This window comes from Strix uralensis, chromosome 5, assembly GCF_047716275.1.
Source record: "Strix uralensis isolate ZFMK-TIS-50842 chromosome 5, bStrUra1, whole genome shotgun sequence".
Lineage (NCBI taxonomy): Eukaryota > Metazoa > Chordata > Aves > Strigiformes > Strigidae > Strix > Strix uralensis.
The window spans coordinates 20,499,207-20,643,385 of NC_133976.1; positions in this window are offsets into that span (position 1 = coordinate 20,499,207).

Consider the following 144,179-nt stretch of genomic DNA (forward strand, 5'->3'; position numbering starts at 1 on the left):
GAATATTTGTCAGCATACTGCAAGTGGGGGTGTCCACATGCCTTGGTGAAATAGCTTGAATAAAAAGATTGGGTGGTGAGTCAAACGTGTGGACGAAGCACCCCAAACTGCCTGTTCGGAGTCGGTGTTTGCCCCAGAACTGAGAGTGCTAAAGAGGACTACAGAAATCACCCGGATTACGTGGTTACCAAGGGATTAACGAGCATTTGAAACAGAGGAGTCATCTGGAAAAACCGTGTGAAAGGAACGCCCTCTGTAAGGGGGGGAGGCCGGGGGGGGGGGCAGGGGCGGGCATGCGGGCGGGCGCTGCCTCCCCCGGGGCACCCCGGGGCGCTGCCCCCCGCGGGCAGGGCCCCGCCCCCGTGTGCGCCCGGCAGCGCCGGGACCGCCTCGCGGCGGGGGCGGCCCGGGGGCGGCTGCCCGGGGGGTGCGAGGGGCGACCGCGGCGCCGGGGCGGAGGGGGGTGCTGTGGAGGAAGGGTCTGGGGTTAGTCTCAGAAGGGCGTTTACAATGTTCATTTAATACAGTTTAGCTGTTGTGTTGGGGACGTTGATCCCGAATGTGCAGTTCACCGATTGCTGGTTAATTACATGTTGTTAGTAAATCAATAAACCCTTCAATCCTGTTTTGATTTAAATCATGTGAACTGAGCAGTTTTTGCCTGAGACGCTATCTAAATAATTTTAGACAGACATGTCAAACATTCACTATATGCTATAACATTTAAGATCTTAGGGAGAAGAAGATGAAGGCATCTGTCATATACTGTATCTCGAGTTGATAAAGACAATGATTGAAGAGAGTGTCAGAAATGCAAATTGTCTGTGGAAAGGTATTCCCAACGGTATCAGAAACATGTAGAGAGCTTTGCAGAGAGCTCAGTACGTTAAGGTCATGTGGCTGTTCACCTATGCATTTCCATATCTTAATGCATTTCCATTTTTTTAGCATAATACTAAATTCTGAATTCAAATTTTTAGTTTACAAAGAATTATACAATTCCAATAATAAAAGATTGTAGGATTTTTTTTCTACCAACATGAAATATTTCTTTGATAGACATCTTAATTCTTAAACTATTTTCTGTGCGATAATTATCTTTCTCTTAGAGTAGCTTTTACATGCCACTGTTGGGATCAGAGACCAGAGCTCAGATATCAGAGATGTTGCAATTATGACAATAATTATTTTACCAGCTGAAATCATGAAAGTAAATTTTCCACTGGGACTAGCTGTTGGATGTTTGTTATATAATAATTTGTTCTTAAATTAAAAATAAATTTAAAGTCCAGATTATTTAAATGAGAACATGTTGTTTTACTAGACTCAGTTAACTCCTTTATATGGGAAATCAAAATATAAGAATTACCATGGAACTATCAACATTCTACTGTTTTATTAATTATGCTAAACATTGAAAACAGGTCTAACACTGCTTAAATTAAAGAAAAAGGTGTTGTTAATAACCTTTTCACTACTGGTAATATTCAGAATATGCTAAATTTATTTCTCTTAAATCAGAATTTTTTCCATTAAAAATCTTATTTTATATAACTATTGGAGTTTTACACAATTTACAAATTTAATACAAATTAAGTCATAATTCGATTTTACTCTTCAATACAATTTAATTTAGAAGAGACTATTATTAGGCATATCTTTAGAAAAATGTTTCCAGTTTTAGAGGAGTCAATGACATCATGTGAATGGGAACAGATCTTAGAGCTCTAATTTTGTTATGTCATTCATAAGCTATTCAACCAAACACCTGAATATTTGTGTTTCTTAACTTGACCTTATTTGATAAAGTTCAAAGCAATGCAGATGAGCTGTTTCTAATAGCATTTTTAAACTGTAAACAGGTATTGCTTTTTTTTTCCTTCTTTAGTGGCAATAAATAACAAATGTTTACTACTTTAGATCCCTGAAGATACAGAGATCCTGGAAACTAATACCCAGATAACTTAAATGGACAGTCCTAAGGCCTCTCCATGTTTATCTGATGATAATGAAGATGTTGGTCAAAACCAGCAACAGCAACAACAGCAAATATCTAGGCACCTTGGGAAGTCGCATTGCAAAATTCTGGTTGGTTAGCTTGAACTCGTTCAGTCTACAACAAAAATTGTTCATATTAGTAAAATAAATGTATTTATATTCAGTCTTTTAATTTTAAAACATTAGCAAAAAGGTCCTTTTAAGTTATTAAAAATATTTTCAAAACTTGGAAGGCAGTTTATTTACTAGGTATTAGTGGGTCAAATAAATCCTTAATCCCCAAAACTTTTGTGTTACCCCAAAGACTCCTTTCCTTGAAATATTGATGTTTAGTAGTGACTGGTTTAGCTTTCATATAATTGATTCATGAAATAAAAATAAAATCAGCCATTGCCTATATTTATACATTAAAACTTACTTTTTAGCATGTTTTAAAAAAATGTACTGTTTTTCTACATCAATCACATTCCATCAATGCTGTTATTAAGGTGGACCAAGATGGGGAAGAAAACTGTGGTGTTCAGGTGCAAACTATGTTGAAAACATGTCAGCCAGTGGAAGACCAGAAACTATAAATCTTCATTATGAAATTTCCAGAAAGAGTCCTTCAGGAAAAAGGGATATAAGAGTCTATTTTAACAATATTCTAATTAAGTTTAAATAATATAGTGCCTTTTATACCAGGAAATGTTCATTAACTATGTATCCTACCTTGGCAAGTTAGGGTACTGGTGGGGCTAAATGCTTAATTTTTAGGTGGTGTAAATTAGAGCTAGTGTGGCTCAGCTGTTTTATCTCAACACTCAAAATTTCTCTAAAACTTGTTCTAAACAATGTTTCTGAATGTAGCGTTGATAACCTGTCAGGCCCACATTTTTTTTACTTTCATGATTTCATCGATAACACGTCAGGCCCACAATACACTTACCATACTCAGCTTATGCTAAGTACACTAATATACCTACATTTGTCAACGGCTGAAGACGCAGTAGATGCTCTGATATCTGATACTATAAAATAGTAAAAAGCTACACCAAATGGCGTAGTAAATGTTCACTGTTGAATGTTTACTTCAGAGAAAATTTATGTTGGCTCTTAAATGGATTCAAGCTTGCAGTAAAGCAATACTTCTTTATCTGGCTGCTTGTTTTCACAAACCTTTTATAAACATTTCTTTCAGGTATCTTTGCTGAATTTGGTAGAGATTTTCTAACAACTACAGGTTATTAGGGATAGCGGTATGCTTAACTGAATACTCACTCATATACATTGTGCTCATATCATTTCCTCAGACACTTAGGATGAAGAAAGAAAACATATAGTATTCCAGATTTCTCCATCCATCTGCTTCCTGCTACTGAAAACAATTTAAAAAAAAATTGATTTTTTTTTTTCCTGGATTTTTTTTAGGTTCAGGTATTTTGCTTATTTTGTATGATATAATGAATTGTTTGCTACAGGAAAAATGTCCCCAAGTTAAAATATTTCATGTTGACATTTTTTAAATTAATGTACTATGTTTTTAATTCTAAATTACTTTAATTTCCTATCTAGTTTTCTGGGGTTAAATAACTCAAGTTTCAAAATGTTCAGAGTACAAATGGAAAACTGGTTTTTTCTATTTTAAAAGAATAAATATATTTTTGCAGCTTTTAGTTATCTAGAAACCCATATGTTTAGTCATATACAGGATGTTCCAACTCAGAAAAATTATCACTCTGACAATATTTCCAATAATGTACCTGCTCAATGAAAGGAATAAATTGAAGACACAGCTGGCAGAGAAAATACAATATGCCCATGTACAAATCCGCAAGTAGCTAGAACACAATATTTTTCACTTAGCATTAATAACAATGAAATTAAGTGCCTTTTTATATGCGTTCCAAACTGTGGAATAAATTTTGTTCTTCTTCAAACTTAAGTTTTTATTTAATTCCTTTCCATTCCACTGTATGGTCTGTGGCTATTGAGTGCCATATAGGGGAAATACTTCTCAAAGATATTTCATGTCTGTCAATACACTACAGCTACAAACTTTACTGAATGCATCGCTGCAAGTCTGAAGAATCACTGCTTTTAAACAGGTGGTTTGTTTTTCTTTGCAGTTATGACACTGAATGCAGCCATTTATGCATGAGAAGTAAGATGAAGACTTAATAAATTTGTGGCTGGTATATGTGGGCAAGCCTTCAAAGCCCAGTTTTCAAATAAAAACTCAGAAATGTGGATGTTCTTCTGATATATTTGAACTTCCTGATTCAGGAAAATTGGGCTGTAGAATTACAAGAGAACATGTTTTCTGCAAAGATTTCTTCTGTTAGCTTTTCATTTGGCTAGAAATATTATAAAGCTATCCTTACCAACTGTAGTTCTGAACTTTCTACTGCTTGTCAAAGCTAAAACCATAATTTCATATAATATTAAAGTAAAAATGTCATTCTTAATGAAAAATATATGCATATTTTAAAATGAAAATGTTTTGGCAACCTTTGTTAATTCAAATTCTAAATAATTTTGGAAGGATCTTTTATATTTTTATAACCTGGTTTGTTTCTGCATCAATTTAATTGTTTTCAAGTCTCAGGAGCACTGCTTCTTAGTCAATGCTTGCTTTATTTTAGAAATTAAAAAGATTTATTGTTGCCTTTAACTATATTTGTTTCTAACATAAAATAATCAGCAATGGTAATGTGACAAGATACAGTTCTAATTAGAGACACAAATTAATGCCACAGATACGTCTAAAAATCAGTCTTCATCTAAAACTGAAATACACAGTAATAATTAAAAACAAAAGTTGTTTGTTCATTTACACTTTGCAGATTGGCATAACCCAAGACCACTGGCAGCTTCTGCTTCATAAACCAAGACTTAGAGCTGCAAAATTTGTATGCGAGGACTGAGATGGCACAATAAAAGCCTGCCTCATATCTGGTTCTTAATAGTGGTATTATTCCTTCACTTTCCCAAATATTAAATTCATGCAAAGCAAATTTTCTTTAAGTGAGAAATGCAAATCATTGGAGCAGAAGAACATGTAAGCCATTCTGTTTCAACTGGAAAACACATTTAAAGCAATGATGAGAGTGAATTTCAGGTATAATCACTACTTCAAGAGTAGCAAGGTGGTGGGAAACATTCTTGCCTCTAAAAACATATCAAAGCATGGTAAGGGTTTTTTTGGTTTGTTTTTCTTTGGTTATGTTTATTTATATTTTATTAGGAATTATGATAATGTTGACATTAGAAGGACTTGTATACATGATACTGATGCTTCAAAAACAAGCATGGATTTACTGAGAGAGCAAAAAAGGAACCTGCCTTGGTTTGTGTGGTGCAGTACCAAGTTTTGTGCCGTGTGAGAAAGACTAGTATATAATGTGCACAGCCTTCTACCCTTCTCCATCATGTCTAGATCGGTTCTTGATAGTAATAGCTGCACATATGCACACATAGTCAGAAACTTTATATACGTACATGAACTTCTGCTTCTTTTCCTTAAATGATAATGCAGAATAAAATCTGTGCTAGTAAGCAATAACGATTGAAGTAGTCCAGTGTTTTGTTATATGACCCTATTTCCAGTTGCTTATAACATTTTTAAACTTGAAGGACCTGAGCTTCAGTTTTCTATGCTGGGTGTCTACTTCAGGTTGATTTGTTTTCTTACTTTTTTATGGAGAAAAGACTTTGTTGCTTTTCATGACATGGTTAAGGAAAATATTGCTTGCATTTGCTAAAAAATTCTGTTTTGCACTTACAGACTGAACAACTAAGTACGCGAGGAAAGTGTGATGCTGAAGTACAGATTGCATTCAGAATTTCTCTTTGCTTCAGCATGTGCAATGTGATACCTTCTTGATTTTTTCCGATTAATTATCATTAAAATAATTAAAAATATTTTTTCTTACTATTTTAAAGATGCTCTATGTAGATCACAATACACACTACAGTTTACAGGATTTATTACTAAAACTCATCCCTTTCTTATTCTATAAGAGATATAGTGAGGCATATAATTGATTCACTTTATTGAATTTTTAGTTAAAGTCATGTATGTTTGGGAAGCAAATCTTCCATCAGCTTCAGTAATCATACTTTGATATGCTCATAAAGTTGTTTCAAAGCACAGAGGCTGGATTCCTTTCATGTTAATTTAAACTGCAAGATGCACCCCAGGAATGGCCCTGCTGTGCTCCAGCCAGGAACTAGCACTGCATCTGCAGGACAAGACTGGAGATGACTGGAAGTAAATGCTACTGAAGTGTATTTAGGTTGGCAGCTGCTCGACACTAACTTTTTCATTCTTCAGACCCAATTTTATTGCAACACACTATTTACTAACATAATCAGTTTCTTTGTAAACCTTTGTCTATTTACAGATTAGATTCCTTAAAAACTGTTGAAAGGAGTGCTCAATTAGACTCCTTTATTTGAAAAATGGTATCAGAGCTTTTAATAAATGCACAAGGCAAAATATTGTGAGAAATGAACCCTCCTAAATAATTTCCTTTAGTCTGAGATCTTCAGTATAATATCTCAGTATTTAAAATTTTGATGTTTTCTGTGATGATATGCTTACAAGGAAATATATTCTACAATCTTTTTTATCTTACTTTTTGAATGTGTGTTTGAATAGACAAATTCAAAGAAGTTCACAGGAACAGAAGACTGAACACATAGCCAAGTGTACAAAAGAAATTTCATTCTAAGAGCTTTACAGTAAGGACACATATGTGAACTATGTGACCATGTATGCCACAAAAGCAACTCAGACTTCATTGGTCATAAATAATCACAATGGTTTTGAAAAGAACATCTAGTTCAACGTGCATTCACATAAAAGTATTAAAGGCTTTTAGTGGATGCGGGAGAGAATTAAAATATACAAAATAATGTCAATTGTACAAGCTTTGTCTATGATATTATTTAACGTTAGTAAAAAGAAAACAAAATAGGCGATGAGAAATGAAAAATTCATATTTGCTTGAGCCTGAAAAAAATCTATTCACTGTTACGTGTCTGCATAAGTTTTTTCAGACTGCCTCATTTTTTATTATGACTATGTCTCAAAGGTTCTTGTCACCTTTCCAAATTACTCCTTGTTCCTGTTTTGTATAACAATACCAATACAGCCTTTTTATTTCCTTCATCATATAATCTCTGTGTCTTCCCCATACTGCTCCATATTTCTGAAAGTTTTTTCAGATCTGTAGGGCAGAACCTCACAACAACCTCCAGGAAATCCACTATGGCTGTTATATGAGCTGAAACAATACAAAGCAAAGGAACTCCAAGTATTCTTCACTGTTAATCCTACTGAATATTTTCTTTTCCTGGAGGCATATAACTGCTAAATTATTCTAAGAAAAGCTGTCATAATCCCATTAAAACCAAACCACCTATTAGTGTCATTTTCTGGATTTCTTATTGATCCCTTGTTTTTTGTCCATTTAGCCTGTAAATTTCTAAAGGCATGGCTAATGTCTTTTATAGCTCACATTGCAGTTGCCATGGGATAGTATTTACTAGGCAATCATAAAAAAGAGAAAAACACTAATGACCTCTCCCCTGATAAGCATATTGTAATAGCTGCAAGGGAAACAAAATAACTGAACAAACCTATTTCTGCAGGAAGTTTCTTTCCTTTTTGTGTACTAATGTGACATGCAGAAGCTGTTATTTATAAAGTAAAAAGTATTTTTACTGAATCTATCCTGTGATCATTGTCTGTAGTTGATTTAGACCGTAGACTTAATTTTTCTTTCCACTGCAGTAAGAGGTTAGGGTATCACTATGTAATTTTATTATTTACAAGTACTTCAGATGCTGAAATTATCATCTTTTCCAGCATCCCGTTGATGAGAATCCAATTGCTTTTTCCATCTTTGAATCTTGAGCAGGTAAGTATGTAACATTTCCTCTGCTGTAAATCGGTAGATGTTGCTGCTTGACACTTTTTATATGCTTAGTGTTTTGAGATGGAAGGAGATAATCCCTCCATTTCATGCTTTTACTTTTTTTCAGTAACTTCGCACTGAATAAATGTCCTGCACTGTGATAATTCCTCCTTGCTGCCAACAGCCTGTATCTGATTCTTTAAAGAGTCATTAACTTCAGTCTAAATATTAATTGCAGAAAACATACTGTAATCATAAAGATCATATTCTGAAGTTGGAAACAAGGATAATATTATGAAATGAGAAATATTTTGTCACTTAGGGACTATTCTCCCCCTAAATAAATCCTATAATTTCAGACTATAAAAATTGATTTTATTAAGGTGGACTGATGTCAGAAGTTTCTGGATCTTTGGAAGAAAAATCACCTTGGAACAAGAAAGAGCTTCTGAAAGTGGTAAACTGAAACAAAATATGGCCATCCCCAGAAAAGACATTGTCAAATAGTAGTAGCCATTCTTATATATGTACTCATCCGTTTAAGATGAAGAGTGTTTCCTGCCATTGACATTTAATATGGCGTATTTTTTGATTAGACTCTGTCTTTTGCTGTCACATTTTTCTTCCAGATGAAATTGCAGCCAGAAAGAAGGGAAATCTGGAAGTTTGTCTGTTTGTTTGTTTTAACCAGGAGAACATATTATGGGGCTCTTCCTTTGGATACAAAAGGAACTTTGCATTTAACTTTGCATTAAACCTGATGCTTCTGTTCATGTTGGTTTTTACAAGTCCGTGCTTCACATAACTGTAATGACGAGTAATGCCTGTCCCTTACATCCTCCCTGAAGTGATAAAAGCAGACAACTCACCGTGATTATATCACCATTTAAATTTTCTAATTTTGTATGCACCTATTTACTATCCTTCTCCCATTGAGTAGAAAAAATTTCTAGTCACTTATTTTAATGACAGCATAATTGTGTTTTATATGTAGGTACCACTGTATCTCCCTAACAGTATCTAAGAAAAAATAAGTAGTTGGTTACTTTATAGACACCTGTCTTTAAATAAGCATTTCTCAATATAGCATATTGCTCAGTATTTCTGTACCACAGAGGAGCATCTTCGTTACATACCTTCCATACTCATACCAAGACTTTCAAGGGAATGTCTTCCTCTGCTTCTTCCTTCATAGGTTCTGTAAAAAGACAACAGTAGTGATCATAACATTTTAAAGTTAGAAACTAGGATAAATATATTCTTTTCCATATGGCATTCAAGTCTCACATTGTCACAGGTCAGCCTCTAAGCATCATTTAAAATTTCTATTTAAAATCATCCATAAAGCATGATACAGTGCCACAGTTTATATTACAATGTTTACATTATTAGGTCATTTTAAAAGTAGCCTCGTTATACAGCTTCCACAAAATTATGTCATTTCTGTTATTCTCAGTCAGATGAAACAGAAGAATGAAGATACTAACCTGGGTATTATGCATAGACATCACATTCCTTATTCATCAGTGCAGAATTCGCATAGCTAGGTGACTAACTAGGATCATTTTGTGTTTCTTACACTGACACAGTGCAAAGTGACATGAGTAAGATAAGAACTCTGCCTGGGCATTTTTGTATCAAATAACAATGAGCCTGGAAAAGAGAATTTATTCTATTAGACATGTAAAGTATAAGACTTGAGAAACAGGATGGCAATCTAATTCCATTATTTTAAACACGGGTATGGTATTGATTGCGCTCATATAATAAGAGTCATCTCAAGATCTAATAAAGTACTGAAATTTCCTTTACAGCTTTTTGTGCCCAAAATATTTAGAAATTACAAACCTAATATAACAATGAAGACATGGGGAAAATCCTAGGAAGATAAAACACTGAGTGACATTTATAAAGACAGATTTATTTCAACAATGCTTACAAAGTGTTATCTTTTTTTTTTTTAAATCCTAACTATATTAATTTAAGAAATCTCTAAAATACATGTAAAAAGTGTTTATAGTAAAGCTTTTACCTAGCAATATATACTATATGTTATTTAACCTTTAACAAAATGTAATGTTATAAAGAACACATTTTTTATTTAATAGTTATTTCCTCTGATTTAAAAATGTCATCTTTATGAGCTGTTTGTAACTAAAAGTCATTACAATTCTTTCCAAATTTGAATGTAATCTTCCACTTGTAGATCAGTTTACTGAAATGACGTCCTCAAGATGTTGTCAGTTTCATCATGAAATGAGTTCTTCTGCCTGGTCCCTTCATTTTATTCCAAAAAGTGTAATATGATGAGATTTTGTAGTAATCCTGAAATACGACTGAATGAGGTTTTTTTCAAGGACTTCTCAATACTCACAGCAGTGAATTCTTTGTAGAAAACATGGAGAAGAATCATTCTCCTTTGATTAAGCCTGAATTATTTTTGCACATAAGTCATTGTTAATGCAATTTTGAAATTATTAACTATTCCAAATTATGGTTTTATTTCAAGAATTATAAATAGTTTTTGAAAACTTTCAATGTCTGTAATGAAAAGCTCATAGACTGGTACATTTTGACAGAATTATTTCTTCAACTGTTCTGTGATATAGAATTTCTAAATGACAGTTTTTGGAATATTTGGAAAAATCAACCTATTAAAACAGTTCACAGTAAATTCCAGTTCTTGCATTCACAGTCATTCACAGTCTTGTTCATTCACAGTCTTGTTCATTCACAGTCCTTCCAAATGTGATGCCAGAAATATTTATACTGCCATTTGAAACAGTTTTCCGGGTTCATGGTAAGCTTTTCCCTTAGGATTTTTTTTCCAACCAGTTGTCATAGCTTCAGGTAGAGAGTATATTTAGAATTCTTAGAAGAATGATTAATCACTTTGGAGACACTTGGTTCTCAGAGAGAATGCTGATAAACACTGAACTAAAGTAATCTGCAGATGAATAGAGTTGGGTCAAAGTTTTCTACCTCAAGAAGACAAGGAGAGTCTAGCAATAGTTACTGAAGCATGGGGAAAAAAACAACCCAAAGCAGCAGCTCTTGTTTATTTTTTGAAGGTTAAAACTCATATTTTTTTCCACTGGACATCTTTTTTTCACTGTTGTTTACATCTCCCATACTTTTGTGAATTTATTTTCAATATTCTTCTTCTTGATTCTTTTGTGATATTACATTCTGAGCATGTGTGGATAGGAAGGAAATTCTTCTGGGTTTTTTTTTATCTCTCTTTCTGAAAATTGAAGCAATCAAAAAAATTCCAAGTCAATAAAAACATAAACCTCCATCATCCCAATGTATGTTAAAAAATTCTTTCTGTTGTTGTTTATATCTTATTGCACTATATTTATACAAGAATTCTTCTGCGAATTCTCTTAGGACCAGCACAGTTTAACTAGGGAAGATCTATAATGTCATTTCAACCATAGGGGTTTGCTAAGATGAAGAACCTCTCCTCTTCTCCTGTGCATGAGACCCTGTATGAATTATCTTCTACTTTGAGCCTTTTCTAGTATGACCACAATTCTTTTGATCATGAAGGATCATTTTACTACATGAAAATGCACATGAAATATCTGCTTTGACCCTGATTCTCCTTCACAGTAACAGCCAGTCTCCTCTTATAAGATATTAGTCCACAGTGTTTCTTTATGTCTGTGGATGAACTGAAGCTTGTATATTGTATAATTTCTGTTTTTAGCTAGAAGGAAACTTCACTTTTCTACTTTCAATTAAAAAATAAAGAAAAAATTTAAAGAAATTTCTCAAAACAGCTTTGTTCCTTTGGCTGAATATATACAAATAATGATGGAGAATATATTTCTTTTTAATCATGTTTTCATTTGTTGTGGTTTGCAATGCATTCCAATGTTTGTTTATATATACTCATTCACACACACAACTGGAAGTGTATGGGGTTTTTTAAAATAAATAAGAACTGCAACATCTATCCAAGTTAGCAAGCCTTCTCTTCATGTGCTACCATGACATATAATAAATGTTGAGAAAATTGGTTCTATCACCTTTCACTTTTAAACACTAATTTGGTTAAGACAGGTTGTGCTAATTATCTCTGCACAAGCTGTTCAAGTTATACTAGGTAACAAGCCTTCAATTTATCCCTCACTAACTATATTGATTTCTCTCTTGCCAGCTATAATCAGATAAATAAACCAATAAACAACACTTGTTCTTATCATCTCTGCAGTTCAACAATACTCAGCTTCATTTACTGTTTTCTGGCAAACATCCCTGCAGATCTTACCTTTTCATATCTAACTGGCATATGAGCTATCTTCTCATACCTGATATATTATTTCCCTAATAGCAGAAAAGTAAAGCAAAGTAAATCCCTAATGAACATAAGCCTGCTTTGGGAGTCACTTTCCACTGCTTTAGTCTTGCTTTAAATCAATGTTTGCATTGTTTTGGGTTTTGACATCCTAATTTGCTGGTAATAGCAGCTGTTCTCTTAGCCTATGCATGGATACACTTATTTACTCTCTTCTCTCAGCTGCAAGCAACACTGTATTTAGAGACTACTGAAATTCTGAATTATTTCAACATCCTTGGATTTGACTCTGCTGTCTTTGATTTCTGTTTCTTTTGGAAAGCAGGAAGCTTTGAACTACAGCTCTGTCTTGGTGACAGAGCACTGACACAGCTGACAAGCACTGTATACATGAACATGTTACCAGACCAACCTTTTGAAAACGTAGATCTAAGATCAGTATCAAACATGGAAATTTGTTTTCATATTTAGTCCTTTTCTGAATGTGAGCTGACTTGAGAGATATTTATATTAGCTATGCACTATGACTCAGAGTAACGCCTTTTTATTGGATCTTTGTCACTTGAGGCAGGTAGTTATTCATTGAGTGAAAAAGCCTAACTCTGTAGCTGAGATACAGAAAACATACCTTAAATTTTCCACTTTAAATAAAGCATGTGAGAGGCAAAAACCTGTATTTTCTATATCTAGGTGGATCCTTACATCAAAATGTATTCTCTTCACCTTAGACATTTAATTAAGGAACACACGCTAGGAACAGTAAGACATTACCCAACAGTAATTTTTAAATGTCTTAAACACCTCATAGAAATCTTTCTTCCACAATATTAAATATTAAAGGCAAGTGATTTTTTTTTAAGAAAAAAGATGCTGAGATCTCTATGTCTCTTTCAGAGGGAATGAAAACAAGTATCAAGATCTAGATTTTTTTCTCAGAAAAAACAGGTGCTACTTGCCACCCATCCCTGACTATATATCTCTCAAATGAACTGAACTTCACTCTACAGACACAACCATTGGAAAAGTACTTTAGGTTTTAATACATGTTTTTTAAAAAAAACTTAAATCTGACATTAAAAGCATTATTGTTTACCAGTATTCATTACATGACTGCAAACTGAGACTGCAGTGAGGAACTGGGATGGCTTTGGGATCTCCAGTCGAAGATTTCCATCTCTTAAACTCTTCAGGCTTCTCCTAATCCTGCCCTTCTGAATTTCAGCCTTCCAGAGTTCTTTTAGTTGAGTGTTATTACAGTGTCCCTGTTAATCGTCAATTATTTCAAGGTTTTATACTCAACTTTAATTTCACTGCAGTACTTCTTTTTGTACCTTTCTACTTCAGGATTTGCTTTGCAGGTACAGTAGATGTTTTGGTGTTTGTATGTAATGTAGGAAAAAGGTCTATAGATTCAAGAGCTGAATTCAAGTAGAAAGAAGTTACACTGGTTTTGGTTTTTAAACATTTGTATGAGACAATAATGATTAGAATGGTAGGTTGAAACTAGCTTATGCTAGGCTTTTATGCCTTCAACTATAACCACAAGGTAAAGAGGCAGAGGTTAAGGTAGACAGAGAAATCTTTAAAAATGTCCAGGGAAACATAAAACATTCGCTATTGATTATATGACAGTGAAAAATTCACAGATTTGCATTATGGACCAATGTGAACAGTATGTAAACAGTAGCTTTGGAAGTGAGATTGGTGGTGGAAGGGGACATAATGGTTAGTTCTGTCAAAGCATCCTGTACAATAGGATTTAGTGGTGTTGTCTAATGAGAGGACTAATTTTTGAAAATGTGATGCCTCTAAACTTTTGCATATTCCTACCACATGTTTTATGAAGGTTGTCACATCTATTATCCATATAAGCCATAACAGTAAAAGTAGAATGTAGTGAATGCAGTGAGAATTTATTTTGAGACTTACTGGTTTTATTTGGAAAAAAATTCCTACTATTTTCCTGTTGAACTATTTCAGAACATCATAGCCTTGTGTTGTACCACTTAGCAAAAATTCTTCACAAGTTGCAGGTGGCAGTATCTCACATTAAATTCAGTGTAAAATTTTCAGGATCATTTCCCTTTACAAGAATTTTGAGATTTCCCAGGCCCAAAATTCATCTATGCCTTGCTTCATCAGTTTCTCTAATACAGAAATTATCCACCTGGTCTGAACTACTGTTTCTGCTGTAATTGCTAAATCATTGACATGTGCCCTTGCAGAATGATAGCATGACCCCTGTACTCATTAATGGGTCTCTGCTCTCCTTTTGCAGCTGATTTAACTAGCAGTTTCATTGCAAATCTGAAGATGTTACAGAAGGTGGCATTTGTGTTATAATAACCTTTGTAACCCTCTGACAGCTCATCCAACCTGGAGCTCTGAACAAGTTATAATATTTTCAGATGAATTACTGTACTTTTCCATGACAATAATATGTGCTTATATGTATTTTTAATTAAGATCTGCCCTAGGTGTCTCAGAACACAGTAGCAAAATGCCATTAACTGTGCCAGGATTGGGTCCCTATTGCATAAAAAGGAAAAACTACATTGTTTTGGTCATTTGCACAGCAGTCATATTCTGTTCACAAATGTAACACTCCTGTAAGAGAAATGTGTGTTCTCTCTCTTCATAATGTTAATAACCTCTAGACCAATAATAAAAGATTCTTTCTTTTCATACTCAGTCAAGAAATTGTTGCAGATTCCCTTAAATTGGTTGGGTCTTCTTCCTTTGACATAAAACAATCTTTTGAACTCTACCTGTTCTATGGCAGTATCTCAAGCTCCTAAGTCACCATGATTCATGTTCTAGTATTATCTGCCTTGCCTTTATATTGGAATCACTGGTAATGCTGGTAAAGCATAACTAAAAGATATGCTATAGCTCAAATAGAATTTATGGGATCAATATAAAAATTAGTGGATTAATTTCTTGACATTATGTATGAAGCAAAAGTTGGTAGGTTATAAATTGTCCTCCCTGGCCCTAAAATCTATGAAAATAGTGAGAATGTTTATATAGAACTTTATCTGATCATTGCCACTGCTTAAGTTTGTACATCAAGGTTTAAATTACTCTATCAATATGCACATAGACTACAGACCAGATTTTCAGAAGAAATTATCTTTTGCTTCAGCAATTAAAAAGAGTCTGGATTTTCATAAAACCCAAGCACCCAGCTTGCCAAGTACCTCACACAATCTGGTCGCTAATTTTTGTGAACTGTTTTAAAAGTACAGCTCTGTTAAAACTAATTGCAGTTTTTATGGTTGTACAAACATGTTTTCTGCCCTGCGTTTCTGAGAGGAACAGAAATAAATGGGGATATTCACCATGACATTTACCTGCTAATGTTAGAGATCTACATCCACACTAGACTCTTTGAAGTCAATAGAGAGGAATAGGCATAGTAAGGGCGTGATCACCTGACCTGTTTTGGGAATTGTTGATAGCTTGTGGCAAATAGCAGTAGTGAGGAATGTTTGGTTTTGTCTAAGTATCTAAGTGACTAACTTTACTGCAGCTCTGTATGTCTGATCAGATAAATCCCTGTCTAATTGCCCCTACACTGGGAATATGGGAATTCAGGAAGGGAGTAAACTGGTGAAACAAAATATTTCTTTCCCTACACTATTTATATGTAATAATCTTATAATAATAGATGGTATTTTCTGACAAAAGTATGGTAGTTAACTGACAGTGCTGTTAACTCCAGGGAGTCCTGCAGCGCTCACAGTGTCTGAGACTTAGGGGACTAGACTGTGTCTGACTCTGCCCTTGATTTCTTTTCCATCACTGAACAAGTAAGTCTTCCCATGTTTATGGTTTCTGTTCATAATGGATAGAATAACATTTTTTACTGGAGTGCTGTCAGGAGGAACATGTTTGTCTTTTGGGGACTCAATTATGACGGAGATGAAGACAAATCAGTACTGAAACACAAATATTTTATGTGCTTTTGTCGACCATATTTTCTTTAGAAATCACCTCTTGTGGAAAGATTGTTACACAGAAACCATATTTTGAGCATCTAATTCTCTGAAATATATTTGTTATTTGTTTTCATTAAGTTCATTTCTTTCTATTTATAATTTTTCCACAGACCAGAACTTAAAACAACAATTTCCTTTTCTTTTCTCTCTGTAGCTAATCAGCTACCAGCTCTGATGTTTTTTGCTGTCTTCCAAAACTTCAACTCTGATTTTGAACATGTGACCTGGTAAGCTCACTCTGCCAACACTCTTCCTGATACTTAGACTACCTAGATATTTTTCCAAAACAATAATCTAAATCACTAAACAGATTGTGCAGTTAGGAGACTGTGTCAGGGCCCTGCATGGACCAAGAGGCTTTGTAACATCCTCCTCTCCATGGATGCTTGGCTGCCTATGTTCAATGTCAGCTCTGATTTTGCTTAGCTTGTGTAACCTGGGATCAGACTGCTGTGAAAACAGTTGAGCTGTGAGAAGGAGCTGTGGGGTCTCTTTCCTGTTGGCTTGGGAGCTGCATTTAAGCTCAGGCGCTTGCTCTAGGTCCTTGTGTGAGCTTTGTGGCAGCTGTATCTCTGCCCAGCACTGCACCTTGCTGTCCCTGACCTGGCCTCGCCGACTTGGCTTCCTGTCCTGTTCTCAGACCTGCATGGACATGACTGGCAATCACAGGGCTGTTGGCTGGTTGCTGCCAGAAAAACCTCTGCTATTCTTGCATACTTACTGTGGGATGGTGTCCTTTGTTGGTGGGGTCACTGCCCTGCCAGCCTTGTCACTCCTGGCTTCTCTTCCCTTGCAGTGCAGTCTGCCCTTGCTACTCCCTGAAGTAATGTGCTCTGTGACACCACATAAGGAAGTGCAATGTCTAAGGTAAGACTCTATACATGATACTCTAAAAGGTACCTATTACCAGAGTCCATCACTATTTCTGATATGTGAAAGGTGATTGCAGATAAGGACTAACCTTTACTACAGAAAATCCATGTTACCAGCCTAATCCTTGAATACACTGCATGGATGCATAATGTGGTATTCTTTTTTAAGTGACTTCTGGTATTTTTCTCTGAGGAAAAATGTCTATATTTTTTAAATATATTTTTTAAATATATTTTTGGACAGTAAATCTTTTCTCCATTCTCATTTAAATGTTTACTCATTCAGCTCTACACTGAACTTGAGGCGAGCGGAGGGAAAACCCTAAATAATAACAGAAATGACAAATTGTGGATGTTAATGTGAAACATTGCTAGACCTGAAGCCAGAAAGTAACTATGAGATGATGCAGAAAAACATCTTCTGACACCTGACAACTGAAACCAGTTGTGCCTTAAGGTACTGGTGTTGGCAAGTACATGGAGAAGTGCCCTGTTGCATTCCCAGAGTGCCCCAATAAGGTTTCAAATGAAAACAGCTAGCATCGAACACAAAACTATCTGGTCCAAAACTGCTGTTTATCTGCTAAAAGAATTAACATTTGGAACACTTGTTCTTAAATTAATATATTATGTTGCAATGCAAATATAATATATTTATGTTTAGTACAGATGTTTAATAGTTTATTATGCAGAGGTTCTTTGCAAGTTGCAAAAAACCTTCCTAGAGGCAAGAGTTTCAAGAATGAAAAACGGTATTTAGGCTCCTGGATCACAAGTGAATAAACTGGGCAAAGATATACAAGCAGCTGACAGATCTTTAGGAACTGTGTTGAAAGTAGCTGCTTCAGGCTTAGACCCTCTTTTATATTTAATATGTAAATTTGAGAGCTCTAATAGTGAAAAACTCTTTTTTGTAGGTCATTTTGCAGTAGAATAAAAATGTAAGCTATTCTGTTTATTTGAGGAGACAAGCTTTCTTCCCCCAGTTTCTCACTTTGTCATCCCTCTTCCACTTGTGATCATAAAGATTTATCAATTCCGTCTAAAACCCAAGTTCCTTATTAAGTGTTAAGTGTTCACTGTCAAAATTTGCTGTTACAGATGGACAGTTAGAAATGTGGAAGAAAAACATCCTATCCGTGCTGATACAATTAAAGCTGATGAATCTTTCTGATGCTGTTTGGTAACATTAAGTGATCAGTGGGAAAAAAAGATGCTACCAGTTTAAACTGTATCTCCACTAGAGGGCTTTGCTAATACAGCTATTGTCACAAGCTTCTGTACTTCAGATTAAATTTTTGAGTAAATTAGTTGAAGTGTTAGTTAACCAGCTTCCCCTCCCTTCCCTCTGCTCAGAAAGTCCCAGTCTGGCAGGACTATCCTGTTGTGCAGCTGAACAAAAAGGATTAATGGGTGCCAGCCAACGGGAAGAGAGACTGTACTCTAGCAGTCTGTACTCTAGCAGGTCAGGCAGGGCAAGAGACTGCTGGGTTCTGCTCCTAAAACTCGTGGGGAATGTCATGCTAAGTGGACACTGGAAACAAAGTAGAAATAATTTAAAAGAAAATGCTTGGCGTCACCTTCCTTCACAGAGAAATTTTTACTTGCCATGAAATTACAGAATCTGGCTTTCTGGAATATTGAATCTCTTGCTGAACAGTATTTTACTAAGAGAGATAAAGAGTGCTCCCTTTTTCTAACCTTTCTCCAGGCCTGATGATAGCTTATATCTTCACTGTTGAGACAATTTCTTGAGGAATGGGAGTTGTGAGTTCAGGTGGTATAACTATAGTGGAAGAGTACAAAAGCCTATAGGTTGAAGGGATTCGTAAACCACAGTATACAGGTTGGGAAAAGGCAGGCATGAGCTGTAGTGGTGAAATTGGATTAGGTGAAACAAATGAAACACTGTACCCCACAGAAAGCATTGAAGACCTTGGTTTCTTTATATGGAAACAGGTATGTTAGATCGAGACTCTTGTTTGTACAAACTTATAATGTATTTTATACTGATATAATTTGCTGTTTCCATATTTCAAATGGAAAACAGTACTATTCTTTGCTTGCCTGTTGTATTTCACTTGATCTTATGAAGTGAGTTTCTCTTCATAGAGTTCAAAATGCTGTAAAAGTTTGAAGGCAGAAATGTAAGTCTTCAGAGTTCAAACACACACTGGAATTCACAGAATTCATAGCTAACTGAGAAAATTATGGTGTGTCCTGAAGGAGCCATACATGCTGAGGATCTTCTCATATACTTTGGGAGTGAATATAGGGAAAAGGTCAGAATTGATGTACCGTGGCAAAGAAATTACCCTAGGTGCTGCATAAGGTAATTTCTTTCCACAGGGAGATGAATTTGTGGATTAAATACTCTTAGGTTGAGCCTCAGCTCTGATAATTATTCATGCACTATTCATGTATTCATGAAGGGATTAAATAAAGCTATCTTGGATAAATCAAAATATTTGGACATTTTCTTAAACAGCAAGTTTAGACATATACAAAGTATGTATGTGTTATTTAACTGGAGCACAGAACTGCACTAGGAAATCTCCCATCATACCATGACCAAGATCTAAACTTGACAAGCAATAAGCATATGTTTATTTTCATGTATCAATTTCTTCAATCTATTCTGTAGAACAGTTCACATGATTCAAAAATAAACATTTTTTGTCTTTCCTCTCTGTGACTATGAATCTGTTAGTAAATTAAATAGGGTGGAGTATGGTTGCACAAGGAAATGAGTGTACAATGTGTTGTACATGATTAACCAATATTCAATTAGAATTTTGACTAATTTTTCTTCTGATTTGTAATTTTTTTGCTTATCCACAAGAAAAATTCCTTCTTGGTAGACTTGAAGTTTTTAAATGTAAAAAAATTCCTGCATGAATTCTAACAGTTTTCTGTGGCAAAATAAATTAACACAGTCTTAGTGATGGTAACTAACCATGTGAACACACTTTGATTATTGCCAGTGTGAAATGAAACCTGGTGCTTTAGCACGCTTTAGCACACAGTTTGCCATTTAAAATACCCTGGTTTACTTTGTATTTGCAAGAAATGAAGGGCATGCATAAGGTCAACAGCTGCACCTCAAGAAGTGGGCAAAAAATTATAAACTCTCTGGTACTTGACTGTAATGTAAGCAAAACTTATACATGAAAACTTCAAAACAATTTAGAAACACCCGCAAAAGTTTGAATCTGATTTATTTCTCAACCCAAACCAGATTATTTTTGTTGAACTGATGATGTTTTAGAGTTTTCTCTTAGAGGATATAATGAGAAAACAATGCAGATATATGGAAAGCATACATTAGAAAGTGTTGCCAGCACTGGTGTATGAGTGATGTTCTTCAAACACCCAAACAAAATGGGTATAATTCTAGCTTCTTTGAGGTCAAGTTGATGTCAGCGGAGCTAGGATTTCACAAATAAAGAAGATACCTACACATGGGTTAGAATTTTGTAAGGAACATCACTGATAACCAAAAATAAAATAATGAATATTACTACAACTGGTTTCTCTTGGTCTAATTAACAAAAATGAAGCAGTTGATAGAAGTTACAGAAAGAAGCAAAAGTTTGATAATCTTTTTGAAAATTGGTTTCATAATGAAAGTGTCACATTATATTAATAAGAAAAAGAAATTAGATAGTCCTTCAGAAGACCTGTCAAAACAGACAACAAAGAAATATCATTATTCGTATAGCTGAATCTTAACATAAGTCACAATAGTTCAGCACCAGACCAACAAGGACAGTAAAATCTGGTTCATTTTCCACCTTTAAACATTTTAGTGTTATCCAAGTTTTCTGGACAGCTCTTAAATTCTCTAGCTAAACTATGAGTATATATTAACATTTAGATTTTATTGGTTTTAATTCGTTTTTCTGGCAGCAATGACAGTGAAGAGATACAAAATGTACTAAAGCACACAGTATCTTAGATTATTCTAATAATTTTCCTTGACCAGTAACTCTCCGAAAAATTCCATAATATTGCCAATAGGCCTAGCATTCTTCTTCTGAAAGCAATGCATTTTTAAAGTTTTTTTAATTTATGTGAAATAAAGTATGGCAATGATTTATTGTTGTTAGAATAGCACCACATGTAAAGTAAAAAAAAAATACTAAAAGGGGAGATAAAGAAAGATATATAGAGAAAAAATAATACGGCAGAATATCTAACAACAAAAGAAATAAAAAAATAAAAATTTAAGAATAGAGACAAGTATAAGAAAGAGGAAAAACAGCCAATAGTGAAGAATGTATAGAAAGAGAATTACAAAAACAGATAAAGTCAGACTAAAAATAGAGAAAGATGACACAAGGAAAAAAGAAAGAAATGTAAAAAAGCAGTGCAAACACAAAGAAATACAGAAAAAAAAAGGAAACCATCAAATTTAAGTGTTTGGTGGATGGCATAGTTATGGATATATGCAAAAATAAAACCTGGAAAAAAAGAAATTTAAGGCAGCCCCCCAAAATTTAGGGAATTCAGGTGCTTGAAGCATGTATTTGGCAAGAAACAAGAATGAAGGGGACAATTGTTTATTCATCTCATCAACAATGGGAAACACCATATAAATATACATGGGTAAGCCACTGAATGCCTCTTGAAATATTAATTTTATGTCATTCATTTATTCTGACAGGTGGAAAAGCAGTGCATATTTCCTTACTTTGCTACAGGTGTTGTTTTCTGAGAGGGAGTAGAAATAAACTTGAAATGTGCGCTGATTCTAGGACTGATGAGACAAAGAATACCAATGAAACGTCTTCTGCCTACAGTAAAACCTAGAGATGTTTAATTTGAGATACTATTTTCCTTTTTCCCCTGACTTTGCAACCTGGGATGCAGACTTGCAATGCTGTACAGTATGACCTGCATCACTCTTAACGAGGATTAACATCATTTCAGAAAACCTTAAGTCCATTAGTAACAAAAATATGCAAGGTCAGCTAGAAGGTGTCTATTTGACTACATGATGACTGCCTCCAGTCGATTAATGCAGTCAGCTTAGTCTACTGAGATGTAAAATGAAGCAGTTTGTATACATTCTGCTTTACCCAGAGGCTATCATTTTCAAAGACATTTCTGGCACCTAATACAACATAAAAATTGAAAAAGTTGGAGCCAACAATTTTTCATTTTGAAATGTCTTTTTTAAAGTTGGAAGATGCATATTTAATGGTTCACCTGAAGCTAGAATCTTCTATTTTATGTTGCAACAGTAACTAATTTATAGTGACATTTTGGATTTAGGATACAAGACAGTAGGTCTGGTTGGAATGAAAACTTTTTAACTTGGCGTAGCCTTGTCATAAATTGCATTCTCATGTCTAATTATGGCTCAAAATTTTAGCATATTTATGTTGATGTGAAGTATTTGAGTAATTTATTAATGGCTGTAATGTCATCTCCACTTTTAGCATTTGTGATTAACTGCTCTTTTGATTGAAATTTATCTATAGTTTACAGTATTAAACTAGGTGGATCTTAATAAAATTTTCTTTAAATTAGGTGTAAAAGTAAAATCACTTATTAACTTTTTTCTTTAAGAGTTAAAGATAGTAAATAGTAATTATTAAAAAAATAGGGATATATGCAAAGGTCAGAAGCCCCTACAGTAGTGTCAACATGCCATGAAAAGGTCAAAGTGTAAAAAAATGGAACATTTTCCATTGTCTTTGGAATTATATCAGTTAAGTACTTCCATCATTGATACAAATAACCCAAATTACTCGTTTCATACATGAAAACAATGTTTAACTTGTACTTCATATATGCATATTCCGGAGGAAAACTTATAAACTATGTTTCTTCATGGATAATCGCCTTGCTTTCCTAGAGATTCCACCCAACAACTTGTGCAGATTAGGGAAATAATAGTCTTCTGTGGTTTCAAGGTATTCTAGGTACATGACAATGTCTCATGGTCACTGCAGACTGCTTTTCCATTTCATGGATGAACTGAATTTTCAAAGGTGTTTGTCATCAAGTGTCACGAAATTCAGCTTAAGTACTTCTAAGAATCTAATCATAATTATGCAATGGTACTTCCAAGAGTATTTGCTTCAAACAATGTTTTTGACTTCTAATTAGAAAATTAATTCAGTCCAGTTGCAGAACAATGATGAGCTATGTATTTTTCTGTAGTGTCCAACTCATTCTTCTTTCCTAAGAGGTCCTGATTTTTTTCATTAATGTCTCTATTTTCCTGGTACATGGACTTCCCACTGCTGGCAGAGACACTAGCTGCTAATTATGACAAAGTACTTTTCAATCTCAGTGCATGCAATCATTAAACAGAGGAGGTTAAGTATAAAAAATTACCTCTATAAAATCAAAATATATTGACAATCATTGGCTGTGTTTCAAAACCAATAAAAAATGCCAACATTAAGATGGCTATAGGAAAAATACATAAGAAAGCCTTTCTTTCTGTGAACTCTTTCTACAAATTTGACAGAGTTAAACAGAATAATAACATGATATAAAGCTGTGTGTCCAAAAGAGAGGTGGTACATGCAGATGAATGTCCATATAGGCCAGATGGTAAGATTCACTGTAGGCCAGAAAGTGACTGGAGTTTTATGTTTTGGAGAACTTTTCCAGCATCCTTTCTCTTTGTCTCAGAATGTTCAGGCAGAAACTAAATATCTCATTGCATCTGTTAGGAGATCTGAAGATACACCTATTAGCCAAGCACACTTGCTGTGTCTACATCTTCATCAAATTTTCAGTGTTGAAGAGCAAATAATAACTAACAAGGGGGCAACATTGTGCTCCATTCAGTTTAATTCTCTGAGACTGTTGGAATTAAGTTACATGTGTTCCACTGTATAAGAAAGTGCCATCTGCAATGCAGATAAAACTTCATTTGAGTATTCAGCCCATGTGCCCATTTGCCAGTGATGACAGATGCTGATATGGGCATAGGTTGAAATATCTTTGCTATCCCTTGACTTTTCTCAGGGAAAAGTAGGGAGGTGTTTGTTTGTTGGGTTTTTTAATCTAGTTATGTCTTAAAGTGTCACATGACCCTGAAAACTTTTTTTAAATTTAAAACTTCCTTGCATTTGATGTTTGTGACTGTGCATAAGAAAAAGTCCTTAAAATCCAAGAATAGAATTGGCTGATTAAAAGTTACTACAGAAGTCTGTGAGCCTTTAAGGTCTCAGATTAGGTAGAATATAAATCATCTGTATGTATGAGATGGATGTGGCATGGCATTAAAGGCCGAATTGATCCAATAAAATTTCCTGGTATTAGACTTTTACCAAAAGAAATATATGCAGTGAAAGAAATTTAAGATGAAACACTGAAAGTTTGTGCATCTGAAATATTTTTAAAATTCTAACTTAAAGATTCCTTCCTTCTTTTATTTCTTACCTGTGTCTGTATTTAACCTACTTCTTAATCTAAATTGTTTTTTATTTAATCTCTAGAACTATGCAGTTTTCATCTCTACCGTGTATAGGAACACACATTCTGTGTAGCCATACTTTTAAATTAGCTTGTTTTCCCTGTCTGGAATTTTTATCCTTTCATTGAAAGCTATTGTTGTATTCATTTTTGGTCATTCCTGGAGTTTGTTTCTCTTTTCACTACAGTTCATTTTTTACTACACATTTTTTTCTTTCTTTCTGCAAAACCCTGTCTGGGAGAGGGAGGAGAAAACATGAAGGAAAAAACCAAACCAAACCAAAACAAAACAAGAACCAAGACTAAATAAAATGTCTTCTTCCAAAGAGAACTGTTAGATGATGCCTTTCTACAGACTTTGTGGTCCTCATCTGCAATATGAAAAAGCAATGAAGACCAACTGACTTTTCAATGCAGAAATTGACATCTTGAACAGAATCATTCCAGAACCCGTATTTGTCACATGTTTTGGGAAATCTTAAAGAGTTGCAAACACCCATACTTAGTTCCTCATCAGTACTATCCTCATTCAGCAGAATCAATAGACTACCAATCTGCACACAATTGCACAAGCATTCATTTATCAGGTGTTGAAAAAGTCATAAAACAGAAATGAGGAGAAAGTAAGGAAAAAATTGCAGATGAAATAAATGAAGTAAAAAAGAAAAGACATAGATTGGGTGAGTTATGGTGATTGTATAAATATGATCAAAATGACTACAGATCACTTGAGAAGGAATAGATGAAAATGAAGAGTCTTGCAAAGCATGTTTTATACATTTGGACTGTGTGTCATTAGGAGCATGTCTATAAGTTTATTTAAAAAAACCTTGACTATTCAAAAAAAGCAGCTAGGGAGGAGATTGTACCTTGGAGTTGTTTGATATAATCTGCATTATAGCAAATAATATAAAGGTCACTATAGTATTTTCCTTACTAAGGCATTGTGTGATTTTTTGATTTTTCCAACTTCACATTCTTATTGTAAAATAAGCATGCAATAACCAAAACTGCACATCTACATTTTTCACTAGAATTCAATGGAACATATTACCTATCTATAGTAATTCAAAAGAACTGCTGATTGAAATTATGCAAGAAAGTTCACCTATATAGCAGAAAAAAAAAGTAATTGGAAAAAATAGAAAAAAGACATTGTAAACAAAGGTAAATATACAGATTAGGAAATTATAATTACAAAGTCAATATTCTCAAATATGAAAGCAAACTGTGACAGAAAAAATAATGCTATGTACATTAAAATAATTTAATAAGGTTATTTCAGTTAATAGGGGTCTAACTTCATAGCCCAATGGTTAGGCATATAGATGGATGAGAAGCGGACCTAATGTTTAGCTCCTAGTACCATTTATGTATGTTATGCACACACATATATTTATATATTTTACATATTTGTATATGCAAATATTTTATATTTGTAATGGGCCATGGTTAAATAAAAGTAAACAACTAAACAAAGTAGATGGACTTTTGAGGAGGAAGGATCAGAAACCGAGAGTTCAATAAAACATTTTTTACAGTTGTATGGTACAGTACTTCAGTGGAAAAGACTAGCTTATTACAGGGGAGACCCAGAGGGCAACAGTTGTCTGCTCTTTTGCAGCTAGGGAATTCTTTGTCAAATTTCGGGATTAAAGATCCATTATGCCACTCTAGCCCTTAATTCTAAGAAAAAAGATAGGTACTGAAAATACATTGTAGCAATTTTTTGTCTCTCTATTACGCTCTCAGCAGGGTACTCTTATCTAGCTATTGTCTTGCAGAGAGTCCTTTCCATTTTACTCACTAAAAAGTGGAACTAAATATAAGGTTTAAATTGGACAGAAGAATACCATGTGAAAAAAAATCAGGCAACTTGAATATTCTTAGTTCAAGATTATTGCTGTTTAAATTAACAAGTAAAACATTTTTATATTAAACATTTCTGTCAGAGCATCAAAGCTTTCTGCATACAATTTAAAGAGTAATTTAGGTCAATTTAGTCACATTTTAGTGTTTAGTTTCTATAGAACAGGGGTAAAATTATTCCAACTGAATATAAAATTTCTAAAATATATGAGCAGATGCACTTAAAAAATATATAAATAACAGTATAGAAATAAATTAGTGATTTAGTGTGTCATGTAAGTCAAATAGCATTGGAGATTACCTTGAGAATTAAACTTGCTTACAGCTATTATGAATTATACCAATAGGGTATCCTAGCAGCATACTAAAGAAGTTATGTACATTACTCCAGATAAAGGTTTGTATTTATGGGAAATAAAACTACAGCAACACAGACTAAGAAAATAGATTTCTGACAATTAAATTGCCAAGGCCAGGGCAATACTATATATTTCTGCTACAGGCAAAGCACTGAAGGAAAGCATATGTCAGTTGGAGTAATATTTGAGGTTTGAGGAAGGCAAAAAAACTTAGCCATCAAATTTAGTAAAGGACACAGAGAAAAATTACTCCATCCCAAGATTTGATCTCAGTGTGAATAATTATAAAATTATAATTTGGATTTATTAAAAACAAATGGAGTCACACTGTGCATGCTACCTTCAGGACATATGAAGCAAGACCTTGTGTACTGAATAGCTAATCGTGAAGAATAACTTTCTAGCCTATTTTACACTAACAGTCTTTACTAAATGCACTTTAAAAAGTATGATTACCTCTTTACTTTCTAAGCCAGGTGCCTTACATTTCTAAGAAAGTAAAATTCCCAAAATTTCAGATGCCAATCAGGTGAATTGCTCTGGAAATATTCAGTCTCATTGCACTTTTATGGAAATCAAGTACTAAGGGATGGGGGGGGGGGGGGGGGGGGAGTGTATATATGTGTGCACACATATCTATCAACATTTCTCAGCATGTCAGAAGAACCATAAGTGAATAAAAGTGTTTGTGGAGCTATACCTTCAGATTTTTCTTCTCAATGATTTGTTACAGCTAAACAATTTTTTTTTTTTCACACAGTGCTCACTATCTGTATTATAGAAGTAAAGAAATTAGGGACAGGAAACATGTGTTGGGTCATCTACTCTGTACCTTTCTGCCACAGGACATGATTCTTTATAGTACATTTATATGTGATAATAGTTTTAGGACTGGAGCCTTTGCCTAGTTGGGACTGCTTTTTGTTAGGCCAGCAGAACTGACCAGTGAAGGATGCTCAGGCTAATCAAAGTTCCATAACCAATGTTCATGAGCAATGAAGGACTATTCTGGGCAAGCCACGGCCTCATCCTCAAGGTGTTAAGGAAGAAAAGTCCCTGCAGTCATCCCTCTCTCAGGATATTATTTGAGATCTTCTTTGGAATGTCTAATACTAATTTTGTCATTTTAGAAATAGTACTGCTGATAACAGATTTGGGATTCTACTCCATGATCCAGGAACCTAAATAATGTGTTTTGTAGACTTGAGCCCTTGAACTTTCAATGTCTTTTTTTGCATCCAGCCATACCTCTGTGTTAAGATATTTTCTTCTGAAACATCTAAGATGCTTTGGTATGCTTAGTAATATTAATAAGTGGACACATATTCAGATTCAGAGTGGATATGCATTTCTTACTCATTTCATTCATTCTGGTCTTGTTTCTTTTAAATTTAAATTTCAGTAATTAAGTACTATCCTAGGAACACAATTTATTCTTAAGAGTTGACTTACAATTAAACACTCTTGCAGTCATGGCTTTGGTTTATATTGCATTATCTGTCTTTTCTTTGAGGCAAATAACATGGGGGTATGGAAGAAGGAAATTACAAACCGTTCTCCAAGAAAAGAATAATTCAAGCCTTCCCGGCATTTACAGGAAAAAAATTTTAGATTGTGAAGAATATTACAATTTGTCGGCCAACATAGAAAAAACCCAATATATTTTACTCAAGTTCACCAAAGAAAATACCTGAAAGTGTCTACTCATTCTAGAGGTTACAATTTATGAATCTCCAATCTGAGCAGAAATCACAGCGTAATACCCATTACAGTCAATGGAGTTCAGACAACATAGTCAGCTCTACCTTAGGGTTTGTGATCACCCTGAAGCATCACCTACAAAATGATTCCATTTTCTGTGGGTGGACATCTGGTGCTACATGGATGTCAAAAGGGAAGCTGTCTCATTCCAGCTGCCTTCCAAGAAGGGTTTTGAACTCTTGTAGCTCCTCTGAGATATCTGTCAGTCCTACAGACACCATAGGATGACACTAGAATCTTTGATGTGTTTAACTTAACCAAAAGAATCTAGTTTACTCCGGAGACCAAATATAAATTCATACCCTGATTTCAAACAACAACAAAAAATATTTGTAGAAAAAGAATGAATGCTCCAGCTTTTGGAATTTATGTCAAACTTTTCTACATCACTAAGTGTTCCCTGAGTATAAAATTATTTACAAAACATCTTCCACACTTCCATATCTGAAGTGTCAAACAGATAGAAAAAGATGTCAAACAGACAGAAAGAAAATAAATGTCAAAATTTTCTACATCACTAAGTGTTCCCTGAGATGGCCCCCAAATCTGCTAAATTTACAGTGGGATTATCAATGTTTCTTGATAGTAACTGATTTATATTCCAAAACCTCTGTCTATAGCAAAAAAACCCCGACCAAACAAACTAACCAACCAAAGAGACAAACAAACTCTTGGGGTATTTGAAAAATTCCTAGTAAAGGAATGTCTGGAAAACTTGACAACAGTGAATGAAAGATAGGCTAAGACTGAATGCTAATGCATGTCACTTGCATTGAAAGCTGTATGGAGACAAAGATTTATGGCAGATGGTAAGCTTTTAATTGGATCTTGTTCAGGAAACATAAACACCAAGCATCTGTAGTCAAGGCACTAGTTATATAATTGTCAATGAACTGGACACCTGAAATAAAACTGGAATTTTCTTCCAAACAAACACTGGCAGTTTTAGTTTTGAAAATTATTTTTCTTTTATCAGAATAGACTTCTAGAAACCGTGCTTCTTGACATTGAGTTTTATCTTTATAACATATACCTCACTTACATATGCCGTGGTTTAACCCCTGGCGGCAACTAAGCCCCACACAGCCACTTGCTCACTCCCCCACAGTGGATTGGAGGAGAGATTTGGAAGAGTAAAAGTAAGAAAAGTCATGGGTTGAGATAAAGACAGTTTAATAGATAAAGCAAAAGCTACACACGCAAGCAAAGCAAAAGAATGCATTAATTCACTAATTCCCATAACCAGGCAGGTGTTCAGCCACCTCCAAAAGCAGGGCTCCATCACGCATAATGGTCACTTGACAAAACACCAGCGCTCGGAACATCTCCTTCTTCCCCCAGGTTTATATGCTGAGCATGGTGTCCTATGGTATGGAATATCCCTTTGGTCAGTTGGAGTCAGCTGTCCCAGCTATGTCCCCTCCAAATTTCTTGTGCACCCCCAACCTACTTGCTGGTGGGGTGGTGTGAGAAGCAGAAAAGGCCTTGACGCTGTGTAATCACTGCTCAGCAGTAACAAAAACATCTCTGTATTGTCAACAGTGTTTTCATCACAAATCCAAACCATAGCCCCATACTAGCTACTATAAAGAAAATTAATTCTGTCCTAGCCAAAATCAGCACACAAAAAATCTTGTATTGGTAAAAATGAAGTCATGTAATATACTGGATTAGTATCTTCTGCAGTAAATTAAAAGTAAATCAGACTTACGGTGTACCTTTCTATTTAAAATGCAGATTCTTTAAAGTTATCTCAAATACCTGATCTAGATGGCAGATCAGATGTTATAATTTAAAATTTCCTAGGGACTGGTAAAAATAATTCATCTTATGAAAATTACATATTCAGTATGTCACTTCATGAAGCAGACACGATTTTAATGTTGAGTTTACACTGGAGCTCAGTTTCAAGCAAATATATAAAAATCGCTGCCTGCATACCATGATTTGTGTTCAGTCTTTTCTTCATCACAAAATATGCAAATACCACAACACACAATCCTATAAATTTTCCTGAAATGTAAAACTCATTTGCTCATCTTCTAAAAATGTTCCTACTCCCTGTCTAATATTGATGCTTTTTAAACTGGAATCTTAAGATATAAAATCTTTTTATTAAAATATGAATAATTTCACTGTTAGGAAGCATCAGGAGCCAGGCTGCCCTGTAAGGAAATGTAAAGGTTAAAAACAGATGCAAGTGGAAACTTGTCTGTTGTCACTAATAAAGTGTTGAAAACTACGATATCCCTGAAATGCAGGTATGCATAGAATATTAGAAGTAATATGCTCAAATGTGAAGCTGTTCAAAGTAAGGCTTTCTCTTCTTCTGGGAAATCGTGTTTTGCTATCATTTCCTCTGTGAAATGATAGAGCAGAATTCAACCATCAGTTGGGACACATGGCTTTTATTTCACATTTGAATTGTAGAGACTATGCAAATGATCACTAATTGCTCTCTGGAGAGCAGTGTGCCCCCTTTTTGATCTATGTATTTATCCTGTTCATTCTTCTGAGAGTACAGAGACATTGGAGGAATTGCACAGCATGCAGTTTGAACAAAGGTTTTGAAAGAGAAGATGCTTAGGAATTCAAAGTGTGCCACAAATTTAAATTTGTCAGTTTTTTTATATATGGATATATAATACAACTTGAGAAAAGCTTATGTGATGTTTTTAACTGCACAACACAGCAATTGCTTTTGATTAAACATTTGTTTATTTACACTGACAAAATGTTTATAAGCATTATTTCTCAATCAGTACAGTCAGTTGAATATAAGATATATATTCTGAATCTTAACTCTGTTACTAATGTTTTCAAAAATAGATTATGCTTCAATTGTTCTCTAAACCATTAGAAAGATTGAAAGCCACAGGCAAGAAACAATAATTTACACGATGTGCTGTAAACATTGGAAGTCTTTGGTAATCTCAGAGTATAAAATAAATATAGCTTTTCACAGACCACCCCGCAGTGCTATTCACATATTGAAATTACCTAAGTGATCCCTGGCTCACTTAGGAAATAGGTTTGGCAGGACACTTTAAATCTGGGAATCTACATAAAATTGGTAGTCTTTCTTTCTGTTTTTAAATGTACAGACAAGACTGTTATCCATATTTAGAGTGAGATTACCTATTCTTTCTATGTCTGGCCATTTTTAAAATATATCCATTTGCTTTTCTCCTATAGCAATATCAAAAATCTCTTGTGCAATATTCTACTGTCCAAAGCATAAGATGTCCTCCCATGGTGATCTGCAAGGCAATTGAAAAGAGATTGTCTTGCCCCTGTAGACACAAAGAAGTCAACAAATTTAATGATTTATACTTTAACAGCTTTTTGTCTTTCTTTTAGGTATTAAGAAATTCACTTACAAAACAGTCAATCTTTAACATGTATGCAGCTACACAGTTGCTAGTGTAAATTAGTTATGAAAATACGATTACGCTAAAGGAAAAGGACAATGACCTAGCACATGATCATGTAATTAAGTTAAGCCCCTCGGCTTCAATATCATACTAAAAACACATACATCTATAGTAAGAAAGGCTCTGGGGTTGAACAAGTCTGGAAATAAGAATAAAAATTATTCTCTCTTAAAGAACATAGGAAACATGCTAGTGAACAAGAAGAAAATTTAACTCTGAAGCCGTATTAAACTTACTAAACTTGTAAATGCATCATCAGTTTATGTTAATGTAACATTGAACAGATCCTCAGCTGGTGTAAATGGGTCTAGTCTCATTAAGGACAATGGAAATATACTAATTTACATGTGCCTAGAATCTGTCCTTAGGGCTTTTTTCTCTTGTTCTCATCTATTCATGGAGCTCTAAATAACACTTTCTTAATAATAACAAGGAATACATTTCAGCAACAATTTCAGTCATCTACAACTTTGAAAGGCCATATCTGAAACCTATTCTGTGAATAGACAGAGACATAGCTCCTACCAGCATTTTCCTAAGGCCATTCCTTAGGAAATTCCAGGAAACCAAACATTCTGATTTTCCTTATCCTTCATGTGTTCTCACAAATGAGGGAAAAATGTCCATCAGGAAGATATCTTACAATCATATATTTCATCTTCCTGTTTTCATTTTTACTGTGATGACTCACTTCAGTTGTGATTCAATTCAAGACCCAACTTCTGGACAAATTTGTTATGGAATGTTTATTTCTGTCCTCTCCCCTTTAAATATAAGAATTGGGGGCTGGGAGTGGAGTTGGGTTTTGTGTGTGTGTTTGTGCGTATTTTTCCAAATTTAAGATAGTTTGTTTTGTCTGGAATTTCAAAATTCTCTTCTAGTCAACCTACATCAGAAGAAGATAGATGTATTTGCTCTGGCCCAATCAATAACCTAGATCCTCAGTGAGTCAAATATCTTCAGCTGGTATACCAACTGGTTGACATAGCCTATTGAAATACAACTGAAAGACATTGATAAATCTTGATAATAATTCAAAAGCTTATCTCAAATTTCAAATTTCTCATTGTAGTCATTAAAATCATTAAAACTATTCGCTGAATGAGTACCGGAAAGTTTCTTATATAAAAATTGATGAATGAATTAATAATACTCCAGTTCAGTCTGAAATTGTTTTGGTTATACTCTTTCAAATCTGATTTTTTTTTTTTTTTTTTTTTGCACAGTCAAGAAACTGATAAATGGAAAAGGCTGCTTATGCAGGATTTCTGCTTCACTCAAACCTAAGAAACAGGTATTTTGAAATGTTTATCTCACACTAATTTAATAAAATATCAGATAAATATTCTTAAATTTCATCTGCAGGAACCAATGAAGTTTCACTGATGATTGTGATGTTACTTATGTCTAAGTGCTGTTCCAAAGAAGTAAATATGTTGTATACCTTTAGATATAGATATTTGAATTTTCAGTTTCATCTTAGACCTTATCCCTGACTTTTCTAGATATGTTCTTATATGACTTTCTTCCCTCCGTAAACTTGTGTCAAAACACATGATTGATATTAGATTGATACTAGAAGCTGTAGATTTCCGTGCACAAAAGTGAATCAAATTTTGACATAGAATAAACTGCATTGAAACCCCAAACACAACGGAAATCTATTAACCCTGCCAAGTCTGATAGTATAACTAAGAGACTGGTCAATGTAGGCTACCTATAAGCAAGAAAAGGGGAAAATGAGAGCATCTTAACAGAACTCTTGCAGGAGCCTTGCTGGAAAGAAGTGCAGAAATTGTTGAAGACATATTCACCTTACAAGGGTAACTGAAGCCCAGTCTCTTCCTCAGTAATCCTTTGTTGTATCACGACAAGCAGTGTACCAAGGTTTACATTCCTTCCAGTGGTGGTGCAAATCCAGGAACGTAATTTCATGCCAGCACATGGCACTGCTTGCCAATGCAACTTCCCTCCTCTCTTACAGAATCACAGAATCATCTAGGTTGGAAAGGACCTTGAAGATCATCTAGTCCAACCATTAACCTAGCACTGACAGTTCCCAACTACACCATATCCCTAAGCGCTATGTCTCTTAACACACCTAATACTGTAAGCCAGAACATCTTGCTAACATTTTTTTTTCATTTTGCTTTTTCATCTTGCTAAACATTTTTTACTGAGAATAAATTAGGTCAGTGTTAATGTAGCTTCTTGTATGTGCAGACACAGATGAAGGTTGGTGCTTTCGTGAAGAAGGAAGGGGTTTGAAGATAAGACAATAATAAATAAGACAGTTGGGATCTAATCTTGAAGATAACAGGAACAAGGACGGGACAAATTAAAACAAACCAGCTCAAGACACAACACAGCTGCACAACACCTCCTAAACAGACCTTTGTGAGCATGCATGAGCACTGAGGTCAACCAGCAGACACAGTGAGGAAGACTACCAACGACCACCAGCGACCCCTTGAGACCACCACCCAGCAAGAAAGCGCATGCGTAATTAAGATGCAGATATTGTAATTAGTTCCAGGAAGTCTAATGCATATGTAACTCATTTCTTGGAAAAGTTATGAATATGCATAATCTCACTGTATCTGAGCTGCCGCTTATAGGTCTGGGGCACGCTCACCTTTGCGAAGCTATTCGTGTGTGCGCCCAGTGCTGCAATAAAGAATGCCTGCTTTCTAAAATTCCAAAATGAGTCTTAGAGAGTTCCTCTGCTGGCTTTTACGGTAACAATACGATAGTCACATGCAGACTGTTTATGCATTGACTTTTCATCAGCTCTCCTGTACTGTGAAGACCCTGGCAGACATTATCAAAAAAAGAATTTAAAGTAGAGCAGACACAGGTAAGTATATGTAATTGCTAAATGTGGTGTTGGTTTGGACACAGAATGTCATTTTTTTAGAAAGAAAGAAAAAGAAAGAAAGAAAGAAAGAAAAAGAAAGAAAGAAAGAAAGAAAGAAAGAAAGAAAGAAAGAAAGAAAGAAAGAAAGAAAGAAAGAAAGAAAGAAAGAAAGAAAGAAAGAAAGAAAGAAAGAAAGAAAGAAAGAAAGAAAGAGAGAGAAAGAGAGAAAGAGAGAAAGAGAGAAAGAGAGAAAGAAAGAAAGAAAGAAAGAAAGAAAGAAAGAAAGAAAGAAAGAAAGAAAGAAAGAAAGAAAGAAAGAAAGAAAGAAAGAAAGAAAGAAAGAAAGAAAGAAAGAAAGAAAGAAAGAAAGAAAGAAAGAAAGAAAGAGGAAGGAAGGAAGGAAGGAAGGAAGGAAGGAAGGAAGGAAGGAAGGAAGGAAGGAAGGAAGGAAGGAAGGAAGGAAGGAAGGAAGGAAGGAAGGAAGGAAGGAAGGAAGGAAGGAAGGAAGGAAGGAAGGAAGGAAGGAAGGAAGGAAGGAAGGAAGGAAGGAAAACAAACTTCACATTTACAGAGAGTATTTTTTGTTCTTATTAACATGTCAACTTACTGATGTAGGACCAAGTTCTGAAAGTTTAGAAAACATACTTCATTAGGAATGCTGCTAAAAAATAAATAAGAAATAAAAAAATTGATAATCTCATGAAGAGTTCCAAATATTTTTCCAAGAAGTAGAGCTAGACAAGCATTTTTTTTAGGGAATCAACTTTGCCTCTGAGGGCATAAAAAAAAAAAAAAAAAAAAAAAAAGAAGAACAAAAAAAGAAATGAACTAACAGTCTAAGTGTCAGAGAAATTTGAACTCTGAACTTCATCTGGTTTGGAAACTGGTAACTGAAATAAACAAGAAGCTTTCAAAAAGGTGTGTCACAGAAAATTGCAATAAAAAAAATATAGAGTATCCGTGGCTCCTATCTTCATTTTCTTTTCAGAAGACTTTTAGACAAATCAGGAAATGCTATAGAACACTAAACAAATTAAAGATTTTCACAGTGTGCTGTTCATGTTAATTGAAAGATCCCATATATGAGTTCTCTCCAACCTAAAATCAGCTATAGTGCTGGTAAATTTAAAAGCAAATGGCTGGACAGTTCTTTGCAGTGGATTCAGGAAAGGGAAGAACTTTGCTTCTGGTACTTCCTAGCAAAAAGAATAGCCTCAGTTTTTTTGCTTGGTTGTTTTTTTTGGTTTAGTTTTGATTTGTTTTGGGTTTTTTTAAGACAAGTCTTAATAACGGTACTGAATTAGAATTCTTAACATATTGATAAAAGATAAGAATCCCCCATGGACGTCACCCTAATATACATCTCTCCAAGTTTTCCACTCTTCTTCCTGCATGATAGAACAAAAATTAAGGGAAATTAAAAGACCAAAATAAAAAAAGCATAATGCTTCTGGGGTTTATAATCCTCACATTCCCAACATCTATTGTCTGCAGAAGTAGACATTTAGAAACAAAGTTCCCTTTTTTTCCTGATCGTTTCAAAGCATTTCTTTTGCCTTTCTCTCAATTTTAGTTACATTTATCACACAAGAGGGAATGAGCATTGCCTCCTCAGCCAGCAAGTGATTGAAAAACCTTATAAACAGGCTGCAACCCAGTGCAAAGGATATACAATAAATAACTGGATGGTGACCATTTCTAATTCTGTCATTTATAAGACCTAAGAATATAGGCATGATTTTAAATACATCTTTATAGCTCGCTAAACTAAAGGAAAAGTTACCATTGTGGGGCAACTCCATTGTTGATTTTAATGCAATATCCCAGTGAAGATATCAATGTTCAGAAGTTTGATTTTTAGGACAGGTTCAGCATCCCTGAAGGAAGAAGTGATGATGATAATTTCTACTGTACATGCTGGTAGCAGAAAATAACCGTATTTGGAAACATTAGATATTTTATAGTTATGGGCTGAAACATTCTGTTGGGGCATTTGACAACAAAGTAGAATATAACATTTTACAGTGCATGTTTAACAAGCTAGATTTGGATTATTGTTAATAATTAGTAGCAAAAGATTATAAGATACCAGAAAATAAATACTAAATAAGAGGAGAAAAAAACCTTATATTTTCCTTGAGGAAAAAAAAAGGCTGCCTGTAATATTAAGCATTGCAACACTGATGTACATTTTGATTCAATATAATTGCTACAGAGTTCAGATGTAACCACACTGATCATTATTTTTTACATTACTAATAAGTAATTCTCCATATTTAGTAATCTAATTTCCATTTGATCATCTCCATTGTACTGACTAATATTCAAAACTTTTGATGGCTGTTAACATTGGAAACATTAATAGACATAAAAATCAACTCTTACAATTACAAAATTACTGTCTGCTTAATTTCTAACAGCTAGAAATTACATCTATGAGTTTTCCTGAGACTTCTGGAGAGTCGGCAACAGAAATAGTTTTTCCAGAAAACGCTTAAATGTCAAGGTGGAGTTTAGTTCTAGACATTCATTTTAATTAATATTTCCACATTTCAAGAACTCAACAAAATATTTATGAAGTATAAGCTATGAGACTACTGCTACATTTCATGATGCATTATAAAGATTTAAATATTCCACTGAACAGTATTTTGCTTTATAGCAAAAGCTTTCTTCTGTCAAATATTTATGAAAGTACGAGTTAAAATTCCTGTTTTAATGTAGAGATTGATTTTTTCACCTCAGGCATCGCCCCTTCATTAAAAAAAGATTATTTGTATTCCCAATTGCACTGTTCTGGTTTTTTGATCTTTAATATCAGACAAAAGATGGTAGAATCTAAAAAACTGAATGGTGTACTATAAAAATTGTAAGATGATCTTAAATTTCCTTCCTTATCATTTAAGAAGAGGAATTCTACTTCATAACGAAGTATTTATGTTTGTAGGTAAGGCACACATTTCAATATATTCAATAAGGATATCCAGGGAACTCATTAAAGGCCATGACCTTGAGTAAACTTTATTTAGCCTGGAGGTTACTGAAATAATGTAGTGTTTTCCATAGGTGACAGTATGACCATAGAATATTAAATATTTTTTTAAAAAATATTTTCTTACCAAAGTAGCTCAAAATGAAGTTCACCTCTGTTTTTACTCCAGATAGTGTTAATTCACTATCTGGATACAATAAGACTATAGAGAATATGAAGGACACTGTTCATATTTGGCTGAAAACTGTTGTTCTGTGTATGCAATGACTGACATTTGCACACTCATGAAGTCGGCAACGTGTTGAAGAATGATATGATGCAAAGGAAACCTTTATGAAGACAATCAGATCTGGGGCAGTTTAAGGGATTGTTTCTAGGTGAATTGTTACTATACAGTTGAAGAACTGAGAAGGCAGATGTTGTCTGCTCCAAAAAACTGATCCAGCAAAACCTATGAAGCAACTGTTCTATACAGAGTCACCCCATGCAGTATTTTATAGAACCCTGTAGCAAGTAGCCTGAATCTCTTTTATCTTGTATTTTCTCTCTATTTTAGCTGTTTGTCACATGAAACATTTATTTAAAATAATGGATTTTCAAGTTAACAGTTTTCGCATGGATTTTTCTATTTTTTTAAGAAATACAGTTGGAGATTGAGAGGAATTATTTTTATGCTAATAGATAAGAACTAGTTAGTTTGCATAATCCATTATTAAAATCTATGGTTCTATTCAGTCACTCATATATGATGCTAAATCACCGTGTTTCTGGCTGTGAGAGTAGAGTGACTGAAGTATTTTTAAAGGAGAATAGCAAACGGCAGGCAATGAATAATTCAGATCTGGATAAGAGAGATTTCTCTTCTCATTCTGATGTTGCTTGTTTTCCTAGCTCTCTGGTTGTTTTCTTTAAGAAACTCCATGCTAAACTCTCCTCTAAAATAGAATGGAATGGGGTAGCAAACTTATCTCACCAACATGTATCGAGCACCTCATGTTTGGACACTTCCTTCCTGTATAAAAGCTTTTTCTATGTCATAAAAAAAGATTTTTGATTTTCCTAGCTATCTTCACACTTATTAATAATTGTTTCAGTATATGACCAATCTCAGGTCTTTTTCCCTCCAATCTGAGATCTTTTTCTCTGTTTTCTATATCTATTATATACCTATGTTATAGTTATTATTGCTGATTGTTTAAACAATTTTAAATAGCAAGTCCTCTGCTGCCCTTTTATATCAACCAAGAAAAGGCAGACCTTAGAAGCAGCAGCTTCCCATACCAGTTGAATGTCACCACTCTACCAAAGAAGGGCCTTAAATGGTCTTGAAAACATCACAGGCACTTCTTGTAATTGATATGGGTATTATGACTAGAGGGTAAATTTAAATGAAATGGAAGGAATAATGAGGTCCTCATCAATGTGGGTGATCTGAAGGTGGGAAAAGAATCAAGAATTCTTTCTTTTTGTAAACATGCAGATTTGAATCATTATTAAAAACATCTTTGTCTATTGCCCAAACAATAACCTAATGTAGTAGTGTGTATGTATACTTGGGAGAAGGGTAGTGTCATATACCTGACTCTCCATTGAATTTCACTTTCTAGTATGAATCTCCCGGTGGACTATCACAAAATTTCAGTGAAGTAAGAGACATTGTCTCTTACTACCTAGAGCACAAAGTACAACCTTTACAGCATAGATTTATGTTAAAATGATTGTGAATATTCAAATCTCAGAAATTAGATACCTCCATTAGAAAATTTTGTGGCTTTGTTGTCAGTCATGCAGGTGATATCTTCACAGTAAATCCTGATGAACAAGGACAAAACCACAAGAGCTTGTAGGATTTCTTGCAGTGGCTGAAGGACAAGTCATGGTGAGATGTACAGAGAATCAGCATGATGCTTGCTACTTATCAGTATTTAAAAATCTTCTGCATTTTACTTTTTAATACAAAATTCCCCAATTCATATTTAAGAAATATGTTGTTAGTTTTACTGTAAAGTTTTGTGTATTCTAACATTTGTTTTCAGTGTTTAAGATTTCAGATGCCTAACTTCAGCAATTGGTAATTTTACAGATTTAACAAAACCATATTACTGTCTGACACCCTTGATAAAAAATAGATCTTTTAAACTGAAGGGGCAATAACAGAAACATCATACTGAAAACTCCTTGGTGCCAAACAACTTTAAATTTTTGAGACAATTTACATATTTATAGGCAGTTTCATATTTCATGCCTATATTTACTGACTCTACATTTATGGACTGTTATTAACTGCCACACTGCAAGGCACTGAAACAGCTGATTGATAACACACATGAATGACTCTCTGATAGCAAGTACCATGCATTTTATTTTGCATATTCTCAAGGATACTTGTGAAAGAAGATAAGGAATCTTAAAATTGTTTTTATATCAAGAAAGGGGGTAAGGTAAGAAAGATCTATTTTCTTTTATAAGGCCACAATATCATCCATGTAAAAATTCTTGCAGAGAAGACTATATTTATTGTGCCTCCCATTTTTTTCTTAATATAACTTTGATAATTTCCATGTAGATACTTCTGATGAACATGTCTGACAGAAATTTTCCATACCTTATCAGACATAATACATAATTGTCTATATTAAGTTGAACATGTTTAAGCTCCCTCATTTTAATTTTTCAGAGGAAGAAAGTAGCACGGACATTCACAATCTATCCAAGAAAAGAATGTGATGGACCACATATAGCTCTTGACTGCTCTGGTGATGACAAATCTTCAAGGTAATGCTGAAAGCAGCTCCACTGCCTTCCCTCAAGTAAGCAGTCTATGAATTTTGTTAACATTACTGTATATATTCAGAGTTTATGGTAATGGAGTAAAAAATTTACAATTTAATTCATGTTAAGAATGCTTTTCCTAGGCTTGACTGTGCTTCTTCAAGCCAAGTCACTTAGCTCTGTAAAAAGGCTGTGTGGTCTGGACATAGCTGGCTGCTGCTGAAGTCAACTCCTTGCATTCTTGACAATTCAGAGGAGTCTCAGTGCAGGCTTAACTTCAGTTCTCTAACATTATTCAGAAAATTAATTTAAACCTGAAAAACATATAACTGAACTAATAATACAATTCCCTTTTCTTCTTTTATGAATTTCTGGTAATAGAGGTCTCATAGATGACTATTGCAGTTAATCATTACTTTTTCAGACCAATTTAAGATAAACCTTCTGTTCTTTGTGCATCTTGCATTGACTTATGCCTCCCATTTTATTCCAGAAGATTTTAACACACTAGGAGGATGTGGCAATTTTCTACTGCAACTTTTATTACCAGAATTTGCATATCCTTTTTTACTGAACTGTGAAATCAGCATTACAATTTCAAGTAAGCTACAGTTTCCAGACATGAAAAATAATTATGAGGCCTAGATAAGATCAAGCATCAGATCATCTTTCTTTGATCTCCTTATATTACTTTGAATATAGCCCTGTCCTGAACCTAGGTTCATGTAGAGCAGTGCTCTCTTATATAAAATGATTGAAAAATACAGTCTTCTACTGCTTGGCATCAGAAAAATATAAGAACACTAATATGATACAAGATGAAGCAGTACAGAACATGCTGCACAGCTGATGGCAGAAAGGCTTCAAAACATGGTATAGCAGAGCTTTTACATAGCACTTGGGAAAGGCCACTGAAGACAGTTGTTTTATGTAACTGTTTAAAAACTGTGTGAAACTGCACTGTGTAGAGGATTAACTCTTTAGACCCTTCCTAGATCCTCAGAGCTAGGATCAAGAAGCATTTTTTTCACATATCAGACTAGCAAAGATCTGTAGGTTGTTGTGATGTGTTTGTTTAGTTGGTTTCCCAATTTATGACAACTATGTTTTAGAAAAGGGCTTTGGAAGCTGACAGTCCTTCTCTGCAAACATCCATGCAGAGGTCCCAGTGACATCAAATGTCTTTTGTTAGAGGGTGTGCAGATTTTCTGTGGCTTGTGTTATGTTTGGGTTTGTGTTGTGGCTTTACCCCAGAGGGCCACTGAGTACCACACAGCCATTGACTCACCCCTTCCCTCCCCAGCACTGGGAAGGAGAAAAATTAAACAAAAGGCTCAGGAATGGAGATAAGGACAGAGAGGGGTATCTCATTGATTATGGTCACAGGCAAAAGACAGGCTCGTTAAAGGAAGAAAAAAAAGACATCACTTTAATTCAGAACACTAACAACAACACTAACAGACAGAATGGGAAGGTGAGAAGCATTACCGTATCTTAAAAACACCACCTCCACCCCTCCCTTCTTCCTGGGCTCAGTTTTGTTCCCAAATCTCTACCTCCTCCCTCAGCAGCACAGGGGCAGAGGATGGGGGATGCAGTCAGTCTGCCACTTCTTCCCATCAAGGAGGGAAAAAGCACTCTTCTACATTCTTCCCTCTGCTCTACATGGCATCCCTCTTATAGGATACAGTCCTCCACAAACTTTCTCTGTCATGAGTTATCCCCACAGGATGCATTCTTCTCAAGATGCTCTGGCATGGACCTCCTCCACATGTTGCAGTCCTCCGAGCGCTGAGCTACAACAGCGGGGGCTCTTCATCCCACAGAGTCCCGGGGGTCCTCCACAGGCTGCAGGTGAATCTCTGCTCGTTCTGTGACCTCCATGGTTAGCAAGGGGGGCAGCCCTGCCCTCTCACCATGGGATACAGAGGAGTCTTTGGTTCAGCACACACACTCCCCACCTTCCTTCTCCATCCTTCCACTGACCCCGGTGTTTTCATAGGTGTCCTTCTCATAACTCATCCTCAAAGTCCCAACCCCCCTCTCCTGTTTTCCTTCTTAAATATGTTATCGCAGAGGCGTGGCCACCATCCCTAATTGGCTTGGCCTTGGCCAGAGGTGGGTCCAACTTGGAGCTGGAAGAGCTTTTCGAGAAGCTTCACTCAGGGGGCCACTGCTGTAGCCCCTTCTGCCACTACCAAAAACTCCACCACACAAACTCAGTATAGTCTGTAATTGTCTTTGTGTTCTTCCTTCTAGATAATATCTATTCCAGCCATAAAACTGGTAGCCTGGCGTGATGAGCCACTGCAGTCACATTTTCCTACTACGGATGTATTTTTGACACCTTTTTGGAGTAGTAGGTAGACAACCTGTAGCTCAGATTTAAATTAAATTCTAAGATTTAAACATTCCTCTAACAAAATTGTATCTCCAGCCAAATCTTATAGATACTTCTTGCTTTTCTGGCATGGATGACTGAATGATTTCAGAACTTTCCTTAAATTGTGGGTGATTTCTGCTCTTATTATTAATGTTTCCTGACCAGATGCTTGCTTTGATCAGGAAGAATCTGGATTATCATAGAAATATGGAATAATTCAAGTTGAAATGGACTAAAGGGAGTCCCCTTGTCCAACTTCCTGCTTAAATATCAGCCATGAGGTGAGGCCAGGTTGCACAGGGCTTTATCCTGTTTGGTCTCGAAAAACTCCAAGGATGGACAGAGACAACATAAACTCCATTTCAGTGCTGGAGCGTCCTAATGACTGTGGTGGGTTACCTTGGCTGGCTGCCATATGCCCACCCAGCCACTCCCTCACTCCTCTTCCTCAACAAGACAGGGAAAAAATAAGATGGAAAAAGCTCATGGGTAAAGATAAGGACTGGGAGTTTGATTACCAATTACCTTCACAGGCAAAATAGACTCAACTTTGGGAAAATTAGTTTATTGCCCATTAAAATAGATTTGTCTAGTGAGAAACAAAGAAAATTTAACAGTGCTTTCTCCCACTCCCCCGTTTTTCACAAGCTCAACTTCCCTCCTTTATTCCCACATCCTCACCTCCACCCACAAACACTGCAGGTGGATGGAGAATAGGGGATGTGGTCAGTCCATAACAGTTCCTCTCTGCTGTTCCTTCCTCCTCACACTTTTCCCCTACTCCACAGTGGGTCCTCCCCATGAGCTGCGGTCCTGCAGGATAGCCCTGCTCCAGCATGGGTTTTTAATGGGCACAGATACTTCAGGGAATATACACCTGCTCTTGGTGGATTTTCTTCCATAGACTTCCATGAAATACCTGCTCCACCGCAGTCTCTTCCATGGGCTGCAGGGCAATCCCTGCTCCGGTGCCTGGAGCACCTCCTCCACCCCCTTTATTCTGACCTTGGTGTTTGCAGCGTTTTTTCTCACACTTTTTTCCTCTCACTCTTCACTGCGGTGCAGCAGTCTGCCCTTTTAAAAATACATTTTCCCAGAGGAGCTTCCATCTTGGCTGAGAGTCTCAGCTGTGCTCTGGGAACAGGCTGGAACCAGCTGTGTCTGTTCACGAGGCAGCCCTGGCCTCTCCTCACAGAGGCTGGCCTTGCAACCCTGCCACTACCAAACATAAACCCAGTATAATAGCAAGGATGATGTGCTCATGAGGTTCAGAGTAGTGACTATGAGGTTCAGAGCAAGTGACCACTGGAGCCAGTGGGGGTCTTTAACCTCCAGCCATGAGGCAGGAACAGTGCATGTCCCAAAAATCAGCTACTAAGGGGACTGGTGTGAGCCAGTAAGGGGCTCAACACTGGCAGCTGAAGCAGGATCATGGGACACAGCCCAGCTGCCAAGTGCTTGTATCTTCCCCAGATCAGGTGTGCATAGGGTGCATGTGTGGAGTCACTCACAAACCTTTAGCTGGACCTGCTGGAGAGTAGGGGGCCATAGGTCCAGGCCAGAGTATCAGGCAGGCACGGGGTCCATGCGGGTATCTGGGGGACCCACAAGTGTGGGGTGTCTGTGGGATAAGGGCAGTGTGTAAATGTTTTGTGTGTGCAGCAAACGCCAAACTGGATCAGGCTGTGAGTAGGGGTCATAGACAGGGGTGCTGAGCAGACATACGTGTCTTGGGGAATCCATGAACGTGCACCTGCTTGTGAACCTGAAGAGTGTCATGTGTGCAACTGCACTAGTGATCTCCTGCCTCTGCCAGCCCAAGAGGAGGGGAGATTTGTCTGTCTGTGTCTGTGTGAGTCCTCTATGTAGGTGCTGTTGAAGGAAGTGCCTTGTCTGCAGCAGTCTGTGTGACTGGCTGTGGCAGTCTCCCACATGCACGTCTCTGTGTGTCTCTGCAATATGTGCTGAGATTTGCTACTAGTTGTATCTACAAACAGGAAAGCAGCAGCTGTGTCCCTCAGCCTAGGTAGAGACCCTAGGTCCCCAGGTTGGGCTCCAGCAGCTGGGCAGGAGGGAGGCCCAGAACTGCTGGAAGATGAAGCTGCTTTTAACATCCCTATTTCAAATCACTACTTAAATCATGGCTAAATCTGAGTCTATAAGGAAATCCTGTAACTTTTTTTTTTTTAATGTGGAAATAATGAACATAGCATGGTTTTAACAGCACATTCAGAAGGAGAAAGAATAGTAACAATACATAACAAATGTAGGTCAACACCTATATGGCTTTAAAATATCTTATCCTCTTTTCAGCTCAATACACTTATCTGTCCTTAATAGCAATAGCTTCCCCTCTTAAGGGGTTTTGAATAATTAGGTTCAGCTGAATATAATTAGCTTCCAGCTGGCATTGGTTGTCTAAGTTGTATTGAATAGTGATGAATCCTGTAGGAAAAAAAAGAAAAAACAAAACCACCATCTTTTCAAATTGTTTGTTATCAGTGGTTTCTGCTCATTTCCTCTTTACTTGTCCACTTAATAAAAAAAAAAAAAAAAAAAAAAAAAAAAAGGCATTTTAATAGTGTTCAGGACCAGTCAAATATGTTGAGTCTTAATAGTAGCATGCTGCTTGGTTTTGACACCAAAGCTTAGTAAATGTCTGTGTATTCACTGTTTTAGGTTTCTTTCTAGTTTGGTGGGGTTTTTTTTTCTCTTCTTCTTTCAATGATGTAATACCCCTAAGATTTCTTATGACTAATTGCCTTACAGGTAAAGGTTTCAAGGTGAAATGTAACTAGGTAATATTGGATAAGAGTGTCAGTAGACACAGGTCTGTCAGACAGTTCTGGGATTAAAGAAATTTGTGTTATAGAGTGCTGTCTGTGGAGTCCTGCACCTTTCACAGTTTCATTAAGTTCTTGTGAGCATGATTCAATTTCATTTACTTTAAGAATTGTGATATAATACTAAAGGAACATTTTATTGATTCTTGATGTACCTGCAGGCACACTGCTGCCTTTTTTATCTTTTTTTTTTTTTTTCTCAGTCATGTTTATCTCTTGTTTTATCCAACAGGTTATTGGTATATCTGTTTTGCTGTTAACTTTCACAGCCTCTGTTTTCTTTTGCATTTTTCTGTTTTCCATCTCTAATTCTACCTTTCAGGTTTAATCCTTATCTACTGAGTGGAAATTCCCAAGTATTAAGTTATTTTAATTCTGTGTCTCCCTCTACAAAATCCTTCTTTTATCTCCCTTTTGAATGACTTGAATGTACTGTTAGAACACTAAAGCAACTGAAGGAAATTTTATCTGTGGAACTGAATTCTGTCTGGACTTTCCTCATTCTCTTTGTAGTCCTAGTTTTCATTCTTTCAACTCTCCTGGCCTTTCTGTTCTGTTTGTTGTTATCCTTCATGTCTCAGCTGCTGTTTGGAAATGGTTGTGATATAGATTATGAGAGTATTTGCTAGATCACCTTCAGAGCTTGTATAAAAGAAATGCTGCATTTTCATCATTCACTAAATTTTCATTCCAATATAAAGTACTGTGTGAAGAGCTGACAGCTAGTTTTGATGACAGTGATTTTAAGCAGAGTAGGTTTCTTCCTGGAAATAAGCCACAAAAAGTAAAAGATATAACTTAGACTTTAAAACAAACAAAGCTGTACTCTTCATCAATTTTTGATGCTACAATATAACTATACATTCCAGAAATACAGAATTAGGAAAAAAAAAAAAACGTTGTGCAGGGCAAGCTGGCAATCCTTGTTAGCAAGAATTTTGCCTGTTTAAAGCTTATATATATATGGAGGTGTGTTCTGTGAACAGCCTGAAGCATACGGTAGTGTTCTTCTGTCCTTCACTCTCCTATCTCTTGTTCTTTTCTAGACTATGAAAAATAGTAGAACCAGTTTATAGGATTTGGGATTTTGCATCTGAGTGAATGGATCAGTTCCAAAGTTGTACGCATTTGACTGAAAGCAACTGGTAGAAAAATTAAATCAAATACAATGAGTGTTGTACTTCTTTCCAGTGGAAGTGTTCACCCTCACTTTCAGTTTTTGCAGAGATAAATTCTGCAGTGTAAGTCCACCTCCTATAAAATCATAGAATCATAGAACAGTTTGGGTTGGAAGGGACCTTTAAAGGTTATCTAGTTCCAACCCCCCTGCCATGGGCAGGGACACCTTCCACTAGATCAGGTTGCTCAAAGCCCCGTCCAACCTGGCCTTGAACACTGCCAGGGAGGGGGCACCCACAACTTCTTTGGGCAACCTGTTCCAGTGTTTCACCACCCTCACAGTAAAGAAGTTCTTCCTAATATTTAATCTAAATCTATCCTGTTTCAGTTGAAAACTGTTACCCCACATGCTACCACTACACTCTGATAAAGAGTCCTTCTCCATCTTTCTTTTAGGCCCCCTTCAAGTACTGGAAGGCTGCTATAAGGTCTCCCTGGAGCCTTTGCTTCTCTAGGCTGAACAACCCCAACTCTCTCAGCCTGTCCTCATAAGGGAGTTGCTCCAGTTCCCTGTTCATCTTCATGGCCCTCCTCTGGACCTGCTCAAGCAGGTCCATGACCTTCTTATGTTGTGGGCCCCAGAGCTGGACACAGTACTCCAGGTGGGGTTTCACGAGAGCAGAGTAGAGGCAGAGAATCCCCTCCCTCGACCTGCTGGCCACACTTCTCTTGAAGCAGCCCAGGATATGGTTGGATTTCTTGGCTGCAAGTGCATATTGCTGGCTCATAGTCAGTTTTCCATCCACTGCTACCCCCAAGTCCTTCTCTACAGGGCTGCTTGCAATCCACTCATTGCCCGGCTTGTATTTGTGCTTGGAATTGCCCCGACCCATGTGCAGGACCTTGCACTTGTCCTTGTTGAACTTCGTGAGCTTTGCATGGGCCCACCTCTCAAGCCTGTCCAGGTCCCATCCCTTCCCCCCCAGTGTGTCAACTGCATCGCACAGCTTTGAAGTTTCCTCTTCAAAATTTGCTCATGCTTGTCAGTTTTTTATCTGTGGTGTTGTGTAACTACTGTGAGAGATCCTGTTTAACATCTTTAAGAGGAAAGAAATTAACTCTTATGGAATGTAGAACAGACCTTAATATAAATTAGAAAGCTTAATTTTTAACTGGATTTTTTTATTCAAGTGTTAACCTGCAGAACTGAATAGATAGGGTATATGACACCAGCCATAATCTGTGTTGTTGTAACTAATTTTTTCTAGGGAAATAGATTCATTTCTAGATATATCTCATATAAATATACTTTAACATAATCTGAATCCCAAATCAGTCCTTTACCTTCAAGTTTACAGTTATATGAAACAAGAAGGATCTACTCTTTCATTTTATTCTTTCCACTTTAGAATAAAAAATCTGCAATAGCTATCCTATTATAAATTATCATATTACGGGTTCTGAGAAGTTTGAAGTGTTTATGGATACTTTGAGGTCTGTTTGCTTATTACAGAAATTGTTGAGAGAGTATTTGTTCTGTAATATTTCATGTCCACATTCCTTTTTATGAAAGAAAAAAAGCAAAGGTCAAAGCATTTACAGTTTTCAGTTATTTAATTGAAAAGAGTATCTGATGCTTCTTGAACATTGCAAACAGAAAAAGGACTTGGTAACATATTGTAAAAAACATTTAAATATATGTAAAATCCAATAGTCAAGTTGTCTCACTCCCATCGTGCTACAACAGAACAGATTTCATCATTCTGTGATGAATCCCTGCACTGAATAAGTGTGAAGAGAAGAACTATAATGCAAACACTCAGTTTGCTACTGACACGTAACCAAAGACCAATATGTTTAGAAATAATTTCTTCCCTCCATCCTGAAACCCATCCTCCTCTCTTTTTTCCTGGTCAGTGTGGACAAAATCAGTAACCTATCTAATAGTCCAGTCAATAACCAAGGCACCATCTTCACCTTGGATCTTTCATTACTGAAACTTTGTCTGAATATTGCCTCTCTTTTTCTGTAACCTCAGTAACACACAGTTTTGGCATATAACCTTGCACAGAGAAGCATCCAGGCTCTCAAGCAGTTTATAGTTGGAATTATGAAACATTTTCCCTAAAACTGAAAAAAAAAAAGGTTGTGTCCCTAATGCAGCTCACCAGAATACTACATCAAATATCACTCTCCTAATGTATCACTTAGATATTCTCTTAAGTATCCCTATGATCATTTTCTGTCTTACTGACCATTATTGCCATTGTTAGTCTGGTACTCTCTTGACTGCCTGTATCCCCGCATCTACCTCCTGACTTATTTTGTGAATTCTCTTGGGAAGAATAATTTTCTTATGTCTTTACGTTGAATGTATTCAACAGGTCCCAAATCCATGCTTACAACTCTTCAGTGTTACAGCAGGAAAAATAATTAAAAGTATTCCTCAATAGCCACAGTTACTTAGCTATAAACAAAGTGTGGACTACACAGATAACAAAGCTAGAGCAAATAAGAAAGTTCTTTGTTACCAGACACTATTAAAAATCAAAGCAACTCAGTGTCTCCAGCTGGCACACATTTTTAATTATACTTCAGCCATATCTAATTGCAAATGAACTTGTTTATTTTTTATAGTCAAAATCTTGTTTATGGGCAAAAAGAAAGCATACCATATGGATAGATAGAAATATCTATATAGACTTGTAAAGCAAAGAATATGTATAAAAAGCTGTATGGATACATAGATGTGCAAACCCAATAAATGTTTGTTAGTATAATTGAAATAATAGCAATATAATTATTATTAGTCCAGATCTGAATGTTTCAGAGAAAGAATCATGCATGTTAAATTGTTATATGCAGACATCTTCATTTCTACTGCTTCTCCTTTGCAAAAAGGAATTTGTGCATTCTTATTTCATGAATGACATATATGAACCATTTTTATATGTGGTCAAATGTAATTTTTTTAACAGATTTTTTGTTGAAATTAGTAATTATCTTCATTGTAGAGTTACCAAGAAGTAAAACTGTCTCTTTTTAAGATTTTACTACAGTCTTCAGCCTATTTTTGCTTTCTCTAAAATGTTCTAGTGTGTACAGTTTATGTAAACTCCTTTGCAGCAAGCGGACAGTGCAAAAACTGCTCCTAACTAAGATTTTTAAAGATTAAACCTCAGAGACCCAGTTTTTCTCTGAAATGTCTAATGTAGGAGTAATGTGGGGGCTATATTATTTTGTAGGACCACATGGTTGACACATTTTGCCAACTGATATAAAAATGGATTGCTGCTAATTTCCTGCATTGTATGCCACTGGCAACTATTTATGGGCCAGCATAGTAACAGAGTACTTTCAGAAGTCTCAGCTGAGTACAGGGTTTCTAGTTGAAGGAGATTTCTGAGACATGGAATTAAGGCAAAGAGGTAGAGACTTTTCTGACCTTCTCTCATGTTTCTAAGGACACATCCCAGTATATTCTCTTCATGGGCAAAAACTAAAAAGCTAAGAAAAAATGTGAAATCCAGAAATTTAGAATTTTTATTTATACCGTATGAAAACTGCATTCAAGACTAGTGTTATTGAAAGGATGGGGTTGTATATGGCCTTCCACTTCCCAGGCAGTGTGCATAATTGTTAACCTACATTAAGTCAGTCCCTAATCAATGGTTTATAGAGACTAACTGTGTTGCACTCTTATTTCTACGAAGTAGGGTATTTCCTCCTGAAACAATCAATTTTATTGTCAGCCAAATAGAGAAATGGTTTTTACCTCAATTTCCCAAAGGCAGTTGAGCATAACCCACTGATCTAGTACAAACCTAAAAAAAATTGCAAAATGTCAAAGTTCTTTCCTGTAGTGGCATTTATTTTCTAGCCAGCCTGAATGAAAATATGTTAAAGATGGGATTATTCAAGCTTGTATTTTCCTCTAAACCTTAAACAACTTATACTGGGTTTTTTTCTGTATATCTTTAAAGGATGTATTCTTATTTACTTTCCCAGTAATAAGGATGATGATAATTTTTTGTTTGTAGTTGCTTTAATATTTTTTCAGTTTATAGCAGGATTGACAGTATGGGCTTTGCTAAAATGCTATGTTTTGGCTGTGCTTTCTGGTGTTAGTCTTCAGAGGAATAGTTTATAATCAATTCTAGGCAGTCTTTTAGACAAAGGAAATCATACTGAGTAAATAGAATGCATAATTGTGCTCAGTGGATAAGAATTCAAGTGCATTCTTTTCTTCTTAAATTACTAATATTCCCTAGGAACCAGCTTGTTGTGAATGAGATCCTGTTTCTATTTTTCCTATCATTTGTCTTCATTCATTACAGATGTTGTAATTACACAGCAAAATGTTTTTGAGTTTGCATTTTTAGAATATTTTATCTATTGTGCAGAAAACATCAGGGGTTATAATAACCCAAAGCTGATTAGACTTTAAGGTGTGAAGATGTCAAATGACTATTGTCTACAGTACATGTATGGAGACAGTTAATCATCTCTCTAGGAAGAAAAAAAAAAAAAAGATGATTGTAGGAGGGGGGAGAAAGGAAGTAATTTTGGAGAGATATTTGCTTATTGTTTTTGTCCTGTTTATCTGAGTGTTCTGATTGCCAGATGGATTCATAAACAGACTGAGGTTTTCATGGCACTTGCTGCATGTAATGATCAGCAAGTCTAGGCAGTTTACAGTAGTATAAAGTTAAGTGGATTTATAACATTGAACTGACATTTGAAGAGTTAGTGTATGTTTAGTGATATTTTTTTCTTTTTTAGGCTTATAGAAAATTACAGTGACAGTTATTGCTGAAATAGAGAAATACAACCAATTAGAAAAAAATAGAAAAGCAATTAGGGAAAAACTAAAAAAACAACAATCAAAAATAACACCATTTGATTAAAAAAGGAAAAATTATTCTAATTATCCTGGGGATAAGTTGCTTTTGATAATAATCTTGTTATGTATGTTGAAAAGGTATTCTTGTTAAAATATGATTGAATTAAACTACTAGTTAATAGTATTCATTAAAATCAACTGGTATCTAGAAATTAGTTTCTGGATAGTGTCAAAGCAAAGAAGATGATCACAGATCTGTTATATAAAATGGATTAGAGTTGCTGTTGTGTTAATGAAAGATTTCCAGTTGTGGTATTCCAAAACAAGTGCAGGCAATATTTACTTTTTGGGACAAAAGTTTTTTCAGTGAGACAACAAAGATTATGTATTGACAAAGATTTATAGGCCACACTCTACTTTTTAATAGCAATTCCCTCCAGCAAGAAAGCGTATTTAAGCCTTGTAGTTAGCTTCATATATTTAATCTTGAGTCTTACTTCTTTTTTCACAAGTAACTTCTACTGATCATTATTCAAAACAAGAATACTAGAATACTTCCGGTGAGTACACATTTGTTGTATTGTAAGTTTCACCTTTATATTATTGATTTCACTTCATCATGTAACAACATCAGGCGTGTGTAACCCAGCTTCAATTTACGTGCCCCATATTTTTTCATAACAATATTATTTTTCCTGTCTAGAATACAGTCTTCCATTCAGGTTCTGTTTCACTAAATGCAGAAGAAAGTTTTTTATTCTACATGTAGCTTTGCTCCACAGGAAAAATGAGAGGGGGATATTTTATATCTGAGTTGTCTGAATATTCTATAGGATAACATAATTCATAATGGCCCCTTTTTCCTTCCTAATTCATACACAAGATCTGGAAGGAAGATATGAGAATCACATTTTACTGTATAACCACACACAAATTTCTGAGATTGTAATTGACATAAATGTTTGATCACTACTTGTTGTTTTCCTTCAGTCTTTCAACATCACTAATATTTATTTTTGTAGCTAATCTATATTCCCTTAATCAAGCAATTAGCTAATGACAAGAAACTCATAAAAAGCATTTCAGTTATAGCTAGAAGAATATTTGTATCTCTTCCACTCCTTTTTTCTCATGAAAAGTGAGAAAAAAATGGAAGAAAGCCAGACTCTGCAACAACATATGCTTACCTGCTAGATTTCAAAGTATGATCAAAATTATGATTTATGTGTGCTGGCCACATTCCTGAATATCACTGTTAATTTTTGTGAAAGTTTTATGGCTCTCCTGGAAGCCTGTTGTTGTGCTTCCTCATATATAGCACTCCACGTAAAATGTCTGCAGCCATGCAAAGGATAGCAAGTTATGTATACCTGTCCTTCAGCTGATGGATAGACAGGATACAGCAGCCGTATTTGTCTTACTACTATACGGTGTCTTGTGAGCATGACTACTACACTGGACATTAAGTTTAGTTGCAGACCTGTATATCTTCTTACTTATGGCATTTTTTATAAGGTGGTCCTGGCTATGTAAAGAGATTGTCAGTGTTCTCTGACCATTTAATCTGTAGGCAACAGAGCCTCAGTTCAGGAAAAAAACACTTGATAGTTTGCAATGCCAGGTGAGACAATTTTTTTTTTTTTAAAAAAAAAGCAAATACTTTATGTACTTTTTTCAGATTTACGCTAAAACCAAAATCACTGGCTGCATTGAGAAAAAAAAAAAAAAAAAAGAGAGATTTCTCTTGCCCGACTCTAGATATTTGTGTCTAAGACTGTGTGCTGGGTTTGTGTGTGTGGTGGAGTTTTTGGTAGCTGGGCAGTGGGCTACAGGGGTGGCTCCTGTGAGAAACTTCCTGAAGCTCCCCCAGCTCAAAGTCGGACCCGCCTCTATGCCAAGGCCGAGCCAATTAGTGATGGTGGCCACACCTCTGTGATAACATATTTAAGATGGGGTACCTGGGAGGAGGAGTAGGAGTTGTGAGGAGAACACCTATGCAAACACTGAGGTCAGTGGAAGAAAGGAGGAAGAGGAGGAAGAGGAGGAGGTCCACCAGAGCAGAGACTCCCCTGCAGGTCATGGTAAGAGGGCAGGCTGTGCCCTGCAGCCCATGGAGGTCACCAGTGGAGCAGATGCCCACCTGCAGCCTGTGGAGGACCTCACGGGGGAGCAGGTGGCTGCACCTGAAGAAGGCCGGGACTCTGTGGGAAGACCCTACTGTTGCAGTTCAGTGCTGGGAGGACTGCAGCATGCAGGGGGATCCGTGCTGGAGCAGCTTGGGAAAGGCTGCAGCCTGTGGGAAGGAGTCACACTGGAGAAAGTTCATGGAGGACTGTATCCCATGAGAGGGACTCCACGGTGGAACAGGGGAAGAATGTGAGGAGTCCTCCCCCTGAGAGGAAGGACCAGTGGGACTGACTGCACCCCCCCTTCACTGCCCCCCTGCACCACTAGGGGGGAGAAGGTAAAGAAATTGAGAGTAAAGCTGCACCCGGGAAGAAGGGAGGGGTGGGGGGAAGGTGTTTTTAAAATGTGGTAATGCTTCTCACTGTCCTACTCTGTGTGTTAAGGTTGTTGTTAGTGCTTGAATTAAATTGCTGTTCTTTTTCTTCCCCTAAGGAATTCTGTCTTTTGCTCCTGACCATAATGGATCAGTCATCCCTCCCTGTCCTTATCTTGATTCCTGAGCCTTTTGCTTTGTTTTCTCCTTCCCATTCCTGAGGGGGAAGGGGTGTGTAAGCGGCTGCATGGTGCTCAGTTTCCCTCTGGGCTCAAACCACCACAGATAGTCATACCAATTTCCATGTAGACAAGAAAGAGAAATGAGCATAGCCCACAGGCAATTCATCTTGCTCTAATAGTTCAGATGGCCAAGTGCTGTACATCCGAAGTTAGTCTGGATTCCCAAATGCCATTCCTTTCATACATGTTTTCAAATTTCTTATTAGATCTTTTAGGCATGATTAGCATATTAAAAAAAATTGAAGAACGGGAAGAATATCACGACAGGAATGTACAGTTAGGTTTAGCAGCCATAGGACTCAATGGAAGGCATTTTTTTCCTCAGTCAGGGGAGAAAAAATGTGCTGCAGAAGTGAGATTTCATGAGCACTTTGAGAATAATCAAGGATAAAGAGTTAAAGAGATTTCACTAAAACAACTGGGGTGTCAGAGATCGGTGACCTCACCAGTCGGACCCCATCCAACAGCCCCTGAGAGAGAAAACAGGAAAGGTCTGGGGAGATAGCCACCAGGGTCAGCTGAGAGCTCAGATGACTTGGCCAGTCCATGGTGCTGAGGCAGATCTGAGACCTCCCTGGGTATGGATGGGCTAAGACCAGGTTGGGATGTTGGCCTGCATCTGGGCCTGGCTTAGCAGCACCCATGGCCAGGAACTCAGCTGCAGGGCAGTAGGAGCTCCAGTGGCGCCATGGCAAGAGTCTCAGCTGAAAGTGGCTCCCCTGGGCCAGGTGTCAGCCTTGGCCATGGCCACCCCGTGGCATCTGTGAGCCTCTCCCCACATCACCAGATGTGCTTACTTGGTGCCTGGGTCCCAGCAGCCAAACGCCCAGGAGTGAGGAGAGTACACGCAGGCCCCTGCCACTGGGCATAAAAGGCTGAATGGAAAAAGAGAAACGTTATGCTGAAATGCCATTTGGGTCGTGCAGAATGGGGAGGGAACAAGCCTACTGCTAAATTTTCAAAAGACCCTGAAGTCAGTTTTGTCCAGCAGGTGTTTTATAGGATTGCAAGACATTAATGAAAAATCTCAGAAAGAATCAGAGAAAATCCAAGTTTCAACTGAAGGATAAAAGTATGAAGTATGATGTTATTCAGGCCTCCTGTGGTTCAGGACACAGGTAACCAGTACTGTCATTTCAATAGGAGTTACTCTAATGCAGTGACAGAAAAGTGAAAAATTTTCTCTGTGAAATGAGCAAAAGTGGTGGGAGAGTTGTTTGGTTTTACTTTTTTTTTTTTTTTTTTAACACACAGATAGCATCTTCAAGCAGAATGAATCAGTGGGTCATGTAGGCACTAGATTATAGGGTCTACTATGATGATGGTTGGATCATTTAATTTTAGCTTTGTGTATTGTTTGTGTTGATCTGCTCGAGGGTAAGGAGGCTCTGCAGAGGGATTTGGACAGGCTGGAGCGATGGGCTAAGGCCAACTGGATGAGTTTCAATAAGGCCAAATGCCGGGTGCTGCACTTCGGCCACAACAACCCCCAGCAGCGCTACAGGCTTGGGGAGGAGTGGCTGGAGAGCTGCCAGTCAGAGAGGGACCTGGGAGTGTTGGTTGGTAGCCAGCACTGAACATGAGCCAGCAGTGTGCCCAGGTGGCCAAGAAGGCCAATGGCATCCTGGCTTGTATCAGAAATAGAGTGGCCAGCAGGGACAGGGAAGTGATCTTACCCCTGTACTCGACACTGGTGAGGCTGCACCTCAATTACTGTGTTCAGTTTTGGGCCCCTTACTACTGAATTACTCGAGCATGTCCAGAGAAGGGCAACAAAGCTGGTGAAGGGTCTGGAGCACATGTCGTACGAGGAGCGGCTGAGGGAACTGGGGTTGTTTAGTCTGGAGAAGAGGAGGCTGAGGGGAGACCTCATCGCCCTCTACAACTACCTGAAAGGAGGCTGCAGAGAGCTGGGGATGAGTCTCTTCAACCAGGTAATAAGCAATAGAACAAGAGGTAATGGCCTCAAGTTGCGCCAGGGAAGGTTTAGACTAGATATTAGGAAGCATTTCTTTACAGAATGGATAGTCAGGCATTGGAATGGGCTGCCCAGGGAGGTGGTGGAGTCCCCATCCCTGGAGGTGTTTAAGAGTTGGGTCGACATAGCGCTGAGGGATATGGTGTAGTTGGGAACTGTCAGTGTTAGGTTAATGGTTGGACTGGATGATCTTCAAGGTCTTTTCCAACCTAGATGATTCTGTGTGATTCTGCTACTTTTGATAATAATGGATCTTTAATAACTTCACACATACACGGTCCTAATTTTATGTTTCCTTATTATTATCTACCTTTAAGCTGGAAGGGCCAAAATATTTTAATATTTTTCTCTTGTAACTTCTCTTGCAATATTTTGCAACTTTTCATGTAGCTTGATCTCTAAGATCTTCTTTGACTTCGTTCAGTGGAAATGTTTGAAGTTTCAGACAGTGGCAATCTCATTTCTGTCACTTATCTCACTTCCTTTTGATGTACCTGGATATTTTAATACTTCCTTTTGCTGCAAGGCACAGCATTTATTCAGAAGTTTCTGAATAGTTAGGTAATGTTGTCCTTGATATGATAGCACTGTATACACTCCTGTTGTTTTCTGTCTCCTTAAAGTGTTTCATATAGTATTAATATTACCTTTTTTCTGTGATGGCCTCTTTAATTCCAGGTATGATACTTTATCACAACAGTCTCTCTCCAGCTTGCTATACCAAAGCTATCCCCACAATTATCTTTACCAGAGTCGTGAAAGCTTTATAGTCTCTACCAACACAGTGCCGGTTTTTGAAAATATTTTTGCTTCTGAGTGTGTGAACAGGCAGATGTAGGCCAATACATGTCAAGATTTCTTGTGGCATTCCAATTTCATGGTGATGTAAAAATTTTTAATATCTTAATTTACAAATACATCATGGCTACAAATTTGTAATTTTTCATTCTTAGACAATAGCTAACGTTATTTATTTAATCTGAGCCAATTGTGCTCAGCACTGGACAAGACTTAAAAAAACCCCCAACTTTTCAAGAAATACCAAATGAATCTGAGAGAGGCAACACATACATGAGCATAGATGAAGCAGTAACAGTAAAAGGTTACCATTTCCTGACTGAATTTGAGGCAGTTATGGGCAATGATTCAGAAATCCAACTGATGTAAATTGATACAGTCATATCAACTCCATTAGAAATGCACAGAGCACCACTCGCGAAAGATCTAGTGTATTATGTGATGGATATATTGCTGGATGTATTGCAGTAGCTCCCTGTTTGTGGGTCTGTCCTCATGTAGAAGGCTCTTCCCCTTCTCCTCTCACAGATGTCTGTGCTGAGGGGAATTCAGTCTAGTTGGGCAGCATTATCTGATAAAATAGTGGTCATTTCCTGGACTGGCTCCAGGAAACTGAACTCACATCTGCTATTTTCCAGAAGCCAAGCTGCATGTCTTGATTCAATTGGGAACTCTTTTATCTACCTGTCCACATGTAACATAGACTGCCCTGTCCCTTGCTTTTCACTTCAAGTTGGTAATTGAGATGTACAATTCTATCAGTAAGACACTGGAATGAAACTCCATAATTTTCCCACTCTTTAACCAGGATCTGATTTACAGGAATACTACACATGCTTATGTCTGCTCTTCCAGTTTATATTCAGAATTGGATTTTGATTTGAATGGTGCTTGCACATTGTGGTTGCACAGCCATCCTGAACATTGGCATTCAATATTATTATTAGCACTGTGTGCAGTCAGAAATATGAAATAAGATACAGAGGTCTAAGTTAAGAAATTAAAATTTCTTGCCATTCAGACAGTTAGGCCACTGATTGACATTGGCTGCTGCAGATGGTCTCTATATGTTTCCTAGAAAACCTTTTACTTCCTTCATTTTTTGTAAAAGGAAAAGGCAAAGTCTCGAGTCTCTTACACTTCTACCTCAGTATTGATGAAAAATGTTTTATTGACTTTTCTGGCCTTTCTGTATGTGAGTGTTTAATATTTGACAACCTCTGGGATTCTTATCTTTCTCTTGAGTTTACTCATGCCAGTATCTCTCTTTATTCAACTAATTTAAATTGAGTAATTTCTTTCACTGAACATCACTTACGCCTGCCTGACTCAGAAATTCCTGTTATACACTGGACAAGCTTAAAATAAAAACAGTTCAATGTGAATAAAATTAAAGGATAAGGTCTTGATTAAAAAATCAGAAATACAATTACAAAAGGAAAATATAAAACTCAGTTCCAAGAAAGGACTTCTGCGTTAAACAATCTTTAGCTGTTTCTGTCTTTCATCTCTCTCCAAAAGCTCCCATTCCTTCCCCTTCTCTTCTGCCTTAATACAAAGGTTTTCATAACACATCCTCTTTCTTTGTGTGGGACAGCTCCTCCTCCCCTTTCCTCTGCCTTTATTCTTACTTTCCTCCCTGGTTCTTTTTCTTAAAGAAATTCAGATTTAGAATCTGTATAAAGTAGGTTTGTGAAAATTTTGATGGTTTTTTATCTTTTCTGATCTTTCCAGCTGAGTATCCTCTTCATTTTTACTCTCTACTTGCTCACACCCAGTGACTGAATTTACCTGTGCTCCTTCCGGGTTTCTCTGAATTTATATTTCTATCATTTTCCTTCATTATTATGTTCTTTTGAAGTTGGTGTCATGCAGTTTAAAGCATTTTCAAGATTGTTACCACATTATGCAATAGCACGTTATAATATGTATTCAGTGAACAAAGATCTCACCAGATTTAGAACTATTAGCTTCATATTTGCCCTATAGTTTTTAATATCTGACAACATATTGAACATATTTAGAAACTTTTCTTCCCCATCACCTTTTTTTTTGTTTGTTTTTTTTCTTGTGGGCATGCAGTCATGTCTCTTAACTTGGTCTCTTCCTTTATGTTCTGACGAGGATACATAATAAATATGACTGCTCTTCAAGACACGTTATTCCAGTGTCCCAGATTGGTGTCAAGAAGATGAATAGTGCTTGCTGACATCACCTCTAAACATGATAAGCCAATCACTTATGGGGGAGTTTCTGAATGCTAAAGTTTCATGGAGGATACTGAGGTGGGTTTAAATGCACAAAGATCTATTGCTGGGTTCTCTAGTTTATAGCATAAATAGACTTCAACACTGCTAGTTCCTTCTGGGAAAAAGTATCGAAAAAAGGAAAGAGAAAAAGAGAAAAGGAGAAAAGGAAAGGGAAAACTACCCTGTGGTCATCTGGAAAGAACAGTGACGGGGCTCTCTTCAGTGCAGTAAGTCATGATGGTATGTCATCATGCTTTCTGCTTGTACTGTGTGCTTTTTATCAGGACTTCCCCCACTCTCTCTCCTATCCTTGGTTGTGCCTGTTTCTCATGTTATTGGTGCCAACTGGAGTATGCAAACAGAGGCAACTATTGCACTTTGGTTGTTCAGCATCTCTGCACATAAACATTTTAACAGTACCTGTCAAATATTTGTGACTTATTTTGTTGCGCCCTATCTTTGATTTTCTCTAATATAAACTAAAAACTATAAAGCAAGAGCTAAAGAGAGGTGGGTAAGATGTATAATTCTCCTGCCACTGGTATAACCCTCATGAGAACCCACCAAAATGGCACTATCAGGGATTTGCAGCTACTAGGCCGTGAGAATGACAACACAATCACAACAGCAAGGGAAAATATTGCTAGAGAGTCTCTGGAACACACTGCGTCAGCAGGGAAGGGTTACAGAGCTGCAAATAACAAGCCCTTAGGTGTTTGGTTTCGGTTTTAGCATGAGATGTCATGGGACTGAACTGCTTCAACATGAGGAAAAAGGAGGAAGGAGTTGTTAAACAGTGACTTGGAATATAGCTGTGTGGAAAAAGTCTGTCTGGTCTACTTCAGTCATCTTCATGTGTATGTTATGGCACAGGCAGTTCCAAAAGCAGCTGATGTCAAGGGTCTGTTGATATTAAAATACTTTAATTAGTCTAAACTATTTCAATTTTTTTATTTATGTGCATAAGTTCTGAATCAACAGTAATCTTTTGAATAAAAACAGAGTTAAGAGGAATAATACATACATATATGTTTGCAAAAAATTACTTTGGTAGCTCAAAGATTTCTTGAAGAATAAAGTTTTAACATTCATGTAAATTAAGTTTTGCTCTGTTAAAAATTAAATGGTTATTTCTAGAAGCTTTATCTTTTTTTTTTTTTTTTTTCTGTAAAGGCTGTTTTTTCCCACAAGCAAAAAAAAAAAAAAAAAATTAAGTTGAAGAGACACATGAGCAGAAACATAACATGAAGAGAGCGCTACTTTTTTGCCAAGCAATTCACAGTAAAAATATTTTTAAATGTTTGGTAGATGAGGATGATACAAATACTCTGCATCATAAGACTAAGTTAGTCATCATGAGGGATTTGATTAACACTTTTTGATGAAAAAAGACATGCTGATAGGTGACAGTATGCCTATGTGTAAAAAATGATAAATATCATTCTAAAGCAATTTTCCTGAAGAAAATTTCCTAGCTGAATAATGTGTATACAGAATGAGAGACTAATTTCAAAGATCTTAGGAAAATGATGAACTCCCATCTGATGTCTTAATGTAAATGCATCCAACAAAAGCCTGACTTTTTATAAGGCTAAGCAGATTTCAAATGCATTTGGAATTTGAAACACACTTTGTTTAATTCTTTGGAGATAGAGCCTACTGAAAGTTATTTTGAAAAGGGAAAAATAAACAAGAAACAACAAGTATTATGTTCTTCAATATCCAGGTTTATTTTTATCTCTTATGAGGGTGATCTTGGTCAGAGTCTTGCAGGCTTACTTCCAGCACTGTAGGCAGAACTGTGTTCTCCATCTCACACTTAACAAAAGAAGATTTCTAAGGAAACTACTTACATAGCTGTGGACCAAATATTAATGGTGCCAAATTTATGCAGTTGTATGAACTAAAAAGAAGTTGAAACTATTTAGCACCTATGAATGCTGACTGTTTTGTTTGTTTGAGTGCTTGGTATAGGACAGCAGCTAATTACCACTAACTTTAGGTGGCCAGGTTTCAAAAACTGAGCCACAATGAAAATTGGATGGATGATCTGTTATTTGTGCTGTTCTCTTCTTAAACTGTAATGTTTTATTTATAAGGGGCAAGCATATTTGTAACATTTTGCAGCCTCCTTCATTTGAATGTGTATATTATTTATCACATTTGTGTAATCTGATGGTAATATATTATTGTCTTTTATTTGAGATTCGGTGGCAAGCTGAGTGTAGCAGTTTACAAAAAAATTGGAAATCAAATTCCTTTAAATAGCAATCAAGCAGTAGTTAAATATATTTAGCAAATTACAAATAACATTTTTTAGTGGTAAATACTGAAAAGGTAAAAAAATTGAATATAGCATATTCATGTAATCAGTGTGTTGAAAAAAAATAATATGTATATATTTAATCTCTCCAAATCTTGGTAGTTTAAAAAAATATACTGCATCTCTTCCATTCACAATAATATGTTATCTCTCATAGTCTGTTCTGGTAAATACTGATTTAACACTGCCTATTGCAACTGTTGTGGGCAGCATTGGTTGATCAGAAGATTGTGATTAGAAAAAGGTCCAGCCGTGTGCTGACTTTGCAACCGATCTGTAGCATAGAAGCACTCACACCTCACTGGGTCATCTCTGGGTTTTTTTTTTTCCTTAACTTTTTGCTCATAAGGATGTAAAATTGCTCTACTCAGTTGAGCTGTTGTTTGCCTCACACAGTGACAAAGATATAATACACAGTAAAGACAAACAAGGTTGGCCACTTTCTGCAGTCCATTCCTCCAGGACTTTTCCTGCATCCTCAACAGTACACAGGAGAACATCCCTGCCTAATCCCTGTTATCCATTAATTTGACTAATCTTTTTTTGAACCAGGGAATTCAATCTGCCTTCACAAACTCCAATGGCAACAAATCATAGAAATTCGCGACCTTTTATATAACAAAGTATATTTTTCTTACCTCCTAATAGTTTAAAAAAGTGCCCTGAAAGCTTTAGTGTTGTGATATTCAGTTAGTACATTATTCATTTGTCTTATTCACCATCTTCATGATTTTGTAAACCTGAGCTCCTTCTCTCTTTGCCAAGAGTCTGTCTGTAACCAAATCAGTCTACTCCCAAACTTATTATTAGATCTTAATGCATCTTGGAGCAGCAGCTGAGATCATTCAGTTCTGGCAACTTCATACATTTAGATTTTGGGTGGGAACTCCTAATATATTCAACTGTCTTATTTAGGGTACTTTTTTCTTTCTTCTTTTAGAACTTATTTTTCTAACATAAGGTATTCAAGTAAGTTTACTATTCTTAAAAGGAAAAAAAAATATTTTATATGAATTATATGGCTTGGCAAAAGTTCACATAAAGCTCACAGGTGTCAGTTGTATAGAATCTTATGTTATTCTCACTTAAGCAAAACAAGTAAAAAGAGTACATATCTTGAAGCTAACAGAATTATTTTATAATAAGATATTTGAGATCAGGTTCACAGCATATTTAAAAAAAACAAAATAAAAATTCCAGCAAGGTCTATTTCTTTTTGAAAACAAAATAAATGTACAAAAGAAAGTATATCCTTCATGGAGAATTTCTTTTTTTAAAAAAAAAGAAAAAAACCTCTGATAATATATAAATCATGCATTTTCAAAAAAATTTCTTCTGAAAATCATTTTCTGTTAAGTAGTTTATTGTGTTGTATAGAGTGCAGCAATATATCCAGGAGTCTTCATTTATAAAAGACTTTTTACATTCTATACTTTCAAAACTTTATGTGTTATTCATGTAACAATTTATGCAAAAATAGGAATGAAGTAAAATTCTTATCTCTGGCATCAAAGTGCTAAAGAATGGATGGACAAGTCAGATAATTTTATTATTTGCAATATAGTTTGATTTACATGTATTTAATATAAATCTAACATTTTTCCTCTTTTAAAGAAACCCAAATATAATACTGTAGTTATAAATATCAGCAAATTGAATGAATGTAAATGAAATTACGCACCTGATAAGTAACTGGGCAAGAGAATTCACCAAAACCAACAAACTAAACAGTCTCTGATTGGTTATTTTAAAACAGAATGCTAAAAGCTAAGGTAACTAGGGACTATTTTGTAGCATTTGGAGACTTTGGATTTGATTGGTAGTTTACCTGAACTTGTAAATATTTCTAATAAGCCTATCGGATTTGCACAGATGTACACTAGAAGTAGAATCCACTGCACTCAGCCTTGTTTGGAGATACAGGAGAGTAAGAGATAACTGCATATGATTTTCGTTACAGAGGAAGAGTATCCTATGAAAAGCAGTCGAGGAAAATCAGAACCCATTCACAACCATAACCACAGGCAGAGCCACTTTTGGTCCTATTGATGTATCTGTGAATGATGTTGAAAGAAAAAGTATACCATTGTAAGTTGCTTTAGCTAGTAAAGATAATAATAAAAAATAAAATGAAACTTTATGTAACAAAATGAAATCTTTTGCTGAACTGCCATTTTATGGTAAAATATGGCATAAGATATGTTTTGTCTGGTGACATTTCTTTAAATGTATTTTCAGGTAATCCCACCTGACCGAAATAGTTAAAACTAATTAGAAGGAAAGCTGATAGAATTTTTAATTGTTATTGTGTGTGGTTTGAAGGGTTTGTTGTTCTTTGGATTTCCTGAGTGTTGGGTTGATTATGTAACATGTCTCTGTACCCACAAGTAGAATGGCATCATTTTGAAAATCTTAATATATTATTTCCTATAATGTAAAATTTTGTGGAATAAATGAAAAAAAGATTTAAATAATACAAACTATATAACAGTGCTAATTTTTCTCTGTTGTGCATTTTCTTGGAGGATATCCACACTAAAAAGAAAGCATCTATAGATATTCACAACTGTGAATTTCAGCATAGTGGATGAGTAATTCCAAGTAATTAAGGCAATTCATTGCAATTAATTAAAAAAAAAAAAAAGTGGAAAAAAAAAGGAAGAAACAAAAAAACCCCGACTAAAACCCACAACGCAGATGAAACTCAGTCCTTTGTGTGTGCCTGTGTGTGCACGTGCACATGTGTGCTTTCTCTATGTATGTAGTTGAAGTTCTAATGACTTGTATTTTTATTCATGGCTAATTTTGTAAAATCCTCTATCATTCTGTGCCAGATACTTGATCAATTTTATAAGTTTTGTATATATGCACGCTTTGACTAACTGGAAGGATCCATAGTAAATGCAATTCAACTTAAATAGATTAAGGCTTGATTTCCAAGAGGACTCAGAATGAGAAACATTTACCTCGTGTTACTTGCGAAGTCTTGCTGAGTTGTGTTTCTTTTTTTTTTTTCCCTCTGTGCTTTAAAAAAATTTCTGAAAACAAAACAAAACCCGGACACTTATGGAATTCACAAATGATATAAAACTGGACTGAAAAATAATGCTATATAAGCAGAGAATCATTTCATGAACTGGAAAAAGCTATGCATATTCAATACAAGCAAACTGAAAAGTATGAAGCTGAAATGGCATTAATTTCTGTAGAATTGGAATCTTACTGGGATCCTGGGAAATATTGTAAGGAAAGATATAATGGTTTGTTAACTCCAGTGTAGCTTCAAAAGCAGGCTTTCTCTGTAACATTATTTTCTAGGAGCTGATGCAGGCTTTCAGCGAACAAAATGGAATTATCAAAAGGATGGTTTACCCTTTTATCTGAGGTATGGAAATCTATGTTCAGCTCAGATGTGTAATTTAGGGAAAGATGATCAAAAATCTGAGAGCTTTCAGAGAAAATCCATGAGAACAATGTAAATCAAAATGCTTCTGCTTGAGAAATATGTACAGAAAACAATGTAATGATGTATTTTAGATTGCTTTATCTTTGGGGTATTTTTATATATAAATTTTTTCATATAATGTTAGACTAACTGTGGTCATTCTAAAGTTTTAAGTCTTTCTATTTAAAATGTAAAGTCACATTCCTCTCCACATATGTTTTATTTGTATGGTTTTCCATTTGTATGGAAATATTAGATATTATTGTGGTTTTGTTCATAGAAATATTTGTGACTATATAATTTTGAAGACATTACTTTCTAAGAAGTGTAAATCTTAACAAACACAGCCACAGTTAAAAATTCTCTAAGATCTCAAACCCCAGTAAAAATAGATCCTTACTGGAACATCTATTCACCTGCACATTTGTGAGAGATGCACAATAGATCAAGAGCAGATGTTAAAACTGTATGCACATGCACATAAGGTGGTTTTGCTATAATACATTTCTCTTTCATGCAGTCAGCAAATGGAAAAGGAAACTGTATAATGCTTGTTTTATTTTGTTGTTAGCAAAACAGTTTGGTAGCTTTAAAATGAAATAACGTTCTTATATATCACTGGAAAGTCTCTAAGGAATAATATACATTGAGCAGCAGCTGTTAAGCTACCTGTAATATGCCTTTCTTGTGAATTGCTCTTGTCTGATTGAAGAAATTAGTTTGGCAGAGCAAAGTCTATTACTTCATGAATATATAATGACAAATTAAATACTGTTACCTGGCTTCAAAAAAAAGCTCTCAAAATCAGACTTCCACTGAGCACCTTTGGAAGTTTTATCCATAAATATTTCTGCCTATTTTGATTAATAAATGGCACATTGCATCAAGTTCAGAATCTTAAAATATGAAAACACTACTTTACATCTATATATATAATAAATTAATTGTTTTGATGTGAAAATGAGCACAGATGAAGATAACTTTCCTCATTCTAACTTCACTTTTATTTCTAAGTGCATTCCAAACCAGGGGGACCAGAGAGTTTTAGAGAAGTACAGGAGGAAAACAAGGAAATACTTCTAGTCATACCAAAGATATGAGATATAAAATGGAAAACTGGGATTTTTTTTTTTTTTTTGTCAGAACTATTTAAAAACTCTTAGTTCTTATCATGATCTGTCTTTTGAAAATGTCATGAGCTCCACAGCATGGAGATGTGTTTTATTTTCCCTATATTTTTATTAGGAATTGTTGTGTGTTGCTGCATGTGCTTGCTTACAGTGGTGCAGAGGGCAGGGAATGGGGGATGCGGTCAGTCCTGCCGCTTCTTCCACCTGGGGTGAATGGGGGCGAACTTCTAGCATTCTTCCCTGTTCCAGTGCAGTCCTCCTCTCACAGGAGAGAGTCCTCCACAAACTAACTCTGACATGAGTTACTCCCACAGGCTGCAGTTTCCCATGCTGCTCCAGCATGGGTCACCCCCGTGTGTTGCAGTCCTCCCAGTGCCGATCTACAACATTGGGAGCTTCTTCCCACTGAGTCCCAGTCTTCTTCAGGTGCAGTCACCTGCTCCAGTGTGGGGTCTTCCACAGGCTGCAGGTTGGAATATGCTCCACCGTAGACCCCCATGGGTGGCAGGAGGGGCAGCCCTGCCATCTCACCACAGGATACAGGGAGGCTCTGCACTGGTGCACCTCCCCCGCTTCTCCTCCTTTCTTCCACTGACCTCGGTGTTTGCACAAATGTTCTTCTCGCAACTCCTCACAACCCCAACTCCTGGCAGGTTCCCCTTCTTAAATACGTTATCACAGAGGCACAGATAATCGGCCCGGCCATGGTGTAAAGGCAGGTCCTACTTGTAGCTGGGAGAGCGTTCCGATCCAATGTAGAGGAATGTATGATATGTAGAGGAATATGATCCCAAGAGCGAGATTAAGACACAAACGAGGTCAAATACCATACACACAAACCAGTTTTTTATTATTAAAAAGTGAAGAGTTGTAGCGATAGGACAGAATGGAAGGAAAATGGAGAAATCAAGCAACCATGTGGGATAGAGGTGCAAGAATAGTCACCACCACGGATCCAGCAGCATCCCGTTAGTCCCCAATCTTCAGTTCTTTGGTGGTGGATGCACACTGAGCAAAGTTTTCTGTTGCCTTTTTAAGTTCATCGTATCAGCTGATTAGCATATCTGCCCACCTTTAGTTTTTTTTTTTTTCTCTGGTCCCACACATTTTTGCTGCATCTGGCTTCTGGGGCAGAAATGCTTGCCTCTTGTCAGTTCATTAGCAATGCATGCATGGTGTCTGGCGTACACAATAGAGTCACAAATGACTACAGGATGGAGCCACTTGATAAACATTTAGTTTCGCTCAGTCCCTTTGAGGCTTATCTAAGGAGTCTGACAATGCAACTGCAAGGGAGTGGGGGGTGTATCCTTTGATACACTCCTGCTTCCTTGGGTGACATTCCTGTAATCCAAAGGCTGCAGCTTGTCCTTGAGGTTTGCACAGGCACAAGCAAGCTTTGAGACAGTCGTTTGACATTTCAGTCTCTCACAGGGAGCTTTTGGGAAGCTTCTTACAGGGGGCCCACTATCAAAAACCCCAGCCACTCACTCAAACCCAGGAAAAAACCATAAACTACTATGGTTCTGATCACAATACTGTAGCTCATGGGTAAAAAAAAAAAAAAAAAAAAAAAAAAAAAAAATCGATTATATTCAGAAATGAAGCATTGCATTGGTTCTTTCTTTCTGCAGCCTCCGCACTAACCTCCAAGTATTTTCTGAAGTTGCTAAATTTCCATCCATGGAAGTGTTTTATTGGTTTCTAATACTAAATAACAACATGAATGGAACTGCAGAATGAAGTAATTGATACTGTGCTTAGATTATGTGAATGTGGGTCCAAATCTTACTTAGGACCAATGTTCACAATGGTGCTTTGCCCTAGGATATCTGTAGAGAGTTGAAATAATTTACTTTAAAGATACTAACACAGTGAAAAAAAAAAAAAAAACACAACAAAAAAAAACTTAAGGTACAAAGCTGTCATGATAGCTCTTGGAACTTGAGTCAAACAACTTAGTGCAGTGAAGGAAATGCATAGATTGAATTTGTTAATATAATAAGCTCCACAGTAAATTAATTTATACTATCCCCTCAGGTTTACACCCAGAAGTACAGAGGCATGTTTGTTTACTCTTTCAAATTGAAAACTATTGATTTCCTTTAGGAACTCATCCTTGTTGACTGTGAATTAGTCCATTTTTTCACATTCCAATCAACATATATATTAATAAAATATACTGTATTTTTATTTTGGCAAAGAGCTATATTTAAATTTGAGTTACTCACATCACCTTCAACTTAAATATAAAATCATAGAATGGTTTGGGTTGGAAGGGACCTTTAAAGATCATCTAGTTCCAATCACTCTGCTATGATCAGGGACAGCTTCCACTAGATAGGTTGCTCAAAGCCCCATCCAACCTGGTTGTGGTGGTTTAGCCCCTGCCGGGGTCTGAGACCACGCGGCCGCTGCCCCTCCCCCACAAAGGGAGTGAAATACAAAGCCCCAAGACTGAAATAAGGAAAGGTTTAATACAACAGTGCAATAGCAACACAACAAACAACAACAATAACAATAACAGTAATAGTGACAGCAATGAACAGAGCAAAATAGCTACCAAATACAGCAGTGAGAGGAGCAGATGTACAAAACCCCACGTGCACCGCGCTCCCGCGCCAGGAAATGTGACGTGCCACGATGTAACATCCGCATGGTATCTGAATAACCCGGCTAGAGCTCCCCCCCTCACTGCTGGGGAAACTTAACCCTATCCTGGTTAAACCAGGACACTGGTCTTGAACACTGCCAGGGAGGAGGCTTCCACAACTTCTCACCATCCTCACAGTAAAGAATTTCTTCCTTATATCAAATCTAAATCTACCCTCTTTCAGTTTAAAAAAATCACCCTGCGTGCTATCACTACACATCTTTTCTGTAGCCCCCTTCAAGTACTTGAAGGCCGCTATAAGGTCTCCCCGGAGCCTTTGCTTCTTCAGGCTGAACAACCCCAGCTCTCTCAGCCTGTCCTCATAGGGAAGGTGCTTCAGCCCCTGATCACCTTTGTGACCCTCTTCTGGAGCTGCTCAAGCATGTCCTGTCCTTCTTATGGTCGGGGCCCCAGTACTCCAGGTGGGGTCTCATAAGAGCGGAGTAGAGGTGGAGAATCACCTTCCTTGACCTGCTGGCCACACTTCTCTTGATGCAGCCCAGGATACGGTTGGCTTTCTGGACCGCGAGTGCACATTGCTGGCTCATAGTCAGTTTTCCATCCACTAATACCCCTGAGTCCTTCTCTGCAGAGCTGCTCTCAATCCACTCATTGCCCAGCCTGTATTTGTGCTTGAGATTTTCTTGGTCCATGTGCAGGATCTTGCACTTGTCCTTGTTGAACTTCATGAGGTTTGCATGGGCCCACCTCTCAAGCCTGTCACAGTCCCACTGGATGGCATCCATTACCCCCAGCATGTCTACCGCACCACACAGCTTGCTGTCATCAGCAAACTTGGTGAGAGTTCATTCAATTCCACTTTCTCTGTCACCAACAAAGATGTTAATCATCACTGGTCCCAATATCAACCCCTGAGGAATGCCACTTGTCACTGGTCTCTACTTGGATATTGAGCTGTTGACCTCAACACTTTGAGTGTGACCATCCAGCCAATTCCTTATCCACCAAGTGGCCCATCCATCAAATCATAGAATCGTAGAATCATAGAATCATTTAGGTTGGAAAAGACCCTTGAGATCATCGAGTCCAACCATCAGCCCTACTCTACAAAGTTCTCCCCTACACCATATCCCCCAGCATCTCATCTAAACGAACCTTAAACACATCCAGGGATGGTGACTCCACCACCTCCCTGGGCAGCCTATTCCACTGTCTAACCACTCTTTCTGTGAAAATTTTTTTCCTAATGTCCAGTCTAAACCTCCCCTGTTGCAGTTTAAAACCATTCCCTCTTGTTCTGTCACTAATCACCTGTGAGAAGAGACCAGCACCAACCTCTCTACAATGTCCTTTCAGGTAGGTGTAGAGAGTGATGAGGTCTCCCCTTAGCCTTTTCTTCCTCAAACTGAACAGTCCCAGCTCCTTCAATCTCCCCTCATAGGATTTGTTCTCCAGGCCCTTCACCAGCTTTGTCGCCCTCCTTTGCACTCGCTCCAGCACCTCCATATCTCTCTCATATTGAGGTGCCCAAAATTGGACACAATACTCCAGGTGTGGCCTCACCAGTGCAGAGTACAGGGGGACTATCACCTCCCTACTTCTGCTGGTCACACTATTTCAAATACAAGCCAGGATGCCATTGGCTTTCTTGGCCACCTGGGCACACTGCTGGCTCATGTTCATCTGCTTGTCAATTAGAACCCCCAGATCCTTCTCTTCCAGACAGCTCTCCAGCCACACCTCCCCAAGCCTGTAGCGATGCATGGGGTTGTTGTGGCCCAAATGCAGGACCTGGCACTTGGCCTTGTTGAAGCTCATCCCATTAACATTGGCCCACCGATCCAACCTATCCAAGTCTCTCTGTAGAGCCTCCAAATCCTCATGCAAATCGACATTCCCGCTTAACTTGGTGTCATCTGCGAATTTACTGATAATGCACTCTATGTCCTTATCAAGATCATCAATAAAGATGATAAACACAAATGGTCCCACCACTGAGCCCCGAGGAACACCACTTGTGACCAGCCGCCAGCTGGATTTAGCTCCATTGACCACCACTCTCTGGGACCGTCCATCCAGCCAGTGCTTGACCCAGCAGACCATTCGCTTATCTAGGCCATGGGCAGCCAGTTTTTCTATGAGAATCTTATGGGGAACTGTGTTCAATGCTTTTTGAAAATCCAGGTAGATAATATCCACAGCTTTTCCCTCGTCCAATAGTCAGGTCATTTGGTCATAGAAGGAGATCAGGTTTGTCAGGCAGGACCTGCCTTTCATAAACCCATGCTGACTAGGCCTGATCCCCTGGTTGTCCATTATATGACTTTTAATGGCACTTGAGATGACCTGCTCCATGACCTTCCCTGGCACTGAGGTCAGACTGACAGGTCTATAGTTTCCTGGATCTTCCTTTCTGCCTCTCTTGTAGATGGGTGTCACATTTGCCACCCTCCAGTCCAATGGGACCTCCCCAGTTAGCCATGATTTCAGGTGAATCATGGAAAGCGGCTTGGTGAGCACATCTGCCAACTCTTTCAGCACCCTTGGGTGTAACCCATCCGGTCCCACAGACTTGTGTGCATCCAAGTGGTGTAGCAGGTCTCTGACCACCTCCTCTTCAACTGTGCTGACCTCAATCTGCTTCCCCTCCCCATCTCCCAGCTCATGAGGCTGGGTATCCAAGGAATAGCCAGTACCACTGCTAAAGACTGAGGCAAAGTAGGCGTTGAGCACCTCAGCCTTTTCCTCATCCTTAGTTACCATGTTTCCCTCTGCATCCAATAAAGGAGGGAGATTTTCCCTACTCCTCCTTTTGCTGTTAATGAATTTATAGAAACATTTTTTATTATCCTTAACAGCTGTAGCCAAGTTGAGCTCTAGCTGTGCTTTGTCTCTCCTAATGTTCTCCCTGCATAGCTTCACTACATCTTTATAGTCTTCCTGAGAGACCTGTCCCCTCTTCCAAAGGTCATAGATTCTCTCCAATTTAGTGACAAGGATGTTGTGCAGGACAGTGTCAAATGCTTTGCACAAATCCAGGTAGATGATGTCAGTTTCTCTTCCCTTATCCCCCAGCATTGTAACACTGTTGTAGAAGGCCACCAAATTTCTCAGCCACAATTTGTCCTTAGTGAAGCCATGTTGGCTGTCACCAATCACCTCTTTATTTTCCATGTGCCCTAGCAGAGTTTCCAGAAGGATCTTCTCCTTGATCTTGCCAGGCACAGATGTGAGACTGATTGGCCTGTAGTTCCCTGGGTCTTCGTTTTTTTCCCTTTTTAGAAATTGGGTGTTATGGTTCCCCTTTTCCAGTCAGTGGGAACTTTACCGGACTGCCAGGATTTTTCAAATATGATGGATAGTGGCTTAGCCACTTCATCTGCCAGTTCTCTCAGGACCCATGGATGCATCTCGTATATAGATAATATACAATAGCTTTTCCCCATTTTGCACTTCATAAGAAGTGTATTGAAGGTTGGAACCACCTAAGTATGATCTAAACTGGGACTGAGGGCATGCTTGGTTAATTACTTTTCAGTTCTTGCTGCGCTACCTTCCCTTACCATTCCTTCCTAAATCTGTGATATGCCATCAGTACTGTCACTACCTCTACATGTCATGAACTAGACTGGGATTTAATCTGTTTTAAAATTAAATCAGATAAAACACAAGGAAACACTGCCCTCCCCCCATTTTTAATCCAGGCAAGTTTTCCTTTCTGGGTCATCATATGGCTCCAGAAGAATGGACTCATACTGTTTGTAGGGATGTTCAGGAATGAAAAAGAACTGTGGGAAAAGCTGCCTAAACCAGGGTCTCTGTTGAAAGTCTTTCCTAAAATGTCTCGGTGACTTGATTGATCAGGCATATTAAAGAATTGTTTCAGACACGAGATGCACAAGAAATAGTTGGATTTATTCAGATACACAAGAGAGGTTAAAAATTGTTTAAAAACATGTTATGGCATTTTCAGCCAGAAAGAAATCAAACCTATTTTTCTTCTTTCTGGGAGAATACTCTAACCATAAAACCACAGACTAATCTGACTACACATGTTAACTATTTCATCTGTGCAGATAGAAGTGTGAAATTAGTGAGGCTGGAAAGGAAAAACAAGCAAGTACATATTGCTATGTTTTAACACACTGATGCAGGTTTGACCTGCAAGAGAGGAATCCTGGGTTCTGCTCCTAGTGCTATTTATGAATCTTGCAATTAGCAAAACACTGGGTAAAATACAAAGCCAGTTTTAGGTAAAGCTATAAAAATGTCACTTTTAAAAGCCAGCTGTATTTTGGGAGGAGACAGAGAAAATAGTCAATCTTTTGGGCACACAAACCCTGAAGTGGAAGCAGCCACCTTCAGGTGAGGAGTTACTGCTCTGAGTCAAACTTTATTATGTTAAAAAAAGGAGAAAGTATTTTGTCTTTTTGTCCAGTTGTGGGAAAGATAGACTTGTGCCAACTTGCACAAAGAGACTTAAATCCTTACTGCTCAAATTTAGACTGACGTGTGACAATGGTCACATCACCTAATTCAGTACTCATCCCACTGTCATGGTGCCTAACCACCCTCATTCTGTATTGGTTCTTCTCATAATCCTTAACATAGTCAGCTTTTAGAATACCTGCGTTTTGTTTTGTTTTATTCTGTTATGTTTTGTTTTTTCTGAGTGGAGCTGCCTGGGGTTTTGAAGCACTACCAGAAGACCAGGCTAAATTCTTGCAATTATACCCTCAGTCCAGAATAACTCGAGGCATGCTGTCACAAAGGCCTGAGTCTTTTTTCTGGCATCTCTTTGGGCCTAAGATATTTAGACAGTATCTAAAGAATCTTTTATATGAATATTGATCCTAGACAAGAAGTCTTACAGGAAAGACTTCTTGGAGTAGTCTTGCATGCATGTAGCGTTGCAACCATGGGAACGAAGGTGAAACAGTGATGATACTACACTTACAGTGCAGGATTATGAAGACTGAAAATTAAAGCTATTTGGTACCTGTGCTTCCCAAGGGGGTTGTTAGCAGACAGACTAATGATTTTGGAGTCCAATTCAAGAAATAAATTTCATTTCTGAATGTCAGTGCCCACCACTAAGGTGTACTACTTCCTAATGTTACACTGTGTAAGTCTACTCCTAAATACACTCCCTCAGCTTTTAGGAGGTAGTATGGGTATCAAAAATGCATAAACTTCTTTTTCTTTAGAGCTATGCTGAAAAGACTATTCTGAAGCTCAGATAAAAACAAGATTAGGTAGCTTTTAGTGTTTTGCAAGATATAGTAAAGCTATTTTTCAAAATCTGCATGTGAAATAATGTTGTTAATTATTTTTAAACAGGCCTTTAAGATGTGCTGCTATATGTTCTCCACTGTTAAGTGTTGCTAAGTAACTTGTATAAAGCTGTGAAGGCACTGGGAAACTGTAATCATGCTGAGCCACTGGACATAATTGTTGTTGCTCCTCTGTGTAACATCATTAATTTTGCTCTGGTTTTAAGGGTACTCTTGAATTGTTCCTGAAAATAACTTGCATATTTAAAGCAACTTCAGACTTGTGACAGTGAACCATGCTAATGATTCCTAATGTCTAATTCAGTGATTCTTTTTTTGCTTCTTCTTAGGTAAGCAGAATGTCATATATTATTTTTTTAAAAAACAACCCTTTTCACATTCAGAAGATAAAAAGGAGAAAGATACAAATTTCTGTTCATCTTGGTTAATATTGTAAAGGGTTAAACTAGACCATAGTAGTTTCTTCTTAGTATATTTATATATATATAAACAGACTGGATCTTCATTTGGCATTTTTGAGGTCCTTGAAAATAAATAGATTATGGTAACTAATGTTTAGTATCTCCCTTTTAGATTTCCTTTTTCTTGTAGTAGAAAATGTATAAATCGAAGACCTACTTTGATTAGACTAGTCATTATCAGACTCTAAGGCTTTATGAAAGAGAAATCAATGCATGCCAATTGGGTATTTAAAAAAGATAAAATTTGCGGAAGAAATCTCTAGAATCCATCCTTGGTAGCAAATTAAAGCCCCTTATGCTTATTTTCTGGAGCACCGTCTCTTGAACCTGAGACTGTGTGTATGAAGAAATCAACCTAACATACCTGATGAATCATTTTCCTAGTAAACCAATTTACAAGAGCAAAGAGTTGAATTGCCTTGTAGGTTATCTTCCTCATAAGCATATAGGATTAAAAAAAGAAGGGGAGCCAGTATGAAGTGGAAGACAGTCTGGAGACTGCACCAGTATTTCAAAAGGCAACGTAACTAGTATTTCTTGATATTCTCTTATGATTTGTATGTTTATGTATAGTTGTGAAAAAAGCTTACTATTAAGTGTCTTTTATATTGTGTGTCAGTTTGCCACCTCAGCCTTTGTCCCATCTGTCCACTATGTTCCCATTCTTTTTGTCTTTCTCTCCCTGCTCCTGACCAATTTTTCTAGCACTGTTTTCTTCAAAATGCTGCGTTTTCATCATTTGGAAGTTCTTATGCTGCACATTCAAGTGTACAGAGTACCAAGATCCTCTAAACAAGAAATTTTAAGTGCTGCAAAAAGTTTACCTCTAATACTTACTCTAGTTTAGCTGTGGAAGTATAGGTAGGCCTACCTTATTTATCGGTACAGGATCCCAAATGGTCCTATTGTGCAATTCCTTCTTGACCCCAGTGTATCTCTAGAATTGAAAAGAACCCCCCAACCTTGATCACTACAAGCAAGACTGTGAGCAATGTTAAGAGTCACAAGCCATCACTTTGCTATTTTGCACACACTGTTCTGTACATCTTTGTCTTTGATCTTGCTATTCATCTATCATACTCCATTTGTACTATGGATTCCTACCTCCTAGGCATGAAATACTATATTTATTACCAATAATTAATCATACATTTTTAAAAAAATCTCACCAATGTTATGCTCTTAAGAGACAGATGTGAGATGTGGTGAGATATTCTCCTCTGCTATTAGATGGCTAAGGGGATTGTACAGTAGAGATCCACAGCAGATAGAACATCTCTTCCACAAGAATTCATGCTCAGATCTTCCTACCTGGAATGGAATCAGGAGACAGGTGGAATCTGCAGATGATTTCCCTGTCAAAATTTAGCAAGTCTTGAATAATCATGTGGTGTATAAAATCAGATTTTTCTTAAGTTTTTATCGCTTAGCTAAATATTCATGCTTTTGTTCCCCCACATCTTCCTAGTGAAAAATGTTTCGAAAGTCACCAAACCAATTAACAAAATAAATGTATTTAAAAAAAAAAATAATGGAGCTAAAAATATATTTGTAGAATCAAATTTAATTCTGACAAATAGCAAAACATTTTTTTCTAAAACTGACTTGTAGTATGAAATTTTAGATTGAGCAATTAGAAATAATAAAAACATTGTGTTAAAAAACAGCCTTTAGGGAACATTCAGTATAGGTGCTATTAGCATGAATAATACAGACTTGTCTCAGATTTGTCTTTTGAGGGTTTTTCCTGCTGTCATATTGCACTCTATATATTATTTTATTTGCTTTACTTAATTTAATAGCAAAATACATCAATTAATTTTATCTCTGGTGACCAAAATCTAGATTTTCTGATTATGTCCATTTTGCAAGTGAACAAATTATTAACTGATGAGTCAGCTACCCAAAATTAATTTATCTTGAGACATTAATTTCTTTTCTATACCATCCCACAGGTAAAAGATAAGTGACTTATTCGTTACACAATGTAAATCCTCACAGTAAATTTCTGGCTCTGTATACTTCTCAGAATATACCCACTGATCTTTCTGTTGTGGTTATATTTTTGTAAGTCTGGGATATCACACCTTTTTGAGGAAAATTATTTTCTTGAGAAAGTATTCTATATATGGAAGCTGGTCCACTAGTGTACCACAGGAGATACTGCCACTAAAATGGCTATTTTGAGCTACATTTTTTGTTCTGTAGTTTAATTTGCAAATATGCTAGCATTTGAGGTAGAGAAAACGTGGATTTATTTTCTATACATATGTGAATATTTCTTGTTTCTGATCTATTATTCATATCAGATTTTACTCTCAATGGAGTCCTGAAGAGATCTTATGAAAAAGCATTGATCAGTAATTCTACTCTGATGGACTTGTGAATGTGTCAGCTACTTGGCTCAGAACCAGTTAAACCAAAGCCTATATGAACAGTGGATGGTGTGCATGTGGCATGCATCCTGCCTTCTGAAGAACCTTTCGCCATGTTCCTCAGACACTGTTAACTTATGGTTTGTAAGCACAGATCCATTTAGATCCTCAAGGAGGAAACCAACATTGGTTTTTTTGGCAATGTGCTGCAATTACTGAAGTAGTATTATTCCTTAACTCAAGCATGTAATACATGAATTGGTTAAATAATTGGCTAAGCTAGGCAATTGAATAAAAAAAGTTAAACTAGTCCGCATTTTTACAGGGATTTGACAGCTTTCACAAGCTTGAAATAGAGAAGAGGTGCAGAGCAACAAATGTCTAGATTTCCTGAAAGACAGCATTAAATATTATTTAGAGGCTGTATGTATGACTATGCACACCTGTGTTGTATCTGTATGTATATATGACTATATATATGCATTAAATACTTCTTTTTAGATTATACTTACCTGGCTGAACAGTAACTAAAATTTGATACTATAGGTGCAATTCACGTGAGACTTCTTTCTAGATTAGAATTAACTGCTTGAAAAATCAATGAAGTTTAGTGTATTAATTTCTTATATGAGATGGGTAGATTTAAAACTTTTCTGTGTACATTAACCAAATGATATCAGTTCAATTTACCTTCATTTCTCAGGTTTTAATTTTCTTTCTTCCCCCCCCCCCCCCCCCCCTCTTTTTTCCCTTTTGTGAAAAAATCAAATGGAAATTTTAGGAAAAGCCTAGGGAACAGAGAGATGTTTGTACTTTGCAGTAAAGCATGGTGTAGAGACACCTCACCATGCTTTAAATTAAGCACTAAATATCATGAGGGGAACCAGTCCTGATTCTTATCTTTTAAAATAACAACACCTGATTTGGTGAGGGGAACCTCATCTATTTCAAGAATCACCACAACAGTAAAACTGAAGGTGTGGAGTCTGTGTTTTTCTGGCCTAAAATTAGGTGCCTGATTCTCTGTGCCACTGAGAAAAAGGCAATATTTTTTTAAGGACTGAAGAGTCAGTCCTGGTTTCCATCTCTTTTAATTATGATATCTCCATCACCTTCCAATTCATAATCAAACTATTCCTAAATGCCCTTTGTGACACCAGTTACTGTATAAATTCTCTTGGGCAAGAGTAAGTCCCCTATTTCTTACTGTGTAGACTACATCTATATACAAAGTTATTAGTACTTATGGATGTTGTTCAACCAATTAATGGAAAAAGCAGTGAGGTACCTTTTCAGGAACACATCATATGACTGAGATCTAGGACAGAGATGGCATTCCTGACTGCTTTTCCCTAGAAGAGTGGAATTTTTCATGAGGCTTTCCTGTGTGCAGGACAATGTTTTCTCAAAGTTCTGAACTTTGAGGTCACAATTTACAAGGTGCAGAATAGAAATCATCTAAGAATGAAAAGTAGTCTGAGCTCTAGCATTAATCTCATGCAGTAACCTTTTGTGAGGAAAAAGCACACACATTGTTCAATACCATTAGCAAGTAGAAGAGTTTTAGCATATTTAAGTTAAAAATGTCCATCCCAGTCTCTCAGAATGTATTTATATTCTCCTAAATAGTTTTGTGTTTGTAATTGTCAGATAATTTTTGAGACATGTTCTTTGGAAAATCTGTCCCCAGAACCCAAATGAAGTAGAATTCCAGAGGGGCTTAGGTGTTAAAACCCTTCATTAAGATTCAGTCTAACTAGCACTGAACTATGGGCTAGCTCTGTTAGAATGTCACTGATGTGTCTTTGGGCAAGGCTGGAGAATGTTTCAGCAGAAAAAAGTCTTCAAAGGAAAGGAAACCTAAAATCTAAGACTTTTATTTTACTATTGTGTAGAATATAAATTAAAAATAATTTAAAAATAACAATTAGAAGGGTCAACTTTCTACATAGTTTTGGCATTTGTATGATCTGAGAGAAAACCAGCTCACAGAATTCATGTGCTCATTAATGTTGTCATTCTATGTCATTCTTCCTGATCAGTACCTCCACAGTTATACTAATTACCAGAATAAATCCCTTATATTTTATTCTGTGTGACACTGCCTAGTAAATTCTAACTGGAAATATTCCAGGTTTCCATTCAGCTATTTATGTGGCAGTCAGAAATTTCTGTAGGCAGTTCAGGATTGTTTTCTATTAAAATAAAAAACATTTTCAATGAATAGAAACTGTGAGAGGCATGCTGTAGTTCTCAGCAGATGCATTTTCTGATAACACACACAGTGATGAGGTTTACAAAATTTCATATTTTTAAAACAGCAACTGCAGTGCATTCATTTCTTATTGACATCCTGCAATGCTATAGCAGATAAAGATCTTTCACAGTTTTCATTACCATTAGGATACGCTTCTTTGTATTACTATTTTTAAGATAAATATTTTCCAGTGTTTACTTCCCTTCTTGCTGTGTCATTATAGACACTAGAAGGTGAAACAAAAATAAAATTTGATCAGATTTCATGCCTGTATTTTCCATAAGTGAAAGTTCCTTCCTTGCAGAGAGCTCATCTCAAAGTTTCTGGTAGTTAAAAGCACAATAAAATCCACTCCAAAAAGCCTAATATCCTTCAAACACTTTCCATGTCTAAATTATTTATATTTTCAAAAGTAACTTTTCAGTAAATTTCTCAAAGAAATTAGAATAAGAAAGAAAGAAAAATTATTAATGACAATAATATTCAATTCCATGTTTGGAGACCTTTTCCTCATTTTAAAGTAGAACTTTCCTTCTCGAGATTCAATTATTTTGAGGTCTGAAGTACTAGAAATGTAGTAAAACATAACAAAATTAACTTTAAATAAATGTATTAAGAGTCTAATGTCAGAGCCTGCATCTATGTTAATGTATCCTGGCATACTTCTGAGCACTTTGTATGACTGCCCAGGTTGCTCCCTGATTTTTTAAGGAGTTGATTTACATTCAAAACTGTGTTACAGGTGAAAGAAAACAGCACATTTATGGAGCCAAGAGTTTATTGTTAGCCTCATGAAAAGCTTTAAAATCTAACTGAAATGCAACAAACAGTCCAATTACAATGACAGTAACAATCAGTACAAATTAGTATAGGAAAAACTATATAATAGTAATACCCTTAGAATTCTTATACAGAAATACCTTTCTAATATTTACCTCTTTTTGTTGTTGCTGTGCTCACCTTCCCAGTGTTCCTACAACTCATAAGGCCAATGGAGGCATCCTTCCACTAGCCAAGTGGTGTTGGGCTGTCACAGCGAGTCATCAACATCCTGAGTCCCTTCCTGGCAGAAGTTCAGTGCTGATGTTGGGTGTCCCCTCATCTGCAATATTGGGGTCTACTTGGTTACACACAACCAAATGAGTGTGACCACGTCCCCACAGACTCCCCAGGCGATCTGGTTTTCTGACAGTGACTCCCTGGGTTTGCCAGAGCCCTCCCATGGAGGCACTGGTGCTGCTCAGGCTCAGGCAAGGGAAGCAACAGGTATTTGGCCCCGATGCAGGAGCTGAAACCAGCTGGCCAGCCCTGTGCTCTGCAGAGCCCTGTGCTAGGAATTGCAGAAGTCATTGTTACTGGGATGCAGATAGGCTTTAGAAAATGTGAATAAATAAATCTACCTATATCCAGTCATTTCTAATGTACACTGACTTTGAATCCAGCACAACCAAGCTGTAAATAATCTTAAGCTTTTCTTTTATATAAGCAGTTACTGCAGTAAAGTGATATTCTGTTGAATTTTATTTTTCTGACAGAAAAAACCAGCTTTTTTAATCAAGTGAAAATTGTCATAAAACCTGTCTTCTTTCCTTAAAAATGATTGATATGTCACCAAAATACCCCACAACTTAGAGTTTAAAAATAGTGAGAATGGAAGTTGACTTTAGAGAAGTTAATTTAAGGTGAAATAGAAGGGGAACAGGGACAACACAAAAAAATGTGGGTTTTATGTAAAGAAAAAGAAAATTTACTGGGATTTTGCACAAAACTTACCAGCATGCTCCAACAGTTAATTTTGTCACTAAATCCATTATATTGAAACTATAAAAAAAAAAAATCGGTTTCATTATTAAGTTTCATGCACTGTCTTGCTACTAGAATCAACGTCTGTTTTTTGCAAGAATGATTTGGAACAGCATTATTTCCATGCAGTTATTTAATTTTCATTTTTATTTTCTGTTTTCCATTTAAAAAAATCCATCTCCAGCACTAATTCTTCAACACTGGTTCTGCAGTAAATAAAAAAACTGCAGTCCTTAAGGATTAAAACTTAATGATTAAGAAATCTTTAGCAGTTAACATCTTCAGTCTATATTTTTTACTAGCAAATCATCAATATAGAGCTTAATTTTCTAATTCGTGAAACCATTAGAATGGAAAGGTTGCATATTAATCTCTAAAAGAACAAACCAGGCACTGATCTAGGACACTTGGGAGTCTATCAAATAAAAATAAATTATTAAATAGGTTAAAGAGAAATTGCTTGATGGTTATTGTACTCACCTAGGATGAGACTTTGCTTCAAGCTTTACCATGGTTGGAAGCAAGGTATTAAAGGCAATAATACCTAATCTCAGGTGTGAGCACTTGATATTTTCTTAAAGTGCTCTCTCCCTTTTTTGACCAAACCCAACAATGTCATTCTGGAGTTAAAATCCCCTACCATGAAATTTTTGTCATAAAAATTCTGACCAGCTCTATTTCCAAGCTACCTTCATCTAGTCCTGATTATATTGATACATAAAATAATTTCTACAAACAGGTTAACTTCAAATGTCAGGCTTCTGATCTACCTACTGGCAGAAGGAAGTTCATTATGCTATCACAGGGCATCAACCATCTCTTTACAGGTGAGTGAAACATGCTGAGGGAGATCTCAGAATGGAATTTAGGGAATATTTTGCTGAAGCCCATCCCACTATTAAAATCTCAATTAAACTGTAGAATTCAATTGCCACAGGATGAAATTCAAAAGTATGAATTAAATCAGAATGCAATTAGAGATATCTATGGCTCTAAACTCCTTCCAGACCTTTTAAACACCAAGATATAAATAGAAATTTTAACTCAGGAGATGCCAGTACTGCAAACCATTGGAAGCTGAGAGTATACTGTATAGAAGCTGACTCTATACACAACCCATTTTTATATACTTTGTCTAAGTATCTACCACTTGCAACAGTAAGCACAGAATGCTTTATTAGATGGACATTTGTCCTTATTTCATATAACCATTCCTAAAAGTTACATTTATTTTCTCAAAGAATTTGTTATGTCCCAAGTAGCAAAAGATTTGATATATATGCAATAAGTTTACGGAGGTAGTCTGTGCTTGTTCCTTTTGTGTTCATGTCATGGAGTCTATTGTTTCAGTCAGAATGCTGAAAGTAGGAAACCCTTAACTTATTTGCTTAAAAAAGAGCAAAAAATAAAGAGAAAAGTAGACTCATGCATGTAAACCTATATTCACTAATGACTCCAGAAGAAGAAGCCTTAAGAGGAATACTTCTATTAAAATTGCCATTTTGAGGAAGAAAAATGTCCATGCTAATATAGTATCATTAGAGAAAGCAACTACCAGTTTTGCAAGTTAGACCTGATTTTAAACTGACCTGTTTTGTATGCTTCGTCCTTGTCCATAGGGTTGTAGGAAGTAGAATTCTGACAAAATAAGAGAAGACTTCTAAGAGAAATTTGAGGTAAAATGAAAGGAAAAAAAGTGAGGACTTTTAAAAGTTAATTCTGGATTGCTTAGGATTTTTCAAACTGATCCTGGTTGAGCTCCACAACAAAAAATCATTCTGAGAAACTCTGATCAATAGTATGGAGCAACCAACAAAGTAAGAAGATTGAAACCCAGTTCATCCAAGAAATTTACAGAAGGCAAAGTGTTTAGAAGCCCTAACTTGAAATTCAATAAGTGTAAATAATTTAGCAAACTGTGCAGTGCTAATCTTTTAGGTTCATATTCAATCCAAAACACACAAATCCCAAAACTTTCATTTTAAAATGGTTCCTAATGGCTAGTACAACATGAATGTTCAAGCAAAGAGTCATGCTCACCGTTCCTTGCTTTCTGATATTTTTAAATTTCGCTCTGTAACAGTGAGTTGACAGAAAAAAAAAACAAAAGGTTGCGTGAATTAACCATGGAGCTCTGAAGTCTGAAGTTAGTTGTTAGCAACTCTAGACCTGTAAAGGAAACATAAGGTGGTTAATGGACTCAAAAGACAGGCAATAACACAGCTGAAAAAGTTCTCTAAAAAGTAAAATTATCCTTATTCTGGCTATGGTAAGAATGGTATTTTCAGTAGCATTGCTGACTAGGCAAGAGAGAAGTAGAGAAGTGTATTTGGCTGGGAGCTGTGTTTAAAGTAAAAGAGATTATATGGACATTGTTGTGATTGATTCTTATAGGATGCTGGATCAGCTAAAGGCTCATACTTCTCACATTTCTGATTTGTATACAGGAAAATGAATTTCTGTCCCCCTATATTAGCTTAAGAATCAATACAAAATATTGCACATTAACAGAAAGTACAGTTCTACCCAGCAAGCAGTGTTAAAAGTTATTCTATAAGAAGTGTTAAACCTCTTTTCTTGACATAGTCTTTGATGTACTTTAATGTGCAACTACCATTTCTGCAGGTGTGAACTACATAAATCAATGTGAGACCTGGTAATACTGCATTTTCATAGCAGATCAGCACAAAGTAGTTTTGCAGCAGGTGCTGGTACAGTTATGACAGAGTGGGGACAGTTGTAATGTTTAATGGTATCTAAATTCCCATGCTGAATGTTTGTATATTGGCCTCAGCAATACATAATAAGACAGGTTGCTTATTCAGAACTTTTTTTAAAAAAAAACTTATTTGTGTGTCCATACCTAATCCACTCTAGTAAGCTTCCCTATCTTCATATAAAACAGTACTGTCACTATTTTCTATGTTTCCCAAACAGCTAAAAAATCTAAATTAAATAAGACTGAACATGACATTTTTCTAGGAAATTTGCTGAGTTAATTATTACCATATACTTCAAGCCAGTGTCTGTCTATCTTGATCTGACTATTTTAAGATGAGATTTATTTGCTCTGCAGAAAGTATTTTTGTTCTAGTAATATGTGTATTTACATTAATTTTACATATGTGTCTGTGAGATTAGAATAACTACCTTTCAGTCAGTAAGGATGATGCTAAAACAGCCACTATGAATTCGGTATAAGCTTAACATGTATTTCCTTTTCTATGAACGTCTGTATAAATTTTTCTCATGAGATTTTCCTACTTTCTAAACACTGAAGATACTATTTAACTTATAATACATTTGATTTTATATATGCTAAGTATTTTGACATATTAAAATCAAAATACAAATGTGATGGAGTGCAAAAGATTACCTATGTTCATGGATGAATTATGGGTATATACTGTTAAAGTTAGTAAGTACATTCAGTAATTCTTCTCTGTATAGTATTTAATATTTAAATAATTTTCCTTTCTTATTGGTTTTTCCTCAAGTGCCATCTGACTGCCTCCAAAGAAAAAAGAAAGCTATCAAAGAAACCTTTCAATCTCTTGTCAATTCAGAGTTACTTTTGAAAGCAGTGTGTAAGGCAGACAGAGATATTATTCTGCCAATCTCCACATCTCTGAAAGTTGTTTGTAAGAGCTGTATTAAAGAACCTGCCATCAGCTGTGGATCAAAGTCAAGGAAAGAAATTTCCCACTGTAATTGGGATAAAACCACTAATTTCATCCATCCATCCATCATCTTCTTCAACAAGAAATATGTCTTATAAAAGAATTTCTTCTTTTCACATCTACCTTCTAGTCCTGTCAATGTTCTGATATCAATATCTACATAGAAAGAGTTTTTATGTAGGTATTGATAAATAAGACACGTGCAACAGGCATTTCAAATATCCCATATTCCTTATAATTTCAAGAAGTCAATACAGCCTTTTGCTAAAACATTCATATTTCATAGCCAATGTGTCTATCTCAAAGTACATTATTGGGGAGGGTAAATTAGAGATAAAGCTTCTGGAAACACAGACTGATAGGAAAAAGCTAAACATTTCAGATTATGTCTGCCTACTAAAGTTCGTAATCTATGTTTAAGCATGCAGAAATAGGAGAAAAGTTTATGAAGCATTTCAGTAAGAGTTTAAATGACAAATTATTTTGAAGAAGAATGAGTGTATCTGAATTAGTTTGTTTCTGTTTTATTCCAGTTGTATCAATGAAAAAAAAAGCCTAAAAAAGATCTTTAATCTTTCTACATGGAAAGTGGTCTATTCCTAGTTCACCACATTCTTACAGATGCTAAATTTAAATGGGTTTTTATTTTACAGTATCTTTTTTGAAGTTAAACTTCAGGACCAAAATAGTGAGACTAACAGTGGAGACCCTACAGATGCAAAAAGCACTTTTCTTCTTTTAACCATATTGTCACTGTTTTTACTTGAACTTTGAAATATTTGTTGCAGTTGAAGTTTTTGGATAATGAGCAATAGTATTTTCTTAGTCTGTGCTACAATATTGCTTTTTCCTGACAAGATTCTGATAAGCTCAACTGACTTAAAATTATGGATCAGTATTGTTTTACACTTTTGAATAAGTATATGAGGAAGTCATCCAGACAACTTTCATAAGTATTATTTTCCTTTTCTCAGTTTTTGTGCTGGGATAAGGATTATGAACAGAACTTTATAAAGGAAATGTTTGCCAGAAAGTCAATAAAATCCTTCTGTATTAGAATCATAGACAATTAGTTTGGAAAGAATTTCCAGGGGTCATTTTGTCTAACCTCTGGCTCAGAACACAGCTAATTCCAAAGTAAGACCAGGTTGTTCAGGGTCTTGCCCAAGGTTGGAGATTTCACAACCTCTCTGGGCAACCCGCTTCGGCAGTTAGGCACTCCAACTATGAAGACTGTTTTCATGAAATCCAGTTTGTAATTTCCCCTGCTGCAACTTGCACACATCGTCTCTTTTCCTTTTACTGTGAACCCTTGAGAAGAGTTTAGCTCTTAGTCTATCCATTAGCTTTTTCTCAAAGGTTAGAGGGTGTGGCATCAAAATTATGTTAACCAGACTGCATTCAGATACATCCTGTCCAGTCTGATGGATGTGTGCATGTGCAGTATAAGCAAGTAGACCTTAACTTGGTCATTCTTTATGGTGGACTGTACTTTTCTCCCCCAAACTTTGTTACCAAAGTATAGAGGTCTGGAATGCCTGTATCAAACCTGAAGTGCAAAAATAGGCTTTACTGTTCTGACCAGTCTCACCTGCCATGTACCCTTGGCCATTTAGGCTCAGTCCGGAACCCCCAGTGTTTGTCTGGACTATACTGCAGGTGCATTCAGCCCTGTCACCTTGTTTTGTCTGATGATTATCACACTGTCACCAGAACTCGTTAGTCACCAATCCAGCCCTGCTTGGGTACACTGAACTGCACCCCATCAGTGAAGGCAGTGTCTTGCCTATGTCCTTGGCTACCAGCTGGTCTTTCCTCATGGAGCAGCTCTTGCTGCTGCCTGACAGCCTGACAACCTTGCAATTAAATCTGTGGTAAAAAGGGCACTGAACACCTCTACATTTTCTATATCCTTTGCCACTAGGTCACCACCTCCTTTGGCAGCAAGACAAGATTTTTTTCTTGGACTTCCTTTTACAGCTGAGGTACCTCTCGATGTCCTTCTTTTTGACCTTCACAGTTCCATCAAGCTTTGGTTTTTCCTATATACCCATGTGATATTTCTATGTTACTCTTTGGCAGGCTGAAAAAGAGGAGGCTTTGGAAGCCTTCTTCCCCTGAAGAAGGGGACCTCTGACTACCATTGTGCATTGCTTTCTCTATGTGGCACTGCTTCAGACATGGATTAAGCACAACTGGTCCAGGTAGACACAATCCCTAACAGACTCTTTCACATCTTCTGTTGCTATGTCTGTAGCTTGTCTAAAAATGAACATCTGCAAGTGGGGAAATCTGTTGCCAGAAGTCACAAGCCTCCAGAGGCTATTATAAGCCTCCAGTATCTATTATGGTAAGAGTTCATCTTCCTGCTGCACTCCCGTGCAATGTACGTCTGGGTCTCTTGCCTCTACACAGGCTCTGTGAAGAGAGAAACATTTCCTTCCCCTCACATATATTGATGCAGATCATGAAGCACGTCACATCCTGATATCTTCCATTATTAAGGAAATCTGCTTGAGATAAGGACTGTTCTCTCTGAGAGTTGCATATGCGTTAAACTCATCTCCTTATAGGACCAAGAGACTTCTAGTAAATTTCTGAATAATAAAAAACAAATGAGAATCACAGCTCGGATATTTTATTGCTTTCTTTCTGTTTCATTTTATTATAGCAATATTTCACTTTTTTTTTCAAGTTTTATAATAAAATATTTAAATGCAGGAAAATAAAGTTATGAGAAAATATGTGAATTATGAAGATTAGCAAAACTATACAATGGAACTTCAAGCCTGCGTCTTATGAAGGTATTTGTGTTTTAGAAGAATGAATTAGAATTACTAATCTAAGATGTGGCCTAATATTTTTCCTTGTAATAAGGGACTTTTTTTCTGTTCCACTGCAGATGCACCCTGATCTTTCAGGAATTTGTCTACTCACTGAGGAAAAATAAAGGAAGAATTAACATTATCTGATAATAATTGTGACCCTTCTAGTTATCTGAGCATGAAATCTTGTGAAAATAATTAGAGACAGTGTGAGATTTCACTGCTATTCAAACTCTGCTTCTATATAAAACCTGAATGCTGACTTCTAGTCTAAATTTAACTTGTCTGATCACTACAAATATCTGATTTAGCACACAATAATTTTTCCATCTATTATATGAACAAATGATACCTGTTAGTGCCAGTTGCATTGATCACATTTAACATTATTAATCATATAATGATGTTTAAATCTTAGATGCAGGTAATCATCGATATTTTGTTCAAACACAGAATGTTGAGTATTTTTAAATTTATCTAGAATGAGGTAATTTTTTTCAAGGGCAGTGAAAAAAAAAAACCTGAAGAATAATCATTGTGACATGACAAATACAGTGTTACAATAATTAAGTATTAATGATAATCATGGTACATTATAGAAACATTATATATCATGCTGCAACATTGGAAGTTTAGAGCTCATTTTTTTGTACAACACTGAATTGTGCTGACAGTATCTGGATATATTGCAGAAATGTAATTTCTTGGTTATTCTAGTTTGATGGCAGAAGATGCAGAGATATTGGTTCAGCAATATCCTCCAAGCTTTCTCACTCTCCTCAAACAGCCATGACCTGGAATCATCCTGAAGGTGGCATTTACTGTCTTGAAAGAGAACGCACACTTTTTACTACGCTCAAGCTACTTTACTACCTATGAAGAGTCATACTGTTAAAGTGACCTTTTTTCCCCTCTGGTTCTTGTAGATAGTGAAAAGGATTAATGCCATTTGGGGCTGCTTTGTGTGTCTCTATGTATGTGCTGAGGCAGGGAAAATAAAAAGGCAAAACGGAAACATCTGAGCAGATGAGTAGTCCCTTCAGTCAAACAGGGGTTCTGCTCCTTATTACAAATATTATTTTTATTTTTCATCCAGTCAAGATAAAATATGAAATGCCTACAGATTTACCTGGAGCTAAACTGAAGTCCTAGCACCAGCCAGATGAGAGGTTTGCTCCCCAGAAAACTAAAAAACTAAAAAAAAAAAAGTAAAAAAATCTTTCTGTCTGCTTCCTTTTCAGACTAAGATTCTTGCTTGAGTGGTTACACTGTGGTTCAGAAGAGGATGCACTGAGAAAAGATACCTGTTTCACCTTTGCTTGTGGTTTGTTTTTTTGGTATTTGTCTGATCTGTGGAAAAGGTGCATTCAGTCACCTCAAATTGAGAAAATCCTAGGACATTTCATGTGACCCCATTATTAGATTATTAAGCAAGAGATAGATAATGTCTACAGTAGAGTTTGTTCAGGGGAGGGTCAAGCAAGTAGCACACTATTGGAAGAATCATATTTATCACTTCCTATTGATTCTCTACATCCCTATAGAACAGGATCACAGCTATCTTAAGCATAGTCTTCCACTATTCAGAAGTTCATTTTTCTTTCTGTTGACTTTCTAGGGAAAGTAGACATTTAAGTTAGACTTCCTCTCACCCCTCCCATCCACTTTAGATTATTAAAATTTGAGTTAGCAATAAAGTTAAGTTCTAAAATGAGCATATCATAATATTCAGTGTATTTTACTAATTAGAAAATAAGGTTAGAGACTAGAAAGATATCAAGATAAATGCACAATGCCTAGAAAGACAGAAATATAAATTACTGAGCTAAAAATGTTTTTGCAGGTAAGTTAACATGGAATGAAATGGCCCTGCAATGTAACTGCTAGAAGAACAAACTATGACCTGTGTGGTAAAAGGCTGTCTTTGTTTTTCAGATTTGCTTCAGATTCTCTCTGTTACACCTGTTACATAAACATAGTTACATAACAAGAATGATATCCCACTAAATAAAGGCGACATTTATTTTTCTAAAATTGTCTTTGATACCTACTGCATATGATGTTTATTTTCAGTATTTTATATATTACTAGCTGGTTTACAATTGTCAGGTGTTAGATAGTACCTGACTGTAAAATTAGCACACAATAGCAGTAAAGTGAGACATTTTAGAACCATAGTGGGTCATTGTCTGGCTTGTTTTCATGCAGTAGTGCATTACCGCACTGAGGAGTTCTCAAAATTCACTTAGCTAAGAAAAATAGAAGCTAGCTTTGCACCAGAAATAATCTGTATAGGAATCAGAAAGGTAACATGGATGTCTTCAACAGATGGTGACTTTTCTCATAGCAATGTGGTTCTGATTTTAAAAGTTATATGTACAAAAACCCTGTCATAATTATTAATTTTCAAATTATTTATTTTAAAAACCCATTTCTAATAAGTCCTATGGGTTTTGGCTAATACCAAAACCCAGGAATTTTGCTAATCATCAGAGCATGAGTTGACTGATAAATATTCCTGAAAAAATATTTCAGAAAACAAAAATTTAGGTCTGAGTTTCAAACAGCAAATAATATCATTGTAATGCTTTAAACCAGACTGTGGAGAAAGAAGTAATGGAAAATTACAAATTACTTCTCTTGTTTGTCAAGGTAGCTGGACAATAAATTACTAGTATATTCAATACTTTTTGGAAATAAAAGTTCCCATGTGGTTACCAACTACACATAATGCTTCCAAATCTGGTGCATCTACAGTAGCTCCTACAAATATATTATAAAGCATTTGAGGTTGAGCCTTGGTGCAATCATGGTAAAATGGGATTGTTAAAACATCTGCAACTATGTGGGAACTGATAAGTGGAATTTATACTTGAGAATGTAATGAGAGCTGACACCTATTTGTGACATGACTGTATCATAGATTGCCTGCAGCATGATAGCATCACCATTTCTATCAGGCAAAGATGTATTTGCTGAAGGTGAAAATGTCATTTAAACAGTTGATACCTTTCAAATAGTCTAAGATAGATGTCTTGTACAGTTCTTGCCTTTTCAGAATAAATATACACAACTTGAAATTCTGGATAACGAAATAATGCCTCTGTGATTATTAAGTCAAGCCAGACTATAAATTTGCAACATGGCTATCTGTGGAGGAATTTGATTTGTAGTGACAAAGATTCATAATCAAATATTGCTGCAAGTCTGTGTATAATAATTTGACATCCTGAATATCTGTTTAGCTTATATATCTTACAGATAAAAGCCATGGAGCTGTTTTAAAAACATCTTTTCATTTAGACAAGATCTAACACAATCGTATCCTCTTATACAATACCAAAAAAAAAAAGAGAAATTACTAACTTGCTCCCATATGAAAAGTAAGTATATGTTCACAGCTGATACCAAAAAGGAAGTTTGAGCATAAGTTAAAAGTAATACACACAGATTTAAATTCAAATGTTATTTTTATCTATATGAGAAATTATATTTAAGAGTGTATAAAACTGATTTTTCCATTCAGCCACAAATTTTAAAGATTAAAATCAAGTATTCACTAGCTGCCACATCTCCAGCTTCCAGCCTTGCTGCTCTATTCTCAAATCAGCAGTTTAACAGAACAGCTTCTTACATTCATAGAGATGTGCTAATTCAATTAATCAAAACTTCTATTATCTCCTTTTGTTTGTCTTTTTCTGAAACTTTCCTCTTTTCACTCTTAACTTCTTTCCCTATTCTCTCTCCATACCAACATCTTCATCTCTGCCCTTTCTTGTTCTTCCCTTTTTTGCATCTTTACATTTCTATCCTTTTCATGCCAATGTCTGTCAGAGAGTCACCAAGCTAGGCATTGTTCCCTAAGGGACAGGGAGCCAGGAGCCAAGCGTGGTAGCACAGCCAGCAGGGCTGGGCCCTTGCTGCCCGGGACCTGTCCTCCCTCTATCTGTCCATTGCCACACTCCAGCCATGCCAGCTATTCCAACATGTCTCCATAAATCCAGTAAAATTGTAGCTCTGTCACTGTGCACAGGCTTCTAATTCCTATTTGTTTCCCATGCTGCATGTGTTGTGTAGAGGTGTTTGAGCTAGATGCCTAGTCACGCTGCTTTCAGAATGGAAATACGAGAGCTGTGTCCATCACACTTCCACACATTTTCTCACTGCCTTCCCTGCTTCAACTTCAGCCTCTGGTCACCATCCCCCACAGAACCTAGTCTGATGCCATTCTCACTTAGGATAGTAAGTGTGTTGGCACAGATGTTCTTTCCTCACTGAATTGAGTGTATCCTATCTCTTTCCACTACTCCCAAATCCTCATAAAGTGTCTTGTAGTCATAAAAAGCAAAGTGCTGTCTACACTGTCAGACACATATGGACTCTCAAGAAGTATGTGCTCTTACATGAGCCTTTCTTCTGTTCCAAGAGACTAGAGGAAAATATATGTGGGGTCTCATGCCCTTTATCCAGCCCCCAGAGCTCTGTAGTCACTCTTGATGCACTCAGAGCAGCATCTTTGGTTCCCATGTGAATGAAGGGCAAAGGTGCATAGTCTGAGGTCAAGACAGGCTTCAGCAGTCCCTTCACACCTTCTAGGATCTGAGTCATAGTAAGCAATAAACCTCAAGAGACAAGTCAAACAAGAAGATGCATGTCTCCACTCCCTGAAGAAGAGAGTCCCAGCCCCTACTACCCTACTAACCACTGCTTCCTCTCAGTGTCAATGTGTATATCTCTTTCTCTGATGCAAATCATCCGACAAAGAAGGATCCTCCCTTCTACTGCCAGAAGTCACAGGTTTCTAGACTCCCACCTGTTCTGAGTCTCCAGCCACTAACCATTCAGCATAGACATTGTACTGAATCCTCTCCTGCTCAGGTCTTTTCAGCACAGAGTAGAGAGCAGCTGGATTGTTCAGAACTGTATGGAGCAGTAAGTTCTGAAGGCTGTAGGGGTTGAATGTTCTCTCTGCTGAGGTCTTGCATAACAACCTCTTGTTTTGTTTTTTTGGTAGAAATAACAAGATAAGATTATCTTGCGGAAGGACTTAGCCCCAAGTCTTCAGGAAAAGCTTCAAGGAGTCAAATCCAGAATGGGTTGAGATTTTAAGAAATACTGTTTTCTTAACTTTTTTTATTTCCTCCCCACTCTTTGTGGTCTTTTGCACACCTATCACTCACTGTCCTATCTTCTGTTTGGGCAGATTCAGCTGTGGAAAATAGGAGCTTAAGAATTCAACAGATGTGCTGCAAAGTGTTACGGCACAAGGCCTTTCTTATCTGAGACCGTGACTATTTCTGTCTCACCAGTCAACTCTTTTCTTCTCCTCAAATCTGTCTCATTTTTACATTCTCCTCTGGTCTCATTCAGCCTGCTCCTCCCTCAAGTAGATTTCTCTCTCTTTTGCTCTTCTCTCTCACTCACACAGCGGTTAGTGTATCTTACTTAGAAATATGAACTCCTGAAGGTTTTTTTTCTTTGAAAGATTAACTCTTCTTGTCCATGTTATAAATGCTTGCACCTTCATGCCCTGAACAGAGATATCCTTGAAATTCAAAGTAGTTATGTGTTATTTAGGTACTGCATTGAATTCCAGTATAGTCAATCCATTTTTCATTTTCATGTTTGAGAAGTATAACTTGTAATGACTTCAGTTCTATTCTTAGCACTCTTTTCCCTACTGTTGACATTTCTACTTCTCTTGTCAGCCAGAAAAGCAGGGGGAAACTCTTTGCTAATGGCTAAAGCCTTTCTGAACAGCATTTATTTACCCTTTTTCTGTGTTCCCCTGAATGTCAGAAAGTCATTCAAACCAGTAAAAGTAAATGCAATCAGATATAAGTTAGAGAATCCACTAAAGGAATAATAGATAAATGAGCAAACTAATCTTTGAATCAAGCCTTCTGAGTGTAGGACTATCTCTGTGTTTATTTTCTAAATTAACTCCATTAAAATATCACTTAAAGGTATTTAAATATATATAATTTTTTCTACAGGTAAGAAATAAGACAAATGCTATATGAATAGTAAAAATACTAAATAGTAAAAAAAAAAAGTTGCAGTATATCTTCTTTTTTGAATATGTTTTCTGGAGAGGTAACCAATGAATAGGATCTAAACTACAGAAGTGATAATATTAGCACATACCTGGGGTAAAAAAAGATGTGCAGTTTGTATGGTGGAAATTGTTGCAATGACAGGGAAAGAGTTATCTGGTGGAACAAGATGGAAACGATCAACAGAATTTCAGAACTGCTGTAAGAACATTATTATCTATTTTCTAATGTTCATTTTTATTTAATTAGCTCATCAAAAGTCCACAGTGGTCATATGTATTATTAAAAAACATTACAATAATCTGAATGTAAAACTAACTCAACACCTCTATCACAATATCAGTGTTCTTACTTCTGAAGATCCTGCAGGACAGAGAATTTTTCCCTCTTTTTCTGTAATCACCTTGGTTTGCACAATTCACAGGAAAAGCAAGTCTAGAGCTTCTTCTGTTTTAACTAGTTCTCACAGAACAATATATAGGTCATGATTTACAGAAGGAGGGAGAAGAAAAGACATTATAGCCACAAAGACTTCCCGAAGAACAGCACACTTTCCCACATGCTATCAAAGTATGATTAAGCGCTTCACTGCTATGTAGCTCCCACTTCTCAGGCTGAAGCTGCCTATACCCTGTTTCAGATTCCAGTATGGAGCTGTGAGCAAGTACAGGACTTACTTGCCCTTGCAAACTGTCAAATTTAATAAAACAGATTATGTCAGCCAGATTGTTATACTGGGTTCCATGTGAAATAAAAAATAGTAAGCAGTGTTATATAATGTTATTCACTAGGGAATGATTTCTAGATGGAAATCGAAGTAACAGCTTTTATTTTTTATGTTCTTATTCTTATAGGTGACCCAGGTAGTGATGCCTACAGTTATGTTTGTCTGACACTTTCCCATTACAAAACTCTGCTTTCAGTTGCTTATAGTTTTGCCAAGCTTCAAGCATATGAGCTGCCTTGAGCTACTTTATTTATTTATTCATTTATTTATCTACTTTATTTATTTATTTATTATTTTGTAAGCTTCAACAAAACCAGGCATCTTCCTGTACCTGACACATAGCCACTTGAAACTTATCCAGGAATGTGTGGTAACTAACAGAAACTGTTCTCACACTAGTCAAGACTTCCACCCAGTTTGCACGGGTTCTGTGAACTCACAGCGGGAAGTAGCAGTGATGAGAAGTCTGCTGTGAGTGTATGAAGTGCTATAAAGTTTATGTACCCTGAGAATCCTGCTCTTCAGGGAAGTACTGCAAAAAATCATACACTGGTGTTTTCCAAGAAAGAAGAACCAGAAAAGCCATTAAGGAAACAAATAATTCTGCACTAGACAAATTACTTGGGTTATAAAATTCTGAATAATGATTTAAAAAAAAAAATTTAATAAGTAGCTGTTGCCTGTGTCATCCAAAGTAGTGATGTGTCCTCCATCTGCAAGCAAGAGAGATGGAAGTGTGGGAATGGAAGTCTGAATGTGTGATCTCAGGTCTTGGACTGAGAAGAGAGGGAATGGTACTTTGCAATAACACAGATATGCTCCGTCATGTGACAGGAAACATGCATTTGCCAGTTGATTTTAGTAGAGACCTGCAGTTTCCCTATATCTCTCCTCTCACTACATGCAAACAGAATACAATCCAGAGGTTTTGGGTGGGGTTTGGGGTTTTTGGTTTTCGTTTTTTGTTTCTGGAAGGAGTGGATTTTAAGTTTTCCACTTCCTAATTTTTTTGAATGTTTGACTTTGACAACTCAAATATTATGCTTTTTAAATTTGCTTGTGGGTTTTTTTTAAAAAAAAAAAAAATTTATGTACCATTGGAAATACATTAGCTGCTTTATAAGAGAAATGCCCATCCCTGCTAAAGAATGTAAAACCTGAAAGGTTTCACAAATTATAGCTAAAAAAAAAAATCAGCAACATAACCAGGGCAGTGATAAGCATGCTTCTTACTAATTACACGACTGTATGATTATTCTAAAAACCATGAATACTACCTTGAGAGGTTTTCTTACTGTATAATACTGCTTTGTGATAGTAGTTATGTTCAAAGCAGAGATTATTCATGCTCTACAGCAGAACTGCAATAGAAAAGTCACAAGAAAAGATCTTTGATTTGGGGATTTCTCTTCCATTTGAATTAAAAACCTTGATTTTACAGGAACCGCCTTTTGCTTTCCCTTTGAAAAAATTCAGTTTAGAGAAGTACAGCTTAAATTCCTGAACTGCAAGAATTTTAAGTTATTGTATTTGATATATACATTGCTCAGAATGGAACTTTATTTTCCCCTCATGTTATGCCTATAATTTAGTGGGAATTCTTATTCTATTCTTATTATAGACACTGTAAATCAGAAGTTATTGCCAAAACCAAATAGAAAATCTAACAGATTTAAACTCTTGGTTCGTATTTTCCTAAAGACAACAATCACTGTGACGTTTTCGAGAATCAGAGAGAAATACTGATGACCAAGCTTTTTAAAATAGACAATGAATGTGACAGGCCTAATTCCCATCATTTTAGCTGAAGTTGAGCCAGCTGAGGATTTTTACTTTCATATCCAAGGTTATAAGTCTCTGAGAGGAAATGTCTCTGATACTAAAGATATTCTCCATATGTTGCTGCCTTTGGGTCAGAATAAAATTAGATCGTGTGCCAAGCTCTCAATTCACACCCATTATTTCTACTAATTGAGAAATTTTCCTTCTTTTTCTCTTGCTTGAGGGAAAAAAAGACACACACACACACACACACACACACACACACACATGCAAAAAAAACAAACAAAAAGGCACCCAACAATAAAAAAAACCCAGAATTTTCTTGAATGGCTTATTCTTCACATATTTTTGTCACTCCTCACTTTGTCTCTAAAGCATGTTTTAGAAGAGATTCTGCAAGCTCATCTCAGATTCATTTTTGTAGTAAAGGCTTCCCATATGACCACACTCTATTTTAAGGAAATCCTTGGAGTACACAGGATTTCAGGAGACTGTTTTACTCCTTTGTTCGAGATAAAAAATATTTTTAATCTTATAAACTTTATAGGGACTTTTGTTCATTTACCAAAGTAAAAAAAAGAAAACAAATAAGTCAGTTCTTCCCTTTAAAAAGCTAACTGTTGAGCACTTCTCAAACTATTTGGCACATGTTAGTTAGCAATAAAATATTGCGAATTTCTCTGCAATACACTAGGCCATGTAAGAAAGCTTGTTCTATTAAAAAAAAAAAAAATCCATACACAGAATTGCTTGTCTCTCTATTCAGATTATTATGCTTTAAATAATACGTTTATATCACTTATAGCAGATGTGTTGTTAATCATATCCCTCCATTTTTATTTACTTCATATGCAGTTGTTTTAAAGGGACAGCCACAAACTTAAATCAGACCAAACATTTTTCTTTTTCTTCTTTCTGTCAGAACACACAATTTCTTCTTTTTCTCATTTTGCCACACTTGTGGAGCTGGAATAGATGAAGCTGTCTTTAGGGCAGGAATGGATCATGTGTTCTAAGATGTTATGTTCAGCTTTTATTGCCTCATTTCCAACTCATATCTTACTTTCTGCATAAAATCCTGCCCAAAGCTTATCTTTGTACAAAATTTTAAAGCAGAGGGGTGGCAGTAAAGAGAGAGGGAATACAATAAAGAAAAATCAGTCTGACTTTTTTCCAGTTTAATAAAGAAATGTAGCATGCTAGTGAAGCAGGTAATTTCTTATTATCTGTAGGCAATTAATTCTGGCAACTATTTTACTACTTGTACAGTCTTCCTACTGTGAAAATACATCTTCATCAAATATAGTGGACAGCAGTGTACAATTCCAAGCAAAACTTGGTTTTGAAGATGGAAAACTATTGCAGCTCCATATCTAAACATGTCATTTTCTCTCGGAGCCTTCATGCATTTTTATTCTCCTACCCAGCTTAGAAAATGAAATGTTGATGGGACTGTATCATCCACACTACCTTTCTGCATCTGTCTATTGCAAAAGGCATGAAATGGAACGCTCCGCTCTATCATTGATTTGTTGCCAGCATAATCTGCTTTATTCAAGTCACAGTCTAACTGTTTCTCCTCCACCACGTTATTTCACAATTTCTCTTCCCCAAAGCTGACCATGCATTATGAACAAGTCAGATGTGTTCATTCAGCTTTGATTTTTATACCTCTTTTAAATCAATACCTCAGTGATTGATCTTCTAAAATTTAAGAGTCAGTGGACTGTATAACTGAAATGGCAAAGAGGGTAGGTGGAGAATTTTCAGTCTCAATTGAAATGAACACCAGGTGCTATATTGTGATTTTAATGATTCACAGAAACAAATTAAACATGCTGCAGTATTGTTTGTTACTGTACCTGCTTTCTTTATTTAAATAATACATTGGGTCTTTCTCACTTCTCAGTCAGATTAGAGACCAGAAGGCAACAGAGCATGCAAACACTTACTTAAGCTGTCTTTTTACAGTAAGTTCATTTCAGTTAGAAATTCAGCAATCCTTTTCTTAAGCTATTTTCTTGAATTGATTACTTGTATGTTTTAGTTCTTAGCTAAATATATAGGTGGCTATAGCAGAACAAACCAATGCTCTACCAGTCCAATATTCTGTCTAGCAACAGTTAGCACCAGAAGCTGCAGAGGGACTTGAAATTCTTCCAGTTGAGCAGTAGTACAATATGAGGGAAGTGGGGAATTCTTAACCTTGAAAATTATTAGTTAACATCTTGAGAATTAGTAATCTGTGTAAGTTTCCTGAGCAGCTACATAAAATCAAACATCATTTCATTCCTACAGGATGTGTAATGTAACCCATTTGAAGTTGGTGGCAAAATTTTTGTCACTGTATCTGATTCAGATTAAATTATCTATATGTTGGGGGTTTTTTTTGTTATTGCAATTACCAGGAGAGAGCTAGAATCACCTAGCTGTAATTCTATGTCTCCTCTCTGTTATCTATACCCATATATCTATAGCTTTTCTTACTGTGCTGGTTTTGGCTAGGATAGAATTAATTTTCATCATAGTAGCTAGTATGGGGCTATGTTTTGGATTTGTGATGAAAACAGTGTTGATAATTCAGAGATGTTTTCATTACTGCTGAGCAGTGATTACACAGCATCAAGTCATTTTCTGCTCCTCATACCACCCCATCAGCTAGTAGGCTGGTGGTGCGCAAGAAGTTGAGAGGGGACACAGCTGGGACAGCTGACCCCAGCTAACCAAAGGGATATTCCATACCATATGATGTCACGCTCAGCATATAAAGCTGGGGGAAGAAGAAGGAAGGGAGGGACATTTGGAGTGATGGTGCTTGTCTTCCTAAGTAACTGTTACACATGATGGAGCCCTGCTTTCCTGGAGATGGCTGAATACCTGCCTGCCAATTAGAAATAGTTAATTCCTTGTTTTGCTTTGCTTGTGCATGGCTTTTCTTTACCTATTAAACTGTCTTTATTTCAACCTACAAGTTTTCTGACCTTTACCTTCCTGATTCTCTCTATCAACCCACTGTGGGGGATTGTGTGATGGCTGTGTGGGGCTTAGTTGCTGGCTGAGATTAAACCACAACAGTCCTTTTTGGTGCCCAGCGTGGGGCTCCAAGGGTTTGAGATAACGACAGATTTGATTGGAATGTAATAGATAAAATTTATAGCTGTTACTGCTGCTTAGCTATTAATTGGCAGGCTCCTGTGTTTGCCATGGGGCTTGCTCACCTTACTGTAAATTAGAGTCTAGTGCTTGTTAGTGGCTGCTTTTTGCTTTTGCTGCTTGCTGTACTATTGTACTGCATATCATCTTACTACTCTGCTGTGCCTGGGAACATTTTGATAAAAGCAATGGCCATGCGCCTGGGCTGGCAGATGGCCAGGGCATCACTGCTGTTTCTGTGCTGCTGTGCTGGACAGGTTGGAACTCAATTTGAAGGGACTGTGACCTCTGGATGAGTCCATATGGGAGCAAGACACCCCAAAGCATCTGTGGCCATGGATAAACCCATGCCAGAGCAGGTACACCTTGAAGCGTCTGCAGCCATAGTTATGCCTGTCCCACAGCAAGTATTCCTCTGAAAGGATCGTGGCCCAAGGATAAGTCCACACTGGAAAAGGTACACCTCAAAACATCTGTGGCTGTGGATAACTCCATGCTGCAGCAGGAAGAGGGGGAGGAGTTCATTGCAATGTTAAACCCTATGGTCTGGCCCAAAGGGACTGGGGTGGAGATTGTAATAGAAATACCTTTAAATTGTTGTAACTCATGATTTGAGTTGCATGATATAGGAATTATTATAGCAGGAACCACCTGAACCAATGGAGGACAAACCTTACAAGAAGCAGTGCAAGTGCAGCAGTGACCTGATCTGAGCTGGTTTTGATGATCAGTAATTCCACACAACTACACCACCTGGGGGTGGTTCGGGTTAAACCATGACACTTAGTCTTTTGTAAAGTGAAATGTTTCTTCTAGACTATTTAAAATAATTCTGTATAAGTCTCCTGTCAAAAAGAAAAATTCTGCCTGCCTAATGTTCTAATCATAGTAACAGTGTACTTGAGAGCACATAGATATATTCTATTTCTAATATGCTACCTTGAGTTGAATTCAGAGTTGAATTAAATAACTGAAGTAAGATATATGAGGGTTCCTTATGATGACAGTATTTGACAGTATCTCATTATTGTTCTTTCTTAGTATATTGCAATTTTATTATTTCTTTTTTAGCTCGACCTCTATCCCAAAGATTTAAGGTGGAATATAATTTATGTACTGTTAGAGCTCAGAAATTTAGACATTTTTCCTTAGCTTTTCAACTAAATTCCTTTAATAATCAGTTGAGAGAACTGGCATTTAGAGGTTGATACCTTTTGTTCAAAAATAAAAATGAACTAATTGTCTATAAAGGGTGCCTGTCTTAAACTAAACCACCTTACAGATAGGATGATATTTAAGTGTGTGAATTATTCAAATTATTTCAGTTACAGCATGGTTAGTTGAAAGGAAGAGAAATAGAAACCTAATGGCTGCTGATATATTAAGGGACTGGATGCTTATTTCATGGATAACAAAACAGTCCTCAAAACAATTATGTTAATTTAGAAAGCAAATGAAGAAAACTTCAGATTAACAGTGAGGTATGGAATAACACACCTTTGTATTATGTGTAATAGAGTATTCCTTTTATTGTAATCTCTAATCAGAATGTAAAGCAAAAACCAACAGCCACAGTAAAATGTCAATTCAGATTACTTTCGTTATTCTATGTGTGGACCAAATTTACCTTCTTTCAGATACAAGATTCCAGTGTATTCATGTCTCTCAATTTGCACAAAAGGCCTTAGCTGCAAAAGATTTGACAAGATCTGTAGTCTTCTCTCCACTAAGAAAGCTGTGGTTAAGAAAGAGAGAAGGATGGCTGGACATAAATGAAACAGAATTCAGAAGTGTTAATTAAATCTGGTTTAACAAGGAAAAAAAAAAAAAAAGTTGATTCTCATCTTCAAGTAAATCAATTTAAAGTAAGTGAGAAGCTGCATTAGTAAAAGAACATGCATGCTCCATTTCCCTCAGCAAGCTGGAAGGTGTCCTGGTTTCAACGGGGATAGGGTTAATTTTCCATCTTAGTAGCTAAAACAATGCTGTGTTTTGGATTCAATATGGGATTTAGTATGAGAAGAATGTGATAATACACTGATGTTTTCAGCTGTTGCTAAGAGATCAAGGACTTTCCAACTCCCCATGTCTGCCTGTGCACAGGTGTACAAGAAGCTGGGAGGGAGCAAAGCCAGAGCACCAGACCCAGATTTGCCAATTAAATATTCCATATCATACAACGTCATGATCAGTATATAAAGGAGGGGTGGCTGGGAAGCAGGGGGGTTGTCTCTCACTTCCAGGATTGCAATTGTGGGATCTTGATCTTTCAGGATCACTAGCTGGGAACTGGCTGGGTTTCGGTTGGTGGGTGGTGGGCAAATGCATTGTGCATTACCCATTTGTAGTTTCTAGTATTGTTAATTGTTTTATTTTATTTCACCTATCAAAATGTTGTTATCTCAACCTACAAGTCTCCCTGCACCTCTCCAACCTTTCCCCATTCTTGCATGGGGAGGGGTGTGTGAGTGGCTGTGCAGTGTTTGGCTGCTGACTGGGTTTAAACCACAACAGAAGGACACTGAAAGGAAAGCACAACCACATTTTTATCTTCTTGGAATTGCCTAGCTGGGGTTTTTTGTTGGTGGTGGTGGTGTTAAATTGATGGGTTTTAAATTGTTGGGTTTGTGTGGAGGGGTTTTGGTAGCAGGAGAGGGGACTACAGAGGTGGCTCCTCAAGGAGCTTCTCAAAGCTACCCCAGCTCCAAGTCAGACTCACCTCTGGCCAAGGCCAAGCCAATTAGCAGTTGTTAAATTAAGTGGTGGTGCTGGTAGTGGTGCTTAAATTAAATTGATGTTCTTTTTCTTCCCCAGTTGAGTCTGGTTTTTGCCCTTGACCATAATGAGTCATCCCTTTCTATCCTTGTCTCAATTTCCAAGCCTTTTGTTATATCTTCTCCTCCCCATCCCTGAGGTGGAAGGATAACTCGGAGTGGCTGCATGGTGCTCAGTTGCCCTGTGGGCTTAAACTTCAACAGCTGAACATCTTTTCAGACAATACTTCTCTGGGACTGCAAGCATATAATAAGCTTTAGGTCCATGTTTAGGTGCCAGTTCCACATATTTCCCTGACTAGTGAATGACTAGAGGGAGACAGTGATTTAGAAGTTTACAGTAATCCAGATTCTCTGAATTTTCTTCTGAAATAATTCATCTTTCTACACAAATTATAAAGAAAACCTGACTGTAATGTAGTCCTGATTTAGGCTTCCTAATATTTAGATTCCTAATATTACTTGGTACAAATGGGCATGTTGACTTTCACAGATCCTGACTATAAATGTGGAAAAAGGTATCCCACAGCTGAAAAACATAATTTAAAAGAAAGACATTTTGGGTTGTTTGGAGCAGAACAGTCATTCTACAAATCTGTCAACAAGTTGAATTAACAGTGTTTAACTGGATGAACTAATGTCTAATAAAAAGCAGAGGAAAAAGATAAAACAAATTTTGGCTGTAAGTCATCATGACTTTTTCTTCATTTTTGTTATTTTGTTTCCATAGCTGAAATATGAAGGAAATGTGGCTATGATAAACACTGATAGCTTTTCATCCATGTCAATAAAGCAAATCAGTTAGGACTTGTGTGTCCCTGCTGGGAAATCTTACAAGGAGAAAAACTCTGATAAAACGTAACCTTTAAGAACTAAAATGAAGGCTAAGAGTTCTACTAGTGGCTACAATTGAATACCACACTGAGGAGAGCAAAACTTTCCTTTTATACAGGGTTATAAAAGTTTCCATCATGTAAGTGTTGAATTATGTGATTAATTGTAACTGTTGTAGTTTGAGTCCTTACATCTTTTTTAAGGGTGCAAAATTATTTGGCCTGGGTCATTGGGTATGAATGAACTTGTACTTTCCCAAGAATATAACCTCATTGTACACACTGCTTAGAATTCCTCCTTTGCCTCTTACTATATGTCTTCTATGTTTTCTCTGTTCAGAGGATATACTAGACTTGAAGACACTATGGAGAAGCTTGTATGGAGTCACTTGCCTTCTAACTCCTACATACTGGATGCTTTAAATTGTATCTACCTTGATGGGAGGTCACCCTGCTCTGATGGTCTCTTGAAATGGGCTGTGGGTAGACTCATATGATGGAAATCAGATTGCTGGCTGTACTGTGTCTACTAACTGAGGTGCAACTTATTACTTAACAGCAGCAGTTATTTTTCTGTAATGGAAAATTGGTATCTTGATAAAGTTCTGAGAGCTGAAATTCACATTCAATTATGAGACACTGAGAAAATCCACAACATCCAGTAGTTTCGTCCACAAGTATTCTTCTATATACTGTGTGACTACAATAAACTAATCAATCTAATCTAAAATATGCTGGGTTTTTTTAACCATAGGGTTTTTTCCTTAGTTATATTTAGTAACTAGAGAACTTTCACAATGTTTCAAATAACATTCCATAAAAAGAGGTCTAAATAATATTGTTAGTTTTTGAAAAGAAATGACAATGGTAGTAGATTGCAATATGAATTTAAAATATTTTATATGACATGAGAGTTGAGAACTGTAAAAAACATTTTCATATTGGTTCCAAAGCTTCTTTACTGTTTTGCATTTGATAGAAATATTCTCATGAACTATTGTGTTCATATAGATTACAATAGAAAAATTAATAAGGAAATTTTAAAGGCAAAAGGAACATTTTTTCAAGGAACATAAACATAAACCGATGAGAACTGAACATTTACTTACTTTTTATTTGTGTGTTCGGAAATATTCACCTGAAAGACTTTCTTGTAATGAACACTTTTTTCCCCTGAAATTTTATTTTCTCTTCATAAATTGTTCTATTAAATAGTGCTTTTTAAGCCCTTTCTCTCAAAATTAATATTCTGATGGTTTTGCATGCTGTGATTTATAAACCTTGGAAGAAGAGAAAACCAGACGTTCTCCTCAGCTGAAGACCTTGTTAACAGGTATCCCACAGTTTCTATTTAGTCTATTTAATGGCTCTACTGCAAGAATAATTTGCTGATTACCAGGTGTTGGCAAAACTTGCTATATCTGATAATGTGATGAATATTGCATTCTAAAGGCTTGATTCATCATTGTGTTTTTCGAGTGCCATCTGGATGTCTTGCCTCTGCAAAACCTGCTGATGGAAAGCGATGTTTTAAAAGTTCTCAAACTTACTATATTTATCCAGTGATGTCCCAGTGAAATGCTCTATGAAGCAGAGCTGCTTTATAATTCAAGAGAGCCTTCTACACACCTGTTTTTACATCTATATAACTTCAGTTAGTCATTTTACATTAAAATTTGGCAATGCAAGACTTTCTATATAATTTTTAAATGTCTTAATGTGCTGGATTGATCTATGCATAAAGATGGGAAGTTGAATGCAAACTCCCTTGTCCAATTCTTTCACCACACAACTTTCTAATATGTAGTACTCTTAGCAGCCTGTTCATTATGCTTTATACAACAGAAATTTCTGTATATGATGAACTAGAGAATAGTTGGAATATATGAATAAATAACTTTTAGAAAACAATATGATCACCATTTCATTCATAGCATAAGTAGATTCTGAATCTTTGCTTTTACTGCTGAAAAGGAGTGCATTAGATCACTGCATCAGCTGGCAAACACAATGAAGATGCTTGTGCTGCAAAGAAATAAAATGTGCTCTTTGTTTAAGCTGGAAATATAGTAGTGTTCCAATCAGTTACCTGAGGCAGCCACTCAGCATGTGGATTGCTTCCTAAAATGAATAAATACTTTACAGGTAGAACATTTTCAATAACAGATACTGTTCACCCAGTCTAATTTAGAAGTACTAAGATTGCCTATACCAGCATCTCCTGACATTTTAGACACACTAGATTTCCTGTGTACTCCAGGTAAGGCATGACTGTGGACCAGATGATTTACAAGGATGAATGCAACAGCACACATAGTTTTGTGGAGGTTAGATGTGAGATGGAATGTAGAAACTGACCTTGTAATTCACATTCAAGCAAATAATCCTTTAATAGGTTCAAGCATATAAGTGAGAGGTGTAGGTTCAGGGGCAAAAAAAAAGATTTTTGAAAGGGCCATGGTATTTTGAAAGCCTGTTCAGAAATGCAGAACTGTCTTATTAGCATAAGACTTATTGAAAGCCAGGCACATCTGAGCTCTTATGAGGGTGGTACCACTACTCCTAACAGGGTTTAGATATATACAACCCATAAATTACATAATACACTGCATTTTCTCTGGTAAGATTTCTGAAGGACCTATCTTCAGAGCTATCTCTATCTATGTGGAAAATGTATGTAAGGGAGATAAGATGCTCAGCTCTGCCTGCACAAGGGTCTGCTGGTTTTGGCTGAAATAGAGTTAATTTTCTTCATAGCAACTCCTATGGTGCTATGTTTTGGATCTGTGATCACAGTACAGTCTATCATTGGATTTAGCCTGTTTGCTATTCAAGAAGCTGGTAATTGTCAACATTATACTGTGATGCTAAGCTCTCCCAGTGCACTGAATGGGAGAATTTAGATGTCTTTTGCAGTGCTGTATGTGCCACTCTTTTGCTAAGCGTCTGTAGGTCTACCTATAGCCTTTTATCAGTTTAACTCCCAGTTCCTCCCAAAAAAAGCTTTAGATGGTTTTGAAATTTTTGCTTTCAGGTTTTGTTTTTCTTTGAACAAAAGACATAAGTTTAGCACTGACTCCTTATTTTAATGGCTTTACCTGTCTGCATAAAATAATTATCGAATACAATAATTATCAAAAACAAGGGCGAAATGAGGGGAGTAACCCAAACAAAAAGCCACACAACCCTGGTCAGAATTCTGTAATCATAGAATCAAATATATATAAAAGAATATTCAATGTTGAACCAGGATATAACTATTCTACCTTTCAGTGCTAGTCAATACTGCTGTAGGAAAAAGGAGTTGCACATCTTCAGCAGTTGTGAAAAACCACTAGTAATAAATGTTTTCATCAAGATTTTAGAACAGATTTTCAGGGATATATACAGGTGCCTAAAGAAACAGATCAATGACTAATGCTTTAAGCAAAAATTCCTAAGCAAGTTAGGTGGCTTATTCCCATTTAAATAAATTGAAATTCAATTAGGAGTGTTACTATGCTCTTCATCTTTCTTGATCTGTACCAATGATTCATATTGAATGCTGTTTGCCTTTTCTCCAGTTTTTCCTAAAAGATTATTATTTTTTTCACAAATAATTACTTCAAAATAACCTATGTAAAATTATTTTCTTAGGAAAGATTTCCAGACAATGGCTTTTCTATAAGCATTTCTGCAGTCTGGGGATCACAAGTTAGATCTGTTATGAGCAGAGGCATCATCAGATGAATCACTGTAAAGGGTAGTGACATCAAAACATTTGATTAAGATGTCCATTTCAGACTGAAGGAAAAAAAAATGGTTTGGTGTCGTAAGAGTACGTAAGATATATGTGAACCTAAACCTGCTATCTATGAAATAATAAAAAGACACTGTCTTTTCTTATTTGTGTCTAAACCTGAGTGAGGTAAGAATATTTTTTTATTTCTCCTGTCTCCTGTCTGGCATCTTAATCAAAATCATAATGTCCTGTGATACCCACATAGGTTACTTTTTTCTTGGAGTTTAATTTTTCAGTGATGGAATTGAAAAGGGAATAGAGTAAGGCAATAAATTCTGCATATCAATGAGGTGCAGAAGGAAGTGCAAGATGTATTACTTCCCTGTCTATAAATGAAACTGGCTGTGCTGCTTCCATATTTCTTTGAAATCCCCATAACTACATGGTGGGAAAGCTGTTTGAAGCCAGGTTTCTTGTGATACCATGAAAACCACCATTGCAGCAGGTTCATTAAACTGGCTCAGGAGAAGCGTGTTCAAGAAAGCACTCAAGAAAACACTCAAGGTTATGTCAAATAAATTTAAAAAAAAAAAGCTTTTAAAACAAGAAACATGTCTGTAATCTATTTATTTCCTTCCATTCTTCTAAACTTTCCCTATTTATCCGGCTGACCTGCTGGCCTGAAATCAACAAGTGCAGTTCAGTGGAGACAGGTTTTCTTTTTCTGATTTCCCCAACTGTGACCCTTCCAAGCAACTAGTCTTGCAGCTACAAATATAACATCACTAAATAAATGCATTATCTTGTGTTAACCCTTCCTCTACAGTCCTACTAAAAGGTTTCCTTCCAAATATAAATCTCTTGCATCTAAAATGACCCTGAGAAATTCCATAAACAGAGACATTCACTTTGGCTTCCTTCCAGTCCATGACTTCGGGTTTTTTCTTTTTGTCTTTTTTTCCCTTTTTTTAAAGCTTAATATTATTGAAATAATGTTTTCACTGTCTAAATAGATTACTGCAACTACTTCTGTCTTGGTTATGTAGGAGCTGACGTTTAGAAAATCTCAAGAGCAGCTGGTCTGAATTGCTTACAGTTTTCTTGAACATAAATGCTCTAGCTGCCAAGATAAATAGTCTGAATAAGATGTTTAACCATTTATTACTCTGTACCTTGTTAGGCATTTATACCATTCATATTACTTAAATTAATTCTATTTATCTTTTCTGCTCAGTGCTTTAGTGCAAGTAATTTTAATAACGTACAGTGGGGCCCCCAGTTGACTCCTCAGTTCCCTTGAAAAGAAAGGTCAAGATTACTATTTCTGATTTTGATATCCAATTTCTATCATAATCCTCTGCTGGCAGAGGAATCCACATTAGTCTGCTACTTACAAGAAGCAGATGAACTGGATCTGTGTATAGTCTGTCCTGCTCATCTCAGCAGCTCCCCTTTATGCCAGACTTGTGAGGGTGAGTGAGTATAAATCCCTTCTTCTACCACAGTAATATTTTAATAAATGTAGCATCATCTTCAGTATGAAACTGTGAAGTGAAATTCCAGGCAGAAGAAACAATAATTTCCCTGGGAATATGATTTAAAACAATGTTTGAGATCTAAAGAGAATATCAATGAATATATTTGGACCAAGAGCAGACACATTACAAAGGTTTCCAGGATCAGCCTGCAGATAGATACCTCAATAAGACTACAGATAACAACAAAAATTAAACTCTGGTCAAGGTATCTGCCGAGCAATGCATGCTTACCTTCAAGAAAGGGTGCTGTTGGGGTTTTTTGCATTTAAATTCTTTAGGGAAAAAGTTGGAAAATACAGTGTTAACTGTTTCTGGGTTTAAAATTACAGAAATTATTCCTAAACATGGCTCTACTAAGAAAAATAAGGAATTGTATGTTTTTCACCTATTGTCAGTATGTGTATGAAATCCCTTGAGGATCTGTCATCCAATTGCCATTTAGCTGAGGTGAAATAATCATGAGTATCTTTCAGAAAAATGCTGCATCATTTGCTTATGTTTGTGACATCTTTGGCACCCACAGCTTCCAGAATAAACTCCGTGTTGTGGAACTGCTAAATTCTAATCTAGTAGATGCCTAACTCCTTTGTGTTTTGTATCTAAGTCTCTTTAGATGTCAGTTACTGCTCTGTACTTCCTTGGCAGAGCTGAGTTCCATAGCTCAGCCTTTCTAATGCACAGCATCACAAGCTTGAAGGATGTCTTTTGGATTTTTGCCACTAAAGCTTATCATGAGCACAAGAAACCTGCTGAGTCCCACACCATGAGTGGAATACACAATTGGCCTCAACTCATGCTCTTTCAGGGCTATCTTATATAATGTTCATGTGGCTTTTACCTTGGTCTGTGAATTGAAACTTCGACTATCATCTTTCACTGCAGATGGAGTCATGGAGTAAGAGAGACCACAGTGATCTGTGTGTGCCAGCTGGCAGGGCTTGGTCTTTGAAGAAGACACAACATAGCTGAAAGCCACCTCCATAACCACCCCACTTCCCAAAACGTGACCTACCAAAGCCTCTTTCCAGCCTCTTATCGTGTTCAGTCTGTGTTACAAACCGGTGTCTCTCGTGACTTTGTACCAGAGTTGGCATTCCATTTACTGATTCAAAGAAAGGGAAGAACAAATGATTTATGGTCTGAACTTCTTCAGAAACTACCTATCTTCAGCCTTTGCCTTTTTCAGACTTTGGAGGTCCATGAGTGAATTATTTCTGCTATGCTAGAGTAAAAAGTAAATAATGCGGGAGTCTTGGCAAATATAATCTTGCATTTCTTTTTTCCTTAAAATCATGACAATGAATGTTTAGGTTGAAAGGAAAATTTTTATTAAAAAATAATAATAAAAACACCTACAATTTTATCTTTGTGTGCAGGTATGATGATGCAATCCTTAATCACATGACTGACTGCTTTTGTGGTTTGTTGTTTTTAATATTAGACCCTTTCCTCAATCAATACATAGGATGGATGCTGGTTTCTTCATGGGTCACAACTAATCAATGTCCTTTTTATCTTCCTAATTAAAATGTTGCCTTATTTACAGCACAACCTCTAAGCCCTGAACCAAATAAAAATGATACATTTCCTTATTGTCCTCATTTGGCTGGGATGGAGTTAATTTTCTTTTAGTAGCTGGTACATCGCATTTTGGATTTAATGTGGGAATAATGTTGAAAACACACTGATGTTTTAATTGTTGCTAAGTAGAGCTTATCCTAAGTTAAGTACTTTTCAGTTTCCCATGCTCTGTCTGCAAGCAGGTGCACAAGAAGCTGGGAGAGAGTGTGGCCAGGACAGCTGACCCGAACTAACCAAAGGGATATTCCATACCATAGGGTGTCATGTACACTATGTAAACTGGTGGAGTTGGCCAGGAGGGGACGGCCACTGCTCAGGGACTGGCTGGGCATCAGCCAGCAGGTGGTGAGCAATTGTGCAGTGCATCTCTTTTTTTTTTTTTTCTTTGGTTTTATTTTTCTCTCTTTTTGTTATAACCCTTTTCATTGCTATTATTATTATTATTATTGTTTGGTGGTGGGTTTTTTTATCTCAACCTGTGAGTTTTACTTTTTTTTCCAGTTCTCCTCTCCATCCCACTGGGGGTGGAAGGAGTGAGCAAGGGGCTGCATGGTGCTTAGTTGCTAGCCAGGCCTAAACCACAACACTTATACACCTTACTAGGAGAGTCATTATCATATCACTGAAATAATCAATTATTTTCTTATTCATGTGGCTCATGAAGGTATGCAGATTTGATATCACCATTTGCAGATGGAAAATTAAAGAATGGAGACTAAGTTGCAAACTGTCAAAAGTCTGCATTGAGCTTCCATTCCCATATGTTCCCTCCATTTATTGATAGATCTGTCTGATTATTCAGGGTATTCATAGTTTTATAACTCATATCACCACTCATTTCAGTTACAGGAATGAGGTTTTAGCAGTTGCCATGTATCACAGAATGTGTATAAAGAAGGATGAGGGCACTGCCATTACTGAGTGTCAGTGAAAAATTTGATGTGCGTTTCGTGTATATATATATATATATATATATATGAAACTTTATACATATATATATATAAAAGTTTGATATATTTTTCTAACATTACTGACAAACAGAAATAGAATTGCATTTCCTTCAATGTGTTTGGCTGATCATACTCATAGACCTTTTCTTTATGATTCCTTGTCTCATTTACTACTGGATTTGTGATTCCAGTTTGCTAATGAAGAAGATTAAAAAAAAAAAAGTCTTAAAAAAAATCAACAGAAGACTTTCCATTTCTTTCAGGAATAAATTTAAAGGTTTTATGGTAACATGGAAATTTAAAAATGAAAAGTCAAAGCATATTGTTTTGACTTTCCCATTTTGTTCAAAAAGGAAAAAGATTTTTTTTTCTAAGAAAAGCTTTCATGTAACTTTCATCCATTAATGTATACAATTTTTTTTTTAATAATTTTTTTAGGGGGAAATTATGGTGGAAATAATAGTGTATTCAGGTTACAAAGATACAAATTTAAAATAGAAAATCAAAACTTTCTATAGAATGATAATTCTAGTTTTAGACCAACCGAATTCAAACCATGTTATTCAGTTTTCTTAACGAATTAATAAAGGTCCTGTGAAGACCAGAGTTTATGCATCCACTGAACATCATCCATCAAAAAAGATTAAATAAAGAAGAAAGAAACAGGAAAATGTACTATGTCATCCTGTAATAATGTTCTTACTTATAGCATCTTTCACATTTTCTGAAGGCTTTCTGAAAGTTTGAACAAATCTAAGTTTTCATCAAATCACAAAATCATTGATGTTGGCAGATACCTCTGGAGGTCATCTAGTCCAATCCTCCTGCTCAAAGCAGGGTCATCTAGAATGGGTTGCTCAAGGCCATGTCTCTTTGGGCCTCAAATATCCCTAGAGACGAAAACTCCACAACATCTCTGGGTAATGTATTCCAGTATTTGACTGGAATTTAATGTCTTCATTTGTGACCACTGGTTCTTGCCCTGCCATCTTCTCTTCTCATTGTAGAAGGCTGTCAGGTTGGTTAAGAATGGTTTCCCCTTTGTAAATCCATGCTGACTACTCCCAATCACCTTCTTACTTTTCATGTGCCTGGAAATGGTTTCCAGGTTTAGTTGCTCCATCACCTTCTGAAGGATTGATTTGAGGCTGCCTGGCCTGTAGAAACTTGGATATCCTTTTTGCTCTTATTGAAGGTAGGAGTGACATTTGCTTTTCTTAACTTATATGTCAAGTTTAACACATTACCTCTGCCATCGAGAGGACTGAACATGGGAACATTCAAATCCAGAATACACATCTACACCACTTGACCCAAAAGATAATAGACAGAAGTCCATTACCCAGCACAGATCAATCTTAAAAGGACAGGAAAAAAATGCATCTTACCTCCATCAGTTATGAGTTTTTTCCACCCTGCAGAGAAATTAGGAGCTTCAGTAATCCTGAGCACATCCAGTTCCTTTAGAAGAACATTTGTAATGAAATATAAGGCTGTAAACTATGTTCTTTCTAATCACATATTTTTCTGCTGAAGCAACTTTATGACATAATCCCTGTTACAAATCTAGGAAGTTCCCTCTTGAATTAGCATGTCATGTACCCATCCCTTCTTCTAACTTAAAGGTTGTTCCAGAATCTCTGTTAAGAAATTGTTTTACAAATACCAGTCAAAATTTACTCAAGCTAATCCAACTTGATTACATACAAATTTTTCCTGAACTAGGATGATAATCTAGCTTTTCTCTCTTCCCAGTTTGCACCTGCTTTGATATATTCAAAACCAGTCATGTCTCTCTTATCCTTGTTTTATTTAAAATTCTAATTCTTCTGACTCCCATAAGTCAAACTTTCCATTCAACTCTTTGTAATAAATGATCTTTCACTTTGAGTTTTCCCTCTTGCAAATAGGTACCCATAACTGAGCACACTGTTCCACATGAGGTTTTGCTAACAACAGGTGTGATGGCATATACATCTAACTATATCTCCTAAAAACACCATTTCTGATATATTTTGAGATTCTGTTTTCCACAGCTTAATACTTTGGAACCTCATATTAATCTTATTATCTCCAAAGTCCTTTTCAGCCAATATCAGATCACAGGTTTTGGAGACTAGTAAATATCCAATATTCCTAATCACATGGTACTTGAATCATCTTCTTTCTATAGCCCTCAGAATGGTCATATTTTTCCTGTATGATATACCAGATCTTGAATAAAGCCTGAATCTTTTCATTATCAATTTCAGCACATATTTCTATTTCCTTAGAAAGCTTAATTATTTTTATTATCATTTGTTCTAAAGCCTTTCTTGTGGCTGAGGTCAGATTAACAGACCTATAGTGGCTAAATACAACCCCTGCATGTTAGGTTTGTGCATGTAGTGGGGGAGGGGGCTACAGTGGTGGCCCCCTATGAGAAGCTTCTCGAAGCTCCCCTGGCTCCAAGTCAGACTGCAACATGTGGGAGGGACCCACGCTGGAGCATCTCAGGAAGAGCTGCAGCCTGTGGGAGGGACTCATGTTGGAGAAAATTCATGGAACACTGTGTCCCTTGAGAGGGACCCTACACTGGAGCAGGGGAAGAATCTGAGGAGTCCTCCCCCTGAGGAAGAAGGAGTAGCAGAAGCAACGGGTGATGAACTGACTGTAACCCCATTCCCTCCCCCGCTGTGCCTCTGTGGGGAAGGAGGTAGAGAAATCAGAAGCAAAGCTGAGCATGGGAAGAAGGGATGGGTGGGGGGAAGGTGTTTTTAAGATGTGGTAATGCTTCTCACTGTCCCACTCTGTTAAGTGTTGTTGTTAGTGTCTGAATTAAATCGATGGTTTTTTTCTTCCCCTAACAAATCTGTCTTTTGCCCATGACCATAATGGTTGACTCTTCTCTCCCTGTCCTTATCTCAATTCCCCAGCCTTTTGTTTTATTTTCTCCTTCTCATTCCTGAGGGGGAAGGGGTGAACAAGCAACTGTGTGGTGCTCAGTTGCCCTCTGGGCTCAAACCATGACACCCCATTATTAATTTGAGCTGTTGGATTAACAATTTCTAAGTAATATTATATTCTTAAATTATATTACTTCTGGTGTGTTTGATTCATTAAGAACACTTTACTGTGTCTGCAATTCCGTGTACTAGCTGTTTCAGAAGTCTGGGACAGACTGAAATCTCTTAGTCTTCTTTCCCATCTCCTGCACCCCGTAAGAATATGGAGCTCTTTGAATATTTCTTTCTCTAGAGGTGAGTTTCTCTTCCACTTCAGATTTGTTTATCCGTACACTTTTGTATTGGGTTTGTGTGGCAAAGTTTTTGTAGCTGGGGGGCTACAGGGATAACTTCTGTGAGAAGATGCCATGAGCTTCCTTCATGTCCAATAGAGCCAAAGCCAGCCAACTCTAAGACAGACCCACTGCTGGCCAAGGCTGAGTTCATCAGCAACAGTGGTAGTGCCTCTCTGATGACATATTTAAGAAGGGGAAAAAAAGTGTTGCGCAGCAGCAGCTGGGAGAGAGGAGTGAGAATACATGAGGGAAACAACTCTGCAGACACTAAGGTCAGTGAAGAAGGAGGGGGAGAAGGTGGTCTAGGTGACAGAGCAGAGATTCCCATGCAGCCCGTGGTGCAGCCCATGGTGAGGCAGCTGTGCCCTGCACCCATGGAGGTTAATGGTGGAGCAGCTCTCCACCTGCAGCCTGTGGACAACCCCACGCCAGCGCAGGTAGATGTGCCTACAGGATGCTGTGACCCCATGGGAAGCCCATGTTGGAGCAGGCTCCTGATAGGACCTGTGGCCCCATGGAGAGAGGAGCCCACGTTGGAGCAGGTTTGCTGGCAGGACTTGTGACCCTGTGGGGGACCCGCACTGGTGCAGTCTGTTCCTGAAGGACTGCACCCTGTGGAAAAAGACCCATGCAAGAGCATTTTGTGAAGAACTATAGCCTGTGGGAAGAGCCCATATTGGAGAAGTTTTTGGAGGACTGTCTCCCACGGATGGGACCCCATGCTGGGGAAGGGGAAGAGTGTGAGGAGGAAGGAGTGGCAGAGATAAGATGTGATAAAATGACCACAAATCCCATTAGAGAAATCAGGAGTGAAGTTGAGCCTGGGAAGAAGAGATGGGTGGGGAAAAGGTGTTTTCAGATTTGTTTTTATTTCTCATTATCCTAGTCTGACTTTTGATTGGCAATATATTAAATTAATTTCCCCAAATCAAGTCTATTTTGCCCATGCCAGTAACTGGTGAGCGATCTGCCTTCCTCATCTCAACCCATGAGCCTTTCACAATATTTTCCAGTTGAGGACAGGGAGTGATAGTGTAGCTTGGTAGGCACCTGGTGTCCAGCCAAGGTCAAATCACAACACCTTTTCTTTCCTATACATGTCAATCTTACGATGTCTAATGAATACTAAGTAAAATGTTTTTTTTTATTTTTAGGACATTGCTTACATGCCCATAAAACCTTGTTTCTTTTTTGATCATCCCTTGGTGTATCTAATGCATAGCTCTCTGATTTCTCTCCAGTCCTATTCTAAAATCATATCCACCCTTGTGCTGCTCTACTCTATATCCATTCCCCCATGTTTTTTACATGATTTTCATGTCTATTCTCTTAATGCTCAGTTCTTTGCTTCTCTTTGCTTAGCCTACGCTGACACCCAGCTGTATTATGCAGCTGTTAGATAAATGCAGCAAACACTGGAGGTCCATACAGATGTGGGATATCTTTATTTCATCCTAAATTTGTATTCTCCCTGAAAATATGAATCTCTATATTTTTCCAATTTTCAAAACATACCGCAGTGATACTTTTCCATCAGTTTCATTTGTCTGAAGTCATAAGAAAAAAATGTGTATTTCTCGTGTAACAATTGCCAGTCATTGGCATGAAAAATACATAGTGTTGAAAAAATATAAAATTTTCTGTGGCTTGCTTGTAGTAAATGTGGAAGCAAGCACTTGAGGTTACATTAGACATAGAATACAGATTTGTAAAGATGTTTTCTTTAAAAGATGAATTTGGACCGTTGACATCTGTTTCAGGTATTACAAACTGACTTAATACATAGGTAATGTATTATCAAATTCAGAATTTGAACTTAATTTAACCTATTCTAATAGGGGAGTTTATTACAGGAGTGTGAGAAAATGTTCTTTTCAGTACATAAGGTCATGAACCAGAATGTATTTTAAGTTAGTGGGAAATTTCATATTTATGTTGGCGATGCTCAAATCTGTGATTGAATTGTGTTAAAGTAAAGGTTCACTTTTATTTCTCTGTCATGACACTCATAACATGATAGAGAAAGAGTATAATCTGCTTATCCAAACCACACACAATGTGATGTGTCGCTGTTTTACTCTAGTGAGGTTGAATGAGAGAAACATGGTCAAGAAGCCAGTGATCATGAATGTAGAATCCAGTCATGGATGTGGTAGCAATGACATAGCCACATAAAGAATGTGGCCCTTTGCCAACAGCAGTGGCTGATTTTTTATACAGTTATATGGTAATTTAACAGGCCAAAGCTTCTTGTTACCCTTTGATCTCTTCAGCTCCTTACAGGGAATTTTCATGAAGAATTTGGACCAAGTCTGTCCTATAAACCATCTATGCTACTGTGTAAACACATTAAGCTTTCTTCCATATATGTCAGTCAAGAGAAAAGCTGAAAGAAAATTAATGTGTGTAAATTGCACCCTCAGGAAGATCTATAGCACTGTTTTTTTCTGAGTTTGTTTCAAATATTTTAAAAGATAATGTTAATGTACCAGGATCTCATAGAATATTTGTGGTTTCTTGCTGGCATTCTGCATTGTGGTAGCTCATCTCCCATACACTCTTATATAGTTGTGCTGTAGTTACACTTCAGTGGAAGATAAAAACTGATTTAATAATTGCATAGCTGGACAACTTCTTACTGTGTACAGTGATTTGTACTTTCCATTTTGTATAGTAAAGTGGTCCTCTTGCAAGAAGATAATCTGTTAATTGCCTGCATGTAGCAAAATTTATTTCTTGATATCATGTGCCAAAATATAGACTCAAAATATAAATTACTGTGAGCATATACACAGTAAATGCTTAATAGCAAGCATCTTCTGTCGTGTCTATCAGATTTAATAGATGCTTATAAGTTCTTCTGTCTCTTCTTAATTCACGATCCATGTGCTTATATGAAGTGATTATTTTATTTATGCCTTTTTCTCATACTGAAAGGGCTGTAAGTCTGAAAATACCATGATCTATTACACCAGGGGACAGTGACACTTAATGACATCTATATTAATTTGATTATTATTTGTTATTTGACTAAACACAAAAGTTACTGCTCTTGAGCAGGATTAAAGTTACAATAACACAGTATTAAAATTATTTTAAATGGAATTAAAGTTTATAACTGTAAACGAGCATCTAAAAAATGTGTCTGTATATCTGTAGTACCAGATCTGCAAAACGCTACACATAGTAACTTCATGGGCTATTCATTCTCACAGAGGTGGATATATCTGTTCACAGTATATACGTAAAACTTTGCAGCATTGGGACTTAAGTGTGTTACCTTAATTTCTCTTTCAGCTCATTCATCACACTGAGGAGACTTTTATTGCTTGTAAAATTCTATTGAAGTTACTAAGCCTTCGCACATCGGAAGCTTTTATGTCTTTTAAACAGGAATAGTGCCACCTAGACAACTCTAATTTTGGAGGCTCCAGCTCTGCACCACTTGTATAATGGAAGCTACTAACTTAAGGCTTGTAGCTTTGACTGTTCACATGAGATGACTAAATGAAAGTGAAAAAATATACTCACCCATCTCAAACAGCCCTTTGTAATTAAGAAGATTAATTTACCATTTCATTTGAATTTAAATTTTGCAGTTTTACAATTTTACAAAAACCTGCATAATAAATCAGTATTCATAAATCTCACTGCAAATATTTCTGTTTTCAGAAGAACAATGCTTATAGCCTGTATAAAAATTAAGAATTACAAACAGATGCATGTGAAGGAGATTTTTGTTTCTTTTTGAGAAAAAGAATGAAGAAAATTAATGTTAATCAATAATGTTAATCAATAAGGATAAAAGTAAACAGAAGTGTTGCATATGAAAGGAATTAAAACCAAAACCAAAACCAGCTTTCTTAGGAACACAAGTAAAGATTCTCAAGTACTTTTTTAATTTTTTTTTTTTAGTCTGGTAGTATCCTTTTAATTACTGTTTTGGATTTCTTTGTTGGAAACACTTGCAGACATAATAAGATCCATTACAAAAATCCCAGATGTGTATTTCCACTTGATTTCTCAGGCAAATACACTGTCAGAAAAAAACCCAGATGTGAATTTCTGCTAGATCTCCCAGGCATACACCCATCAAGAAATCAAACCTACAAAAAATGCAGGGGTTCAATGGTGAACAGATGCTGAAGATGTAAAAAAAGAAATCGGCCTCTTGTCCTATAAGCTAGTCTAGTTTAGAAAAAGTATAGGAGACTACATTTCTTTGGATATTTATGGAACAGTATGGGATGCTGTCTCCATAGTGGCCCTTTTAATATTAATCCCAAACCTACAAAGATTCTGAGGAAAGCTAAGTAACAGATCTCAATGAAGCAAAAAAAATCTCAGGTCCATACGAGGATTTTATTAACAGACAGAATTTATTTCATTAAGGAATAATGAATAAAACTGAACTCAGAAAGGATGGATTTTACGAAGAAGCAAATATCAGGGGAAAAGAAATAGAATTTTTCTTTTTTACATCTCTTATTTCAAAACCATGTCTTCCTTAATAAAAATTTAACATGCATTTGAAAGTACTTTAGAAAATAGCACTTTCTGAAGTAATAGTGACATCTTTACATCAAAGGCAAAAGAAGCTGTGTATTAATTGGTTTCTGGGGAGATGGTACATTTCTTCTTACAGGCATATCATGTTCAGAGGAAGCTGACAGGTGGAGAGAGTGAAGCAGAGCCTTAAAGGATCATCCTAACTATATCGGCAGCTGTCAGGTAATTTCATGGGCCTGAATCATCTCCAGGAGATGTATGTGGAGAGGTGACATGCTGTACATCGAGCTCCCTCTGCAGCATTCTTTTCCTTCCTGGCCTGCATCGAGGACTCAGCTGATATCTCAGCTCACCCAAGAACGCAGATTCCGAAGAAGTGACCTGTGGTCCACATCGCCCTAGGCTCTGTGCAGCACGGTTCAGAGAAGCTGACCCCTCTCCGAAAGAAGCAGCTGTTCCTCTTTTACTGAGTAGCAAAAAGGAGCAGCAGCAATGAAAGAAGTTGGGCAACATTGGTTTTGGGGTTTTTTTTCCAAATATCAATTGCTCAAAGCACTAATGAGAACAGTGTCTGCTGTTAATCAAAATGGTCTAGGGAAGAATACCCTCAGTGTATTTCCATTCATTTATCTCACAACAAGAGAACAATCTAGCCCCAGAATTCATCTCTGACCATTCAGAAGCCAGGGAAGTGTTTAGAAGCTGATTAGATAATAATGATAATCACAGAAAAATACCCATATGGTCATTATTATATCAATTTTGCTGCTAGTAATTATGGTAACTCCTGCAACAAACCTACCTTGTGTAGTCATACAAACTAATTAAAATGTAATTTCCACATCTGCAAATGTTTTTGCCAATGGCTAAATTCAAATGGAGTTTCTGAGTGTACTACGAGGAGTCCTAAAGCTTGGAGAACTCACTGGTTTAATACCTGGGTTGGGCTATAGGCCCTTCCACCAGCTCTGCGTGCCTTTCAGCAAGTAACTGCCACCATGCTTACATACCCATCTGGAAGAAAAATATGTAATAGTCCATGTTTGTAAGAGAATAAAAGTGATTGAAGCTTAACTAATCTTGGTCAATAGCAGACAATATTTTCAAGTACCAGTGCTTCAAATTTAGGGGCTTAAAATATTAAGGGTCCTGGTTCTCAGTAACTCACAGTTAATCTTTATTTATTCCAAGTGCCAGGAGACACAGTTTCAAGGAGCATTTATTCACTGGCTATAGATTAGCTGGAGCTCGGCATTGATTGCGGAAGACCTGTACCACAGAGCAAACCAGGCTGACATAAACACTGCCACTGTGATCATAGCAAAACCTGGACAGAAGGATCAGGACTTTGAGATTTCTAATGCAAATCAATAATTTGCAGGGTTCAAAGTTCACATACTACAAACTCAGCAGCAGCAGGAATGAAAGACTGATATCCTACAGGCCAAAATTAGAGTTAATATAGTCAAGTCAATGAATCCAACACCCTAACTGAATAGCCAACATCCACAGTAGGTATGTATACTAGATGAATTTAATACTCCTGTTTTTGCTGTTATTTTTACATAGGTTAACAGGATTAAAGGTCTGTTATCCCACAACAGGATGAATAAGAAAAGAGACGGAAACAGATGTAAACTGGTTTTTTTTTGATTCCTAAAACTGACAAGCATAAAAAAGTTACAGAAACATGGATATATTCAAACTCTTGGAGGTCTTTTAATTAGAGGTGCTACCTCAGTGCAAAATAAAAAACAGTGACCTGATCATTACCTGACACTTCTGAAAGCTACTCAACATGAGAACCAGATGTCTGGTTTGTGTATAAACACCACACAGAAGCTAAATGTTTTCCTGGGGATAAATGGGATAGAAAAAAAAAGTGGTTTTCTCCACTCATAATATTCCTGCACTGCAAGAGTCTAGGAAAAAAGCATAAATATTGAACAATGAATGCTCTCCTCCTAAGTGAAGCCAACAGCTAGACCAAATCCCAAAATCTAGCCAATTTTCACTGCCACTGAAATGGGTAACAACTGCCAAGTAAGCAAACAACTGAAAACAGGAGTTGTTCCCAAACGGATTTGATGAAATTCACCATGCTAATATATATTGTATAGCTTCAGTCTGGTCCAAAGACATAAACCCATAATTTCTGTAACTTTGTTACACTCTTAAGTTCCTTGTTCTGACTGAACATTTTGCCCTAATTTTCCTTCTGACATTGAGTGAATGAATATTCATGAAGAATGTTTAGGTATATTTCATCATATAGTTGAGTTTTTCTGATAATGTCAGTATTCTCATGTGAAATATACTTCAGGCACTTTCTCTTCCTGAACAAAAGAATGAGAAAGGTTTTGTCTCACAAACTAAAGCTGAGTTTTGATTGTCACCATTGCTTCCTCAAAGACAAGACTGAATAAAAATCAGATCACACGAGATGAATAGTAACATGATTCCAGACTGAAAATCAGCATTATTAATACAATAAAATTATCAAGAGCAAACCAAATATGCAATTTTCAATATATTAAAAGATATTAATAAACTAATATCTTAGGCCATTCCAGCCTAAGTCTATGCTTTTCCTTAAATTAACTTATTGTATCGCAGCTGTGTTTGAATTTATATTGCAGTTTTCAAGCCTGCAGATGGTGGAAGCAAGGACAAATAGCCTGGGAGGAATACAGAGAAACTGTCCAAGCAGCCACAGATCAGGTTAGGAAAGCCAAAGCCCTGATAGAATTAAATCTGTCCAGGGGTGTTAATGGCAACAATGAAAGCTTCTACAGGTACATCAGTGATAAAAGGAAGAGTAGGGAAAATGCAGTCCCTCTCTGGAAGGAAACAGGAGACCTGGTTACATGGGATATGGAGAAGACTGACATACTAAACAACATTTTTGCTTCAGTCTTGACCGGCAAGTGTTCCTGCCACACTGTCCAAGACACAGAAAGCAAAGACAGGGACTGGGAGAAGGAAGAACCTCCCACTGTACAAGAAGATAAAAGATGAGACCATCTAAGGAACCTGAAGGTGCAAAGTTCATGGGAGATGATGAGATGCATCTGAGGATCCTGAGGGAACTGGCAGATGAAGGAGCTAAGCCTCTGTCTATCATATTTAAGAAGTTGTGGCACTCTGACAAAGTTCCTGATGACTGGAACAGGAGAAATATAACACCCATTTTTAAAAAGGGAAATAAACAGGACCCAGGGGACTACAGGCCAGTCAGTCTCATCCTTGTGCCCGGCAAGATCATGGAGTGGATCCTCCTGGAAACCATGCTAGGGCACATGAAAATCAAGGAGGTGACTGGTGACAGCCAACATGGTTTCATTAAGAGCAAATTGTGCCTGACAAATTTGGTGGCCTCCTGCAACAGGGTTACAGCAATGATGGATAAGGGAAGAGAAACTGACGTCATCTACTTGGACTTGTGCAAAGTATCTGACACTGTCCTGCACAACATCCTTGTCTCTAAGTTGGAGAGACATGGATTTCACAGATGGACTAGTTGGTGGATAAGGAATTGGCTGGATGGTTGCACTCAAAGGGTTGTGGTCAATGGCTCAATGTCCAAGTGGAGACCAGTGACAGGTGGCATTCCTCAGGGGTCAGTACTGGGACCAGTGCTGTATAACGTCTTTGTTGGTGACAGGGACAGTGGGATTGAGTGCACCCTCAGCAAGTTTGCTGATGACACCAAGCTGTGTGGTGTGGTTAACACGCTGGAGGGAAGGGATGTGCCATCCAGAGGGACCTGGACAGGCTTGAGAGGTGGGCCCGTGCAAACCTCATGAAGTTCAACAAGGCCAAGTGCAGGGTCCTGCACATTGGTCGGGGCAATCCTAAACACAAATACAGGCTGGGCAATGAGTCAATTGAGAGCAGCCCTGCAGAGAAGGACTTGGGGGTAGCAGTGAATGGAAAACTGACTATGAGCCAGCAATGTGTGTTCACAGTCCACTGTATCCTGGGCTGCATCAAGAGATGTGTGGGCAGCAGGTCGAGGGAGGTGATTCTCACCCTCTGCTCAGCTCCCGTGCGACCCCACCTGGAGTACTGTGTCCAGCTCTGGGGCCCCCAACGTAAGAAGGACATGGACCTGCTTGGGCAGGTCCAGAGGAGGCCACAAACATGATCAGGGGACTGGAGCACCTCCCCTATGAGGACAGGCTGAGAAAATTCAGGTTCTTTGTCCTAGGGAAGAGAAGTCTCCAGGGAGACCTTATAGTCACCTTCTAGTACTTAAAGGGGGCCTACAGGAAAGATGGGGAGGGACTCTTTATCAAGGAGTGTAGTGATAGCACGCAGGGTGATGTTTTTAAACTGAAAGAGGGTAGATCTAGATATAAGGAAGAAATTCTTTACTGTGAAGGTGGTGAGGCACTGGAACAGGTTGCCCAGAGAAGCTGTGGATGCCCCCTCCCTGGAAGTGTTCAAGGCCAGGTTGGACGGGGCTTTAAGCAACCTGTTATAGTGGAAGGTGTCCCTGCCCATGGCAGGGGGGTTGGTACTATATGATCTTTATGGTCCCTCCCAACCCAAACTATTCTATGCTTCTATGATCTTTTGCAACCCCAGTCTCCTGCTGGAGCACTAACCTAGAAAGGTTTTCAGGAAGATCTATTATTATCACAGCTTTGGCTTTAACTATAGATGTTCATTTTAGTATAACCATATTTCTTCCATAGGGAAAGTATCTAAAATATACTTACATGACCCTACATTTTTGATCTGCATTAGAAACACAGGATAAGGGACTTACCATTTCCAATAACAAATTTTTTCCTCCCAGAAGATGTTTGAGCAGTAGAGTTCTTCCCTGCTACTTGTTTTGGCTCTCTAATGAGAGTTAGAGGGATTATATATTCCAATAATTGTGTTCATGAGATTTATTTTTGTCCTAACTCAGTCAGGAGCTAATACACGGAACGTCAATCCTAGGAGCTCTCATAGGCTGTATGACCCAGATAAGAAACACTGGTAACTAGATATTAGACCTATGAATGTTGGTTTTCTGGGAGTTGTATTTAAAATAGTAAATCATAATCCTTAACAATAATTATTTTTTAGAAAATACAACAAATATTAAGCTTTACATTTTACAGGAGGACTTTCCCCAGGCATGTTAATACTCAGCTGATGTATTTCTTTTATGTCACCTGCAGCATTTGTCTACTCATCATCAAAATGTACCATTGGTTTAGTACAGTATTTTTGTTCTTCTTTGCAAGTAGTTTGAATTAAAATCCTCAAGAGATACAAATCAGAATTCAGGGTCTCTTTGTCCACTTCATTTATTAATGGGGAATTGTCTGAATTAACACTAATTAATTATAAGGTCATTTAATAAATCTTAATTTTGGCATTAAATATTTGTTTGTGACAACAAAGCAAGACATGAATACCATAAGACATTCATTTAGGGCCCATATGCACTATTAAAATAATACAAAGCTTTGTAAAAGGAATTATAACCCTACATCAAACTTCTCTATAGATGAATATAGAAGTTATTTTAAAATGCTATCAAATCTAATTAGTTTTATGCAGATTTTATATGACTAATAATTAAATGCTTCCAGTTCTACCTGACAGAAACAAACCAACCAACCAAACAAACAGAAAAAATACCTAACTCTATTAGACCTGTTAGAGCAGTGCATGTTGCAATCATGTTATAAAAATACCAAACAAAAAAAGAATGCCCAACTGTATTAAACCTGTTAGAGCAGTGCATGGTGCAGTCATGTTAAAATAAAACAACAAAACAAACAAAAAGAAACCCAAACAGTGTGAAATGAGAAAAAAATATGAGTGCAAATGAAATACATAATCAGCAATAGAAAAATATCCCCAATTTTATGTAGTTAATGTGAGGACCTGCAAGGAAACTGCTTGGATAGCCAGGCAGTCTTCATAAAGGGGAATCCAGGGTTTCTGGATCAATCCTGTTCCTCACTGAGTTATCACACCTGACAATTTTGGACTGTTTTTGTGGTGTTTTGGCTTTGGTTTTTATTGGAGGGGGATCAGTGAGTGTTGTGGGATTTTTTTAAAATAAATTTAGATGCTTTTGATAATGGCAACTGATTCAGAGCATTGGGCATCTCAGCTCTAAGTTATATTTAAGGTACTAAAGTCTTATAGTCCTTTCCTCTTTAGGAATTTAGCAATACTGTACACTGGGCAGTAGTAAAGAACTTATTTTCATGTTATAAAATGGTTACTCCCTGTAAACAGAGAGAAGAGTCTGTAGTGTCTTAGATACTACTCAATAATAGGGCTAAACAGTTATTTATGACTATCACAAGATTTGCATATGTGGATCTTACATACAGAATTCAATGACCACTCATAGCTTCAGCTGTGACTTGAAAAATAACTTTATGAGAACTGAAATAAATTGGAACTGTGATAATTAGGAAAGTGCTTATAAATAGTAACAGTAAAGGTAGTGTACATTTCTTCCTCTACATTATACATTACATATGAAAATTACTTAAAGAAACTGCTGCCTGGGATAAACTGTGGTTTTATTTATCATTTAAAAACAATAGCAAACTCAGTAAGGAATTGCAATATTATGTCTCAGTCTGGAATTAGCCTTTTTTAACTTTTGCAGAGTCAAGAACTGCCAGTGGTGTTAACTTTCAGTCTCCTGTGCTCCTTTGGAACTCATTCTTATCTGATATCAGTAAGTGAAGCTGCTGAATTTCTAGTACTGTGTCGATTTACATCAGCCACAGATCTGATAGCAGCTCTAGCATGGAGTAACTATGTGCATTTGGAAGGAGACAATTCTTATGCTCTCTTATCTCTGTTCACCCACAGTGGCAAGCCCAGTCTGATCTTGCATACTTTTAAACTGTGAAATTCTGCAGTTTCCATCTTCTGTAGCATCCACAATGATCCATAACTGACTTGTCTGATTTCCTTTATTAGAATTCAAAAGCAAGAAAGAGCAGTAACTTCCATGTGATCACACAGAGTCTCACAGCAGACTGACACACAACTTCAGCAGGGAAGTGATGAGGAGATGGTTTCATCAGAAGAGTAGGGCCTGATAAGGTCATCAGCTATCATTGTTGGTGAATTTTACAAAAGAACTTCCAATGGAACTCAGTATTAATCACAGATGTCTTTCTAGACCCTATCAGATTTTTTTTGCATGATTTTATACAATCCATGGCTGTATTTTAGGCTTTTGTTTTCACAGTAGTCTTTGCAAATGTTTTCCCTTGACCTAATAAATAAAATGAATTACAACATGACAACTGGATACTGCCAAAGTTGAGAAAGATCATGGAGATTCAAAAGACAACACATCTTGGCTGTCATGTAAAGCAAAGTTGTGACTCAATTTTATCATTAAAATGAAATGTAAGTGCAAACTTGATCCAAAGTCTCACATTAGAAATCTGTGGTTTATGATGACATCTGGAATTTTCATTGAAGTTTTGTATGCAGATTTTTTTGTATTTCTTTGCTTCTACCATAATATTTCTGAATCATTCTTCAGGGAAAACAATTGAAACCCAATGAAGATTTAGTCCAGATACTCTTCTATTTTCCTTTGTCTAAAACCTATTTAAACTCATTAATATCACATAATCACAGAATTATTTAGGTTGGAAGGGATCTCTCAAGATCATTTAGCCCAACTCTCCTGCTAAAGAAGGGTCAGCTAGAACAAGGTCTGCAGGACTGTATCCAGTTGTGTTTTGAGTATCTCCAGAGAGGTATATTCAGACATATATCTATATAAATATGATTATAGTATTATCCTGGTTTCAGCTGGGATAGAGTTAATCTTATTCCTAGTAGCTGGTATAGCATTGAGTTTTGGATTTAATATGTGTGACGGTCCCATGAAACCATAGTTAATGTCTCAAATATCTGATAAAGAACCTCAGTAAATAAAACTGTCTCTATAGAAATGCTGGGGCTGTGCAAGTAATGACAAGAAGCAGTGAGAGGCGGAGGTCCTGTGGAGGTGGGACCACACTTTTCTAAGGCTGAACTTCCCTGTCTTGAGTGACTCTGTGAAGTGCCAATAGAGAAGCTGTTTTCAAGACACATGCACCAAGAAGCAAGGTCAGACAATAGTCACACCCGCAGGGAGAGGGGAGTAACTCCTCAACGACCCCCAAGCCCACTGACTCATTTCCCGACAACTCTGAAGATACAAACCACGCATGCACCAAAGCAAGGAGAATTCTAGAAGCACAGACTGTGCATGATGCTTAATTAGCCTTATGAGTCGAAGTGCCCACCTGGAGGAGAGGCAAGGAATTATGAAAGGACACAAGTTAAAGCGCCAGGTGGTGGTGCCCCTCCAGAACTGGACGCCTCTGCTGGCTGGACACATGCTGGAACCAGGACTGGTGACATTTTTCTCTTTTTTTCTTTCTCTCTCCCTCCCTGCCTCTCTTGCTTATTCTCTCTTTCTCTCCCTTTTTTCTCTCATTCTTTATCACTGTATCCCTTGCGTATAAAGCAAGGCTTGTTGGGGCATGTTATAAGATCTGCTGCTAGTTGATGTATGTTATGAAGCTTACCACTTGTTTTAGAGGTTGCAAGGCTTATGACAAAGTTTTTCATGCCAATATCTGTTGTGAACAAATAAAAATTGAGTTTTGTGAATTGAAGAATCCTTGGTGTCTTTTCACTTTAATCCTGACCCGTGAAGGCGAATCTGAGTTGTCGTCCTGAGAAATTGGGATGTGACAGTATAAGAATAATGTTGATAACACACTGATATTTTTAGTTGTTGCTAAGTAGTATTTATACTAAGTCAAGGATTTTTAGGCATATGCCCTGTCAGCAAGAAGGCTGGAGGTACACACAAGAAGCTGGGAAGGGACACAGCCAGGACAGCTGACCCAAACTGGCCCAAGAAATATTCCATACCATACGATGTCATGCCCAGTATATAAACTGGGGGGAGCTGGCCAGGACTGGTGGGTCACTGCTCAGGGACTGTCTGGGCATCAGTCAGCGGGTGGTAAGCAATTGCATCGTGCATCACTTGTTCTGTATATTCTCATTCTTTTATTATTATTTTTTTTTCCTTTTTTGTCCTATTAAACTGTCTTTATCTCAACCCACAAGGTTTTTTTTCCCAATTTTCTCCCTTGTCCTACTGGCTGGGGGGGTGAGTGAGCAGCTGTGTGGTTCTTGGTTGGTGGCTGGGGTTAAACCATGGCAAGTGTATGTTTTATATATATGTTATAATGTATATAATATAACAATTGATAAAAATCCCTATATGTATGTAAAAAATATTCTTCCTTCTGTTCTTACTTTTGTGCACAGAATTTGGAATTCCTCTGAGTTAACAAGATTCATTCAGAATGCAGAAATATGTAACTAGTGTACTTTAAATCATGTCTAAATTTCTCAGACATATCTAGTTTTGAGCAGAGTCGTATAATTTGACTGTCAAAAGTCTTCCAGTCCAGAAAATTTGATCTCTTAATACTGACATGCATTTATACTAGAAATAAAGAATTATGAAGTTTCTTTTATAGAGTTTTACAGTAATCGGGGCTTTTTAACTTTTTTGTCTGGACTTTCTTGTCCAACACTTGGGCCTTCCTTACAAATTGCAGTCCAACCTGTAGCATTGCAGAGAGATGGGGCATCACAGCCATTTGTTGCTATTTTGTGACTATATTTATATGATATCATGACGCAGAGCAGAGATCCCTGACCTAACCACCCCAGTGCTGGCACATGTGTGCAGTGCTAAGTGCAGGCTCAGGTTCCTAAAGAGTCAGAGCTGTGTAAACAAGCCACTGCCTGATGTGACACACATCGCCTATCGCCTGGCTTGCACTGAGCACAGTCATCTCGGGAATCTCTGCACCATGCTACATTGCAAGCTAAAGAAAAACAACATCCTATACCATCGTAGTGTGTGAGCTGTGATACACGTTGGGTTATCATCCCTTACAGAGTCCCCACTCCTTCATCATCCCTTTTGAAGCCACCTCTTTTCTGCAACAGTGAAAACCCCTATGGAGATGGCATAAGAAAAAATCCTCCCAGATGCACTCAGTTGATTGCATTGTTGGTTTGTGTAGGACCAATTGCATGCTTAATATTACACCAACCTTTCTTTGTTTTTGTCTTATGCCACTTGTCTTCCATTATGTTTAACAGTGCAAAAAGACTCAATCTAAATTATCATTTGTTTCAGAGACATGTTGCTCTAACACTGAACACAGGGGTTTATTAAAATAAAATCAATTTCTCATTCTTTCTTTTCACTGTAGACAATCAGTGGGATTCATCTGACAAAACATAGGCATCTATAATGTAGATTTATGCTTCTGAAATAACTGTCTAGCTTTCCTTTATAGCTGATATGGAGAAAGAGGCTCTTCTGAGGAGTAATCTATTTTATCCTAAAATAGACATCTAAAATAAGTCAGATGAACTACATCCTAAGAGTACCTTTTTCTCTTCACTGAGTAAAAGCTCCAAAGCAGACATCTACATTGAAGATGCCTAGTCAGAAAAGACTTTATATGATATCCTTTATGTCTGCAATGTTCCTATGTCTTTTTTGCCAGTCATCCTTCTTCAAAGGAACACTGCACTTGACCCAGTAAAGAAACAGGCATGACAAGCACAACAACAACAAGAAAATTATAACAAATCTTAGTGGTTAAACATTAGGAAAATGTTCTAAGCAGATATTTGCAATTCCTGCTTTAATACTGCAGTCTTCACAGTGGATTTGGTACTGATTATACTCCCTAAGCACTACACAGATGTCAGTGAAAGAACTGAGATCAGCATCAGACTTAAAAAAATCCACTTCTATTTCTGACTGCCACAGTAACTACATCTGGGTTATAATGTTAGATTCCTGAAAAAGAAGTCTCTTTATTGATGTCCTTAGCTTACAGACGGCGCGGTCTATGCTCTCCTTACTCAAAGGCAAAGAAATTTTAATAAACAGAAATAGGTGTTAATGTTTTTCACCTTCATTCTAAGAGAAATAATGAACTTCACTAGACAAACAGATTTTCAAGAGCTCTTAAGGAAATTGTACACATAATTATCCCTCATTATATGGACTGAGTTTGGAAAGAAGCAATAGTAAACGAATCATGAACTTTTGGGACAGGCATGGAAACATAATATTCTCTTTTCTTGATAATGATTGTATTACAATTTTCTACTAGATATTTCATTTCCTAAACGCTTCACCTAAATCTATATATTGTCTGCAATATAAGTACCTGAATTACAATACACAGTATATATTTGAAGTGGAAGAACTTTTCATCTATACTCAGTGTTGTGATTTCTTTAAAGTAATTCTTATAAAACTTGAAGTATATATCTGATGCTCCAAATGCCTGAAAAGATAGAGCTATCAGAAACAACAACCTCTTTAAGGAATTAATGTATTTTTATTTTATGAGTTTTATAAGGACAAAAGTAACAAAACAACATACATTGTTTTCGAAAACATAACAGCTATATTTGTGCATGTGTAAGATATACCCCAAAAAATCATTCATGAGAAATCATTGCAGCTAGAACTTTCAAAGAAACAGAAAGAAAACAAGGTATAGAGCCTTCTGACATTTTCAAAGTATGGTTGCCTCATGTTTAGAATGATAATCATTTAGATGTATGATTTGTGTTGTAATGTTTTCGAAGTAAAGCTTTTGAATCTGAGTGCCAAAGATACTGAATTGACCTATGTCATGTCTAATACCGATTAAAGGTTGCACAAATAGACTCTGAATCTAACAGCAAGGTATCTATTGACATTTTCTAATACAGTCAGCAGTCCTGCCAGCTCAGTCTCACAAGCTGAAGAAAGGTCAGTGCCAGTGGGTGCTTTTACCTTCATAAGCAGTGGTACAGGTGATTCAGCAGCTGATACTTTAGTATGACTCCGCCCTGATCCAGACCCCAACACATTCCTAAATTGAACTTGTCTATGTGAAACGCCATTTATAGATGTAAAGCTGGACTTATTATAGTCAGTTTTAAATCACATGGAATTTTCCACAAGTATTTTAGGGGGGTTTTGTGAATAGATAAACTGTAGAGCAGCATGTGCATGCTCTATTCTAGAGGAATATCCAGGTGTGGCAGGTGCACCCACCCAATGAAAGCAGAGCTTCTTGTCTGCTGAAGTGTAGCAGCTCCTGATTGCCTTTGTTCTCAGGGCTTCACGGTAACTGGGGCCTTTGGCCAATGGGAGCCGCTATTGACTACAGGTCAGATTCGGCCTGGGTATAAATGGAGTCCCCTGAGGTGCCATTTTGAGCTCGTCCCCTGGAGCAGCATGCAGCGGTCGAGGACTCTCCCCTTGGGTCAGGACACTGCCCAAGGAAACTCCTGGAGGTGCCTTGGGTTGGGACGCTGCCCTGAGCAGGTCCTCGAGGTTGAGAGCCCTCACTTGTCAGGTGAGTGATAAAGTGTTTTGGGTTGCCGTTAAACCCTGGGTAGTGGTGCTTTGTAAAGCATTTTGGGTTGCTGTTAAACCCTAAAAAGTTGTTCTGTTCTCCTCTCACAGACATTCGAACCTGTAATTTACGGAGAGCTAGTTAATAGTGTTAATAATAATTTTTTTAATTTTTGGTGGTTGGTTGTTTATTTGAGAGCCTTTGTAACACCAGGACAGCAAACTGTGTTCCTTTAGAGCTGCCACAGCACATCTTTTTACCTATATGTTAATCCTAAAGGGGTTCATATGCTTACTGGCTTGTCACGTAAGTTTCCTTTAGGTTAGGTGACATTTTGACAACAGTAGGAGAACACAGCATGTAAACAATCCCTGTTCATGGACATGAGAAGACAGACTTTATGATTATTCCATAGGGGAATATTCTTACCTCTTTTACTCGTATGCAATTGAGACATATGAAATACTAATTTTGTGCTACATCATAAATCCCTCATTGGCATTACTGATAATTGTTGACACATGTTCACTTCAACAATAATGGTTTGCTTGGATTACCCATGCAGTTATTGCAGTAAAATACAAACTTTAAAATGACAGTGTTTTTCATATGTTCTAACTTTGTAAATTATTTGTGGGATTAAAATTGACTGGATTTGGTCTCAGTCTCAAGATGATCCTATATTTCTGCATGCAAGAAAAATTAGTTTGGATATTTTGAACTTAGGAGACAGTGAAAAAAATGTTTAACAATTTATAACACAATAGATTCACCTGGTCATGCTTATAGCAAAACCAGACTTTTACACATAAAATAGACTCATTATTTATGAATAAAGGTTGCAGAACCTCTTCTGTTATTCAAGTTCACTGTTGACTTGTTGAAATCTTTTCAAGGCCTACCTTTCAGAGAAATATTGGAACTTTCCAGTAACTTCTACTTTGTAAACTGTAAGTATTGATACTTAATTTGTCCTATCCTTTATAATGTCTTCAAGTATGTGTATTTGTATTTAGCCCAGTGGGACCTTGGCTTTAATTAAGGCCTCTAGGTTCCAATGTAACATAACAATATCTTCAGTATAAACAGAATTCTAAACCAAACACTGAAATTGTAATACAATCATAAATTTCTGGGAATTGGTAAAATCTCTTTATTTTTCACTTTTCCCATAATAAATCCCATTTCTCGCACTTCTACTGAAAATATCTTCCCAACCTAGCAGAGCACCTCTCTTTCTCTCTGTATCTTCAGGCACCTATGGGGGTTAAAGGATGCTTTACAAAGTTACAATGATGTAAAGATCAGTGGATCACATGCTTTTCCCTGTTTGCACTCCAATACCCCTACTCTAGTCCAATAATTGGCAATAAAATTATACCATAAAAATAAAAAACAAACACAAATGGTGACATAATAATTTCTTTTATGCATTTAGTCTTTGTGTGTACACATCTAAACCTTCTTTTTTTGCTTTTGTGGGAAGAGTAAATCTGTATTTGACCTCAGACCTTTCTGAAAATTGAGCTGACCTGGAATCATAGACAGGTAAAGCACAGTAATAATAGAAGTTGAAAATCAATACACTGTTTTACAGGGTCATGCTGAAGTCATTTTGGTTTCAATGATAAAATGATATTTGGATTTTGTAAGATTTCTTTCCATTGCCAATTAACTTCATAGCATCCTTGTGTAACAGCTGAAAATGTTCTTGACAGTGACTTTGTTTCATCCCAGCTTTTAAAACTTGTGGCAACCTAACAGTTAGTAAATAACATTCTAATACCAAAATATTCTGCATAACAAAGTAATTGTTTAGTATTTGTACTATATGAAATTGGTTCCAGTTATATCACACTAAAAGTAAAAAATAGAGTTAGAAGAATATCACATGTAACATAATACATACTGTCTAATTCTTAAGCCTTTTGCTGATTTCTGCATGTGAATCTTTGGGAATAGCTTGCTGAAGAGAAAATTTGGAAAGTAAAACATATTCTCAGATAAAACCACAGTAAGAGGAAAATTCCCCCTGAAACAGGGATGCTATCCTCACTGTGTGTCATGCCTGAGTAAACAAGGCAAGGTGAGGAGGTTAGTAATGTAGTTTCACTCTTAAATATCTATCAAACAGGACCCTATCAAATATCTTCATAGACACACTGCAGTTTTCTAACATGATACAAACTCTCAGGATTCCTAGTAAGTCAATGTGCATAGCTGCTGGACTTTACAACCACTGCCAGCCTCCTTGTTCACACTGTTACAAACAGAAATGCTGAAATGCCTTGTGCCCCGTAAAGACATTTTCTTGTTACAATGGCTCAGAAGATTTGAAATATTTCTTGCTGTTGCACATAATCCAGTTCTCCCCTTGTTTTTGTCCCCTTTTGAATAAGTGAAATTCATAGTGAGTTAAATTTTCCCAATTATTCAGATAGTACTAAGTTTATGTTTACTAGAGTTACGAATACAAGTCTATATTAAGCACTTGTTTCAATGTTCTGTCAATAGTGAAGGTTTTTGGTAAATCCTGCCCTGGTCTGTTTCATTTTCAACAATAAAGTTATTTTAGTGATTAAGTATATTTACCCTATATTCCTAGCAAAGAACAACAGAGCTTTTTATTCTGTCTTACTGTTTCTTTGTGATTTTAAGCAAATACACAACATAAAAACTAGTCTGTAAACAACATTCTATATGTCTACATTTTGGACTCTACGTTTGTTTAGTGAGAGATTTTCTCTCATACTTCTTTTTTATTGATGTCCAACATTATTTTCTTGGGTTTCTTCTCCCTGAGGGTGGAAGTTAAGAATTACATTAAAGCCACATTGTATCACACCATTGGTAAAATTAATACTATGAATAAAATGGCTTCTACTGAAGCAGGTATAAAATCTGGTTATTATAATGATTAATTAATAAAGACATTCACCAGTACCAGGCCCAGAAAAGCCACCAATAAAAATTACTAGCTTTGACAATCTTGGGTTTCCCTCCAGGTGTCTATGGGCAAGTAAATAAGCAAAAAATATCTACAAAGCTAAATTAAGACATGCTTTTCATTATTTTAATTTTCTGCAACTCACCTGTGCAATTGCAAAATAAGAATGAAAAGACTTCACCCTGGTTTCAGCATCCAGATAAGCATTGCTTGCAGGTGTTTTATACAAAATTTTAATGTTGACATGATTCTTGCTTTCATTAATCATTCTGCTTCATTAAGCAGAAACAGACAATTATAAACCAACAACTTTTGCCCTTTTTTCTACCACTGTTAATTAAATGTGGTTAGAACTGATGGCAGAATTTGTACCTGATGATGGTGAAAGGGAATATTTCACATTTCCTCTGTCACAAAAACTAGTTTTCCAGATAGTAACACTCAAAAATATACCCTTTTTTAAGATTTACTTTGCAGGAAAATGTGCAATCTTCAAATTTATTTTATCTAAAATAATAACTTTAGACCTGTGCTTGATTAAACCAGAAAAAATAAACCCAGCTCCACATTCAACTGTCATTTTTATTCCAATCACATGCTTCATCTCAGTAGGCAGTGAGGATTTAAATAAGTCAGAAGGAGCTTCAGCAATGAAAATAAATTAATGAAAGGCAAGTAGAAAGTATTTGGAAAAGACTCTATAGCACAGTAGTGCAATGTCTTTGGTAAGAGGTTTAAAGGTCTTTTTTTTTTTTTTTTTTTTTTTAATAGGCAACAGTCAAAACCGCTTCAGTTTATCCTTATACCATTATCTCTATGCAATTTTGAAACTTTACCACAGGCTGAATAAGCTGTAATTCTTAGTACTCAGTGTGACTAGTTTTGAAAGGACCTGTTCTTTTGTATGTTAGGATTGACAGTTCTTCAGTGTCTCCAAACATCGAACTTCAATCAAATTGATCTGATTGGCTCCACCACTGGACAGCCCTCAACATTTTTCTACCAATATTATGCGTGTTACTCTAATATCTGAGAGAGAAATCAGTTTCACAAAAGACACACAAAAGCCAGTGTGGGTTTTGTATTCCTTTTTGACCTTTCTTAGTCTTTTCTTTTATGACTTTTAATGGCCATATTTCCCTTTTTCTTTTTTTTTTTTTTTAAAGAAATTATTGAAATTTGTTCCCTGCATTGTGATCCAGCAATGGGATGGTTTCAGAAACTGCCTGCATACAGTACATGTTTAGTGGTACCTATATTCACAAATAAATCTGTTAGTAAATCAGATTCAGTCTTGCATTATATGAATTTTTTTTTTAAGTTGCCTCCCTTATAGCTGAATTTTGAGTCTAGTGTTACATAGATTTATATTTCATACAACAGAAATAAGTAAATCCATTATTTTGACATTTAAATTGTCAAAGAAAAATTGAGTCTTTTGTCTGCGGTTTGAAAATATAGCTTGATATGTCCTGTGTTTATTTGCTTTCATTGAATTGGTTTATTGAACCAAAATCTCATAAGCCATTTGATAAGTATCACAATGTATAATGATTTCTATTGTTCTGTAACTTACTGTCAATATGAAATTCAAGTGTCAGGTCTATGAACTTGGAAAGGCAGTCAGTTACAGTTATTTGAATGGGGGGAAAATGCAAATTACTTCCTCATCTTGACTTCTAAAGAAACTATGAATTTGCTTTGTACATAAACTCCACAATCCTGGAGTATCTTACAATATAAAATATACTTTTGTCCTTAAATTCAGTCTCATAAAACCAGCATCTCATCATTTATAACTTGTATTCAGCCTCAAAACTGCTCATGTTAATATTAAAAGTACATCTGACACTTTTTTAATTAGGTAAATTCATTTTGTCACTCTTATTCAGATTCTATAAAATATTAATTACCTTTTTTAAAGTAGTGTTTATATCAGGGCATCACAGGACATTAATATTTCTGCCGTATTTCAGAACAAAAAGCTGAGAGCAAGCAATGTATTTCTTATTCCAACAGAATGGTTTATTTAGCACAGGTGAAAAGGTGCTTCATAAGTGTCACTAAATGGAAAATATGAAAGCTATGAAGTTGCATAGGTGACACCACAGGCATAATTTGAGCTGTGTTGTCAATGATACATGAACAGGAAGAATCTTGGTTTCACTGTCAAACAACACAGAAATTGATAGAAGCAGCAATTAGTGAAGTATCATTTTATGTTTAAAGAGACTATATTGATGTGGATGATACCAAGGTACAGTAAATATGGAAGCAACTCTAACATATCATAGAATAGTTTGAGTTGGAAGGGACCTTAAAGATCATCTAGTTCCAAGCACCCTGCCATGGGCAGGGATACCTTCTATTAGATCAGATTGCTCAAAGCCCCATCCAACCTGGCCTTGAACACATCCACAGCTTCTCTGGGCAACCCGTTCCAGTGTCTCTCCACCATCACAGTAGAGAATTTCTTCCTTATATCTAATCTAAATCTGTCCTCTTTCAGGTTAAAACCGTTACCCCTCATCCTATCACTACAATGCCTGATAAAGAGTCCCTCCCCTTCTTGTCTGTAGGCCCCCTTCAAGTACTGGAAGGCCGCTATAAGGTCTTTGGGGAGTCTTCTCTAAGATAAATAACCCAAATTCTCTCAGCCTGTCCTCACAGGGGAGGTGCTCCAGCCCAGTGTGGCCCTCCTCTGGACCTGCTCAAGCAGGTCCATGTCCTTCTTATGCTGGGGGCCCCAGAGCTGGACACAGTACTCCAGGTGGAGTTGCACGAGAGCTGAGCAGAGGTTGAGAATCACCTCCCTTGACCTGCTGCCCACACATCTCTTGATGCAGCCCAGGATACAGTTGGCTTTCTGGACTGTGAACACACATTGCTGGCTCATAGTCAGTTTTCCATTCACTGCTACCCCCAAGTCCTTCTCTGCAGGGCTGCTCTCAATTGACTCATTGCCCAGCCTGTATTTGTGTTTAGGATTGCCCCGACCAATGTGCAGGACCCTGCACTTGGCCTTGTTGAACTTCATGAGGTTTGCACGGGCCCACCTCTCAAGCCTGTCCAGGTCCCTCTGGATGGCACATCCCTTCCCTCCAGCGTGTTAACCACACCACACAGCTTGGTGTCGTCAGCAAACTTGCCGAGGGTGCACTCAATCCCACTGTCCCTGTCACCAACAAAGACGTTATACAGCACTGGTCCCAGTACTGACCCCTGAGGAATGCCACCTGTCACTGGTCTCCACTTGGACATTGAGCCATTGACCACAACCCTTTGAGTGCAACCATCCAGCCAATTCCTTATCCACCAACTAGTCCATCTGTGAAATCCATGTCTCTCCAATTTAGAGACAAGGATGTTGTGCAGGACAGTGTCAGATACTTTGCACAAGTCCAAGTAGATGACGTCAGTTTCTCTTCCCTTATCCATCATTGCTGTAACCCTGTTGCAGGAGGCCACCAAATTTGTCAGGCACAATTTGCTCTTAATGAAACCATGTTGGCTGTCACCAGTCACCTCCTTGATTTTCATGTGCCCTAGCATGGTTTCCAGGAGGATCCACTCCATGATCTTGCCGGGCACAAGGATGAGACTGACTGGCCTGTAGTCCCCTGGGTCCCCTTTTTTGCCTTTTTTAAAAATGGATATAATTTTTCCCGTTTTCCAGTCAGCAGGAGCTTCATTGGACTGCCATGACTTCTCAAATATGATAGATAATGGCTTAACCACTTCATCCACCAATTCCTTCAGAACTCACAGATGCATCTCATCAGGACCCATGGACTTGTGGACCTTCAGTTTCTTTAGATGGTCCTGAACTTGATCTTCTTGTACAGTGGGCGGTTCTTCCTTCTCCCAGTCCCCACCTTTGTCTTCTATGTCTTGGGTGGTGTGGCTGGAGCACTTGCTGGTGAGGACCAAGGGAAAAAAGTCATTGAGTACCTCAACCTTCTCCCAGGTCTCCTGTTCCCTTCTGGAGAAGGCCCACATTTTCACTAGTTTTTCTTTGAGGACCAATGTACCTACAGAAGCTTTCATTGTTGCCATTAACACCCCTGGCCAGATTTATTTCTGTCAGGGCTTTGGCTTTTCTAAACTGATCCCTGACTGCTCGGACAGTTTCTCTGTATTCCTCCCAGGTTATCTGTCTTTGTTTCCACCCTCTCTAGGCTTTCTTTTTGTGTTTGAGCTTGTCCAGGAGCAACTTGTTCATCCATGCAGGCCTCCTGGTGGTCTTACCTGACTTTGTTGGGATGCATTGTTCCTGAGCTTGGAGAAGGTTATCCTTGAATATCAACCAGCTTTCTTGGACCCCTTTTCTCTCCAGGGCTTTATCCCATGCTACTCTGCCAAGCAGATCCCAGAAGAGGTCAAAGTCTGCTCTCCTGAAGTCCAGGGTAGTGAACTTGCTGTGCTCTCTCTTCGCTGCTCTAAGGATCTTGAACTCCACCATTTCACGGTCACTGCAGCTAAGACTGCCCTTGAGCATCACAGTGTCCACCAACCCCTCCTTGTTGGTGAGAACAAGACCCAGCACCTCTCCTCTTTTCCTCCTCTATCACTTGGAGAAGGAAGTTATCATGAACACAATCCAGGAACCTCTTGGATTGCTTATGCCTTGCTGTGTTGTCTCTCCAACAGATAATTGGGTGGTTGCAGTCCCCCATGAGGACCAGGGCTTGTGAACATGAGGCTACTTCTATGTATCTATAGAGGGCCTCATCCACTTGGTCTTCCTGGTTGAGTGACCTGTAGCAGACCCCCACCATAATGTCACCTGTCCCTGCCCTCCCTTTAATCCTGACCCATAAGCTTCTCATCCATCCCCAGGCAGAGCTCCATGCACTCCAGCTAGGGCAACACCCCCTCTTTGTGTTCCCTGCCTATCCTTCCTAAAGAGCCTGTATCTTTCCATTCCAACACTTCAGTCCTAGGAGTATTCCAACCACCGTCTCTGTCTCTCTGATGTCAATAAGATCGTAGCCCTGCAGGCATGCGCATGTCTCTAGCTCCTCTTGTTTATTCCCCATGTTATGTGTGTTTCAATAGAGCTATTTAAGTTGGGCCCCCAATGAAGCTGACTTACTGGCTGGAACTCCTTTGTGTTTCTCTTCAGGTGCTCTCCTGCTGACCTGTGATCCCTTTCCAGGCTCTGGGTATCTATTGCTGGACATCTATTGCACTGGGCATCTATTTGTACCAACTAAGTCCTCAAATCAAACCTTCAGTCTGACAGCTGAGCCTGAGATTATTTACTTGATTTCTCTCTTTCCCTTGTGAAGAATTTCTGTAAATATGGTTATGGAAGGAAAAGAAAACTCTCTTAGATTCTGGACTTCTCACTGCCACTTACAAAGAGGAAGTACAACTGTTCTAACATTTTTTTAAAATGCCAAAATATTTACCCACAGGCTGCCTCTTTCAAATTCATGCATTCAAAATGACATCATTGATTCATCTGCAGGAAGTGGGAACACTTTTTCACCTCTTACAGTAGTTCCAAGTGAATTCACAGGATTTTCATGAGCAGGAAAGACCCTGAGAGATATGTAGCTCTTGAAAATGCACAAATAAAATACTACAACAACTCAGCTTCAATATTAAATGTAACATTAGTATAGACCGTCCATGTCAGTAAGTCTCAAAGGGTTAGATCTATTACTCTGACTACATAGTAGTGTCTTATATTGCCCTTGCCTCATGAAAAAATCAATAATCTGTGGCAAATGTAGCTACAGAATAGGTCATCCATGAAAATAAGAGATTTCTCTGCAAAAGTTTAACCCATCATATAAAATCTGTTTAAGAGAAATCAGGACAAGATGACAGCTATAATGAACTATTATTTATATTTTTTGTCAGATAAAAAGGTCATAGAAATCTGTTCTGAGTCAAAATGATGACTAATTTTTACAGTGAGTGGCAGCCCATTTTTACATTAATGTAAAATACTGAAATAATCAAACAGCTCAACAACTCACCTTTTTCCTTTATGTACTTCCATAAATGCACATCAATTTTCACCTAACATGTGAACAAGAAATTGTTATGTTTACAGCAAAATAACAGTTTGTGGGACAGTCACAGATGTATGGGAAAAGGGCATAGGGTTTTGAGGGGTCTTTACATTCCTGGTTTGGACAGCAATTTTGCTTTTCCATCAGGGATGGCAGAAGGGAGAAGCATCTTTTCTATATAATTTTCAACTTGTAAATAACCAGAATTTTTTTTAGATTGTGGAAAAAACAAAAGCTTCATGTAGCCTAAATGACACATGTATCATAATACAGTTCTCACACTTAAGAGGAAAATGTCATACCTTAAATTACATTAAATCACCAAAAAGTGATTGTTCTGAAATAAAAATCAGAGAATTTGCTTGTTTGTTTCCAATAAAAATTAACTTTCCATTTACAGACCATTAAAATAAGACATCATAATCTTTCACAATTCTTACACTTTTTTCATTTGGTTGAAACTATCCAATAAATTTTACTCATTTTCCCTCTAAATTTGCTACTGGTGAAAAACATTCCATTCCCCTACACTTTTCATGCTGAGTACTATTGCAACAAAACATGAAGACTACTTTGTGAATCTGGATGAAGGATGCTCAGTTTTCAGGCTGTCAACTTGAACAATGGAAAGTGAGAGTTTGTGCAATGTGACAGCTCCAAAGCAAGCTATGGAGATTATGCAATCTACCTAGATAACAAAGATTATGATAGTAAGGTCAGGAGTGCTTTTTTTTTTTTTTTTCCCAACAACATTAGCTGGAAATAGTGAGAAGGTAGGAGGAAGCTTGTTAGTGCTGAGACAAAACGCTGTACAACAGTCACATTCTTTGTGCAGAAGCTGTGGACATTCAGTCTGGCTCATTATCCATTTGCTCAAAACCTGAAACGCAGACTGAAGCTGTATCATAGTCATTGTATTATACTCACACCTTATGTGCAATGTTTTAATTATATTTGAAAACTACCTGCAGAACTGTTGTCAAGACAATGAAGTTGAGTAGGCAGATGCCACAGAATATTGATTCTTTACTAGCTGATTAAACAGATTTAAAGACAGTGATGAAATTAAATTCAGATATGAACTAGGAACATGACAAAAGAGATATTTTTTCATATATTCTTTTTATTTAAAGGGAAATACAGGAACACTGGAATAATTTCAGTACCTCTATATAGTTCATGGAATAGCAAAAAAGGAAAAAAACCTCTCTGCTGTTGATGCAGAAATAGAACTTGACAAGTCAGTTGGAAAATTTATTTGCAACTTTATTATCCAAATCCTAAAACAAAATTATAAAGTGAGGAAGCTATAGACAACCAGACATTACATAAATGCAGCTGATTTACAGTGACCAGAACACACCATATCCCACTCCAAAACTAGTCTGCAATATCAAAGGGGAAAAATGCACTTACTAAGAAGTTTTACCAAATCTGCTTTTTGGATTATCATATTCATGTGTATGAATGCATATATAAATTAAATTATGTCTTAATTATACGTTTCTTTTGGGCTAATGGTACTATGCAACTGCATGTGTCTTTTAAGTATCACTTAGTATGCACTTTGGTGAAATAATGGATATGTAATTTTCTTTCAATAGCTATTTTCAGAGTTCAGTGAATCTTAGGTGAAAGACATAAAGGTGCTAGCTTCTTCTTTGAAGTAATAGTTGAAGTGAGGGCAGTGGCTCCCTGAATATGATTGTGTATTATCTCCTGTTTTATTAAATAAGAAATGTTAAAAGAAGATCTAGCAGAAAAAGCAACTAATTACACTGTACTTCACAGAGACCGGAAGCATTATGCTTTTGGTGAAAGGACAGAGAAATGGAAGTACTATCAGTAATTATTCAACTCTAAAAATATATAGGTGTCATCATTTCTTTCTGACTTAACATGACATGAAAAAACAACCAAGATTAAAGAAATGCGATAGTGTTACCAGTGACACTCCAACTTCACCCTTGGGCATCCCAGTGTTTGTCTCACAGGTAGAGCAGCAAAAAGGCCAACAGGGAGGCATCACAGCCTGGAAGTGTGCACCTATAGTACCTGAAAGGCACATCATGAGTTAGGCACCTAAACAAGAACTCTCTACCACAGTTCCTTACCTAGAACAGAAATCTCCCTAAACTACACACTTGGAAATAATGAGTTAAGGATGAGGCCCATTCCTTAATTTGCGAATGGACTTAATTTAGACCACTGTGTCCAGAAAAGTCCACACTCTCTATTCAGAATTCACGGGCATGACTTTTCCTTGATGTTTACCCTAATCCAAGACAATTATTTCACAGGGAAGATAAAAACTTCAGAGCTGAGATACAAAATTACTCATCTACCTAAATGAAAGCAGAGTTTGATCACGGATCACCTGCTGCTTTGTGAGAAGCTCTAATCACTAGTATGTACAGTGTTGAAGAATGGCTCTTTCTTAATCTGTTGTTTCAAAAATGTTAATTTTGTGATCATGTAGTAATTCTTGGGAGTCATATAAACACTGAGGTTATTAGGGGATCCATATTTCAACACAACTTTGCAACATGTTTTTATCAAAATTTCTTGAAAAACAATTAAAAATTATTTTGTCCCCTTAAATAGCTACACAGAATCTGTAAAAAGTAAATGATTATGCCATAACGTGTTAAATACATCAGAAATCTATGTATAGTGGCATTGGATTTTTATGTCATACAATATTAATTACTTGATGTATTTCTCATACTCCTATGGGAAGACATTGCTTTCAGACTTCAAAGATAGTTACTGCTTTTGAACCTGCTAAATTTTCTTTCAAAACTTTAAATTGTACAAACTATGTCAGTGACCCAAAGGCTGTGGATGTCCTAGATCCATTTGCACCTTTCTCACTGGGAACAAAAATCATTCTCTAGCCCTAGGGAATATTACTCTCATGTATATCAAAGTTTGGACCTTGGAACTAGCTTTATCAGAACAATAAATGAGATTCCCTTCAATTATCCTTTAATATAAGCTGTAGTGTTACTGTGTCAGCTCCAAAGTAATTTTTCAGTATAGAAATTACCTTAAAATACCAACAAAATTCTTTAAAGAAAACATTGTTGCTCCATTTTTCATCTAGACCCATTTTTTCTTTACATGTCTGCAGTCATTTTACTACAGAAATTATCTTATGAGCATCACATACGTTGTCCTCCTCAGTTTGTTTCTTCCTTCATGCCTTTCCTGGAAAATGATCCATTAATTCTTAGGTATGCTGTAATGTGTTATATGAGAATTGGAATATATAGTTTACGAAGCTGTTGTATGCAGTTTAACTTCATTTTGTTACATTTAAAAAAATTCTGAAATCAGAACGCAAACAACATTAAAATGTATATTTGATCAAAGAACTTACTTTCATAAGACCAAACATTATTGGGCTCAGATTACACTACTTGAAGATATTCGAACTTGATGAAATAAGGACATATTATTTCAAAGCTAAAAAGAAAAGAAAAGCACAGGTACTTCAAAATCTTTTATAATCAGCAATAAAGAAAAACCCCTGTTAACACAGTGCTGTGAAATGGATTCAGGTACAAATAAAAATGCTAAGTACAGAAAAGCATTTTCATTAGGAATAAAGAAAAATAATGTCATAATGTGAGGCTTTGAAAAAATAGCTATTCTTATAATCTGGATTTACTGCAAAGAAAATCCAGGAAGTGAGATAAACTGATTTTTTCAAACTGGTGATCTTGCTTGCATTAATTTGAACATCTGAATACACAAATAGAGGCTGCATCTCAACATTTAAACTATAGGATAAACAATTTGCTTTATATTTTGTTTTCTTGTAGTGGAAATAACAAATCACATATCACTCATGAATTATATTGTCCCACATTCAGCAATTTTGTGTTCATACTCTTAACTCTAAACACATAAATAGTCCCACTAATAACCCAGTGAATGATTCATGTTCTTGAAGTCAAACTTCTGAACTATATAGTTATTTTGTTTCAGTAAGAAAACACAAAAGAAATTTGTAGTACACTCATTTCTGTAAGAAGTTTCATTTCTGTAACAGAAAACTTCATGAAGTTTATCTTGGATAGTATCGCGAAGAAATTGAACTTATATAAAATAAAATAACCTTATAT